Raw genomic sequence first — 111,479 nt, forward strand, 5'->3', positions numbered from 1 at the left:
ACAGACATTGACCATAGTTTTTCCTATACTATATTAGTTTATTACACATTAATTCAGTTAAAAGATAAAAATGTGGAACAGCACGATGTTCAGCGCTTAGTGTATGTAATTCTGTTCCTCTCGCACACTGCTCGGTGCCCGATGGCCACCCCTTCCCCCAACGCAGGCGATCACAAAGAGGGACTGCTGGAGGAGGCTGTCATAGCACCAGGCATCCTCAGACAGCTACAAAAGAATTCATAATTGTTATTTTAAAGGTACTGGCATATTACACAAACTCAGTAATTAGCTTTTGAGTCAACTTACTAAAACTTGGTTCGGGAGAAGGAATACTCTTAATTCCACTAAAATGTCTCTGTCGAACTGTTTCTTTAGTTAGCCCAGAGGTGGCCTGTGCCCCCTCATCCCCTCTCCTCTCCAGCTACATCACTTCACACATCAGCAAGTTATTTAATGCAAGTTTGGGTAAAAATTATTTATTCACAGGAGCAATTGCTTTTGTTGTTGTCGTGGTTTAGGCCAGACTGGGCACTGAAAGGAACAACAGATGTTCTCTTTTACTTCTCTCCCCTTCAAAGAAGGGAGAAAAGGATGAAAGAGAAAAAAGACTTACCAGTTTAAATAAAAAAACACCTAAGCTTCTTTAATGAAAATATTAATAAAATAATAAAAAGAAAATAATGAACTATGTACAATATATACAAAACTGTATTGAGCTCCCAGGATGATGATCACATCACTGGCTAGCACTGGGAAAGTCCCAGATGGGACTCAGCGATGGATGGGAACTGGATTCCAGATCTGGATTCCAGAACACACAGATGTGGATCAAAGGCAGGTGAACAGACAGTGTCCTCCTTGGACGATGGCCATTGAAGAAAAAAATCCTAACCCTTTGATCCCTCAGCTTTATACTGAGCATGAGGCAGATGAGATGGAATATCCTGTTGGTCAGTTTTGGGTCACCTGTCCTGTCTGCTCCTCCCCACAGGTGGGACCTCTCTATGCTTTTCCGCTTCCAACCCTCCAACGGGACACATAACAAAGCTAGCTGGCCTTGGCTGTTATGGCAATAAGTGTAAGCAAGAGCCTCTCTGCATACCGTGCCTTGGTACAAAATGATAAACAATCAGGTCTTATCACTCTGGAATTGGATACTGTCGGAAAAATATGCTGTTAATTTCAGCGAGTTCAGTTAGTTAGAAGAGGCTTGACTGGAAAGTAAAATTACTGAACAGAAAATGGTTTCTGTTTTACCTCAAACCAGGACAGTTGTCAAAGAGTATAAATGCACAGCCCTGCTCCTCTTACCGTTCTTACCAACTGCAAACAAACAGCTCTACCTCTGCACTAAGATCCGAGCTGTAACACCCCAGAGCTTCCCTGCAGGGTTGAAGAGGCACCTTGCAACACCGAGGGTGCTTACAGAGACCACCACCCACTCCCGCCTCTCCCCTCTCTCCAGGCTGCCTCTGGAGCACAACAGAAATTACACTTGTTCCAACTTTGCCAATTCCTCTTTGCTATGACTTACATTAAGGACCAACACTACTTCCTGTCACTGGAAAAGGAACGATTTGAAGTGCTGCAGCTCAGTCTGCACTCCTGCACGTGCTCTGAGCACCGCACACGTGTCTGACGCGGTTTCATACGGGCAGCACGTTCCACTGCCCCAACAAAGGGAGCTGAGAAAAGTCTGCGGCAACTGCTAAACTGTGAGCACCCACAAAACTTTGTGGAGGTGACTGGTATGATTTCTAACAGACATAAACAGCATTATTGCCTTAAAAACTCCAAATGGGTTTTCTGATGGATCATGTACATCCCAGAATATGCATTCTGCTGGTTCTACTCCACACGCTAAAATTTGATTTCTATTGCTTGCACACACAGTGAGAAACAACATGGAAACACAAGTGACCCTTGTGCCAAAAAGCTGACATGCAGCCATGGGCAGGTGCCTGTTTCCATACAAAACCAGGGAGGGAGCAAGCCCTCAGAGCACACCAAAACGCACAGTGCTACGTGAGAGGCAGAGTTTCACTATTCACGGAAGCACAGGGAGATTTATTTATTTACTTATTTTAATTAAAAAGTCATAACTTCAGAGTGAATCAACAGAACCTTTAGTTGACCCTGTCATCCAATACGCTTTGATAAAAACTACTACCTTGAAAGCACTCTCGGCCTATTGAAACAATACATTGAGACAAACAGACCCCCAAATTCCTTTACAAAAACCTGACGAGATAAAAACAGTGCCAGCAGGAAGTCCCAGCATGAAAACTATGCTCTTACTGAGGGTGAAAAATACGTTTGATGCCTTAACAAATCCGCCTTTGCTGACTTCAAATCTGGATCTGTACACATACAGAGAAGACACAGTAAATGATGGAGGGAATTCTTTGGACTAGTACAGCACTCCCCTTTTCCCAAGTCAGGGTCTGCTCTCTGTGGCCAAACTGATGATTTAAAGAGCAATGGAGAAAGAAACACACTACCTTAATCTGTCTTCTGTAAGAACAGCATGCGGAATTCCCCCTTGAAGCAGCGGTTCATCCAAAAGCGTTAGATTGCTTAAAACAATCTTAATTTAGAACTACAGCCCTTTAAGCAACACTAAAAAAAAAAAAAAAAAAAAATCCTGCTATTTCTGCAGCGAAGTGGCCTAACTACAGAGTCCCAGAAGGTGACTCACTGATAATCTCACCAATTTCCCTCAAACCACCTGAGCATCCTTGCACCAGCAAGTTGCCCAAGATTTCAGGTTTAAGCCCATCTTCAAAATTGTTATTGTTTCAGCTTAAGAGCTCCAAACAATGGCAAGCCTTTAACCTCTCCTGTAAACTATTTCTGTAATCGACCTCCATCATTGCTAGGAAATCATGTCATATTTAAAGGAATTTGTGTAGCCGTAACTTTCAGTTACTGGATCTTATGTATTTCTTGGAAAGACTGAAAATATTCAACTATCAGATCACTGGCCCATAGGCATGGATTTCCACAGAGTGGCTGAGTCACTTCTCAACCCTCTTCTCTTGGATGTGCCTGAATAAACTGAGTTCATTAAGTCCATTACATGGCTCGTTTTCCAGAACCAAGGCATTTTTGTGGCCACCTCGGAACTCTCTAGTATCTTCATATCTTACTTGAGATCTACTGTAACTGCAGTTTATGTTCTAGTAGCCCCTTCTAACACCACCACGTGCACACATGATCACTCCAACTTGATTCTCTTTAAAAAAAAAAACACCACCATAAAAAAAAAAAACAATCAAATCAACTCTTTCCACAACACCGAAGTTCAAATTGTGTCACAGATCCTGCAAGTCACTCTCTGCCACCTCTGTGTTTCTGGTAGGAAGTTATGGTGGTTTCTAGACTTTAAAAGGCCTTTTTCATTATATTAAGGTCCTTCTCCCTCTTGGAACCATCTAACCAGGCAGGTCAGATGAGGCTACAGCAGTAACATCTTGTCACTGACCATCTCGCCTATCTGCCATCAATAAACGCTAACAGCAATGGTTCTAAACCTTCTTTTAGATAATTTAAGTCAGTATTAGTATTTGAACAAAGAACTGGTAAGTGGAGGAGCTGACTGGAAACAGTCTGTTCCTTTATGTCTTCCAATTAATGATCAAGATGCAGGATTTGTTCCTAAATTCTTAAGTTTTGCCTTGCTGCTTTACTTTTGCTTAATTAAGTTGTCAGCTCACACTAGAGTCAAATTCCTCAGAGAATTTCAAGTATGTGATACTAAATATATCCATCTATATCATCAGTTGACTTAATCAGATCTTGAAGTCCCCTCTCAAGCAGGAACACCGGGGCACGGGGGAGCAGAGGGACTCTCTTTTTCAAGCATATGCTGTTTAGCCTTTAATCTCCACGTCCGTTGTATTTGAAGTACCTAATTACTTACAAAGTTTTACCTGCTCATTTTACTTTACTCCTGCTGCTGACACCAGGTTAACATACTTGCTTGTTTCCTTTCCCTAGAACACATTTAACCTTCCCACACGCGTGGGCAATGTCCCCCCGCCTCTCCTCCCGCTGCCCGCAGCCGTCCCGGGCAGCTCGGCCCACTTGTGTGAAACTCGGCTGGTTGAAGACACAACGCCGCTGCTGCCGCCCGCAGCGGGACCGTCGGCCATTCCTTCGGCTTCCGTTCATCACTTGTAATTAACGCACTCCCGTTACCTGTCAGCCGTGCACGGTAGCTCTGCCAAGACTGCAGAGTATGTAATTATTCATAATTACGACCCCGCAGGTCGCTCTGGCTGCCCGCCCCTCCCCTACACACCCCCCGTCACTCACCTGGCGCCAACCCGGAAGCGGTGACGGGAACTCCGCCGTCCGTCGCTCAAACCCTTCCCCGCCTCTCCCGCCCCCTCGCCGCCCCCGACCGGCCCCGGAACCCTCGGAGCGGGCCCCGAAACCCCGAGGGCGTCCCCGAAAACCCGGGAGCAGACTCCGAACCCTCGGAACGGATCCCGGAACCCCCGGTGCGGCCCCCGGAACCCCCGGTGCGGCCCCCGGAATCCCCGGTGCGAACCCCGGAACCTCCGGAGCGGGTCCCGCGCCCCGCCGGACCCTTTGCCGGAACCCTCCGCACGGCGCCGGCAGGGGCGGAGTCGCCCCTAGCAACGCCGCAAGCCCCGAGGGGCGGGGCCCGGCGGCGCCTCCGCGACCGGGGGCGGGGCCGGAGCAGGAGGGATTTACCATATTTACCAGAGCGCGGCGGCGCACAGATGCCTACCGTACTTTCTGTAGTTAATACGCAGCCGCATACAGCCGCGAGAATATGTCTTTTTAACGAGGCGGGCGGGCTTCCCCGCCCGCTCCCCGCCCAGGGGCCGCGCCCGGCAGGTGAGGCCCCGCTGGGAGCCCGCACAGCTCGGGGAGCCGCAGGCCATGGCGTACCGGGAGCTGGTGAGGCGCTGGCACCAGGGCGTGCTGGCGGCCGACGGCGGGGACTGGGAGGCCGCCCTGGACATCTTCGCCGGTATCCCGGAGCCGTCGTCCAGGATCTGGTTCAACGTGGGCTGCGTGCAGCTGCTGGCGGGGAGGCCGGGGGAGGCCCTGCGGGTGAGCCGGGCCGGGGACCCCCGCGGGGGGAGACGGGGACGGGCGCGGTAGTGCCGAAACTCTAATTAAAATCCAGCGGTTCTCACCACAGAGTGACAGACGGGCAGGGGGTTGGAAGGGCCCTCTGGAGCTCCCCCAGTCCCACCCCAACCGCCAGAGCAGGGGCACCTCCAGCAGTGGCACAGGACACGTCCAGGCGGGTTTGGAATGGCTCCAGAGCGGGAGACTCCCCCCCTCTCTGGGCAACATCTGCCAGTGCTCTGCCGCCCGCACAGGAAAGTTTTTCCGCATGTTTCCTCGTGCGGAATGTCCCATGTTCCGGTTTGTGCCCGTTGCCCCTTGTCCCGTCGCCGGGCTCCGCTGAAGAGTCTGGCCCTGTCCTCCCGCCACCCGCCCTTTAGATCTCCATCAGCATTGATGAGATGCCCTCTCAGCCTTCTCTTCTCCGGCCGAACACCCCCGGGGCTCTCAGCCTTCCCCCAGCAGAGAGGTGCTCCAGTCCTGAGCATCTTCGTAGCCTCCACTGGACCCTCTCCAGTAGTTCCTGGTCTTCCTTGAACTGGGGAGCCCAGAACTGGGCACAGTTTCAGCTAAAAGCAGGAACTCGAGTGGTGATGGACACAGAAAGAGGAGCCCCACGGCCCCGGCCAGTCCTGTACCAGCAGCTGAGGCTGCCAAAACCAAACTGCTGTGCGGGAAAACCATCTCCCTTTGGAAAAGGACAGCTGGTGCAGGCGGGCGAGTGCCCTGAGGAAAAGCCTTTTTATTACAGCCCCCGGCATGTCCGCAGGGTGGGCTGGCGGTCAGCCGCCCAGCGAGGAGGTGCATGTAAGACACCTCAAACAGCGAGAAGAAGAGCTCAGGCTGTGCTCAGCGCCGTGGAGCCCCGGGCAGGGCACTTGCTATAAGGGACAACAGTGAGCACAGCACGACGGTACCCAAGAGAGGTTTTTTAGCCCCCATGAATGGGCACTGACTGGGAAGAAGCTCGGCTATACTTCCTCATAGGTCAACGGTTGGGTGTGTATTTTTTTTCTCCTTTATAGCACAGTAAAGCAGACTGTAGAGGCGAGGTGTGCTGTCGGAGCCGCGGGAGAAGCCAAGCTGCCGCATTGCCGAGAGGCACAGTCGCTCCCTGACCTCCCGCAACAGACTGTCGCCCCTGCAATGCCGTCCCTGCCTAGGCAATACCGGGAAAGTCTGGGCTTTTCGGCTTGGTTCGTTATCTACATACCATCTCCTTGCAATGATATGCGAAGGAGCATGCCTCCAAGCTTTCTCCCAAAGACAGCTTTCCCAGCGCAGTGTTACTTGGAACCGTCAGCCATGAGCTGCTACCAGCCTTGCTAATACTCTCCTGTATTTAGCTGGGAAATCCGACCAGAAATATTGACTTGTAGGTGCGGTGTGAAGCTGGTCAGCTTTCTCCCTTACACCCCTTCACATGCTCATCCCCGCAGGCGGTTTCAGACAGCCTTCCCCAGCCCGGCCGGTCCCTCTGCTCCCTCAGGGCAATCTCTGCTGCAGGCAATGCAGTTTTCCCACTACGATATGCCAGCTGGAAAACGTAGCTCGTTTATGTCCCATTCATTTTCCCAAGGAAGGATAAACACCTGAGGTTCTGCTCATATGGAGTGTCCAAGACCTGAGAAATGCCTTGGAGCTGTCTCCGGCCCCTCAGCCTGGATCGCAGCCCCGTGGTTGTCCCTCCAGAGGAGCTGGTCACCAGCCCAGGAACAGCTTCTGCGCCCGGTGCAAGCGCGGCGTGGACGTGGCTGGTTGCATGCACATACCCGGGCATCGACAGGAGAGATCCCAACTCATCCCTGGGGTGTGTCTGTGTTTTCCTCCTTAGGCATTCGATAAAACCCTGGCGAAGGACAAGTCCTTAGCTGTTGGCTTCTTTCAGAGAGGGTTTGTCCATCTGCAGCTGGAAATGTAAGTGAGGCGCATGTCCGTTCCAGTCTTCGGTTTTCTCCTTTTAATCATACTTTATTCCTAAAATTTGCTTCTTCCACTGTTCTTAAACAGTTCGCAAGATCCAATTTGGCCTTGTAAATGGTGTCACAGGTCAGCAAGTGTTATCTCTGATAAGGCTGAGAAGACGGGAGCTGCAGAGCTCTGGGGCCGCAGGGGTGGCCAATACATGACATTACTGTCCCGTGCACACCGAGGAGGAAGCTGCTCCTGTACGGGGGGGGTGCCAGCAGGTTACGTTGCTGTTCAGATTTTCTTTGGGAATGAAAAAAAAATGTAATTGCACTGCTTGGTGTACCTTCACATGGTACACGTGAGTCTGGCCTTCCTAAAAACGCAGTTTGCCCGCAGCGTCTGACTCTCGCACTCTGCTGTCAGCGGATTTTGTGGGCCTGATCTCAGTCTCACCGACTTAACGTTGGGATTGCTCCACTACTGCTGTGGGATTGATAACTCATTGTTTCCACGGTTAAATCATGGTGACATCCTGCTCGGAGAGGTGGGCAGAGGATTTTCCAGATCCCTTCTTACCTTCGAAGTTCAGTTATTCTCTTTCCTATTATTTTCCCCACCTTAATTTCCACAACATGACTATTTTTATTTCTGGGAGGGAGTTAAAGTGAGCAGTTCTGCTCTCACAGCTGGCCCCTCGAGCAGCTACGCGCGCTGTGCCTCTGCCGGCAGAGCTGCAGTCGGGGACGGCGGAGCCCCGGCCGCGCACCGGACCTGCTCCGCTCTGCTCCCAGCGCCGTGCCGCAGCCAGCAGGAGCGGAGCGAGCCCACTCCGAGCACACGCGCTGTGCAGCAGGTCAGGGGCAAGCATGGCTGGCAAACCTGCCAGCCCGGGAGGTGACGGCCACCAGCACCCCATGGCTCCTTCCCTCGTCGGACACTGCTCCCACCCACCCACCCACATCCACCTTCTTCTCCTGGCCACGCGCGATGGCCCTCGGCCGCACGGCCCTTCCTTTCACCACCTGCAGCCTCAGTGGGAACCTGCTTTGATTTGAGTTGCACAGCTGCTGTAAATTCAGACTAATTCCCCTCCTTATCCTCAGATTTTCTCTAAGTGTCTGCGTGCGTTGCTCCGGCCATGCGTGTACACCATCGGCAGGAGCATCCCGGCCCTCGCTTCTCCCCGGGATACCTGCTGGGGCAAAACTGCCAGCAGCAAGCTGGGCAAGGAGCTCACACCATTTGTTAATCTTTACTTTTTCTCCTCCTTGGAATTGCGACTTTTTCAGGTGTCAAAACCTACTGTTCCTCCCAATCAGTAAAACAGTGCCGATAATCCCAGAGGAGAGACGCACCGTGTCCATTTTGTCCTAACGGCCAACAGGGAGAGGACGGGGAATTTTCGGTGGTCACAAGACGACGCACATCTCTGGTGCAGCTCTCCTCATCCAGGCTGCAGAGAAGAATACGTGGTTTTTGCTAGCTTGATTTTTGAACTTCTTTATTAGGTTTCAGCTTTTTTAGTCTGGGTTTCTCCCGTTGTCTCTGCATCGTAGGTACGAAGAAGCACTCTCTGACTATCATCAGGCCTTCAGTCATCTCAGGCAAAATCCCTTCATCGATTACAAGCAGCTGGGGCTGAGGCACATCCTCTACGCGTGGGAGGTAAGAGTCAACCTGTCTCAGCAGCCCTTCCCCTCTCTTGGGGGTATTCATCAGGTCTTCCCCTGCAGTAGCCCAAGAGCTTTTCAACGCAGTACATTAGAACAGTAAAAAAATTCTGCTTGCACTTTTTTTTTTTTTTTTAAAAAAAAGGAACTTAATCGTAAAAGTCATAAAACAATGGCGTCTCTGAAAAGTTTAGCAAATTACACAGTTTTTAAAGTAAAATTCTTCAGAGCAGATGCCCTGGAATTTGTACGTTGGGAATTTGTGTTTGCTTATCTATGCACGTAAGTTTTGTGAGCTCCTCAGCTCTAAAAGCTGAAATAGGTTGAAGTAGACACAGATGGGAAGAAAACTGGTCCGTAATGAAGACTCTAAGGAACTTATGTGCCCAAAAGCCTGTCTTTCCAACTGTAGCAGCTTACCTCAGTGTCTGAACTTACACACGGGGCTGCAGGCTGCATTTTGCTTCTGTAACACTTCCCTCTGCAGCTCTTACACTGCTACGCGGAGTTACACGGAGGAAAAAGATACTGCCACATCCCGTTTAGAAAAAAAAAAAAAAAATCAAAGTCTGAACTGATTGTAAATATTTGTAATGTTTGGAATGTAAAAGACTCCTAGAAACTGTACTTTACTGTGAGGGTTCATTTTGTCTTCTGTCCTGAGTCCACACGCACAGACTGAAAAGCAGATACAGGACAGAGTATTTGATTTTTTTTTTTTACTTCCTCAAGAGCGAGGAGTCATTGTGTAACTCAAGTCAAGCATGCCCAGAAACCCATCGTTCACTCTTGGCCAATTTTCACGCACCTTATACCTGGCAGGAAGAAGCTATCCTTGGCATCTGTGGTATTACCCAAACCTCATTATTTTTAACAGTTTCGGTGCCACAGCACTGCCTTCTCTGAGCTGACACGCACTTAGAAGCGATGGGTTCCCCTGGAAGGGCCGGGGCTGCGGGAGTGCCCGGGGCCACCGGAGGAGGTGGGGACACTCACTGGTGGGACCACGCAGGCCCTCACGCCGTGAGCTCTGGGCACTGCCAGGACACGTACGCTCTGTGCTGGTGCTCCGGCCTCAGGACCTGCATCCCGATTCAACTGTACCTCACATTTACCTGCAGCTCATTTTTCAAAATACACAAACATAATCCTCCCGCCGAACCGCGCCATCAGCTTTCCCCGTGCGTGGCCTCTCGCGTGCCACATATGGTCTCCTCAAGGGGAGGAGATGTGCTGTGTGGTGTGAAAATCCAGAAATATTTGCCTCTTGCAAGACTCTGGCACTTCTGAGCTGAGCGAGAGGTGCTGCCTTCCCTCTCCAAGAGGGACCGTCTCTGCAGCTCCTGTAGATGTTCCTGCTGGCCGTTCCCCACCAGCCCTCAAACAGCAGTTTTCTGCTGTCTACAATTAAGGAGCAGAGGAGAAGCGTCCTGTTAGCTGCACCTCTCTCCCATCCAGGTACCACTAAGCGATTTGCCAGCTGATAACCCTGTCACGTGAGATAGCAAGGGACCTGAGAGCGCGTCTGTTGGGCCACACTTCTGCCTTGCAGGCCAGCAGCTTTTCTGTACGCTGCCTGTTGGCCGGGGACAAGAAGAGATCTCCCACTCCTAATTCAGCGTGTAGACCAAGGCTGCCCAACACCCAGTCTGTGATCCTCCCACGCTCTGCCACTTCACCACTGAACGCCATCACATGCTGCTAAAGGGTGACAAGCTACAGCTGTCAGTGTGCACATTCACAGCCCACTACAGCCTGAAATTATTTCAGTTAAGTTATTTTGCAGAGAAAGGGAGTCAGAATTACTCTGCACAGCAAAAAAAAAAAAAAAAAAAAAAAAATTACATAGTCAGATGCAGAAAGAAACCTAAAAAAAATCCTTCCTGACCTTTCACGTACAGGAAGATAAGATTGAAACTTGTGTAGTACCAGGAGGTCCCGGTGCCTCTCCTTGCCCTGAGCAGAGCTAGCAGCTCCAGCACACCCGGGCACTTGCCTGCGGGTACAGCTTTTATCTCTTTCCCCTCTGATGATGAGGGTTTTTTCAGCTGTGCTGCTCCGAGTGCCTTTCCTCTGGCAGCAGACTGGGGCTGCTGCTGCATCTGTGGTGTTTCGGTGCCTGGCCCCTGTTTCTGGGCCGGGTTTGGGAAATCGCGTGGGGCGTCTGCGTGGGCTCAGCCCTCTGAGTTCCGCTCCCTCCTTGCCCACCCAGGTGCTGTACAGCACCGCGGCAGCGCAGTGCCGGCTGCAGCGGTGGCAGGAGGCCAGAGTCACCCTGGAGAAGGCTGTCGTGTGGAGACCTGAAGGAAGAACGGCCATCTTGGCCCTGGCCCTCGAGCGGGTGCAGGTAAGGCAACCTCTGCGAGTCCCTGGTATGGGCATTGGGCCGAAGTGAAGAAATGCGAGATAAGAATGTGCTAATTGCTGTATGTTTGGGTTTTCTTGTCTACCCACCCGCTGGGTCACCTGGTAACGGAGCGGGAGCCGTTTGCCTGTGATGCTCTACCCAACTAGTGCTTCAGCTGATCAAGTAACTCCATCAGCCCCGGGTGCTTCGGAGCACAGAAACACCATAGTGGAGAATTATGGGATGGCCTTTCAGGCTGAGGAGGTTGCTTTCCAGTCCTTGCTGTTCAGGAGCTTGGTTCTATTCGTACTTGTACTGTAAAACAATTTTTCTTACGCAGTGTTTAAGCGCAGAACCCCTACAAGTGCAGAGTTGGGGGGGGCGGTTCTCAGTTTTCATGACACTGGCTGACTTTTTTTGAGGCCTTTTGGCCTCAGTGACAATTGGTGGCAGCTCAGATATTAACGGCAATCCCATTTAGAGCTTAAGTAGAGTGTAAAAGTGTTTCCAGGGTTGGTTCTAAATAATAGTTTCTTGTTGGACTCTTTTATGATCAGGAACAACTTGCAGGTCTCTGTTTTACTCTTCCTGGAGGGTTCTTTATTTTGCTACCTCCATACTTCCTTATCTTATTTGTAACCTTTCTAAGAAATGATTGCTTTGTTTTAATCTGATCATCGCTTCTAGCATCGTGCTTGTGCTTTACGTTAATGGTTTATTTATATTTGCTATTATTGTGCTACTCAGTGGTTGAACAGAGGAGAAAACAACATTTGAAGTCAAATAGAAAAACTGCTTAGAGATCTGTTTGACAAACCTTACTCCACGGCCCTCCCTTCCCACGCCAACAGAGCTGCTCTTTGACTCAACGCTGGGTAGTGGCTGCTGAGCTCCTCGTTTGCTTGTGCTTGTTAAACCTGAGTGACCTTTTTCAAGTTCACAGCCATAATTTTTGCCCCGGTGGCTTCCTGGAGCTGATCTTGCACACACAGGGAAGCTTTACTTGCTTTTCACTGCTGTTACGTTTCATTTAATATTCATTGATGGCTTTTCCCTTATCTGCTCTCCCTGCCCTAGGACCGTCTGTTTTTAGAGCCCATGCAGGTTCCTCCTGGGGAATTTTTCAGACCACGAAAGAAGGAAGTTGAACAGCTGGATTCAAAAGATTTCCTGGGTAAACCCAAGGTAACAGGCGTGTAATCGCTAAGGTGAACAGCAAGCAGATTAAAATCCCACCTTCTGACATCTCCGGAGAGCGTTACCGCTGCCCACTCCACGGTGGAGACCCAAGAGCAGGATTGCCAGGGCTTGCAGCCAGTCAGGGCATCTGGGACACAGAGGCCAAAATTCGTAAGAATTTCCACCTTTTCTATCAAAAATGGACTTTGGTGCTAAAAAACCTTCCCAATCTTGATCACTTTAAACTCTGAAAAGGCTGAGCAGGTACGTGGGGAAAGCTGCGGTTGTCCTTTTGCTGACACTGACATTTTCAAGAGGAGCACGTTCCTCCAGCATGCTCCTGCTCACTGCTGCGCTCCCGGCGGGACAGGCAGGCACGGGGGAGACAAATGCCTCGTCACGTCCTTTGATGCAAGTCAGCAGGGAGTTTCTCTGATCCCTTCTGTGACCAGTGCAGCCAGAGAGCCGTGACATGAATAAAGGGAAGAGAAAGTAATTCATTCACGCACTTTTAAAGAAACCTTGGAAAGGCTAAAAACACAGGGACAACAGCAGCTGAAGCTGTTTTGGGAACGCAACTGCTTTTTCCACTGCATGCATGGCTCTATGTCTGACTTTAGGATGCCGGTAGGAAACAGGCCTGAGTAGATAACCTTGCATGAAGTTTGAGAATCTCTTTATCCACCCTGGATTCACTCGTTACTTTTGTTCTGCGACAGGTGATCTCGTCCATCATTCCCAATGACGAGTACATTGGCTTCGAGCCTCTCAGGCCTCAGGTGAGCAGGACATAGCTGTGGAAGGAGGAATAGGAGCTCCAGGTAGAGCCTCAGATCCTAACACCATCAGCGTAAGAACATACTGTTGAAAAAAACAGTGCAATATCAGACTAGATCCATGGGGCTGTTGAAGCCAGGTGGTGGGCTTCAGCGTTGGCTGGAAGGGACTCAGCAATGGGGGTCTCCAGCCCTTCGAAGATGTGTTTCTGTTTCTTTGCCGTGACGAAACAGCAGTGGAGACTTTGCTATGCTCGACACGTGTTTGTCCAGCACCGCTGTAAATCTGTCAGCATAAGCGTGGCTGGCTTGCACTGTAATATGTGTTTCTTAGAACCAAGGGTAGGGTTAGACTTTGCTACTCCCCTCCGGATGGGATAAAGAGGGAGGGGGAGAAACGGAAGGTACATCCTGGTAAGGTGTGGAACGGCAGAATTCTGTGTAGGTGCTGTGGTGTGACAAACGTGGTCAAAAGTAAAGCCAAAATACCGCAGTGTGGTATTCAGAGGGATAGTAAATAAGGTGGCGCGGTTGCTATTTAAGGTGCTGTTATAAATAGGTGCTGTTGTTCCTCCCACAGAAGCAGGGCTTTTATGAACCCCGTGCTGATGCTGTACGGTAAGTGTTCAGTTCTACCCTGGTCTAACTCTTCTCTCACTATTTCTGTTCAGAAGGTCATGTTTTGTTCTCTGATGTCTTTGTCTGAAGACTCGGTGGGATCCACACCCACTTCTCACGAAGGGTGGAGTGAATGACAAATGTGCAAAGGCTTGTGTGGCTGCAAAAGACACTGCAGACCAGTAGCACCTCTCCTGCAAGAACCTCAGGGCAGTCTGCAGGAGTTGACTCGGTAGTCTTGGGAGACAGGCATGGATCATGCCATGGCTGGGGAATGGAAGCAGAGGGAGGTTGTGGGACCTGCCCAGGTCTGTGGCAGAGGATGCTCAGCTGCCCCATCCTCGTTCCCAGGACAAGGTCTCCAAATACTCCCTGCCAGCCGTGCCGTGTTGAGCCAAAATCAGCCCTGGTTCAAAAAACACGAAAGTAATTTGTTTTGGTGATGGCTGAGTTTAATAATTGTTTTGATATGGAGGGTGTTTATTAATGTAATGGAAATGGGGAAACTGCATTTGGGAAATCGGTGTTTTCCAAGCTCCTTTTGTTCCCAGTTGGACCAAAGAGTAGCAAATGGCAATGATAATTTCCCAACACCTGAAACTTTTGACATGTGCCAACTTGGATCAGTGCAGCGGTCAGAATCGAAGCCATCCCGGACCAGAACTCCAGGGTTAGTAAAGGTGCTCTCATTCTTTCTTTCCAGAGACAGTGAGTCAGGCTACTACCGAGTTTTGTCCCACTATTACCCTGACGACTCGGAGGGGTTGGCAGTGAAAGCCAGCAGTTTGGTCTTCGTGCTGACGAGAGGAGGGGATGGCTGGGCTACAGCCATACACGATGGTCAGGTAAGGAAAACGGGGGGGCTTTCCAGCCCTTCCCCACCAGCGGAGACCACAGCCCTGCCTGGGAACAGGAGCTTGCTGCAACCCCCTGACACGTTCCTTGGGGACCCACCTGTAGCGCTGCAGAGCAGAGGATGAGTCCAGGAGCTCATTTCCACAGCCCGGTTGCTAACCATAGGTTTCGCTGACACTTGGCTCCTGCCAGCTTCTGCCATTCACCTCTGTAGCTCCACATGGGCATCTTTGGGCACTTGTGCTCTCCACCGTACAGGATCCTGTAGTGGAATCGTGTGGGATAACAGACCTCACCAAGGACCACCATTTAGAGCAATATTTGTCACCTGAGAGCTCCAATGGAGCCGAGGAGACAGGTCGGTCCTTACCTGGTGTGTAGTGTCTCTGTTAAATTAACTTTGGGAAGGTTTTGGAAGGGTTTTAGCTGTGCAGGCAGGTTTTATAAAGGGCTCTAGAGAAGACCGAAGGATTTAAAGCCCAGCAAACCTGACATCTTTCTGCAGAGTAGGGAACTGCTAGGAACTATAGCGTAAATAGATAAATATGGCAACATGGAAAATCTTTGGTTGACAAGAAGCCATTTCTCACGTGTCTACTTAAGTTCTTTGAAAGAGCCAGCGCATACCTGGATTAGGTTGAGCCAGTGAATGTATTCTGCCTGTATTTTCCCAAACAGTCAAAAGATTCTTCATGAGATCACTAAAAAAACAGTGAGATATTTGAGGAAGAGAGGCAGTGCTCTAAGAATAACAGGTTAAAAGAAAGGGTTGGCATAAATGAACAGGTTTTTTTTTTTAAGAAAGGATGTCGCCACAGAGAATCTGCTGTGACCTAAGCATTTAGCATATTCCGAAGTGATACAGTAATAGGGATAGTGATATAGTGCTTCTTAAGGTGACCACGTTCCATGACAGACAATCGAACCATTCAGCGTAGCCTGAAGCGTCTGGAGCTAACAGCGAACGGTTACAGAAGTATTTGAATGTGCTGGCTGACTGCTCAGTGAAGTGTCAGATGAAATTCAAAGTAAAAAAAATAAATAAAATAAAACAACAGACATTGGGAGGGGGGGAAGCATAATTACTCACAATAATCAGTTGAAATTAATAGCTCTATAGCAGTGATTGTCAGAAGACACAGAAACGCTGCCGTACTGGTATCGCTTGACATCCGAAGCATCCGTTTTAGGAGCAGGGTGTTGGGGTTGGTGGGTGGTTGGTCTGTTACATCGCAGCCACTCAATCACAGCACTGCTTTCAGCAGAAAAAGATGCAAGAGGAGCATCGAATTTTGTTCAGCCATTTGTGAGCACACGCCACGTGGGCTACGGTACGCGGCCCTGGGCCCCCCGTGGGCGCGCTCGTGTTGCCGTAGGGCGAGCAGAGCAGGCAGCGGTGTTTTGCAAGGGCAGAAGCAGTGCAGAGTGGAGCCGAAAGAAGATGGGGCTGGGTGGGCTGGGGCTGCCTCTGCAGCAGCTTCTGTCTCACCCTGCTCTGCTATGTGTCCCGCAGAAGCTGCGCATACCGAGCTCTCTCCTGGAGCCTGCCTCGAAGATGGATAAATGGGTGAGCTGACAACCGTGCAACCAGGGGTGAGGAGGGGACCAAGAGATACGTGTGGGACATTTATTTGTAAGATTATCACAAAATAGGACAACTGTGTAAGAGAAACACAGAGTGTGAAACGCTGAGACACCCTGACTGAAGTCAAGTGCTCCTGAACAGGAACAACAGAAGAGTTAAGAGCAGGAAAAATGCTTATTTTTTTTATATACACCGGATCTCTTTACAGCAAAATCGGGGGGTTTGGACACACAGCCAAGCCACGGTGGCTTGCATCACAAGCTGCTCTAGGTATTGTTATCTCTTATCCGCCGTGGCCTGATGGAGCACGTGAAGATGAGCAGCTGCCAGAGCTCTCCTGACCCACTGTAACTTGCTGAGGCACTGGAACACAATGATGAGTTTGAGGGCTTGAGGCACATGTTCACGCAGCCGGCTCCCGTGATGTCTGCAGCCACTAGATGTAGCGCAGAAGCGGGTGAGCAGCGCTCATGTGTTTTAGTTCACCAGCAGGGTGAGAGCAGGTTAATCTCCCGCAGTGGGACAGTAATATCTTAAACAGCCACCGCTTATTGCCTTGAGGCCGTGCGCCTAAGCCCTAAACCATCACCTTTGACTTAGGAAAACTTCATGTCCCATCTCCACCGCAGGCATATCCACCCATGATCCAAATGATTTTCCATCTGGACCCAGTGCAGGGCGGTGCAACTCAGACCCCTGTTCCCTGTGAGAGATTTTCGAAGCAAATGGTTGCTCTGATGTTGCTATGATTTTTATTTTTATTTTCCCCTCTGAGCGAATCCCTGGCCATAGCACACACTTGGGCATTTGCTCCATGGATGTCTCACTGCGACTATCCCAAGTTTGGCTGGGTGAGCCAGCGATGGTGGGGAGGGCCCTTGGTGCAGCATGAGCAGCTTTCCTCTGCTCCAGCAGCAGCCCAGCAAGGGGCAGGAGGTGAAAGAAGTGTCCCACCAAACCTCTGTGCCCAAGAGAGCAGCAGAGACCATCACTTGAGTGCTCTGCCTCCTCCAGCCAGTTAATGAACTGGTCTCCCTGGGGCTCTCTCTGGGGTTACACCCAGAAAGACTCGCTGCACAGTCTGTCACTCACACCGGCCTTGGCCAGTCTCTGCTGTCTTCTGCTCACTCCTTTCTGATGGTGTTCTGTTGCAGAAGATCAGCGATGGGATTCCCCTCCCGCCTGCCCAGGTGCCTCCCAGCCGACTCCGTGTGAAGCAGAGGCCAGGTAGTCCCCTGGGCCAGGGACTGCAGTGGGTGTTATGTGAAGCTGTTCCCAACCCCTCCTGCTTTAGGGGTGCGTGGGAGGATGGGTGTCCACTGCAGCCGTGGCAGCGCGTCTGCTAGTGTGTTGCAGAAGAGCTGCCGGGGTCCTCTGCTGACTGCAGGCACTGTTCCTCTGCCCTTGCTTTGTTCTGCAGAATCTCCTGGGGGAGAAAATGCCTCTGCAAATGATGCTGGTGCCCAAACGGACTTCAAGGTAAGGTGTTTCACAAGCCGAAGGTGTTTTCACAGCCTCAAGAGATCGAGGCTGTGAAAAATGCAGGATTCCTGGCTAGATCCTCCAAAATTCCTGAGCTGCCCCAAAATCACCGGAAGAAAGTCTTCCTCTGCCCATTTTCTCATTCCAAAGAGGCATTTCCATGTGGTCTTTCCTCCACCACTCCCAAGCTTGTGACCATACAATTTTGTGAGGCAGCTCAAGGTTGAGGCTTACCAGGGCAGTGCCTTTTTGCCACCCTCCAAGGAGCCACGAGCCCCAGACACAGCAGTGTTCTCAGGCACGCGCTTTACAGCCCATTTTGTAAGAGAGAGCTCTCTTTGAACTACCTGCTGTCCCTTCTCCCCTCCTCCGGTGTGGCGTTTTCTGTCCCTGTCGGTCTGGGTATCACAACTCATTCATATTTGTGTTCCTCTGGGATGATGTCCTCTGATGCCCCTCCATGTCATTACCAACCACTGTGTGTGACGGAGTTGGAATCGCTCCTGTGTCCACTTGGGGACAGCACCTCTCTGGCAGTGCCAGCTGCAGGTCAGCTCTGCTCCCTTTGTCTCTGCCACCCCTCTTTGTAGGGTTTTTGGAGCCATCTTTTTGTCAGCTGTACTTCAGAGAAGGCAGCAGAACACGGGGACTTGGCTGCACCTCTCCAGCTGGCCGGAGGAACTGGGGCCCTGCTCATATACGGTTGGGGTTGGGGGGTACCTGGGTGATGGGACCCAGAAACGGGCTTCCTGGGTCACGGGAAGGACAGTTGACGCCAGGCTTTGAATTTGTAGTTCCCCCTCTGAAATTCAGATCTGCGTCTTGCTGCTGCACGAGGGTTAGGTGGTACCGCTGAGCCGCGGGCTCGTGTCTGTGTCGCCTCTCTTGATGGGAGAGTCCTGAATAACCGGACTGTTCGTGGTGCCACGTCTCTCAGCAGATCCCACCGACCCGCGGAGAAGCTTCATCCAGCGCGGACAGACCTGTTGCGCTGCGAGCGTGTTGCGAGTGCACCGTGGTGGTGCGGGCAGGCGAGGCGCCCTCTCTGCCGGACCTGCGGGCTCTGCTGAGGGAGCGCTTCGGCCAGCAGGCAGAGCGAGGGAAGCTGAGGTACGCCGGGGCACGAGTGTGTGTGACGGGGCAGCTACGGCCGTTCCCCTGAGGATACAGACCTGCGTCTGGTCTCCTGGGAACGTTTTAGTGGGGTCAAAGCACTCCAGCAGGGATTCAGCGGAGATGTGAGCACACGGCCTTCCCTGCAGGCCTGACCTTACCCTGGCTTTTGGTTTTGCAAACTGTGTGTGCTCTCTGGGCTTTGGAGGCCCAGAGGGACTTTCCTGGGAAACTGTACCGTGGCCAAGAAATGGGGGAACAGAAGGAAAAACTCTGTGCAGGTGCAGCTGCTGTATATTGGATTTTCTCTGGCTCAGCTCAGCCTTCGCAACACAATAGGATCAGTGCGGAGCAATTTGGGAGCTGGTCCTGGGGTGAGGTGTCCCTGACTGTGACACCCCTGCGGGGGACGCACACTCCGTGTGCTCGGGGCAGTTTAGGATCTTCCCTTCGCGTCAGTGTGTGAGGAGGTGACAGTGCCGTTTCTGCCCACTGAGCACGCAGGGTGGCCCCGTGTCATCGTGCAAGGGGACAAGCTCGGAGCTGGCTTACAAAGGGGACGCTGAAGACGTTAGAGGGCTAGGCTTGCCTCAAAGTCTGGCTTGAAGTGAGATGATTTGAGCCGTGTTAACGAACCCTTGCAGCTACAGGCATTCCGATGGCCAAGACCTGGGTGCAGTTTCGGGGGAGGAGGACCTAGGGAAGATGTGGCAGCAGCTGACAGATGGCAGGCTGACGCTCTGCTGCCAGGTACGTGGGCTGTGACAAGCGTCTCTGCTGCACTGGACTCAAATCTCTGCTTTGCCTTGCAACCTCCATGCTGACTTTCTCCTGTAGGACTCGGACTCCCACTCGGGCAGACCCATCCTCTACCGGATGCTGGCTCAGCACTCTTACCTTGCGCAGGGACCGGGCGACCTGGAGTTCAGCAAGGGAGACCTGCTGGATATTCTCTCTGAAGGTAGCTCTCCGGTCCCGCCTGCAGGCTGTACTGGGGTGGGCTTTTGGACTCTGCTGCAGGGCGGGACTGGGGAACAGATGGCCTCTCCAGTGCTGTCTCGGGCTCATACTCCCCAGGAGGCACAGGCTTGCACTGGGTTTTGCCCGGAGCTAATTCCAGCCGTGAAAACTCTCACTATCCCCGGTCATATGGGCCAGGGCTCATCCTGCTCCTTTATGTTTTCCCAGTGAATGAGGACTGGCTTGAAGGACGCTGCAATGGCAAGACTGGTATCTTCCCCAAGTGCTTTGCAACCCAGACCAGTGGTGGTGCTGCCTTCCTATAGCGAACAGGAGCCTTTTCCTGCCCGACCACGCTGTCTCCCAGGGGTGGGAGACATCAGTCCCAGCTCATTGGGGCCACAGCCGGCACAGCCAGGAGCTCTGCTGAACCCAGACAAGAGATGTCCCCCACCCACAGATCCTGTGGGGTCAGTTCCAGTGGCCTGACAGCATTTTCTACAGCCAGACCTGGCATTTTTACCTCTGTGCTTATGCTGCCAAAGATGTGCCTGTGCAGGGCAGAGAGAAGGGGGAGGGATCTGCTGTTTGGCTGTGGGAAATGTCCATGTGGCAACTCAGACCGCAGGGGCTCAGGTTCCTCTGGATGGAGGCCTCCACTCCCTCTCCCTCGCTGCTCAAGTTCAGGCTGGGAAGGCAGAACCTCACTCTACGGAAGCCAAGGATAGCCAGTTCCCCAGGTCCTCGGGCCACGTGTCCTTATCTCCACCAGAGAGAGATGCTGCTCTTTGGAAAGGCCTCTGTAACCAGTTTGCAGTGGGGTTTATGGGATAACGCCTTGGGTTAGGACCACCGTGTATCATCTTCCACAGCGAATGCCCTGTGGATGTGCCAGAGCCAAAGGGCTCTGAGCATTCCTCAGCCCAGATGCCTTTGGTTCTTTTCTGCAGCCCTTAAGTCCTGCCTGGATGTTACCGCTTCGTGCTGCGTGGGCAGCGGTCTGGGCGCACAGAGGAGAGAGGGTTGTGGAAACACCTCTGCTCAGAGCAGCCCCGGGCTTGGGCAGAGCCCTGGAGGGGCAGGGGAGAGGGCTGGCCAGGCAGCGTGGCGTTGGGCCGGTGGCTGGAGCTGGAAGGACTCAAATGACCGTCCAAGTTCCTGCAGCTGAGCTGTGCTGGGCTCTGTCGATCTAAATAAAACACTCAAGTGCCGGGAGCTGGAACCCGCTGTGGATGTGTCTGACAAAGCTGGGCTATGTAACTTGAATATAAAACAAACCCTGAGCCAGAGTTGGCAGCTCTTAAAGCAACTTCCACGTGTATTTTCTTCTGCGATATGCCAGTAAATATTTTTAAAGATAGCTGCCTGTCTTTGGGAAGATATTCTGTCGCATACTACAAAAATCTTGCACATCTTGCATAGGGCAAGACACAGATAAGGTCACCCCTCTCCTCAGAGTTTAGGTGGGCACCACTGCTCTCCATCACCGGTTGGCTCCCAGGGCTGTTAGGAGAGCAGCACAGCAGGACTGGAAGTGCCAAGGAAACTGTGCTAGGCTGGTGAGTGACTTTTGGATTTGAAAAACAAAACATTTTATTTCTAGTTTGAATTTATCTGGCTTCATCCAGCCACCAAGTCTCAGTCAGCTTTTGTCAGCCAAATTATTTTCTGGAGTCAGGAGTCTTTTCCTCTCGGAGGTACTTCGAGACCTCAAGACACCTTTGTCATCTTCAACATCTTTATAGAGACGACCCAATTAGACCTCCTGAGCAATGGAGATGGGTCTAATGCCCTCAGTCTTTTCTCCCTTCCACTTTCTTTTGCACCATTTCCCTGCCTGGTTGAGTAGGCAGGATGCTCCTGGTCAGGTGGCTGGGAGCTACTTGGCTTTCCAGAAACACTGGAGGAAAACGGCCACCAGCCCTGCCACTATGGCCAGCACAATCAAGGAGATGGCGCCTGCCCACAGGCTGGGCTGGTGCCCCTTGACGTGTTCCAGAGCCTCCGTGGGGATCATGTTGGTGAAGTTCAGCATGAAGCCCAGTGTCCATCCGATGTCTGTGTTTGCTGCCTGAGGTGAGAGAGCAGAGATCATCCAAAAGAGCCTCTCCCAGGCACTGGTAGCTCTGGTATGAGGGACTGACGGGCACCTCTCCCATAAGCTGCCCCTGATGTGATTTCACATGTGGACCTGGCTGTGGTGAACCTGATCTTACCAGCATCAGTTCCTCAGAGAGCTTTCCTGTCCCCCCCTTCCCAAGGGCTAAAGGGCAGCTGAACATGGATGACTGCTCTGGTGCAGATGCGCCTCTGTGACCTGCACGTGATTTTCGATCTGAGCTTTCCTCCTCCCCCAAAATGCTTCAAATTTTGTCATATTCTGGTTCAAATGGGTCATGGGGCCACTATCGCCTCCCTGATGGTCAAGCCAATTCTGCCCAATGTCAGGCACCAAAGTGGCCAAATCCCACTCTGGAATCCTCTGACCCCCTTAAAATCAGTTTATGTTCACACCAGAGTAAGTGAGAAACAAGCTGGTGTAGGGATTTGGTGGCAGTTAAAAAAGAGCGAAGCTGTGCTGGGATCACTGGGTAGCAGCCAGAGGACGGGAACGCACATCTGGCACAGGTGACTCCAGGGATGCTGCTCCTGAACGTGTCTTCGGGCCAGGGCAAGGATGCAGCCACAGCCGCCTGCCCGCTCCCGCTGCCCCGCAGGGTGCTCACCTGCCGGCAGAAGCGGATGCTGCTCCACGTGTTCTTGTTGAACTTGTAGCCATCGAGCAGCAGCGTCAGGATGTACATCGCCATGGAGCAGTACGTGTGTAGGTACCCCTTCTGCTGCGGGAAGGTCTCCACCAGCTGTGGGGCCATCAGGGGACATGGTGCAACAGGGAATGAAACGGATGCTCAGAAACCCTCCCTGACCCAGGGAACAGCAGGATGTGCGCTTCCTGGGCAGGGATTTGGGACGGGACTCGCACAGGGCTCTCACCTCTGCCCAGTTCTTCTTGCAGAAGGTCTGGATTGTGGAGTTGACGTCATTTAGAGACTGCTGGCTGGTCAGGTTCAGGAAATGGAAGGTGTAGTAGAACCCAGCGAAGGCCTGGGGGATAAGGGGAGATGGTAAAAACTACATCTCCTTTGTCACCTCCAAAAAAGACCCAGGGGCCCCTCTTCCCTGGGGAAAGGGTCCCATGTAATTCCCAGGGTTCTGCACTCAGCACCAGCTTGATGGTCTACCAGAAAGCCTTGGAGCTGGTGGACAAGCCCTGGGGCTGCTGCTTGCACTCTGAGCTAGCTCAGACTTGCTCCTTGGAACAGGAGCAAGCTCCCCCATTTCCCTTGGGGAGTGCTGGGGCATCGCAGGAGGCAGAAGCCACCTCCCAGCATAGGAGAAGAGGTTTGCAGATGGGACCAGCTCTAGGGTCCCCTCCCTCCCCACCCCTTCCCACAACACAGTAGAGTCCCACCCTCTGTCCTCCCCCACCACAGCTGTGGGGTGTGGGCTCGTTCTTACAAAGAACTGTCCCCGCACAGGCGGCTGATAAACCCCGTTGAACCCGCATGTCCTGTTGGCCCCACAGCTGAAGTTGAAGAGTTTCTGGATGGCGCTGCTGCACGCGTCCGGGTCCCCTGTCCCCGTCACCGTGAGGACCCGCGCAGGGCTGGGTGTGCTTGGTGCACGGACACAGGGGCTGTCGTAGAGGTCTGTCGTGGTGATGTTCTCCCGGTATCCCTTGGGGTAGCAGGGGTGTGATATCTGCTGGGGAGACGGGCTGCCCTGGAGAGAGTGGGAGCCGTTAGTGCGGCTTGGCATGGGGGGCCAGTGAGACCCTACCCCACAGCCCAGCCTGTGCTTAGACATTCCCCAAAAGCAGGATGTAGACCCTAGGAGGTTTTGAGGAGAAACAGGATCCATCCTTTGCATGACTAACCTGCCCATGGCTTTTGCTGGTCCTGCTGTTGGCCCCACCAGTGAGCCATATTGGGGGGGCAATGCCACCGCCGGCCCGTGCCTCCCCGCAGGGATGGCAATGTGCTCCCGAGGGCAGCGTATGCTCTCTGCCTGCACGGAGAGCTTGTTGCTGTGCAAACTGGGCTGTGCACTTCGTCTGAGGTGAGACTGGAGGACGCTGCTTAGTGGTGGACTGGTGTGCAGGAGAGGATGTTGGGAATCCTCTCTCTGGGCAGAAATTGAGGAAGGGCAAGTGAATGGGGACAGGGAAGAACCTAAGGATACAGCTGGGCTTGAGAAATGATGGAAAATGCCATTACATGTCAACATCTGGGGAGAAGGGAGCCCTGGCAGGGAACCACCACCACCTTCCACCCAAATGAGAGAATTTTTTGCTTCAGTAGATAAAATCCAAGCCTCTCCCAGGTTTTTGAATTTGTGAAAATTCCCAATTCCCTAACGCTACTTCCACAGGCATGCCCAAAATTTCAGGAAGACATTTTTCATGGCAATGGGTAAACGGTTGAGCGGATCCTGGTGACCAGTGGCTGTGGTACCTGGTGCAGAGCTGCCAGCAGCCTCTTCAAAGCCTGCGTCTGCCCGTAGCAGAGGTAGCTGTGGGTGTAGAGCGAGTAGTTGGTGCCGTACAGCCTGAAGAAGACAGAGGTGTTCTTGTCCTCAATGGTGACTCCAGGCTGGAAGGTTATTTGTGTTGAGGCACCTCCAAGGTCCAGAGCTCCCAGAACCTCAGTATCCTGTGGATGTTCCCATTTCTCTGCAAAGGAAAACTGGCGCCATAAGATGGCAAATGTTAGTCTGAACTGGAGGGAGTCACAGTCCCTGTCCCTTCCCTCAAGGTTTTGTGGGCTCAAAAGACGCTCAGGGACCTTCCACGTCCCGTCTCCCTGTTTAACCCCTTCCTGCATTGGTCCTTTGCCCACATAGACCTCCATGTAGCACTGAGGTCTGGCCCCATGGCTGCTGCACATCATCTGGGATCCAGAGACTTTGAGGAGGGAAAGAGTAACACGTTCATCTGGAGTCTGACATTGCTGTATCCCTGTGATACCAAACTGGACCCACGTGTAGGTGAAGAGCACAGGGCCAGGCTGAGCTGGGCACAAAGACCTTGATTCTGTTAATCACATCATAGAATCATAGAATGGTTTAGGTTGGAAGGGAACTTGAAGATCATCGAGTTCCAACCCCCCTGCCATAGGCAGGGATGCCTCCCATTAGACCAACACCTCCCACTAGACCAACTCCAACTCCGCATCAGTGGAGTTGAATCTGTGGTTCACACCCACAGGCTGCATTTATTTGGGTGCCTAGTGCCTTAAACCTACATTTTTCTTCCCTCTGGGAATAAAGAAACCTGGGTGTGGCTCAGATGTGGATATGTATATACTGCTCAGACCCCCTCTGCCCTCTCCCCCAGCCCGCACCTTGACCAGCGTCTCCAGCAGGTAGTTGACGGTGATCCAGCCGAAGGAGCCCTCCTCGTTCCCCGTGAGGATCCGAGCTCCGCGGAAGTCCACGGGGTACTCGCCAATGGCCTTGGCGACCTCGGCGAAGACCTGCTCGGCCTTGCTGCTGTTCTGCTCCCTGCGTGGGGAAGGAGATAAACACCGCGCGGTGGAGGAGGCGACGGCTGGGGAGCTTCCAGAGCAGGGCTGACGGCACGAGGCCGCCGTGGGCTGCGAAGCATCGGGGCTGCTCAGGGACGGGGCAAAGCCGCCACATCCCTCAGCCGCTGTGTGGGAGTCTCCCCGACAACGCTGCCCGCGGGCTCGGCCTGAGCGTGCGGGGGGTTACTGCCCCTCTGGCAGAGGAGGTTCAGCCGCCCCGGGGGCTGCTGCCAGGCTGGGGCTGGAGGGGGCCGGGGGGTTCCCGTGGGCACGGCGAGCGGCTCGCACCACCACCCTGCGGGCATGGCTGCTCTGCCCATCACCACGGCCCTCCCCTCTGCGCCCCCATGTCCCCAGCCCCCCGCAGCAGCCACGGTGCAGAACCGCCTGGTGGGGAAGGGGCCGGGGGTGGTGGGCTCCGGGCAGTGCCGGTACCTCAGCAGCCGCATGCCCGCGGTGGCCCCCAGGTAGGTGGGGGTCTCCCGCTGCTGCTCTGCTGGGACGATCTTCATGGCCTTGTCCAGGCAGGGCTTCAGGCTGGCTCCAGCCCCAGCGGGGTTGTCTGCGTAGCTGGAGATGCCGGGTCCTGCAAGAGAGAACCCCGTCATGGAGCCAGCTCAGTGCCACCGGCAGGGACAGGACAGCAGGGGACACGGTCACCCAGAAAGCCCCCAGGGGTTTTTCCCTGTGTACCCAGGCTATCATGCCCTTGCCAAGGGTGTCCCTGGAAGGGCAGTGCTCAGAGCTGCCCGGCACGGCGCGAGGCTGCTGGAGCAGGAGCTCCTGCTCTGGACCATGGTGGAGGGCTGCAGTGAGTCCTGTGATGCCGAGCGTGTGCTTAATCCCAGGGAGACCCAACTGCTCGGAGGCGGCCAGTCTGTCCTGCAGGACTCGGTCGACAAGCAGAGCAGTTCCCTATTTCCCGGGTAAGGGGCAGGCTCTCCTTCGTCCTGCTGGGAGGGCGTGCGAAGCCAATACGCACACGCAGAGGTGCCCTCTGCACCGCTTGCTTGAGTTCCTATTTTTAGAAGCTGGCACCAGATCTGAGCGTCCAGCATGGTCCTGCGGTGGGTAGGGACAGGCTCTGGGGTGGAAAAATCACTATTTACCGTCCCCCGAGCTTTGCACACCACTATTGCCATTAGCCCACGCACCCTCTCCCTTACACTTTGCCCTCTGCCAGACCTCTGCAGTTAACCAGTAACTGCCACGCCGCCGCCGCAGCGCCTGGATTTGAGGTCGAGGTGAGCTCTGAGCCCTCTCACCCCCTGTCAGGCACCTCTGCCCTGGCCTGGTGGCCTTTGCCAGTCCCAGCCCAGCTCCAGGTACCATTGAGCTGACCCTACCTCCCCTCGCTAGCCTGGTCCTTCCCTCCAGAGAGACCGGTCCTTGTGCTAAAGCCTGACAGCACTTTTGCAGGAGGAACAAATGCCCCTTTGCGGATTTATAAATGCCCAATAGGTTAATGCCCTTTGGGTCATTTAGCATTTACCACAGCTGGCACGAACCAGCCGACTCGCCTTGGCGCTGTGGGACAGCCACCCTGGCAAGCACCGGCCCCGGCCAGCCCCAGCGTCCCCCGGCTGGGCAGGGGCAGAGGAGAGGGACGGACACGTCCCGGCACACTCACCGGACACAGTGCAGGCCTCCACCTGGGAGACGATGCCGGTGCCGTTCTCCTTGTCCGCGGGCCACCGGTAGATGTAGAGAGCCGTGTGCGTGGAGCCGGCGTCAAACACCAGACCGTACTGGGGGAGGCAGAGGGGACACAGGGTGTCAGGGGGTGCAGAGCGAGGGGAGCTCCCGGAGAGCCAACAGAGCTCCTGGTGGGCAGGAGAAACTTAAGTGGCCAAACAAAGAGTGTCACCAGAGCATGGAAAGCCCTGTGGCATTGCAGTCACCAGCTGTGTTGGGGACAAAGCTCTATCAGAAGCCCTTAGAGCTGGCAATGTTCTGCAGTGAAAAGGCTGTATGTGCTGTAGGGTCGGTCACAGTGACCAAAACTGCCAGACCCACCTGGCACACCAGCCTGCATGGAAGTTTGTCCCCATCGTGGTGACAATCAGCTCAGCCTGCCTGAAACCTGGGGAAAATCCGGTACCAAGGGGCAGCCAGCACCCAAGCGAGAGCGGGCAGCTGTGGTCCTCCCAGGGACCCTACCTTGGTGTTGGGAGGCAGAAACACGTCCTTCACATTCACGACGCTCAGAATGAGGGCAATGATGCTGAAGACACAGGTGGCTGCCAGGAGACCCGCAACAGCCTTGGCTTTGTAGTCCATCCCTCCTCAAACCTGCAAGAACAGCCCCAAGCCCCAGCTCATGCCTCTGCATTGCCAAGGCCAGTTTTGAAATGCAGACCTCATGGATGGACAAACCTATCAAGATGGGACTTTCCCCTTCCCTATGAAGGGCTTGAAGCCATTCTCCGGTGCATGGCTGCTCGCATGGGAGGCTCTTGGCCCTCTTGGGGCTGAGACAGCCCCTCTGTCTGAGCACGCCCTCCCTTGGGATTTTAAGCATGGTTCTTTCAGCCCTGCAGTGCTTCAGGTCCCTCTCTGCACTCAGCCTGGACCCCATCCCTCTGCCCTGCTCAAACTACCAGCTGCTGGCAGGTCAGCATCTCCCTTCCCAGCAGCATCACTGGGGAAGCAGAGCAGTGGCTAACAGGAGTTCCAGCCTGGGAGCAGGACCACGCTCTGGCATGTTCCCAGTGTGGCCATCACGTCCGGGGTGCAGAGCCCACCTGCATGCTGCCTTCATACCCTTTGCCCTCGCAAAACTCTTCCCACAAGACTTGGGACCATCAGGTCACATCTGTTGCCCAGCGGGCCCAGACTGCCCTTGAGAAAGTCCTCTCTGCTCCAGGCAGGGAAACAGCATCTCCAGCCACGTGTCTCCTGCCTGACCTGGCTCTCCTTGGCTCTTGGTGATGCCACAGCAGGTAAGCAGACGCGCAGGCACAGTGTCCGTGCCCACAGGCGGTCCCCAAGCGTCTCCTGCAGCCCCAAGGGCAGGCAGAAGGGCAGAGGCAGAAAGGTCCTGCCAATCTGGGCACACAGCCCTGTAGCCGAGCTGCCATGCCGATGGCGAGAGGGTTGCACAAACAAGCAATGCCAGCAGGGTGTGCAGGAGCCTTTGGGGACAGCAGCAGGTCCTGTGCCTCTTTGGTTGTCCGGCCGGAGCTCAGTTCCTGGGATAATCAGCCCTGAGGCATCAGTAAGGAACTGCAGTGGAAAAGCAAAGCCAAAGGGTCTGGTTCTCTGCAACGGCCTCAGCACGTGGCAGCTGATACGCCCACGTGCTCAGCACCCCACAGCTGGTCCAGATGTGGCTTTCTACATGCACAGCTCTCCCTCATCCTCCTGCATCGCCCTGCTCCATGCCACCAGCCGCAAGGCAGCGAGCCTGCGGGGAGCCAGGCTGGCCTCCGTCCACGGCGTTAGGCTGCAAGCCAGACTCCAGCTGGGTGGTGGATGCCCTGAGAGCTCCGGACACAACCTAGAGAAGTGGTTCAACCCAACCAGTGCTTTGGGGTGGCAGCTGGAAGCTGTCACTTGGCCATGCAATTTTACTGCGAGTGCATAAAATCACAGAGAAATACCCTTGCCCTTTCTCCAGGCCAGGTTAGCGGCTTGAATAGGAGAGGAAAGACCTTTGGCGAGGTCAAAGGAGATGCTGATTCCTGTTTTGGAGTCAGCATCTCCGGTGATGAACATGGATGACCAATCTTCTGCGTGACATGAGATGTATGATGATGGATAGCAGCTGTTCTTCTGGCCCATATCATGGGACACGGGGCTGCGGGAAACCCTTATCAGACCTTATCCTACAGCCAGCAGCCCTCCCCTGTACGGTGGGTAGGGCCAGAAGAAATCATACAGAAGCAGCTAATGAATTCCTGTATCACTACATCTCCAGTTTTCTCAGCCCTGCTAGAGTTTGCCCAAATACAGCTGGCGTTGGGATGTGGTTCCCCTGTTCCAAATAACACAGCAATGGCAAAGGTCCCCAGCCCAGCCCCCATCCTGGAAAATTCTGTCCCAGGCACCGTGCAGTGGAACAATACGAAATGGTGATTGTTCTGCATGTGGAAGTGGGTGGGAAATGGGCTCTACCTGCTCTGCTGGGAACTAATTTCTGTTGTGACTGAGCAGAAGGCAACATCCGAAGGCAGCTCAGAGCCGGCGAGGCCCGGGGAGGAAAGCGGGACATGGGGAGGGAGCCCAGAGGGTGGAGAACATAGCGAGAGGCGTGTGAGGAGCTGCTCAATCTGCCCGGCCTTCCAGTGGCACCTCGGGGCTGGCCGGCACTGATACCCGCTACCGTACGCGGCAGGTTCAGTTGAGCAGCGGGGATGGGAAGGTGGTGGTGATGCCTCCAGAGCTAAAGAAGAGGCACAGTGCTGCACGGTGCCGCAAGGAGCAATGCCCGGCCGTTGCAATGTGTGGCAAGTTCACAGCTGTGCTCAGCGCTTGGGCCGTTGCTGCACTTGTTTGTGTACGACTGAGCACACCGAAGTGCTCTACAAACACCCGCGGGACGTCCCTCACCTTGCAGCGTCCCTCGCGGGGAGGGACAGAGGGGGCCAAAACATGCAGGAGGAAAGGCTCAGAGGCACTGCTGGATCTAAATTGGCTGTTCCTCAGGAAAGCGGGAAGCTGACTCCCCCACCATGCACAACTGGGATTTGAAAGTCAAAAGGGTTCTTAAAATTATAAGAAAGGGTGAACGTACATGCCAGAGGCATCTTTGCCAGGTAGAGCAGTCCCTTGCCTCCCATCTCTCCCACCAGCGCTGGGGCTCAGCAGTGCCCTCCGTGCCCCATCCATGTCCCCTCTGTGCCTCTCTCCCCCCACACCGTGGGCACCTCATGTGAGTGGCCGCCGCAGCCCTTCCCCTCCTGTTCCTCCAGCCCACGGAGCGTGTTTATCCCCAGCACCCGGCTCCGCTGCTGGCTGGGGCTGAGCCCACCACCACCCCTCCATCGAGGGGCACCCTGGCCCCCTCCCCTGCCCGTGGCTCACCCAAGCTGCTGCCGGCACCGTCGTCCTGGCCCCGGTGTCAGCGCGTACCTGGCGTGTGGAGCCCTGCCGCTGGGACAAAGGCTGCCCCGAGTCCTCGGTATGGCCGTCCCCTTGGCCCCAGACCAACAACCTGCCCAGGAAAGAGCTTGTCCAGGAGGCAGCGGGACTGAGGCTGGAGAGCCGGGGTGGAAATAGCGCCTGGCGTTAACCACTTCACTGCTGGAGGAGCGGGTTCTGCCTGGGAGATGTCCACCCATGGGGGTGGTGTGGGGGTGTGCGCTGCCTGGCGGGGGTTCAGTGGGGGGGGCAGCTCCCCATGAAGCTGATAACAAGCCCGGCCTGCCCCTCTGCCCCTCTGCCCCTCGGGGAGCCTGCGAGCGGGCTGGCCCCGACATGAAGGCATACGCACACTGCAAAGCAAAGCATGGCCCACCCTGCACCCCTGCTGTCGCCTGGCTCTGCCGTACCCCACACTGCCCCATTGCAGGCAGAGATGGGCTGACAGAGGGGTTCAGGACAGAATCAGGAGGCTTCTGGCAGAGGAGACCTGTCCCCATGGCCAGGGACCTGTCCCCATGGCCAGGGACCCATCCCCACAGCCTGGGACCCACCCCCATGGCCAGGGTCCTGTCTGTCCCCAAAGCCAGGGACTCATCCCCATGACCAGTGACCCATCTGTCCCCACAGCCAGGGAGCTGATCCCATAGCCAGGGAGCTGATCCCACAGCCAGGGACCCAGGCGTCCCCATGGCCAAGGACCTGTCCCCATGGCCAGGGACCCATCTGTCCCCATGGCCAGGGACCCACCTGTCCCCATGGCCAGGGTCCTATCTGTCCCCACAGCAGGGGACCCATCTGTCCCCACAGCCTGGGACCCACACCCATGGCCAGGGACCCATCTGTCCCCGTGGCCACGGAACTGTCCCTATAGCCAGGGACCCATCCCCACAGCTAAGGACCCACTCGTCCCCGTGGCCAGGGACCCACCTGTCCCTGTGGCCAAGGAACTGTCCCCATAGCCAAGGACTCAACCCCCATGGCAAGGGTCCTGTCTGTCCCCACAGCCGGGGACCCATCTGTCCCCATGGCCAGGGACCCATCCCCACAGCCTGGGACCCACCCCCATGGCCAGAGACCCATCTGTCCCCACAGCCAGGGACCTATCCCCCCGCGGGCAGTGCCGCGCTCCCGCCCCGGGCCGGGTCCGGCGCCACCCGGACATCCGACGGCAGCGCAACACTCACTTTCACTTTCCATCTGCCCGCGGGGCCCCGTGCAGGCAGGGCGGCGCAGGCAGAGCAACGCAGGCAGGGCCACCGCGGGGCCGTGCCAGGGCAACAGGCAGCGGGGGCAGCAGCAGGGTCTGCCCGCGCCTGGGGAAGGAGCGGTGCTCCCGGCACAGGTACAGCAGGGACCGGCTGCGACCATGGCCACCCCATCGCCCCCGCCCGGGGGTCAGCCCTGCTCGCCGCAGGGCATTGCACTGCTGCCGGCCACGGGGCAGCTTCATGGTCTCCACACCCAGCTGCTCCGTGTCCCAGGGGGTGGTTTGTAGGGAATGTGAGGTTCCCGAGCTGCTGGGACCCCAGGAGGAGCTGGGGAGATGGGGCAGGGGGTTGGGGCTGCCCTTGCAAAGATCATTCCTCCCCACAGCCCGGCGCGGGGATGCAGACCCCTCTGCTCAGGGTGGTGGGCTGGAGCTCGACGGCTGTGCTGGGAGTGCTGGGGGTGGCTGCCTTCCTCCTGGTCCTGACCCCGGTGAAGGATGCTGCCCTTCCTACGAGGAACAAAGTAGGTGCCCAGTGGGACCTGGGGAAGCCTGGGAATGACCACCAGCCTCTTTCCACCTCTTCTCCTGCCATCAGCCCTGCCTTCCTCTCCGCTTGCAAGTCTTCCCATAAGCAGCTCAACTTTTCAGGGCTTAACCTAATCGAGGTAGCACTGGGCAGATCAACCACCCCTCGTACACCACGGTCCTGCCTCCTTGCTAGAGTAGAGCAGCCCTCCTCTCCTCCTGGGAATGCTCCGTCTGCCTCCCCAGACACTTCCTCATCTCTATTTTCAGACATCCAGGTCACCTGGTGGGTTTACATCTCTCTCTCCTGTTGCTTTCTGCTGGCTGACTGTTAAAAAATCCTCAGGGTTTGTGAGCTTTGCCGCTCCCAAAAATCTGGGAGCAGCTTTGGCAGCCTGAGCCCTTTGGGACATGCCTGGATGCCTCCCCGCTCTGCAAACCACCCTGCTGACCTGCACGTCTTCCCTTTCGGAGCTGCAGGTCCCCTGAATGGCTGAATCGGGGGGGTTAGAGGTGGAGTGGGGCTGCTAAAGTGAGGTTGGATGTGCAAACCTGTGCTGCTCACGTTCACACACGGGAAACGAGAGCAGGAGCTCTCAGAACCCCCCGTGGCACCTGGTGCAGAGCCGAGCGTGCTGTAACCCCGTGTCCCCTCTGCCTCCCCCAGTACGGTCTGGTGTTTGACGCCGGCTCCACGCACACGGCTCTCTACATCTACCGGTGGCCCGCGGACAAGGAGAATGGCACCGGCATCATCTCCCAGGTGGAGGCCTGCACTGTGTCCGGTGAGTGTACCGGGACGTGTCCATCCCTCTCTCCCAACCTCCTGGATCACTGTCCCAGACTCTCACAGCATCGTTGGGGATCAGACTCTTCCGGCCTGCACTGGGCCAAAGGGAGATGGACTGCTGGAAACACCAAAGTAAAGCGTTGGGGGAATAGTTTGCACCTTAGGCAGCCCTACAGTAATTGGGGGGTCCAGAGGCAGGCAAGGAATTTGGCCCCCAGCTGGCATGGCTCCTGGAGCCAGTCCAGTCTCGCAGATGGTGGTTGTGCACCAACTTGCGGCTCGGGATGCTGGAGGTGCGGAGTTTGCTGCTTCTCCCATGCAACCGCTTCCTTGGCTCTTCTTCCCACATCTCCTCACAGCTTCTTTCACAACACGTGGCTTCACGTTCCCACGGGGCCTCCTAACAGCTCTGCACGAGTCCCTAAACTTTACTGTGTTTCTGCCGCTTTTTCCGTGTGGTTCCAAACCGCTCTTTGGGTCAGCAGTTTTCATTTTGGTATTCGTACGGCATCAAACACAGCAGAGTTTTGGGCTGTGACCGGGACATCTGGGTATTGCCGAGGAGGTCCACAGAGCTCCCTGGGCCTGGGGAGCAGATGGACGTGTCCTGTCCCTGCCGGTGGCACTGAGCTGGCTCCATGACGGGGTGCTCTCTTGCAGGACCCGGCATCTCCAGCTACGCAGACAACCCCGCTGGGGCTGGAGCCAGCCTGAAGCCCTGCCTGGACAAGGCCATGAAGATCGTCCCAGCAGAGCAGCAGCGGGAGACCCCCACCTACCTGGGGGCCACTGCGGGCATGCGGCTGCTGAGGTACCGGCACTGCCCGGAGCCCACCACCCCTGGCCCCTTCCCCACCGGGCGGTTCTGCACCGTGGCTGCTGTGGGGGGCTGGGGACATGGGGGCGCAGAGGGGAGGGCCGTGGTGATGGGCAGAGCAGCCATGCCCGCAGGGTGGTGGTGCGAGCCGCTCGCCATGCCCACGGGAACCCCCCGGCCCCCTCCAGCCCCAGCCTGGCAGCAGCCCCCGGGGCGGCTGAACCTCCTCTGCCAGAGGGGCAGTAACCCCCCGCACGCTCAGGCCGAGCCCGCGGGCAGCGTTGTCGGGGAGACTCCCGCACAGCGGCTGAGGGATGTGGCGGCTTTGCCCCATCCCTGAGCAGCCCCGATGCTTTGCAGCCCACGGCGGCCTTGTGCCGTCAGCCCTGCTCTGAAAGCTCCCCAGCCGTCGCCTCCTCCACCGCGCGGTGTTTATCTCCTTCCCCGCGCAGGGAGCAGAACAGCAGCAAGGCCGAGCAGGTCTTCACCGAGGTCACCAAGGCCATTGGCGAGTACCCCGTGGACTTCCGCGGAGCTCGGATCCTCACGGGGAACGAGGAGGGCTCCTTCGGCTGGATCACCGTCAACTACCTGCTGGAGACACTGGTCAAGGTGCGGGCTGGGGGAGAGGGCAGAGGGGGTGTCCCTCCCTGCTGTGCAGTGGTCTGGGCTGGGAAGCCGATACCCGTGTGGTCGCCCTGTGCTGGGTGCCCATGGGTAACTCCTGGTGCCTGGCAGCGCTCCTTCACAGGGGAGTGGACCCACCCTCCGGCAGAGGAGGTGGTCGGAGCTCTGGACCTCGGCGGAGCTTCAACCCAGATCACCTTCCTTCCTGGGACCACCATAGATGACAACAGCACAAGAGCCCTCCTCAGGCTGTACGGGACCAACTACTCCATTTACACCCACAGCTATCTCTGCTACGGGCAAAAGCAAGCCCTGAAGATGCTGATGGCATCCTTACACCAGGTGACCACCTCCAGCCTTGTAATGCTCTTCTACAGCCTGAGCCGTGATCTCACCAAGCTGGGCAGGCAGCACCCACTGGGTGTGACAGCCGCCGGGCTCGGTGTCTTTGTGCAAACCCAGTGAAGATGGTGGATACACCTGAGCCACCACGGCAGGAGCCATCCCAGGGGTGTCCCAACAGCAGGGCAGGACTGAGCCGAGATGGAGATGGACACCCCAAAGCAGGATGCCTGATCACAGGTGCTGCCAGGATGGTGGGTGCCCGGGACCCCTGTCCCAGGGGCATCTTGCCCACCAGACCATCATCCCCGTCCTGATGGAGGGGCTGTGTCAGCCCAGCCTCCGTCACAGGGGTCTGGAAGGACCCAGGCCTGGAGGAGGGAACCTGCTGGGTGCTGGGAGGTTGGGGAAGACCCAGTGAGATGTTTTAGCACCAGTATGGTGATGAATATGTTGGTTTTATGGGTAGAAAGCCGAATGTGCTGGTCTTCAGCAGTAGGTGCTGGGCATGGGAGAGGGAAGGGAGGTGTTGCTGCACAGAGGGACGCTCATGTCCATAGCTTGGCTGTGGGGTGAGGGCTCAACACTGACTTGTGCTGGTTGGAATGGGCAAAAGACCATGACCAGAGCATGTTGCAAAGAGAAATTGGTGTCTGTTTTGGTGTTGCTTAAATGGCTTCTCAGCCCTGGCTCTCCCCTGAGTCTGGTGACCCTACAAACAAAGAGCCGGGACAAAATGGGTCCATGCACAGCACAGGGTGCAAACCCCCAAGGCCTTGGGCATGCGACTGTCACTGTAGATGATCCCTGACCACAGCGTGGTTGTGCCGTGCTTGTCACCAAGATTCTGTGCCTACCCCATGGAGGAGACCCCATGGGTGGTGGGGCCAGCATGCTAGTGTCCTGCATCTGGGTGTGGGAACAGGCGCTGTCTGTGGGCTGTTTCTCTCCTGTCCATCCTCATGCTCAGTGCCAGGGCGATGCTAACTGCTCCCGCTCTCTCCAGGGCAGCCCGTCTCCCCAGCAGATATCACACCCCTGCTACCCCGAGGGATACCGGGAGAACATCACCACGACAGACCTCTACGACAGCCCCTGTGTCCGTGCACCAAGCACACCCAGCCCTGCGCGGGTCCTCACGGTGACAGGGACAGGGGACCCGGACGCGTGCAGCAGCGCCATCCAGAAACTCTTCAACTTCAGCTGTGGGGCCAACAGGACATGCGGGTTCAACGGGGTTTATCAGCCGCCCGTGCGGGGACAGTTCTTTGTAAGAAGCCTCTGTCCCTGCGGCTGTGGTGGGGGTGTGGGGTTGTGGGGCACCAGAGGCTGGCCAGGACCCCGGGAAAACTGCTGTAGGAGAGAAGCCTGAACAGTGCCAGCCCTGAAAGCTGGGATGTGTCCGACGCCTGGAGATGTGCAGGGTGCCCGCCAGCGTGCCAGGCGGGCCCAGACCTCTGTTGTCACAGCACCAATCTCTTTCGGTGTGGGGAGCAGTCCCAGGGCCCCCTCCCAGCGGGTCGGCAGGTGTCACCCTGCAGTGCTGAGAGGTGGCCTTAGGGACCCCCGCAGAGCCCCTGGAGGGAGGGACGGGGGGTGGCAGTGGCCTGGGTGCTTCACTAACCTGCAGCCTTTGGTCTTAAACACCCACAGGCCTTTTCGGGACTTTATGACAGCCTTCACTCTCTGAACCTGACTGGAGGACCATCCCTGAGCTCAGTCAATGACACCATCGAGCAATTTTGCAACAGCAGCTGGGAGAAGGTGAGATCCTGCCTAGGAGATGCCAGTCCTCACTTCGCCTGGGTGCTGGGCAGCCCGAGGGCTCATCCCCAGCCCATCCTCTGCTGCGCAGACGGCAGCCGGAGGGACCTGGGGGGAGCGCAAAGCTCTCTGGATGGGGAGGGAGACGGGAGAGCAGCCTGCAGCCTCCCGGGTCCTCCTCGCTCCCCGAGCCCAGGCGCTCCCGGGTCTTTGCTCCCAGCTGCACTGCGGGGCTCTTCCCCGCAGCGTGGGTGCACCGAGCACTGCGCTGTGCTGGCAGCATCCCCCCCGCCTCTGCTCTTCCCCCTCTGCAGGTGCAGAAGGAGTTCCCCACCACCAACCGGACCCAGCTCCGTGACGCCTGCGCAGCCAGCTCCTACGCCCTCACCCTCCTCCTGCAAGGCTACAAATTCAACCACACGACTTGGCTTAACATCCGCTTCGTCCGGCAGGTAGGAAAGTGCCTGGCCGTGCCCAGGACCCACGCTTTGTGCCGTGAAACGGCTCACGCCCACCCTTGCCCCTGCCCCTGCCCTGCCTGAGTGATAACGGGGCAGCACGGTCTACTGCCCCTGCCCGGGGCAGCTCTTGAGTTATGCTCACAGGCACCTGCTGGGACATCTGGCATGAGCCATTTTTGCTCTCCCCCAGCTTGTCTCACTAGCAGGGTATCTGCGGCATAAGGTATGCACGGATATGGTGGCTGTGGAGCAGGATCTGGGCGTGCTGGGTCTTCTCTCGCTGTCCGTCTTGCATGGTACTTTCCAGCCTTTCACATCCCTCTTACTTCTCCATCTGCACAGGTCGCTAACGTGGATGTGGGCTGGACGCTGGGCTACATGCTCAATCTCACCAACATGATTCCCTCGGAGACTCCCCAGAGAGTCATAGGGCTCCAGAGGAGCAACTGGATAGCAGCCACGGTTTTACTGGCCGTCATGCTCATCCTCATCTTCTGCCTGCTCACAGTCATATGCCTCCAGAAAAACTCCTTTGGTTATGAGAGTCTCTAGCAGCGCTGGCTCCAGAGGCTGCTGAGGCCACTTAGTCCTTCTGCCGCGCTCACGCGAGGAGCTGCAGACTGGGGAATCACCTCCACGTGTCCAGGAGCTGTGAACTTGCAGTGTGGGGCACCTGAGTCCTGGCCTGGTGAGCAGGATCTGGCAGAGGCTTTAAAAAACCCTCCCTGTAGCTGTGTGCTGTCTGGTTTTCCTTTCCCCTTGCTGCTGGTTGGAGATGCTTTAGGAGGGAAGGGATGGCCATGTGGGGCAGAGGCTCAGCGCTGGGGACATGAGGACCACAGTGATGTGGGGTGGCTGGAGATGGTGGGACCAGTGGGTCAAGGAAGAGAAAAGGGGTGTCTGGCAGCAATGGGATCATCACGGGGCTGGTTACAGCTGGTTGGAGATGCTTTAGGAGGGAAGGGATGGCCATGTGGGGCAGAGGCTCAGCGCTGGGGACATGAGGACCACAGTGATGTGGGGTGGCTGGAGATGGTGGGACCAGTGGGTCAAGGAAGAGAAAAGGGGTGTCTGGCAGCAATGGGATCATCACGGGGCTGGTTACAGCCTGCTGCAGATACGTCATGTGGGGTAGATGAGTCCTGCCCCATTCCGGGACAAGACCCTGCATCACTCATGGCCACCAGGAGGGTGGTCAAACACTGGAACCAGCTTCCCTAGAGAGGTAGTTGATGCCCCAAGCCTGGGAAGGTTTAAGAGGCATTTGGACAGTGCCCTCAACATGCTTTAACTTTTGGTCAGCACTGAAGTGATCAGGCAGTTGGACTAGGTCATCATTGTAGGTCCAACTGAAAATATCCTACTCTACTCTCCTCTACACCAGCCAGAGGGGCAGTGGCAATGGGGCTATGGGGGGAGCTGGCCCGATAGACAGGACTCGGGCACTGCCCAGGACTGGGAAGACCTGTGAGGTGGGGATGGCAGCAGCCCCCTGCTCTTCTCCACAAGGTTCCTCTCCAGTCTGACTGCACTCCGTGTCTGTGCCAGGCAGACATCTCACCCTCCCTTTCCAGCACACAGGGAGATTGGGAATGCTGCTGGGACATGTCAGGGGCAGCTCCTGGGGCCCCCCTTTTTGGGGAGTCCCTCTGGCAGCCAGTGGATGGGTGAGGTGAGACATCCCAGCTCTCAGGAGGGAAAAGCCTTTCCTCGTGCCCTGCTGGCTCCCCTCCGAGGTCTGGCAGATGCTGCGAGGTCTCCAGGGGCACCTCCCGTAGCACCGAGCGATGTTGACCCTCCCCTGAGTCACCATCATCATCACCAGCCCTTAGCTGGGAGACGGAAACAATAAAATCGTAAAAGTTCAGGAGCAAAGCAACAGGCATTTCCTCATTCGCTGCCTTTTACAATGTTTATTTGGACGACGAGAGCTGTGAGGCGCCTGCATTTCTGCAGAGACGCCAAAGGTCGGCTCCTTGCTGCTGGAAGGCAAATAACGAGATGAATCATCCACGGGGCAGATAATGAATGAGCAGAACCAAAGACAAAGGCAAGGGCTCAGTCGTGAGCAGGACCCAGCTCAGCCGCGTGCGCAGGGTCAGGGCATGCTGGAGCCTCAGCCTAACACCCACAGAATCCAGGTCTTCTGCTGGTGGGATGGTCTGGTCTCCAGGAAGACACTCAGGAACATCAATCCCTTTACCCCAGAAGAAAAGGAAGATGAGATGAGATGGACCCTCTGGGGAGGCATGGACCATGCTTCTGACTTTGGGTGCTCAGTTTGCCTTCTGCCTCCAAGACCATCAGAGAAGCCCCAGTGACGCACCCTCAGGAGAGCCGGCGGGGGTGCTGCAGAGCCTTGCATGCCCTCACGCTGGCAGACCTGGCAGGGACCTGCCTGGCTGTTGGCAACCGTGGTCAGACCCAGCATCCTACGAAGCACCCTGTCACCGAGTGCCTGCAGCTGTGCACAAACAGTCTGGCACTTGGGGAGCTCTTCCGTGGCCAGGCTGGCTCTCCACGGCCCCACATGCCAGCTGGTGGGATGGAGGCCAGACCTGTAACAGGCATAGAGGTGTAAGGAGGCAGATAGGCACGGCTGGCGTTCCTTTGGTGCGTAGGTTGATCCCAGAAGGTCTCCACGGGAGCGGAGCTCCTTTGGAAATCTCACATGGTGCCTGCCTGCATGGTGGGGGCAGTCCCATGGGAGGCCAGACCTCGGTTCTTCAGTGCTGGAGGGGTTAACATGCTCAGCATCACTGAGTGAGCGTCGGGCTGCCAGTCCTGCTGGCAGAAGTGCAGGGCACCACACTGCAGACAGCCCTCCAGCCTTGACGTGCTCCAGCCACGCTCCCAAACGCAGCCCGGCTCCTACACCCACAAGAGCAGGAGCAGGGCAGCAAGCCCCAAGGCAAGGGTGAGGATGATGAAGGTGATGGCTGCAGCCCACAAGGAAGGAACGTGCCCCTTCACCCATGCCGGAGCCTCCGCCGGGATCATGTTGGTGAGGTTCAGCATGTACCCCAGCGTCCAGCCGACGTTGGCGTTCCCCGCCTGCCCAAGGAGAGAGGGGATGATGCGTTAGCCCAGGAGGAAAGCAACACTGACGATGCAGGGCCACCTGCTCCTGCATGGCCCGAACTGGGTGCAGTAGCTGGCCCCACACCCAGCTCCACGCGGGGCCGTTGGGCAGGCAGGGCTTTCTGGACCGTGGCTCTCCCAGCCCCCCAATGCGGGAAGCTGGCTCGTTCCCCCGGTGCTGCCTTCACTCCTGCCCACAGGCTGGGTTTGCTGCCTACCTTCATCTGGAAGAAGATGTTGTTCCAGGTGGTGCCGTTGAACTTGTAGGCGTCGAGGAGGAGTGTGAGGATGTAGTTGGCGTTGGCGCAGTATTTAGGCAGTCGCTCAGGATTCTCCTCAGGGTAGCTAGAAGACAGCTGGGGTGGGGACATGTTTGGGGAGAAAGAGAAGTTATTTGCAGGCGATTTCCATGCAGGGACAATGCCCTGACAACTGCTGCACAAGGGGCAGTAGCTCCACAGTCACCAGCATCCAGAAAAAGACTTCTGGAGCAGGGAGGTATTTTTGACCTGTCCACACAGCACAACTCCTTTGAGGAGGATTTACACTCCACATGGAAACAGAGAGACATACTGGACCTCCTTCTGCCCCAAATTCTCTCATCTCAGCCTCCTCCTGCAAGGGGCCCCTGCTCTGTGCCCCACGGTGGTCCTAGCACATCTCTTGGCTTTCTCCATCCCCATTTGACTCATCTACAGAATGGTGCCAGCAGCTGGCTCTCCTCTCACCATCCTCCAGTGCTACAGACCCACCTCCATCCCCGGCTCCTGTGCTGGAGGGGAGATTTTGCTGCCTTCACCTGCCCTGGCTGCCCCTTTCCCAATGTTGCACGAGCGAGGAGGGCTCCCAAGGGTGGGTGCAGGATGGTCCTGGCTCCCACTCCTCTTCCCCCACCCCAGGACCCCTTCGCTTGTGAAGCTTCCCCACGGCCTCCCGTCATGGGGAACGTACGTCTTCCCAGCTTCTTGTGCAGAAATGCTCGATGGTCTCCCTGACAGCGGCCAGCGACTGCCCCTCGGTCAGGTTGAGAAACTTGAAGTTATAATAAAAGGCAGAGAAGGCCTGAAAGGCAAGAGGCAGAAACGCCGGTGAGTTACAGTGGGGAACCCCTCCCCCGGCGGCTGCCCCCGCCAACCCTGAAGCAGGAGGTAGGGTTTGTCCTTCACTGGATTTGTCCCACTCGTGTATGGTCCCAGGGTATCATTGTCCCTGTCCCAGCAGGGATGAGGGGCTGTAGGTGCCTGTCTGCTGCAACAGCGCATCCAGCACAGGCAGAGCCTGGCCTGAAGTAAAATTACTTTTTTTTTTTTACTTTTTTTTTCAGTAAAAATACTGAAAACTTGGTTTTGGACTAAGCACCTGTTTTATTAACATGGTCCCATTGGGTGAGCTGGCAGGAAAACCAGATGGCAGCAATCCCTCTCGTGCCCTGGGGCAGGGGTAATTTGGGAGCTTCTTGCCCCCGTTCTGCTGCGGGGAGGTGACAGTGCCATGGGGCATGCAGGGACACCACAGCACCGGGGGACGTGCTCTGCCCAGGAGGTGGGAGGACGGGATTTGCCTTACAATGAACTGGCCGCTGACTGGGGGCTGGTAAACGCCATCGAAGGTGCAGTCCTGGCTCTGGCCACACGCCGAGAAGTTGAAGAGCTTCTTGACGGCAGCCAGGCACCCGCTGGCATTGCTCCTGCCCTCCAGGGTCACGTTCCTGTCACCGAGGGGCAGGCGTGGGTCGCTCCCGTTGGTGCAGGGGCTGGTGCGGAAGGAAGACAGTGGGACGGTTTCATTGTAGTCTTTTGGGTAGCAAGGGTGATCGACTCGCGTGCTGGAGGACGACTCCTGGGAATAGCAAAATCGCAAGCTGCAACCTCCTCCAGACCCTCGTGGCGGACATGCCGGGCGGCAGGGTTCATCCCGCACTCCCCCCAGAGCCACGGGCGCAGGCATCTCCCACCTCCTCTGCAGGGAAAGACCCTCCCACTGTTTAGTCCTGGTCTTGTTGGCTGTCTCAGTCCCAGCCTGAGCTCAACACTAAATCTCATTCTGCTTTGCCTCATTCCCTCTCCCACGGAGGCAGACCAATCTCAGGGACCCTGCATGTCTCTCCCCGGGCAGCAGGAGCATTATTTGGGGCACGCAAAGCCCTCTCCACCCCAGCTCTAGCTCTGTCTCCAGCTCCAGCACCAGCCAGGGACACCACCTGGGACCTCCTGGCTGTGCAGCATGAGCAAACCCTTCTGACTCACCAAGGCTGCTTCTCCTGGCAAGGGGCAGCTCCGTGAAGACCCTCTTCTCCTCCAGCCTTCCAAAAAATGGCCTGAGAAAGATCTCTAGTTCACTTTTCTCAAGTCTGTGCAGTCACAGAGTAGTTCAGGTTCAGGGGGAGCTATAGGGGCCCTGTGCCAATGGCCTCCTTAAAGCATGACCAACCAGATTGAGTTGCTCAGAGCTTTGTCCCATCAAGTTCTGAATATCTCCAAGGACAGGGACTCCACAGCATTTCTGGGTCCTGTTCCAATATTTGCCCATTCTTATTGGGAAAAACTTTCCCCCTGCGTCTGGTTGGAAACTCGCCCATTCCAGCTTGCGCCCATTGCCTCTTGTACTGTCACTTTGAAGCTTTGAGAAGAACTTGGTCCTGCCTTTTCTACCCCTGTGCGAAGCAGCCATGTACAGACAGAAGATGTCTCCCGAGCTGCCCCTTCTGACATTTCCCATGCTCCTCTCCACATCTCCCTACCCGAGCTCCAAGGAGTCTGTACCTCCTCTCAGTCCCTGCTGATGCCTTTCTGGAAGACCACTGCCTGTTTGTATTTTACGTATTGACAAGTCTGTGGTTGGTATCACGAGAGCAGAGTCCAATTACCCCCCAGTTCCCTTCTCACCGCAATTAATTCCTTGGCCAGTCGCTTCAGCATCTCGTTCTGCCCGTAGCAGAGGTAGCTGTGCGTGTAGATGCTGTAGTTATAGCCGTACAGCGTGAACTTCGAGGCTTCATTCCAGTTCCTCACTGAACTTTCAGGCATAAAGCTGATTTGAGTGGATGCTCCTCCAAGATCCAGTGCCCCAAAAATGTTGGCCGCCTCTGGACGAACCCACGCGTGTGCTTTGGGGGAGTACTGCCAAGGCGAGACAGGAAAGGAAGAGCAGTAGTACACGGCTGGGCTTACTTGCCCTGAGCAAATTCTCATCCTATTGAAGTCGACAGGGTTTTGTTACTAAATTCAAAAGGTATTCAATTCAGTTATTTCCGTATGTGAGGCCCCGCTGCCTTCCCTGCCCAACCAGCCTGGCCATTTATCAGAGCCAGAAAAAACAGAGACGGAACTGTCTGATGGTCAAGAGGTGCCAACATGCCGTGGGCTCATGTGGCTCTGAGTCACCGGTCCCCAGATGAAAGTGCCGGTGAGGACCTGGCTCGGAGGAGCTGCCTTTCCTGCAGAGCAGGCTGCAGAGGCGCTGGTGCAAGGAGAAGGACAGAAATCCTCCAGCAGCCCGCACCGGAGCCCGATGGTGCCAGCAGTGCTCTGAGCTGTGGCACTGCTGGGACAGAGAGTGGCAGGAAAGAGGTTTGGTTGAAGTTTCCTTCAGACTGGCATGATGAACCAAGGCTGGGGCCTCACAGCACCACACGGAGATGAGATGGACCTTCCCAGGGCAGCGAGACAAAGCCTGGCAGCAGCAAACCCTCCCGGCGGCGCTGCACGGCCAACCTCGCTGTCCCCAAGAGACCCTGTGTCCACATGGTGCGGAGATGTGCCCTTGGCTCTTAAAAAGGACACCCTCATTCCTGATTTCTCCCCCCTCTTTCACTGTGGGCAAGCCAGATCATTCGTGACGTCATTAACCCAGACCTTTCCTTCTGTGCTAAGCTAACTTAAGAAAAATCAGAAAAACTGCATTAGCAAAGAAAGAGTGAGTGTTTCACCGGTTTCCCACCTTAGTGAAGGAGTCCAGCAGGTAGTTGATGGTGATCCAGCCATAAGCCCCCTCCTCCTCTCCTGTAAGGATTCGAGCCCCTTTGAAAGCCACAGGGTACTTTTTCATGGTTTTAGCAACTTCAGCTAGGACTTGGTCTGCCACTGAGCTGTTCTGTTCCCTAAGAAGGACTCAAAGGTCAGGACCCATACCCACCTACAGCAATACTACAGAGGAAACAGAAGGAAACAGTCTGTTTTTTTCCCAGTTCCACATACTCCAGTTTTTTTTGCAACAAGCAGTTTGTGAGAAATGATGTCTCCCGCTACGTAACCTGTCAAAGCTGGTGGTACAGCGTAAATCCCAGTGGCCTGAGACTTGGCATCGCAAATCTAGGAGCAATAGCAATCTCTTCCCTCCAGTGCAGGTTGGTCCCAGTCACACAAAGGTTTGCCAGGCCACCTTTTGCCTACCTAGGTATCTTCATAGTGCTGGAGGCCAGAGGGGATTGTGCTGCAAAACCCAGGTTTGAACATCACCCACTGACTGCACCAAAGCCAGGGTTGGCTGCTGAGCTCAAGCGTGTCTTTTGGGAAGGTGCCAGCCTGGTTTTAGACCTCTGAGTGGGAGAAGATATCTCGGGGCTTGCTGGCATGTGCTCACTCTCTGAAGCGAGTAACCTTCAGGCTATGACCCACCTCCTTCCCAGGGAAAGGCTTAGAGTGCCAGGGCACAGAAATGATGTTAGATATCTGCAACCATAAAACCAAGAACCATGAAATGAAGGTTGACATTTTAAGAGAGCCAATATGGGCTGGAGAAAGGTAAGGGCAGGTCCCACAGCACCCAGTGGCCTCCTACCTCTGCTCTGCTCCCCCACCAGCACCCATCCATCTGGGCAAGGTGACACACTCCCTGGTGGCATCTCAACTCCCTTGTGTTTAAGGAATAATGAAGAGCAAACAAAGAGCTCTGAGAAGCATTTCTTGCTTGGAACTGGGCTTGTAGCACCATCCTGGGACGTGGCATCCCAGGATGCCAACAGATACCTCTGAGCCACCTCTCTGCCCCAGGGCCGATCACTCAAGACAGCTCAGCACCCGTGCGTCCCCACTGGGCTGCCTTCTCCCCACTCCCCAGTCGCTTGCTCATGGCAGCATGAGAGCTGGGAGCTCCTGTCAGCCTGGCCCCATGCAAGGACACTGTCCTGGCAGTGCCTATTTGCAGCTTGGTCGCTGCTCCACCACCTCCGCACCCCACGATGGTACCTGAGTAGCCTCATGCCTGCCGTTGCTCCGAGATAAGCTGGGACATCTCTCTGTTTTGCAGCAGGAACAACCTTCAGGGCTTTATCCAGGCACTCCCTTAGGGAATCACCGGCTTTCGGCGGATCATTGGCATAGCTCGATATGCCTTGCCCTGGAAGAGAGTCAGGCTGGGACAGGCTGACAGGAGCGTCTGGGGACAGGGATGTGGGACCAAGAGGCCACAGGGCAGTGAAGTCTGTCACCTCTTAGCAACAAAAGGTGCTTTTCCAGGGTCCCCTAGTCCCCCAAGACCTGACTGACCCACACTTACGTTTCCCTCCTATGGCATCCCCACGTCTCCCACGCTTTCAGCAGTGTTCCCTGCTCTATGGGTGAGACCTTCCCCAGCCAGGACAGTAGCTTGGGCAGCTGGGGGCCAGTCCAAGGTGGAGGAATGAAAATCCAGAGCAACACAAAGGTGCTTCAGCCCCACCAAGCGTGTGGGCACTACACGGTGGTGAGGAGCCTCCAACCATGAGTAAAGGCAGCGGGGAGCCAGGGACCACTCTGCTTGCAGCCAAGGCTCCCCACCGTGCCAGCGGTGCCAGTCCCGTGAACAGAGCTCCCCAGCATGGGCAGGCCAACAAGAGGAAGGGCCAGGTCATACCACCCACAACACAAACACACAGGGCAGCACTGAGCACATGGCAGGGGGATACTGACCCTGGACATCACAGGACAAGGTCTGGCTGACCACACCGGTGTCGTTCTCCTTATCTGAGTCCCACTCGTAGACAAACAGAGAGGTGTGGGATGAGCCCGCATCAAACACCATCCCATACTGGAAGGGAAAACTAAGACATCACACTGCTGAGAGGAGCAGCAGCCTGCCCCTGGCCCCACCATGGTCCTGCCAGGGTTGTGGGGCCAGAGGGTGCCCCCAAAACCATCTCTCCAAGCCACCGTGACAGAGCAGAGCAGTAACAGTGCATTACCTCAGCATGGACATTTCTCCCTGCAACTGAGGGACTTTTTCATTCCCTCTCCTGAGGTCTGTACAGCAATGCCAGCTCACATAAACATTTTTTTGGTTGTTTCCTTATGCTTTTTTGTTTTCTTTCTTGGTTACATACCTTTTGTGTCTACATTGCCTCCACATCGGGGCCAGCAACTCTCCCATCTCCAGTGCTCCCTGCCACCCCGTGGCTGCACCCAGCCTGCGCAGAGACTGGCAGGGCCATGCCAGCCCCAGCCCAGGAGCACCCAACCGCATACCTCTCCACCTCACCCTAAAACCGTGCCAACCCTCTTCCAGCAGCCAGGGTGGGATGCCAAGCTGCAGGAGAGGGACAGGAAGGAGCCATGGTGCTTGTGCTGTTATGTGAGCTGGGTAGGACAGGCTGGTGGGAGCTGACGGGAACAAAGGCCACATGGAGGTGCACCACCCTGCCATGCGGTGCCCTGGGAGGGCAGAGGGAGTGGGGCAGGGCTTTGCCCTACCCAGCTGCCCCAAGGGAATCTCAAAACATGTCAAATGCTAGTGGCTAGTTTCAGAGGAGGCTTCCTTCCCGACTTCGAGGTGGCCAGGCTGTATCTCTTCTGCCTGCATCTTGAGTTGGGAAGAAAACACCCACTCAGCTACTACTACTGCCCCCCCTTCACCTCCTAACCCCGAAGATAAGCCATTGTCTCTGAGCAACTGCCCAAGCTGACTGATCTCTGCAGTGGTGCTCAGGGACCTTTTTTGGGGCTCACCTTGACCGTGGGTGGCAGGGTGACATCTTCAACCTTCACCAGGCTGAGAACAAGGGCAATGATGGAGAGTGTGACCAGCGCCCCGACTATGGCAACGGTGAAGTGCTTCTTGTTAGCAAACATCATGGTGAAGGCTCCTGCAAACCCAAACCCAGGAGAAAGGTGGTTGGACACAGCCAGCTGGAAACAACGCTCGCCAGTGAGAGCTGCAAGGAGATCAGCTCCGAAAGCTGTCCCCAGGCTGACAATGGCTCAAGCTGCGTAACTCAGAACTGCTGGTGAATAACTGGAGGAAAGAGGAGCTGGTTGCCCCGTAGCCTGGCACAGCCGTGATGGAACTGCAACGGTCATCCAGTTCCCACACCCGCTCGGCTCAGCGCTACCGGGAAGGATCAGGTCCAGGAGGAGCAAAAGAAACACTGCACCAAACAGAGGAAGGTAGAAAACCTCAAGGTGAGATATTGCAGAAGGGGTGGGTGATTTTATTTTACGAGACATAAGTAAGGTCAGCTCACCTGCTGGCACTCCCAGACCCCTGCGCCCAGACCTGTGTGCCCAGGTGGGATCACTCAGAGCTGGCTCGCCAGTCCTTGCTGCGGCTCTGGGTTCCTCCACCGCCAGCACCAAATCCGGCTGGGACTTGCCTTATATCCTTTGGAAGTGGATATTGCGTGAAAATCTTTTCCCCATTATTTTACCTCAGACCTCATCAGCCTTGGGAAAAGCTCTCGGAAATCAGTTCTCTTATTTGTCTCAGAGGTGTATTTATGACTCAGTTTGGCATCTTCCTGACACCTTATCTTCAGCCAGTTAGTTCCTCCTCCTCATTTGAATGACATCAGACATAGGAGCCTGTAGCAATTAGCGCACACCTCTCCTTTTAACCCTTGTCCCCCTGCTTCTTTGTGCTTTTGCACACACATTTCCGTTCTCTCTTTGCTCTCATGGGTCTTAATATTTCCATTACAAGTCTCTACAAGGTCTATAAAGGGGTGAGAGTGATCTTTCCAGTATCCAATGCCCTGAAATCACACACAGAGTGGTAGGTGCCTTGATAATAAGTCTTATTACACTGAGAAGAACAATCACATCAGAGGAGGAGGATGGCCCTTCCGGGGGGATCTCAGCAACACTTGCTGAGCTTTGCCAGGGGAGACAGGAGAGGCCAAGAGGGCCAAGATGTCTTCATGGCCCAGCTGGGACTTTGGTCACCTCTTCCCCGTGTGTCACCCAGTTTTGAGCTGCTCCTGGGCTGGGGATCCCTGAAGACATGGGGACCCCGAGGAGAGCCAGGGGAGTGGGGAGGTCTCAGGACTCGTGGCCCCCCCGCTGTGCCAGCAGCCTCCCGTGGCTCCGGGCATGCGTTGGAGGCTCAGCGGCGTGGGCAGGGCATCCCACCCCCGCCACAGACCCCAGCACCCCTGCCCGGGGATGGGGAGGGCTGGTGGGCTGGTGGACATGGGGACCTGCTCTCTCTCTAGGCAATACAGGGAAGCTGCTTCCTGCTGATTCAGCACCTCGATAAGAGGCTGCCAGGGCTATCACAAGGGTAATCGCGATGGAAAGATTCAGTTTCCAGCTGCCTTATCTCAGCTGAGTCAAACACAGCGATGCCAGAAGGGAAATGCGTGCTGGGGAGCCCTCATTGCATGCGACCTTCCCAGAGCACCTTTCCCTGCGGCCGGAGGGACGGTGCTCTCAGAGGTCCTGCTGTGTGCACTGAAAGTACCACCCTGTGAAATCGGGGCTGCAGCGGTCCCCGGGGCTCTCTGTCTCAGCTCACATCTATCTGCAGCTTGCACCGAGCTGGACGCCCGCCCCGTACCCCTCTTTCCATGGTCATCTCCTTTGTAATGTCTCCTGTGCTGGTGGGGTGGGTGCCTGGAGTCCAGAGAGTGCCACCACTCCTGCATCCCCACCTCCACACAACACATAATCTTTGAACTCACATGGCTTTGCTGGAAGGGGGTGAATCACTGTCCACTACCTTCCCAGGACTGGAAACCCACTGCTGACTGCACAGCCGCTGGGCCAGGGCTGTCCTGAGCAAGGGGGACTTGTCCCCACCCAGCACAGAGAGGCACCGACCGGCCCTGGTCCCTCCTGGACATATGGCACTGTGCAGGAGCTGTGTGCACCCAGAGCTGACCAAACCCTCTGGCTCCTGCCTCCAAACCCAGGCTGAGCCGCTCTTCATTTTACTTTTCCTCATCTTTCTGTAGTAAAGAAATACTTCCAGAGGTTACGTGATAATATCTGAATTGCCTCTCAAGCCAGAAGGACAGATAATGATTTCCCAGCTGGGAGGGAGCTGTGATTTCCTTTGGCTTGTGGTGACTGCATCCACTCATCCCAGGCAGCAGGACTGTCCGAGCGGCTGTTTCTGCCTCTGTTCCCAGGAATTTAGGTCTCTGCCAGGCTCAGCCCTTTGGCAAACTTGCTGCCACCAACCTGGGGCAAGCTCAGCTGGGAACGGTCCTGGTCCATGTGAGCACAAGGGCAGCGAAGGACAGACCTTGCTGGGACTAAGCTGACACAGCAGTGACTGGCCACGGTGCATGGCAGGATCTCCTGGGCTGCCGAGAGAAGGGATGGACGGGAGTGCCCCAGGTCTGTATCCAGCCTGGAGCTTGTGCCGGTAGGGATCTGGAGTGCAGTGGTAGGGATCTGGGGTGCAGCTGGGGCCACACGCCACATGCAAGCTTTGCAATGCTTCCAGGTCCACCACCGCAGCTTCTGAGCAATGGAACCCTCATGAACGTGGCTAATGGACAACACACTCAGGCAGGTGCGGATGTATGCCATCATAGGGACACGTGGCTCCATGGTCCCACCCATGGTCTGTGGCCTCACCTCAGGGATCTGGTCCCCCAAGGAGCTGTGTTCACTCCAAGGGGGCGTTGGAGCAGGCCTGGTGCTCTGGAGCTGCAAGAGCCCTCAGCCACCCATCTTTCATGGACCTTGTGCTAGCAAGGATGGCAGGAGCAGACTAAGCCCTGCTCCTGAGATGGGCACAATCCCAGAAGGTTGGAGATAGGGGCCAAGCTGGTGAGAGCACCCTGTGGACACCACTGAGCAGAGCACAGGCAACTGTACCCAGCGGTGTTTTTCTCGCTGTGAAAGCAGTGTTTGTGGTGCACCAGTCCCTTTTAACGTGGGCGGCTGTATCTGTTCCCTGCACAGCAGCTGTACACCTCACAGCCATGAGGGTCTCCAGGAGACATCCCCCATGCACCGGAGTGCCTTCATCCACCTCCTGGGGTCCTGAGCATTCACCTTCCACTTGGGAAGAAATGTGGATGTGCAAAAACCAGTTTCACCATCACTATTCTGGAGCAAACAGCTTGTCTGGGTGCCGAAGGCCTGGTGGGACTCAGGGCAGAGCTGCAGGATGGGGTTGTGCCCAGGCAGAGGCCATGTGGCACACGGATGGCACAAGGGAACTCTGGTTTCAGGGAAGCTCTTCCATGTGTTGTAGCTCTCCTCCTCCCTGAAACCCAGCGGGAGCTCAGGAACCCCCATTCTCCCAGCACCCTCTTTTCTGGTGCCCATCTGCCATCCTGCAGACCCCCACGAGCCAGGCTGGTGGACGAAGGCAGATACAGGGCTGGGAGTCAGGACAGAGGTTTTTGTGGGAGAGATAATTTTATCTATTGATAGTTCAGCTAAAAAAAAAACGATAAAAGTTACTACTTCTTCAATTTACGCTAGGTATTCCTAAATCGAGTCACAGGTAATGGCTTAATAATTTTGTTGGCAAAATCCTCCCTGTAAAAACCTTTGGGCCACAGAAGGAGAGCGCTGGGAGGAGGCCTGGCGAGCTGGGGGCAGGCAGAGCCCGTGAGCCCCGATGGGACCTGGCGAAAGGCTCGCTGGGAGAACATCTTCCCAAACCTGCATCGCATCCTCAGGACGCAGCATCGCACACAGCCCCTATTTCACCTGCGCCTGCTCCCTTCGTGGGCTCCCGCAGAGGCCCCTTGATTAGCTAATTAGGTAATTACCTTAGCTTTTACCTCCTTCTGCTGAACTGGCTGAGCACCGGCCCCTTCTGCTTCTACCTTGGCACTCTGGCAGGGAGAAGTCTGTTCCCCCTGGTGCCCCGGGCGATGCTGCCCCGGCTGGGCTCTGGCAAGGTGACAACACCCTGGCCCTCAATTTTCTTCAGATAACTCCACCCAAAGGAGCGTCCGTCTAGAGAAAAGAAGACTGAGGGGGGATCTTATCAACGCTTATCAATCCTTAAAGGGAGGGTGCCAGGGTGATGGGAACAGTCTTTTTTCAGCGGTGCCCAATGACAGGACAAGAGGTAACGGGCACATAGAACATAGATCTTGAACATAGAAATTCCATCTGAACATGAGGAGGGACTTCTCTCCTGTGCGGGCGGCAGAGCACTGGCACAGCTGCCCAGAGAGGGGGGGAGTCTCCCACTCTGGAGCCATTCCAAACCCGCCTGGACGTGTCCTGTGCCGCTGCTGGAGGTGCCCCTGCTCTGGCGGGGGGTGGGACTGAGGGAGCTCCAGAGGGCCCTTCCAACCCTGACCAGTCTGGGATTCTGTCTGTTAAAACGCGGGCTGTGTCTCAGGGTGACGTGGTGCCCGAGCATGGAGCATCGCAGGACCTGGACGGGCCATGGGGTTCTGGCCAACAGGATCACCGGCTCTCACGTGGCTCCCTCGGGTCCTCGGTGCTGCTGAGCCCCAGTCCTGTTTGCCTTCAGGGATGTGCTCTGGTGAGAGCTAAATGTGTTATTTGCTCATAACTGAAAAAGTGACCTAAATGCCTCATTCTTCTGCCTACAGCTGGACAAATCTGCTATAGAGAAGTGTGGCTAGAGTACACACACACCCCTATTTGATTTGCTTTTGACATATATTTCTTTGTCCGTGACCCTCGAAACGACTCTTTGAGACCCAGCGGGAAGTTGCCGGGCTGGTGCGGGGACTACGGGGCGTTTGAGCCCAGCCATTACTGCCAGTCACTGAGATGATTGGTGTTTGTGAAATGACATCACCTCCATGGCTAACATCTTCCCCGTGCCTCCTGAAAGGAAAACACCCTGACTTGGGGTCAAAAGAGAGTCTCTCATTTCTCTGCCGTTTAATTTCTGCACCACGAGGTCACCCCAGCTCTGGCTGCGGGAGGTGCAGGCGGTGGCTCTGTGCAGGTCCCATGTCTCTGAGTGAGCCGCGCGGCGTTCTCCTGCCCCCCATTCCACTTCCAAAAGCACCCTGGGTCTTGCTGCGACTTGTCCCAGCAGGGACCAGCTCCAGCCCTCCCTTCCAGTCCAATTCCAACAAGACCGGTGGAATTGGGGCCATTTAAATCTGCCTTTGGGATGCCCATGCTTGCTCTTCCCAGCTGGCAAATAGCACACCTGATCTTTTCTCCTCTCTAATGTGTTTCCCAGCGTGTGTCATTAAACGTGCCCCAGTTGCCCTGACAGTGACTGTCTTGGTGCCACCTCTCAGCTGTGGGTGCTCTGGGTCAGGGACGTGTACCTGGAGGCAGCCCTTGTGCCGGCCACAGACACCCCAGTCCGTTCCCCTTCCCTGTGCACAGCTACAACACAGCAGGCGTTGGCCCTGGGGCAGCTCCATCTCCCACGGCGCTCGGATGGGGCTCAGCACAACACCTGCATCCTCGCAAGATCCGTGAGATTAACAATATCAATAAAAATACCAGTATTTGGATGTTCACAGTGGAGCCGGCTGAGCCCCGCAGAGCGGGGAGCCTGGGGAATGGGCACCAGCTCCGGGCTGGGAGGGGGATGTGCTGCCCGACGCATCCCTGTGTGTGCTGGGATGGAGGGACGTGGCCAAGGGATGCTCCAGGAGGTTGAGGCTGTTAGTTGCTCACTCGCCAGCAGCGTTGCCTGGGGGTGAGAGCACCAATGTGGCAGGCGAGGTCAGGGTGTCTCGGATCTGGCTTACAAGAGCCCCAGCCATGGGCTGTCCTCCGTCCTGGGCATCCTGAAGGTTTTTTCTTCCTGAGATCAGGGAGCACAGGGAAACAAGGATAAAGCACCCTTTCACTGGTGTCACGAGTGCTTGGGGACAGCACAGGAGGGAGACTGAGGCGAGCAGCTCTGGAGATGCTTGATTGCCTCCAATGCAACCAACAGGGTCATAAGGAAACAAGGCAGAACATGAAACGGTGATCTGATGGAGGTATCCCTCAGCAAACGCTGGAGGATATTTGCAGGAGACCAGGAAACCCTTTGGCTGTGGGAGGTCTCCCTTGAGCTGCCAGACTGGTTTGGACAAGGGCAGCTAGCACCATGACGGAGCCAGGTCCTCTGCCACAGCAGTGGGTACACTATGGACAGCCAGACACCCCATATCCTCTCACCCCCTGCTAGGTCAGCTCATGTCACTGAGCTGTGGCACTCTGCAACACCTCTCTCTCCTCAAAGTCTCAGCAAAGCTTCTGAGAAGCCGCTCCAGGGAGGTCACCATTGCTGCAGCCCTTCCTCGTCCTGGTGCCCCTGCCATCCTGGCTCCTCCCCTCTTTCAGCACTTGCTCCACACTTCTCATCACATCTTTCTGAGAGCGGTGACTCAAAATGGACCTGTTCTTTCAACCACAGCCTTGCCAACTCTCTAAATTTTTCCGTAAAAGTTATAGATGAAGTCCTGGGAACACCAGCCCTGAAAATGGGGGCTGCAGCAGCTCAGGGCACCCGTGTCAGGACACAGACCCATGTGCTCTTAAGGTGACACTTTCTTTTGCGCACATTGGTCGTTAGCCAGGGATACCCCAAAGCCACCTCCGTATCCCACCTACCCAGCAGCTGACCAGGCTGTGACCTTTCCTGAGCATGATACCCTGCGCTTGCCCTCTCCCATCTCCAGCGTGGCTGTCACCCATAAGAGACGGGTGCCAGATCGGGGTGGCATGGTTCCTTGACAAATCTAGATGAAACACTACTTATCTCCTCATTTTCTAGGTGCTCTCCATCATTTTCTAGGTGCTCTCCAGTAACTTTTTGACTGCTTGTCCCAATGTTCCCAGCAGTTAGAAGCTCAGCTAAGAGGGCTGCAGTTTGCCATTGCCTACATGCAAGTAAGACATGCCTCTGACACGGGAGCTTATTGGGGGAAAAAAACAAACAAACAAACCAAACCCAAAGCTAAATTAAGAGGATTCAGGAAGAGCTGGGAAGCCGGACTGCTGGCAGGTCCACAGCTCCAAGGGGAGCGCATGGGGAGGCAGTCCCAGGCAGGGGTGACCCACAGCTCCTCTCCCTACAGGCAGGGAGAGGCGGCTGTTCTCGCCGCCAGGCTTCTTTCGTTTTCCCAGCGGGAATGGCCTGGCACAGGCAGCCAAGCCTCTTATCTTGGTCAAGGGAATTAGTTTCTGTGTGAGATAACCAGACCACACTGTTACCGCATCCCAGGCCGTGACTTGGTGTTGGCACTCACCACAGGAAGCCCGTGTACTGCTGGTGGAGGAAGTCACCAGAGGATCTGCTCCACTGCAAATGTTGCTTTTGCCACCCCAAGCCACCAGCCAGCCTCTCCCCAGACACAGGGATGCACCAGCTTTGGTAAACGAGGTGGGATTAGTGTCCCCATTGCTGTTTGGGAGCCCTAAATAAAACCTCAGGAAAAGCAGCTGTCCTGGTTTGAGCAACACAGGACTAATTTCTCTTCTAATGTTTGGGAAAACTGCACTTTTAGAAGACTTGAGTGTCTGAATTTGTGAAAACATTTACTTTACGGCCAGCTATGGTGTGTGGGTCTCAAGGTCTCGGTGTATTCGAGCTCTCCAGGTGCGGGGATGAGGAGGAGCGAGACCTGAGCACTTGACCCAAGCTGCCAACAGGGTTATTGCAGACCATGAACAGCACATTCAATATAAATTAGAAAGTTTGCTGAGGAGTTCTCTCTCTCCCTTGGTGGCTGCCATCCTGAGAACTCCTTGTCCCGGTGCCGGAGCCCTGAGCCCTTCCCTTCTTCCTGAAGCCGCAGCGCCCTCAGTGTCCCACATGTGCTGTCACTGCTGGGAGTGCACAGCTTCTACGGATAGAATGGGCTGAGGATAATCTGTGCATATTCTCTATTGGTATCGGGATCAATATTGGTTCTTTAGTGATATTAATGTTAATTATCTAATTTTACTCTATTGAATCTGTTTATCCTTCAACTCCCGGGTTTCCTTGTTTTTTCCAAATTCCCTTTCCTGGGTGGGGAGGGGTCATCGGGTGATAAAATGATTGTCTAAACGACAATAAATTGTTATGGGTTTCTCAAACCATAGCAGCAGCAAGGCACTGAGAGGACTGGGGTGGCATGAGGACCACACCAGCAACGGATGTGGTTGAGGCGGTCAGAGTGGTGGTCTGGGGGCAGAGGAGAATCTATGGAGACTTCTCCCTTCGAGGCACAAATAACGCTGCTTGAAAAGCCTCGTTCAGGGGTGCCAGGGTGCTGCTGAGCCGCGCATGGCAACAGCTGGCTTCCAGCTCAGCCCAGCGTTCAGTCTCACCCACTCTGGCCCCAGCAGCCCCCAGCAGCCCCCAGCAGGGCTGAGGCACTGGGGGGCAGCTGCAAGGAGCAGGGAACCCAGCTACACAGGGGCTTAGGGGTCTTATACCACAAAGTACTTTATAAGTCTTCGGAGTGACCCAAGTGTTAGAGCCGGCAGAGAGGATGCTCTCAGGCAGCAGTGATTTGAGACATGTTTCAGCCATGTTTTCAGTGATAAGAATCTCACTTTCACTTGCATGACTCAGGCCATTTCCTAAAAGACATGTCTGAGTGAGAGCTGGCTGTGGAGTTAGTGTTTTGGCTGTGAATCCGTACCGCACGTGGAGGTTATCAAAGACACAAGAAACCCGAAGGCACAGGCAGCCTCGGCCCGTGGCGTGGCTGGAGATGTGCCTGCAGCTAGCAGCTCCCCAACGGTCACTGCCTCTCGGCTCCTCCCCAAGGAAGGCTGTAAAATCCCATGCAGCTAATGCGAGACATATTCCGACATTGCTGAAGTCAGCCACTCTTCAGGATGTCATGTAATTCCCCACCATGACACCTGGTGTTGTCTCTCCATCTTGCCCAAATAGTAAACCAGAATGATCCTTTCTGATCTTGGTGTCTCACTCTTGACTCTACAACCCTCTGAAAGATGGTCCATCACCCCAGGTTTCCTTCCTTGATGTCTTGGCCACGGTCCCCGTGTCCTTCAGCAGCAAAGACACGGGGCTGTAGCTGAAGGCACAGGCTGGTGAAGGGGCTGTGGGTGCTGAGAAAGCCCCAGGTGGGAACTGGCAGGAGCCCCAGGCGCCCAGCACACCCCACAGACATGCTGCACAGGCTTGGCACCGTCGCTGGAGCTCGGCCGGGAGAAATACGCAGAGTTTTCAGTCCTCACTCAGCACTAACACCTTCTTCTCTCCAGCCGTGAGTCCTGGGAGATGGCAGCACGTCAGCACCACTGGGTGGGTACCGTGGGGTGACCGCCTTTCTGTGACACAGGGTTCCCAAAGTACAAACCCAGGCTCTGCGCAGAGTTTTAGGGCTACTGAGGACAAATCTGCCTTTCTCTGCATTCAGCCCCCTCACAGGGATGGGCTTACAGCTGATGACGTGCAGATATTTAAGATGGCCACGCTCAGCCTTAAAGCCCAACTAAAATTAAGCCAGTGGCTGGGGAGGCGTTGGGTGGCTCAACTCCCTGGCACACAACCTGAGCACATGGCAACATGGGACCCGGGCTTCAACCTGCACCTCACAAAGCCTCAGCTGAAATGAGTGACAGCTGCCAGTCAAGACAACAGCAAAAGCCACCCCCACAGCTGGAACGGGACTGTGGCTGGCATCTGCCTCGAGAGGAATTTGGAGGCATCTTACCCAGTTCAGCAGGTTGTGATGGGTGCGCTCGGCCCCTGGACCAAACCCTGGTGGTTTGGTACGGGCTCCAAAGGAGGTAAAGGCCTGAGCCGTAGCCGGGCCAAGAACTCCTCTAGTTTCAACCTGTTCTCTGAAAACCCACAAAGGAGCAGAATGACACAGCGAGCATCGATGCATGAGCTTGGGACACCGACCATGTGATTGACGCATGAATAGCGGGTGGCTTTTCCAAGCCTCATTTAGCAAGGAACAAAGAAAGTTGTGGGTACAAGGAGCCTCATGCGTACCTTTCCCATCGCATGTGCTTTGACTACAAGCCAACCACTTTATTCCATATATATGGAAGAGCCTGGAGCCAGGGTCTTTTCAATGGTTCCCAGTGACAGGACGAGGGGCAATGGGCACAAGGTAGAACACAGGAAGTTCCGTTCAAATACACGGAAACACTTCTTTACGGTTCGGGTGGCAGAGCACTGGAACAGGCTGCCCAGGGAAGGGGGGGAGTCCCCTTCTTTGGAGATTTTCAAGACCCGCCTGGATGCAGTCCTGAGTGATGTGCTCCGGGCAATCCTGCTTTGGCAGGGGAGTTGGACTAGATGATCTCTAGAGGTCCCTTCCAACTCTGAAACTCCGTGATTCAGTGATATGAGAACCTGAGTGAGCCTTCTTTGGGCTCTCCCTGCCAGGCAGCGTGGCTGCACGGCGGTGATCTCCCCTTGAGCTGGGACAGCTCTGGAGGGCGCTCCTCGAGGCAGAGAGACCTTTTACCAATGGCAGATCTTGGGTAAGAGACTGGTACCTGCATAACCTTGTAGTATGGTAACTTTGACTTTGTCTTGGCAACTTTGATTTTGTCTTGGTGACTTTGATTTATGCCTTGGTAGTTTTGACTCATTGTTGAACCTTGCCACCAAACTCTGTTAAGTCACACTTTTACAACAGCATATTAAAACCACTTTTGCTAATACCTTTGATGGTCGTTCTTTCAGCGACCTAAATCACCCATTCGCGACACAGGTTCTTAGTCCCAGTATGACAATTTGAGGCAGGAACAGGCTGACCAACTGCCTGTCATCGTACCTTGGTCCCCTGCCCCTTCCATGCAGACTTGGGGGTGGTCAGCAGCTGCTACCAGTTAGGACTTGCAAGACTTGGCTTTATTTTGGGGGCAGTTCCAGCTATCTCTGCATGACAGGACAGCTCTGGTGACACAGCCCACCTCCAGGTCCCCGGGCTCAGGCGCCAAGCCACGGCACCAACTGTGCCACCCAGTCCAGCAGTTCCACATCTCCCAGCACCATCTTGTCTGTGCTGGACAAACAGCACCTCCCAGCCATGTCCTTTTCTTGTTCTCCTCCACCATCCTCCTCTCAGCCACCCCTGGTGATGTGTGGCTGCTCTTCTCACAGCATTGCCTTCAGGCAGTGGCTTCTGTTCCCACGAGCCCTGGGCAAGGCATGTCACTGCCCAAACCAGGACCACAGGGTCCTTCCAGCATGCAACTCCCAGCTCCTGACTAGGAGCCATCCCCTGCATTGTGATGCTAAAGCCACCACCGCGCTGAGCAGGTTGTATGGTCTCCAGGTGCTGTCCACATCAAGATGCAGGTGGAAATGGAGGTCCTTGGGACCAGCCATTCCCAGCTGTCTCCTTTAGCAGCCCCCATGTCCCTGTGGTAGCTCAGGTTCCACTGGATCCTTGTCATTCTCGTGCATGAAGCCCAAACAAGGTCTCATTGTTCCCTGCTCCCCTGACCCTTCCAAGCAGATTTGGGGGTGGTCAGCAGCTGCTACCAGTTAGGGCTTGCAAGATGGCTTTATTTTTGGGGCAGTTCCAGCTATCTCCGCACGACAGGACTGCTCTGGAGACACAGCTCTCCTCCAAGCCCCAGGGCTGGGCTGGGCTCTGCTCTGGAGATGCCATATGGACATGGCAGCACCAGCTTCATCTCCCTCCTGTGCAGCCATCCCCAAATTCAGATGTCTCTCCAAAAGCTGCCCTACGTCCCAGCAGGAGTTGAGACACACGGAGTGGGGTGACAGCCGGTACTATCCGTCCATCAGGATGACGCTGGTTGGGCACCTCTGGTTCCATGCACAGGGCCAGGAGGAACCTGGGCTGTGCGGAGGCTCCTTACCCCATGGCCCCGGGGGGTTGGAGGGGCGTGGGGCTGGGGCACCCACCCGGCTCCACAGCACCAGCGTGTCCGCAGGGCCAAACCTCCGGGCTGGGAGCAAGCCGGGGCTGTCCCCTAACACAGGCTTTGAGCCGAGGAGCTGCAGTCAGGTTTGGGAAAAGCCCAGCTGGCAGCGATATCCAACTCACCCGCCGCAGCAACAAAAATAAACCCAGAGGCGAGATTTTTATCTTTGCCAGAGCATATTCCAGCATGTAAAAGAGTCTGTTGGCCTGAGACTTGAGAAGTCGCCCTCCCCATGCCAAGGAGCGCCAGGGACCCCATGGCTCGCACCGGGCAGGGGACGGGTGTCAGGGGCTGTCCCCTCAAGCCGTGCCAGCTGGCAGAGGGTCCAGCAGGATTTCACCGAGGGGAATGCTCCCAGAAGGAGTTTTGTGTGGCCACATCGCCCCGGCCACAGGTTGATGTGCCAGAACCACTCTGCTGGGGAGGGAGGCAATTATTTTGCAGGACTTGGTGGCCCTGGTGGAGGGTGACTCCTTTGCATGAGGAGCGAGTCCCGGGAAGGGACATGGCTGGTCCTGGCTGCCGGGTGATGCCCACCGCCCCCAGCCACGCAGACAGCCCCCGCACCCCCATCAGGGCAGCACCCCGAGTGCCGCAGTTTGGCAATGTGCCACCCCTGTGTCCCCAAACGCACCTGGGAGCCTGCCTTACCTCTGAGGAGCGGAGCTGGGAAACGCTGGTTGCTGGCTCTTCCCCAAGGCAGCTGCGAAATGCTGGAAAAGCCGCTTCCAGGTGAGCTTGGCGGCACGCGGGTGGATGTGGCATCGTCCCTCCACGCTGAGCACCACACCCCGGTGACACGGCTGTTTGCTGGGTTGGGGATGACGGTACCAGGCAAGCCCCACCGGGACTCCCATTCCTCTGCAAAGAGTTGCAGTGAGGCATTCATTTGTTTGACTCTTTTTTTTTTTTTTGGTTTGCCCCTTCTGTGGTTTAATTAGCCGGGTGGCTGGGGAGCTGTGCGAGAGCCCAAAGGCACCAATCGGTCCCCAGGGCGACTCAGTGAGTGTCCCCTCCTGACTCAGAGGCTTTGCTGCTCCTCCTGCTCCTCTCCGCCTTCACCAAATGTGTCCACCACCCTCTGCGGCTCTGGTTCTTTATGCCCATCAGCAGCCACTGGCTGTCCCCCACAGCACCCCAGCCCTGGTCTCCTGTACTCACCCCCATTGCCCCTTACCCCAGCCCTCACCCTCCCCAGAGCCACACCAGTGACTCTGTGGCTGCTGGTGACACATCTGTGGCCTGCGTGCTCCGAGAGCAACTGGGCGCGTTGTGGGCACAACCGTGGCATAGGGACATGGAGAGTCGGGATGAACTCACACTGGTGTGAGGTGGAAGTGGACAAGGAGCAGCCGGCCGCCGTCCTCCCAGGTGATGTGTCCTTGGTTTGTCATAGCTTGGCCCGTGTGAGCAAATGTCTGGCTCCAAGCGGACAGACCAGAGGAGCATCTGTGAACATTATGGCTGCACTTCGGTGACACCAAGCCCTGGAAAACCACATCACAAGGTGATGCAGGAGCAGAGAAGCTTCTGTAAGGCAGGTTCCAGTGCTCAGGGCCCGGCACCACCTAAGGATGTGCAAGGTCCCAGAAAAATGGGTGCTCCCATCCTGTACTTCCAGCACCAGACATTGACACCAGCCCAGAATGGGCCATCTAGAGTCACTGGGGACATTGAGCAAGGGCTGGAGCCAGGTGCCACCCGAACAGGGGCTGGTGGGAAGCAGGTCACACCGTGCATCAGGGGCTATGCCCCAGTATGGCCCAGTCTGGGCTAAATCTATGCCAGCTTATGGATCCTGCTGGATCAGACCGCTTGTTCTCCCACTGCCATTCCGTGACAGCCTGCATGAGCTGGCAGCAGGGTGAAGGGACAACCACCATCACCTGCAGGAAACTTCCCCGCAGTGCCCATCTGCTTGCTAGGGAGAAAAGGGGCAGCCAATTGTTTTGTTGTCATCAGTGTCTCTCATAGGGGAGATCAGACCCGTGAACACATTGCTGGAGCTCCTCAGGCCTCTGCTACGTGACTCAGAACTGGAGAGATGGTTATATAGCAGTTCTCCATCTCAAGATCCTATCTGCATGGAACAGATCCCAAGAGCAGCAGAGGAGAGAGGGTGGCACCAGGAGGAGCTGGGTAGATGGGGCAAAGATAGGGATGGGCCAGGGAGCAGCTGAGGTTGGAGGGGAAGCTCTGGCTACCAGGAGGTGTTTTTTCAGAGTCAACATCATGAATAGAGTACAAAGGTCTGCAAAATTCGGTGTCAGAAGGAGACGAGTCCTCTGGGCCTGAGGTCCAAAGCAACACTTGATGTCTCGCAGAGAGGTGAGGGGCAGATCCACCATTTGCAACACCCTTGTGGTGGGAGCCAAGCACAAGTGATGCCAAGGTGGCTATGGTGCTGGGAGTTCCCTGTGACACTGGCATTTAACTCGCTGATCCCCACTTCCCTGAGGAATACTGAACTACTCAGGCTTTCTGGGCATCCGAGGACAGTGTTCCACACCAAAGCTGGGGTTCAGGGAGACCCAATCTCCCCCTTCACAACCAGAACTTCACAACCATGCACACTCTTGTCCCCATGCCTTGCCCTCCCAACACCCCTACCTTGGTATTTAGGGAATGGATCTGAAACACAAAGTAAAAAAAAAAAAAAAGCACATTTCTGTTCAAAAATACACACACCAGTTCTCTCTGGCTCAGAGCATGGTGCCATAAAACCCTGCCAGTGCACTGAAAGCATGAAGTGCTCAGGGAAGTGAGGACAGATGGAAGTAAATGAATTTTGCTGTGGAAGCCAGCGCATCGTTACAAGCGTGGCCTCAGACAGCGCAGGGCAGGCGAGGCAGCAGCCGCAGTGCTTCTGGCTGGCAGTGGTTCGGGGTATACGAGGATATCTACAGCAACCAACCAACCTCCAGGTGATTCCTGTTCTGCAGGCAACAGTTTTAAGTACAAATGCTTTCTAGGGAAAAAGAATTTTATAAATAAAACTAATCCTTCCAAGCATTTTTATTTTAAAATAAAATAACCAGCATATCAAACAGTGCTTGCAGGGCAGGATACTTTATGGCTAACACCAAAAGCAGAGTGAACTGAAATAAAGATTCGGCACAAAAGGATCTTTCAAAGAAATACGACGCTATATATTAAGCAGCGTGCTTAATTACAGACCCTTCCTCTCATAGAACTGGACCTGTGCAACCTGCCACCTACCACTCTGTACAGAAATAAAGATGGGGAAAAGCCCAATGACTGTCACTACGGGTCCAGGTCTCCCCGGTGAGCCAGGCACATCCCCGGCCGGGGTGAGGGCAGCGATCCGGAGCCCGCTCCCTCGCCGTCAGTTCACCCGGCAGGCTCGGATCATGAGCAGCTGGAGGAGGATGAAGACGGGCGACATGATGAGCCCGTACCAGAGCTCCCGGGTGTGCTCCACCAGCTTCTGGCACAGCAGCATCTCGAAGACGAACTTGAGGCTGAGGATGGTGAGGATCCAGAAGAGCCGCAGCACGGCCAGCCGCTTCTCACCGTCCTGGAAGAGCCGCACCGAGACGATGGTGGTGAAGTAGGTGCTGAGACCGTCGGCGGCGAAGAAGGGGATGAAGACGACCCACCAGGAGAGCGCCGAGGCCTGGCCGTCCACCTTCAGGACGAGGAGCACCGAGAAGACCAGCAGGGCCAGGCCGTGCAGGAAGATCTCGAAGGTGGCGAAGCCCAACCACTGCACCAGCTCCCGCAGGGAGAACAGCATCGTCCCGACCGCCGCGGGGACATGGGCGCTGCGAGAGGGGGGGGGCGGGGGGGGAACACACACACAGAGGACACCCCCGGCGCCTCAGCCCTCGGCGGGCCTCCTCGGCGGCGCAGGCTGATGACGTTGAGGGGAGGCGTCGCCGGCTGGTGACGAGAGCGGAAGTGGCGGGATGGGGAAGGGGCACGGTGAGGGTACGGTGGGGCTTGCGGTGAGGCGGGGCTCGGGGCCGGAAGGCCGGGGGCTCGGGGCTTAGGTCCGGGGCTTAGGCGGGAGCTGGGGGCCGGGGGCCGGGGCTTAGGCGGGAGCTGGGGGCCGGGGGCTCGGGGCTCAGGTCCGGGGGCTCGGGGCTCAGGTCCGGGGCTTAGGCGGGGGCTGGGGGCTGGAGGCTGGGGGCCGGGGGCTCGGGGCTTAGGTCCGGGGCTTAGGCGGGAGCTGGGGGCCGGGGGCCGGGGGCCGGGGCTTAGGCGGGAGCTGGGGGCCGGGGGCTCGGGGCTCAGGTCCGGGGCTTAGGCGGGGGCTGGGGGCTGGGGGCCGGGGGCTCGGGGCTTAGGTCCGGGGCTTAGGCGGGAGCTGGGGGCCGGGGGCCGGGGCTTAGGCGGGAGCTGGGGGCCGGGGGCCGGGGCTTAGGCGGGAGCTGGGGACTCGGGGCTCAGGTCCGGGGCTTAGGCGGGAGCTGGGGGCCGAGGCCGAGGCCAGGAGCCAGGGCTCAGGGCTCAGGCCGGAGCCGGGGCTCGGGGCAAGGGTTTAGGCCGGAGCTGGGGGCCGGGGCTCGGGGCTGGGGTTTAGGCTGGAGCCGGGGCTCGGGGCAAGGGTTTAGGCCGGAGCTGGGGGCCGGGGCTCGGGGCTGGGGTTTAGCCCCGGCCCCGAGCCCCCGGCCCCCAGCTCCGGCCCCTGGCCCCTCATCTCCTGGTGATTTACTCTAGTTTTATCTCTTTGCAGATGGCAGAGCGGAAACTTCTCATTCTTTACGGCAGCCAAACCGGGACGGCTCAAGACACAGCCGAGAGAATTGGCAGAGGAGCCAAGCGACGGCATTTCCAGTGCCGGGTGGAGGCGCTGGACAGCTATGAGGTGGTGAGTGGTGAGGCAGAGGGGATCTCCAGGCACTTTTGGTCTTGCTTCCTCTCCACCAAGCCCATTTCTGGTGCTCGGGTATCCTCCACACTCCCTGTGACTTGCTGTATTTCATCAGACCCCTGGTTCTCTGCCCTTCCTGAGAGCAGCTTGTGATTAACGCAGCTGAAAATGTATGAAAACCGAGCAGTGACACTTGGGATAGAGTCCTGCCCTGGTTTCACCTGGGGCAGAGTTAATTTTCTTTCTAGTGGTTGCTGTGTTTGGTATGGATGGAATGTCAGTAATGTGTATTGTTTTAGTTGTTAGTAGGTGATGTTCATATTAGTCAAGAACTTTTTTCAGCTTTCCGTGGAAGCTGAGAAGGAGCACAGACAGAGCAATAGAATGGCCAATGGAATATTCTGTACCATAGACATCATGCTTGGTATATAAATGGGGTTAGCCGGGGGGCAGGCACTTGCGATTGCTGCTCAGGAAGGGGCCAATTTCACTAGTTCACCAGCTGGCAAAAATGACTTGTGTCATTATTATTATTGTTGTTATTTTCCTCTTCTGTTATTGTTCTATTAAACTGTTTTTATTTCAATCCACAAGGTTTTTTGTTTGTTTTTTTTTTTTTTCAACCCCTCCTTTTTCTCCCTCTTTTCCCTATCTGTCTTGGTGGGGGGAGACGGGGGGTGAGCGAGCAGCTGCGTGATCCTAGTTGCTGACTGGGGTTAAACCATGACAAGTCACCGTTAGATGACAGATGCTCAGCCGTACCCTGCAAGGCGAGGAGCACCAAGCAGCCGATGCTGCAGGCAGCGTGTAGGCAGCAGATGCTGCTGCAATGCCTGTAGAGGAGATTGTGTCATGCGGGGCTGCAGGTTTTATTCTGAGCATGGTCTGTCCGTGAACTTGATGTGATGTGAGCAGCCGTGTCAGGACAGCCAGGACACGCGACCTGAATGCTCCTTTCCCTGTCTGTGCCCACAGGCCAACCTCATCAATGAGCTGTTGGTGGTATTTGTGTGTGCAACCACTGGCCAGGGTGACCCACCTGACAACATGAAGGTAGGACATGCTCATGTCCATATTGCTTTTATATTCCTGGTCCAGTGACTGCATTTCTCTCTTCAAGCAGCTTGAGCAATAGTTAATTTTGGAGTGGGGAGCTTTGGAGCAGCACCAGTCACATCTTATGTTACTGATGGGACACAGGCAGGGAGCTGGTGAGGTTTCAGCAGTAAAACAGCTGAGAGGGGCCCCACCATTGCAAGAGCTGTGGGTTTGTGGAGGGCTCACAGAGCATTGTCCTCCTGGCAGGTAGCAGTGGTGGCTCCTTTCAGGGCTCGTCTCTGCTGAAGGCTGTGCTCCCCACTCTGCTGGGACTCGGTAGAGGGCAGGAGGGTCCTGGTGGGTGGGTGAGCGGGGAGCTAGGGACAGGCAGGCAGGGAAGGGTTCCTTGGCAGCAGCGTGACTCCCTGGCTGTGTCCTTTGTAGATGTTCTGGCGGTTTCTGTTCCGGAAGAACCTGCCGCCTGGTTCCCTCTGCCAGCTGGACTACGCTGTGCTGGGCCTTGGTGACTCCTCCTATCCCAAGTAAGCAGCTCTGCGGCTCCTTGCCTGCCCGCGACAGCTGCTCCTCACAGCTCCGGCTGCAGGCGAGACCGAAGTGGCTGGAGAATGAAGGGGGTAAGGGGAGGCAGAGCCTGACTCTAATGCAGCAGCTCAGATGAAATGTAGTTCCCACCAGCCTTAAAAATCCTTGCCCTACCAGCCCATGTCCCTTCTAACCCTCAGGAATTGGGCTTCTGCCTGTTTCTTTCCTCCTTGCCTGTTCAAGCAGATGCTTTGCCGCAGTGTGTCAGACATCATTTTTCAATCAGTTATTACAGCCATTCAGTTCTCTCTCTGAATTGCAGGGGAGCCTGTGCCACAGAAATTTCAGTGGACCAAGCCAACAGGCGACATGAAACAGAGTTTTAGGTGGCAGCCAGCCCCATCGGTCCTAGTTCTCTCCCAAAAGATTGTTTCCATGTGCCTGAAAGCTGTAGTGGGAGGGATGGGAGCATGCCTCAGCTCTGTGGGGCTGTGAGGGGCTAGAGGGAAGTGTTTCTCTGCCCAGGCCATAAGCTGCCCTGAAGCTTGAGCTCCCCGAATCCCTTCTGGGAAGCTGGGCACAGCCTGTGTGGCCCAGCAAGTGGCAGTCAGCTGCTTCTCTGAGCTGCCCCAGGATGGAGGCATGGGCTGGGCAGGGCACAGGGCCAGGTTGTGCTTGCTGGCTCTGGCTGGACCTGCCTCTGTGCTGCTCTGGTGTAGCCCTGGCAGTCAGTCTGTGCTGGCTCATGTAGCCAGCGCCTGCTGTCCTGCTGGAGCAGCCCTGCCCTCTGCAGCTGTGCTTATTCTCTACTTAGGTTCAATTTTGTTGCGAAGAAACTGCACAAACGGGTGCTACAGCTTGGGGGCAACCCGCTGCTCCCAGTGGCATTGGGAGATGACCAGCATGACTTGGGGTAAGAGCCTACTGGAGGGGTGACAGGGGGCGAGCCCTGGAGTGCACTACAATTTTGTCCTCGCGCTGATGGCAGGGCTGTGTATGCTTTACCCCAGCCTCAGGGACAGCAGCATGCTGCTCCCACCATGGGTCTGCTGTTGTTCCCCAGACATGGCCAGCAGCCTCCTGCTGCTCTTTGTGAATGTGCTAGTCTCTGCTTATAATTCTCTTGTGCCAGGACCTGGGTCACTTGCTTCTCCAGGGTGTCCCACAACCCCCAGCATGTGCCAACATCTCTTGGCTCTGCCCCACTCCTGTTCAGATCAGGGGATGGCTGTGTCACACAGCCGCGTACCTGTAGGTGTTACAGCAGCCTGAGCTGTGCTGCTGCTCTTGCACAGGGTAGAGGCTGTGTGTGGCTCGGCGGGGTCAGTGACTGCCACTCACTGGGCTCGGGGGGTTGGTTGTTCTGTTCAGACATCAGTGGTTGTGCCCTGGAGAGCTTAGAATGAGGCTGAGACATGTTTCCAAACCTGAAGCTGGAAGGGAATGGCATGGAGCAGCTGCCTGTGCTGTGGAAGGGGAGCTGAGGTGGTTTTCCAGGGGCAGCTCAGCATTGTCTGGATGCATGGTAGTAGCACTTGAGCACAGGGGGATGGATGGGGAGTTCACAGCTTTGCTGCAGCCCGAATCTTCCCCCTTGCAGACCAGATGCAGTGGTCGATCCATGGCTCCTGGCCTTATGGGACAAGATCCTCACCTTGTATCCTCTCCCTCCTGGCCTTGAGATCATCAGTCCAGATGTACGGTGAGTGCAGAGGGTAGGCAGGGATTGCTGGAGCTGTCTGGTGTGAAATGCCATGCTTTCTTGGCTCTTCTCCAGGGTAGAGATATGCCCTGCTTTGGCCAGGAAGCCTTCCCACACAGCTGCTGTCCCAAGTATCCCTGGGACTTTGGCCACAGGTGGCCCGTCGCTCTCTGGATGGTGTGCCCCTTGTCCCCTGGGTGTGTGTGTCAGCTGCCCCAGCAGGGTTCTGCCCCTCTTGCTGTTCTGATGCACCTCTGCCCCTGGCAGACCTGCCGAGTATATGTGCCCAGCCATCCTCCCTCTCCCTGCTCTGGAGCCTTTGGGATCTCATCCTGGCAGTCTGCATTGCATTTCTTTACCACAGGCCAGCTTCAGGGGACAGGGACGATGGGTGGGAGACTTCAGGTGTCTCCCTGCCTCCAGCCTCTAGCGTTATGGCAGCGGAGGAGCTGTGACATGGAGGTAACCATGTTGCATTGCTGTCCTCCCCACAGCCTGCCCCCAAAATACACACTGCACTACCTGGCTGAGGACTCCCCGCACCCCGATGGTGGCCTGCTCCAGCCGACAGCACCCAGGGCTGTTCCCTCTGAGCTGCATCCCTTCGCTGCCCAGATGGTGTCAAATCAGCGGGTCACAGCAGAATCCCATTTCCAGGATGTCCGGCTGATCGAGTTCGATGTCACAGGCTCGGGGATCACGTGAGCATTTTCCTGACTCCCCCAAAGCCTTGCTGTGTGGAATCGGGTGTCCTGTAACCCGCCTTCCTCTTTCACTCCCCTTCTTCAGTAATATCTGAGGCTGCAGCCTCGCAGACGTAGTCCCTGCTGCACTGTCCCCCTCCATGACAAAGCCAGGGGTATGTGGCAATGTGGGTTCTGCTTATGGACCAGCTCTCTTTGTTTTGTCAGCTTAGAGAGCACAACGTTAGTGACACTGGAAATTTGGCTGAGCTGTGGCCTCTGCCCTGGTGCGGGTGGTGATCGGGCCAGTGGTGCTGTGTCCATGGGGCTCCCTTGTGGCTGCGCTCGGCAGGTCCCACTGTATCTGCAGGTTCAGCGCGGGGGACGTGGTGATGATCCAGCCCCAGAACTGCCCCGATGATGTGCAGCAGTTCTGCCAGCTCCTGCGCCTGGAACCAGACAAACGCTTCGTGCTGAAGCCCACAGAGCCTGGTAGGTCCTGCCCACTGCTCCTTTCCCACCCTGCTGGGACAGGGCAGCCCCCTGAGCTCTGGCCTAGCCTGGAGCTCTGCTTTTCCTTTGCCTTAGACCCAGGAGCTGGGAGTGGCTGATGGATACAGGACCTCTCCTGGTCTCACAGCATGGGGGCTCTCCTTCCCTCCTGGCACTCTGCGTGTGTGGGTCCTGCATTAGGGCCAGTGCCAGTGGAAGGAACCCAGCAGTGTCCAGCCTGCACCCATGCCTTGTGTCTTTGCAGCCCCCAGCTCAGAGCGTGGAGGAACCTGCAGCCTCCCCAGCCCAAGACCCCAGTTGGGTTGCTCTCACTGCCGCCCCATCCTGGGGGGTACCGGAGCTGTGGGGACAGCAGGCGGGCTGTGCTCAGGTGTCCTGCCCCGGTGCTGGCACTGAGCTCTCCCTGCTGCCTTGCCTGGCAGGTACATCCCTCCCTGCCCTCTTGCCGCAGCCCTGCACTATCCGGTACCTGATCACCCACTACCTGGACATCTCCTGCGTGCCACGGCGCTCCTTCTTTGAGCTGTTGTCCTACTTCTCTACAAACGAGCTGGAGCGGGAGAAGCTGCAGGAGTTCAGCTCTGCACAGGGCCAGGAAGAGCTGTACAGCTACTGCAACCGGCCCCGCAGGACCACTCTCGAGGTAGGGCTGGGGGAACGTGGCAAACCTGCTCTGTGAGGGTTGTGCTGTGGCATAAAGCACCCGGGCAGATGATGAGTCATAATTTCTTAGCTGAGGAATTTAATCTACTTTACACACTTCCTGGAGTGCCCTTGGATTTCCACTGGTGGTTAAGACCTACTCCGAATCCTTTTGGGCTCTGTGGTGGGCCCTGTGCTGCAGCCTGGGGGTGAGGGGAGGGTAGTGGGATGGGGCAGTTGGTGCCTTTGGTCAAGGGCAGCGTGGCGTAGCAGCATGGCACAGCCTGTGCTGCCCTGAGAAGCAGGCAGGCTGCCTCTTGGGGTGCACTGGGTCTCACCCTCCCTTGGCTTTGCAGGCCCTCTGGGATTTCCCTCACACCACGTGTGCCATTCCTCCTGACTACCTGCTGGACCTCATCCCTCGCATCAGACCCCGCGCCTTCTCCATCGCCTCCTCCATGCTGGTAAAAGCTCAGCCTGTTTCAGCCTCGTGTCAGGCTCTGGGCAGAAGGTCTGGTAGGGCCAGAGCTGGCCATTGGTGCTGTGCATGCTGCAGATGTTCAGGCTGTACTCCAGGCCCTCTGAGCACCCATGGCCCACCCAAACCCCGGCTCTGCTGTGAGCATGTGGCAGGCTAATGTGCTGGATGTTAACCCCAGGGCTGTGCCAGCCTTCGTATTAGGACACTTGCCCTCCTGCAGCCCTGCAAGTGCTGGGGGTGGCCCAGTGCACTGCAGAGGTCTGGTGTCCTTCTTGCAGGGAGCGTGTGATGTGGTGCCACTGAGGCTGCGAGCAGCCCTGGGTGGTGTAGCTGTGGGAAGGGGGAGTGCTGCTTCCTGCTGCTGCCGGGAGGTGGCAGTGGGACCTGGCCCGGGTGGCTTGGCAGATGTCAGCCCTTATACGTGTGGCGTTTGCCCTCCATGGGGACCTCAAGGGTTGGACAGTCTGTCACTGTTGCCAGCTGTACAGAGCACTCCCGCAGCTGTGCTTCTCTGGGAAGAAAACCTTCCACACTGGAAAGGTTTTGGGCAAGGCGTGCTCCATTCTGTGTCCCAAGTAGCTGTTTCAGGCTAGGACAAGTGTTGCAGATGCCCTGGCAGGAGCTGGGCACAGGCTTTGTCACTGGAGGAGACACTGGGCTCTTCTTGCAGAGCCATGCTGGGTGTCTTCTCATTTCTGATGGTTCCTGTCTGGACACAGGCTCACCCTGACCGGATCCAGATCCTCATGGCAGTAGTGCGGTACAAGACGCGGCTCAGCAAACCCCGCCGTGGTCTCTGCTCTACCTGGTTAGCTTCTCTTGACCCAGAGCAAGGTAATTGCTTGGACTCTGCAAGAACCCTGTGTGCTTGCCACAGCACACAGAACAGATCCCATGGGACCATGGTGGAGCTGTGCATGCTGGCCACATGCTGCAGCTGCTTGGAGCACCACCACCACGGGGAGCTGGAGCACACTGGCTTGGCAAGACAGGCTGAACTCAGAGTAGCCATCTTTGCTCCCATCCTCTTCAGGGCATGACGTGCTTCACGAGCTTGCCCTGAGCACCCTGAGCTCCTGGTTTTCTGCCAGCTGCTCGACCCTCCTGCTCCCAGCACCAGCATGCCTTGCTGTCCCACTGGTAGCACTCTGACTGCTGGAAACGTCCATCCCTGCAGCACCAGTGCTGGGAAAGATGGTCCTTCCTTTGAGCACATCCACCCTGTCCTGTGAAGCCTGTGTGTGCTGCTCATCTGCTCTAACCACTAAACCCCTCCAGCTGGGTCCCCAAGCACATGTGACAAGCTCACGGAGTCTCCCTGCTGTATGGTGGTTCAGAATTGTTTTGTATGATTCTAGGGCAAGACTGGGGCTTCTCTGAGTACCTAGATGGGGATCTTCACCCCTCCTCTGGCTGCCAGAGGAGGCAAGTTTGGCCCTCCCTTACTTAACAGCCAGGTTGAGATCTCTGCTTGCCTCCACCACTGTCTTCCCTGGCACCAGCTGTGTGAGGAGAAGGCTGTCCCACAGCTCTTGCCTTGCTCTGCTGTTCACTCAGGTGCTTGCAGGGACCGTGATGAGACAGCTGAAGCACTTTTCATACACATATCGTGCGCCAGCAGTACCAGGGGTGCCTTGGTGCTGGGGTGGTGGTAAGCTAGGTGCTTCCATCCTGGAAGAGGTGGATGCCCAGCTGGCCCTCTGCAGGGTGTCGTGGGTGCAGCAGTGGTGGGGTGATGCTAGTCAGTCTGTTTGTTTTGTAGGTGATGTTAGGGTCCCTCTTTGGGTGAAGAAAGGAGGAATGAAGTTCCCAGCTGACCCTGACACCCCTGTGATCATGATTGGCCCTGGCACAGGGGTAGCACCTTTCCGAGCAGCGATACAGGAGCGGGTGGCACAAGGACGTAGAGGTGAGGTATGGTCCTGGGAGGGACTTGGGATGCCCCTTGCTGCAGGCGGGTCTGTATTCAGCATATGGGAAGGACTGGGGGCTCCTGAGGGTTTGGACAGGCCCAGGCTTTGCTGTACTTGAGTAGTAGCAAGCTGGGCTCTGGGGCAGGTGAGGACCAGAGCCTGGTGTGTACAACCTGTGTGGTTATTTACAGGCTGTGCTGCAAGGCTGCTCCTTGGGTCAGGGCAGGGCTCTGCAGAGGCTATTTCTTGGCTCTCTGTGACTGGAGATGGGTTGTTAAACTCGTCTTCTGTTGCACAAGGAGTCATGTCTCTGCCCTTGTCCCATCCTTATTTCACTGGCTCAGCTGTGAGTCTGAGCAGGAAGCTGAGGTTGGTCAAGGGGAACAGGCAGCCAGGAGGGCTCTTCTTGCCCTATCTGCCCCTGCCTTCTGCTTTCACAGCACACAGGGGCCTCTGGTTGCCACAAGCCACCTGGCTTAATGGTCACACAGTTCCTGAGTCTTCCTGGCCCTTCCAGGTCAGGGCTGTCAGCCAGGCCTCTGCTGCAGGTCCTATGAGCATCAGTGGCCCCAGCATTCACAGGGCATTTAGTCCACCCAGCACAACCCTTCTGGTTTGCTCTCTGCAGGGAACTGCTTGTTCTTTGGCTGCCGCCAGAAATCCAAGGACTTTTACTGCCAGGCGGAGTGGGAAGAGCTGGTGACAAAGGGCTTCCTGACACTCTTCACAGCCTTCTCCAGGGACCAGGTTAGTTCCCAGAGGAGGAGAGTGGATACAGAAACATATCAGGCAGCACTGATGGGACTCGTTTCTGGCCCCCGTACCTGTTGCAATGGTCTGCAAAGGGCCTGGTGGGGTGGCACAGTGGTCACCTCGCTCCCCAGCGCCACCTTGGTACTGGCCGGGATCCCCACCAGCACTGCAGTGTTGCTGCCCAGTTGGGACGTGTCTGGCTGAGTTGATCTAGAAAGGTTGCTGGGACGGGGCTGGCGAGAGCTGGAGCAGATAAGGTGTTAGGCAGCTTTGTTTGGCTGGAGCATGTGAGTGATAAAAGGCTCCCAAGCCTCTTGGGGGGGATCACCAGGCAATAACCTTTCTTGCTTGAATGCCACCCTCCCCACCGTGTCCCTCTGATCACTGGCTGAAGCTGAGGAGCTTGGCCTCCATGCCAGCTCTCCCCAAGCCTCAGCCTTGCAGGAGAAAGCTCCCCGGAGGTACAAGCACCCCCACAACTCAGCCCCTCACTTTGCTTCCTTATTTCCCAGGCAGTGTCTTTGCTGTGCAGCTCTCAGCCCCTCTCTGGGCTGCAGGGCGTTTTATGTTGCCAGAGAGGCTCTGTGAGCTGAGGCTCTGTTTCACTGCCTTGCCCTGTCCCTTGATGGCACTGAAAGCTCAGCCTGCCTTTGAAATAGAGAGATCTGATTAAAAGGGTCAGTGAGAATGGGTATTTCTAGGTAGCTCAGCTGCACCAGTCCTTTTCTCCTGGCTGTGTGCATTGCACTGACATGAAGCCAGCATCTTTTATCAGTCACTTGTAAGGCATGAGTTGAATGCCTCTGTGAAGGCTTTCCAACTCTTTAATGAACAGGAACAGCACTGCAGAGGTTTATCGGATGACCACTCTGCCTTTTTTCTGGTGGCTTACACAGTGAAGGGGGGACCTGCTGCTTCCCAAATCTGGAGAGCAGCTCCAGAGCCTCCTCCTGCTGTTGCAGACTCTGGAGGGATGGGACTTGCATTGAAGTGTGCCTTCTGGCCTCCCTTCTGTGCCTGCTTCGTGTGGCAAAGCAGTTTCTCTTGAGGGTCTTTTGCTACCAAGTCCTTAAAGTGACGCAATAGGGAGGCGAGTGGAAGCACAGCCAGGTAAAATGCGCTGCATTGGGCCATTGTACTTGTGGCTGTAGGAGATGCCACAGCTGTTAACTTATCAAAAAGTTTGTTTTCAAAGAGTCAGCAGGAGCTGGGATGCTCCACAGCTGAGCAGGATTTCCCTTTTCCCTCTGGAAGATCCCCTTTGCAGTGACCTTCTGCCACATAACGTCTGCCCCATGGTGCAGACTGATTGATCCCAGCCTAATGCGGCTGTTGCTAATTCTCAGCAGGATGCCCTGGGGTTTAGCCGAGACATCGTGACCCGAGTTTGTCACTGGGGTGTTCTGGTTTCTAGGTAGCTGCAGGTCCTTAAATGACCCACTCAGAGCCCCAGCCTCCACAGCAGAGCCTCTGTCAGCACTTAGCTGATTAATGTTAATGATGCTGAAGCTGAGCTACCAGCTGGCTGTGTTGGTGCTTGCAACAGGCTTGCTTACTTCCTCCATCGCCGGCAGCCGGGTCGGAGCAGTGGAGCTGTGCCTGGGGGTGACCTGACTCCAGCGCAGTACAACCAGTGGAGCCGCGTGGGACCCGCTGATGTGCGGTGATCAGCTCTTGTGACAGCCGGGGCTGGGGATTGTTCCCACGCATGCCTCCAAACTGCAGCGCTCAGGGAGCCTGAGACGAAGCAAGAGCCTTGTTGCCTTTGGGGCTGGACGGGAGGGAGGAGGACGTGGGGAGGAGGCTGCGCCTGCGGCTCAGCTCACCGCTGTGCAGAGCCCAGCGTGGTGGAACACGCGGCAGAGGGCCTGGCCTCCATCACACTGTCACCTTTGTCATGGAGGAGCTGTCTGGGCCAGCAGTGAATTCAGGCACGTTGGCAATGGTGTACCTCTTGGGCAGAAGCCAGAGCCGTAGGCAGTTGCTTGGATGTGTGAAGTCTTGTGAATTAACCCTTTGGGAGCTCTCCTCAGTTGAGCTATACTGTCCCAAAAGCCAGTCGTATCCAGTCCCTAAGCACAGTGGAGGGGCAGGGAGTGGGACCACGGCTGTCTGTCCAAGCTTTCTGCCCTTCCAAGCTGTTTCAGGCCTCCAGCAGGTGACAGGGCTGGGACCAGCAGCCAGGGGTGTGGGGAAGGGTCTCTGCCCTGCGGCAGCCCTGGCACAGGGGGGCCACCAAGCTTCCTCTGCCCATGATGGGAGAGCAGAGGGCAGGAGGGGAGCCCTCAAAGGCACTCCCCAGCTCATGGCCCTGGCGGTTCACCGGAGCTGGAGCAGGCAGGGGTCAGCCAAAGCATTTAGGGGCTCCTTGGAGTGCGTTCCTCCTTGAAGCTGCAGCTGCTGCACCTGTCTCCCTCCAACCCATCCCAGTGCACTGACATGAGGTGTGGGGATCCCCTTCCTTGTGTGAGAATTGATCCAACTGCTTCTCCCAGTGCTCCCTGCTCGGGGGGGGGGGGGGGGGGGGGGGCTGTGCTGCCCCAAACTCTCGAAAACAGTCCCCGCGAACAGACCCCAGGGGCCAGGCAGGCGTGCTGGAGCTGGGGCTGGGGCTGCTGCCAGGGCTGGTGGGCTCAGCACCGTGTTTCCCTGCAGGAGGAGAAGGTTTATGTTCAGCACCGCATCCAGGAGAACCGAAGGCTGGTGTGGGAGCTGCTGAGCAGGGGGAGTGCTCATGTCTACCTGGCTGGGTGAGTGAGTGGTCCCCGTGCATGGATTGGGGCAACGGGGCTGCACGTCACTGTGTCTGCGTTCCCTTGGCTCAGCCTCCAGAGTGAGCACACCCTGCACCCTGGCAGGTCTCTGGGGGCTGTACTGACCGCTGCAGAAGGACCAGCTCGTTCATTCTCTCCGTACATCCTGCTCTGCAAGCCTCTCAGGGCTGTTTCTCATCTACCCTGTGCTCTGGTTAGGAGGGGCAGAGCTGGCACCATGGTAAAGGTGCTTCAGCTGACCCCCATGTGCCCATCCCTCCAACTGCCAGCACCCATGACCAGTGTCACCTGAAAGTGGGCTGCCTGGCCTCTGACCTATGGCAAATCCATACATGGGAGAGCCCTGGCCTCTCTCCACACTCCTCCCTTCCAGTGGGGCCTGGTGAAACCAGAGAAAAAGACTTGTGTGGTTCCTGTGGCTGCTGGGGTAGGCAGGACGCTTTTAAAGTACAATATACCAGGGCTCCACTGGTGCTGGGGCTTGTGAGCAGCAGCTTTTGTGACCCTTGGCACATTCTGGCTGGCTCTTCACACCCAAAACTGCCTTCCCGGAGAAGGGATGAGTCGCATCACGCTGTAGCCTGCCTCCTTTGACAGCACGGTTGTTCACCTTAAGCTGCTTGGAAATCTCAAACAGTGGGCCAAAAGTGGGGTCTGGCCTTTGGAGGCAGAGCGTCTGCAGCTCCATGGCTCTGTGGCTGTTTTCCTGCGCAAAGACCTTAAACTGCTTGCCCTTGTCGCTGCCTCTATGGCTGGGAGGAGGCTGCTCACCCGCTGCCCGGGGTGAGCGTTGTGAAATGCTTTGGGCTCCTTGAGCTGGCAAGAGGCTGGTGATGGTGTTTGTCGTGCACCCCGTGACCTGGTAAGCACTGTGCAAACCCGTGCCTTGCTGTCGACACGAGCAGAAATTGCAGGAGGCTCTTTCCTGCCTGTCCCGCACGAGAGCAGGAACTTCCTTGGTGCCTCGCAGGGTGAGACTGGCCTCACTGCATTCCTGGGAGAAGGAGATTTTTGTTTACTGCCCGGGAAGCAGAGGCCAGGCCACCCACCACTCTGTCATTCACTACTGCACCAGCGCTGCCACCTGGTGTGGCGTGCCTCGCTGCATCACGGGGCTTTCTGGGGCACTTACCCCAAACCGGTGATTCTGGCCTATGGATTTGGGGTTCAGGTTTGGTTTCCTCCATCAAGCTGCACTTGGGACTTGGGGTTGTGCCTCCATCCACAGCCCAAATGCTGAGACAGTTGGGCAGCTGTTGGATGACCACTGGGCATGGTGTCCTGATGACTCTGTCCTTTCCTTCTTCCATCCTCTTTGCTACTTTCTGGTGCTGATGGAGACACCCTGGGGCTGCCAAAAAAGGATCAATGTCTTGGAAAGAGCAAGGCTCGCACAGCTCTACCCATTGCAGGATTTTGGGATGGTGTTGTGGACGTCGGTGTTGTTCCAAGACCCATCTCACTGGGGTTTTCATCCCTGGCACGAGGCGGTCCTCAGTGCTGATGAGGCAGGTGGCATCCAAGTGCCTTATCCTCCTTGTACAAGTAGCATCTGTCCTGTTTGCTGTGGGCGCTTGCTCACCCCTCCTGAACAGCCCACTGCGTGCGAAGACACCCAGGGTCACAGTGTCCCTCCCTGGCCCACAGACTCTGAACTGCCAGTGGGGTGCCAAACGGAAAGGTGCAGGTGAGGTAGCCTGAAAATGGCCTTTCCTTCCCCTAAAAACAGTATTCACAGTTTCAGCCGTGCTAGGAGAAAGATGGGGAAAGTGGATCCTGGGCTGTGTGTCCCTGAGCAGTGGCCCTGGGCCATGCAGCACAGTGTGTCTGACTTCCCGGGGCCGTGCTGGCTAGGACAGGGTCTGGGGAGCCAGGGCTGTACCTTCTCTCTGGTTGTGCCCAGCTTATCTCGCCCAGGGGCATAAAGGTTGAAAATGTTGCTCTTCTTCTGCAAAAAATAGATATTTGACATGTTTTCCATCACAAGCCTAGCTACATTATCTTGCACTTGCATATCACTGCCTGACTCAGAAACGATACGACTCTTCCAAAAAAAGAAGACCTCCTTTCTGTGTATTTTGGGATGTTAATCAGCTTCAAACGCAAGTCAGAATTCTGCCTTGTTCTTGGGAAACAGCAAGGACATTGCCAGATGCTCGTGCCAATTGGAGCAGCCTGGGAAATTTTTTATTAGATGTTTTTTTTCGTCGCACAGTCAGTTCATCAAATGAAACTCTCTCCAGGAAAAAGTCTGAATTTCTTATTTCCCATAAGAGATAATTGCACTTGGAAGTGTTGAATCTTATTCGGGTATTTTCTACACAGGAGCTTGTGTTTTCCTCACCATTTCTCTTATTTTGAGGGTTGAGCTGGTTTTGGTTACAAATGTCACCTTTAAAACAATCATTTCAGGTTTCTTGAAAGGAGGCAGCGGATGGACGGAAACAGCTGCTCCTTCACAGCAGTCGTCTTACCCAGCTCAGGATCAGACATGTTTTCCATCGAATGTTTCCCCTGAGATGAAAGGACAGTTTCCTGCCCTCCTGCTGATAAATTACGACTCGTGCATTTTCCCCGTGTCCCTCTAATGAGGGTGATGGGAAATGGAGCAATACAAGGGCTGGAGTTAAGGCTGCCGAGCTGCAATGCTCCTTCACCAGGGACTGGGTACCGGGGCCACGTCTTTCCCTGCAATGCCAGTGCTTTTTAAGCTCTGTGTGGATAACGGCGCAGCTCTCTAGGGAGTGGTACGAGCTGCCTCCCAAAGCCCGTCATTTATCCAGTGCCGGGCAGCCTGTGTTGCAGGGTGAAGCAGGTTCCCACTGCCCTGGTGCAGCAGCAGCCCACACTGTGTACCAGGGGCATGGGCTTGGCTGCAGGGACCACTGTGCCGCCGATGGGCTGCCTCGCCAGAGCTCTGGGGCTGCAGATATGTCCTTGTTTTTTCCTACTTGCTCTCCATCGTGCTGCCTACTCTCTGTTCCAGGAATGCCAAGCAGATGCCAGCGGCGGTGGCTGAAGCCCTGCAGTCGGTGTTGCAGCTGGAAGGTGGCCTGTCACCCTCCGAAGCAGAGGAGCATTTAACAGCCCTGGAACGGTCCCAGCGCTTCCAGTCTGAAACCTGGTCGTAAGCCTGGCTCCCTGCCTCCCCTTCCCCGTGAACTCTGCCTGAATAAAGGAGCCAGCAAAATGATCCACCCCTGGCATCATCCTTGGGCTGAGATTATACCAGCCAGGACGGGGGCCTGGCAAAGGGGGTGGATTTACCCAGCCAGCCCTTCCCTGATGGCAGCAGGGCCGTGGCGGGCAGGGGAACCCCTCTCCTGGGGGTGTGGATTTGGGTGGGTAAAGCCTGGCTGCCTGTGCCCGCACCCCAGCAGAGCGGAGGTGAGAAGTGTCTGTGGTGGGATGCTGCTGGCTGGCTCCTGCGTGGGACCGAGCTGCTGTTCCGTGTGCTCCAGCTCCTGGGGTCCCCGTGCTGAGTAAGCAGCACCCACGGGCATTGCTAGAGCTACGGCCTTGGCAGCGGCCGTTGTTTGGGGTAGGACCTAGAGGAAGTGAGCTGTTGCATGGGAGTCCCTCCACCCTGGCATTAGTCAGCGGCAGCGGCGCTTGCTGCAGGAGGCTGCCTTGACAGACCTGTTCCCCCTGTCTCCAGTGACTGAGGCCAGCGGGGATGGGTGCAGGAGGAGGCTTCTATCCCTCTTGTCTCTGCTGCCAATTTGTCTTCTGGAGCCTGCTTGATGACGAGGTTTGAGCTCCCCGAGTTCCAGTTCCTATTGAGTTAGCCCATTCCCTCAGCACCTGCTCTGCTGGACCCATCCTCCACCCCATCCCGGGAGCTGCTTCCAGCAGGGCTGGGCGAGCCGGTGGCCTCCAGCCCTTTCCCCAGCAGCTTCGGGGCTGTGTGCCCTCCTGGCCCTGCCCGTGCCCCAGTGGGGCCAGTGCCACCACCTTCCTGCCCAAGTTCAGTGAACTCGGTGCCACTGTGTAAATAGCAATTAGGGCCCAGGGTGTGAATCAGCCGGCGACAGTCCCTGGGAGCACGCTGGGACAGGAAGGGACAGCAGTGCCACGCCATGCCTGTGACCCAGCCACCCTCCCACGCGTGGGATCGTGGGGTCCTGCGCAGGCGAGCAGCACCCCAGGGCATTGCTGGAGCTACAGCGCTGTAGTGAGCGGAAATATAGTGCTTTTTGTGTCTCCCCACCCCGCTGCTTTGCTGGCACTGCCTTGTTGTGAGGAGCTGTTGTACCTGCAGACCCCAGCTGGGCTGGGTGTCTCCCTGCCCTGGGGACAGCCAGGAGGACAGCGTGGAGCTGCTATGTGGCAGCCATCACACTGGTGACACTGTCCCCCTTCCATGGAGCTCTATCCCACCTGTGTTCGTCCTTCCCAGCCCTGCAAGCTGCTTATGGGCCATGGCGAGGAGAGGTGGCCCAGCATAGGGACTGACTGTGGGGACAGGGATGAGGTGGGGGCTGTACTGGGGCAGCGCAGGACCCGTGCTGGTGTGCTATATTGGCTGTGAGCTGGGGGGCTGTACTGGGAGCAGAGCAGGGTCCGTACTGGGGTCTGAGCTGGGAGGCTGGACTGGGGCAGTGCAGGGCCCATGCGGCCGTACCCCACAGGCAGCGGTGTGGGGAGCTCTGGCCGCAGAGGCGGCTCCGTTTTTGCTGGGCGAGGAGAAGAGGCGGCCGTGGGCCCAGCTCCTCCCCGGCTCCCACGGGAGCTGATTGGCGCGGGCATGGCTGCCTGCCCCGGGCTGCCTGCATTTGAGCCGCTTCCAGCAGCTGACAAACCAGACTGGTTAGAGCCAGGCTCGGCCCCAGCCCTGCCTGGCCCACGGCTGGCCGCGGCTGCCTGCACGGGAGCCTGCCGCGCCTGCACCCCGCGCCGGCACAGCGGGCAGCGCCCAGCTTGTTGCCTTTTCCTCCGGACCGTGGCGGGTCAGTACTGCGTTGACGCTGGGGAGGAGGAAGAAGAGGAGGAGGAAGTGGCTGCTGGATGCTCACGGCAATACCCCTCTTGGGGTGGCTTATCGGTGAGGGTGATGGGGACGCGCCTCGCTTCGGGGGCTCCTGACCCATCGGTCTGGGAGGGTGTCCCAAACCGTGCCAGAGGCATGACAGGACTCAGCGTGGACGCTGCTGCCGTTAAACCCTTCTGGCAGCCGTGCTGAAGGCCACCTCCTGCCCTGGAGCAGCACCCACGTCCCACACCCAGCCCCAAGGGGGCTCGGGGGGTGGCGGGTGAGGGGGGTGGCCGTGGAGCAGCTGCCCCCATGGAGCTGGCCGTGGGTGAGGAGGCAGAGCCTGGCCCCCAGCCGGTGCGGGCAGCCGGTGGGGAGGGCTGTGCTGGGCAACAAGGTGAGAGCGAGACTGTGGGGCCGGGGCGCCCCGGAGAGCTGCCCCAGCTCTGCGGAGAGGTGCCAGTCGCTGCCTGGGGCTGCTGGAACCCACCAGCAGTGGTGGAGGATGCAACCGAGCCGCTCCTGCCCGGGCATGATGAGCTGCCTGCCCATAGTGCCTCCCTGCCTGCGGGGCAGGACCCTGCCCCTGCCTCTGCCACCAGCACCATCCTGCCCCGCGGGGAGAGCCCGGCACCGTGCGGGGGGTCATCCAGCCTGGAAAGTGCCTTCAGCTCCACCCTGAGCCTCTCGGGCGAGGAGGAGGAGACGTCAAGTGACGAGGTGGCTGCGGCAGCAGAGCCGTGCTGCGTGCCGGCGGGCAGTGAGGACGAGTGTCCCATCTGCACGGAGCCCTACGATGACCAACGGCACAAACAGGCCCTGCTCAACTGCAACCACGGGCTGTGCCGCGCCTGCCTGCGCGCCATCATGGACACAGCTGCCGGCGCCGAGTTTGGCCGCGTGCGCTGCCCCATCTGCCGCCAGAAGACACCCATGCTGGAGTGGGAGATCTGCAAGCTGCAAGAGGAGCTGCTCTTACTGCACGCCCAGCCTGGCTCCACCAGCGCCCTGGCCACCCCCCGGCCCCCTGCACTGCCGCCCCGGCGCCCAGGCCTCCTCGGTGCCCTCGAGCATCGCTTCCAGGTGCGCTTCCACACCAGCCGCATGTTCGGGTGTCTCCCCTGTGTCCGCTACCCGCCCTGCCTCATCCGCGGGCTGGGACGGCTGGAGCGCCACTGCCGCTGCTGCTACCTCCTGGTGCTGGCACTGCTGCTGGCGGCTGAGATGCTCAGCCTGCTCCTCATCTTCCTCCCCATCGTCCTGATGGTGCTGCTCTTCCTCATCCTCGATAAATAGCGCTGGGTTTGTGCCTCCAGGCTGGGCCACGCGTGGGGAGAGGAGCCCTGCTTCCACTTTGCCCCTGGGTGTGGTGCTGGGGGGTGATGGCAGCCTGGGAGTGAGCCTGTGAACCCGGCATGCTCCGGCACTGCCGGTGAGCGCGGAGCAGGTGAGGCAGTGGACGAGCTGGAGTAGGCAGCTGAGGGAGGCAACCCCAGAGCTGGCATCGCCTGCATCCCACTGGGCACCGGGTGACACGTCGCTGCAGCAGTGGAGGATGGAGCGGGAGCCCTTCCTGCACCAGCGGCACGTCCCTGGCATGGGGCTGGGGGCCGGAGGGGCTCTGCGGCAGAGCAGGGCTGTGCTGTGGGCTGTGCTGTGGGCTGTGCTGCCCGCACCGGGACAGACGGACTGGGGCTCCCCAGCACAGAGTGGAAATACAACTTGCATTTGTACCACGGCGGTGTCAGGCTGAGTTTGGTGTCCATCCCGGCCTGGGCATGTCCCCGCGGGGCCCAGCAGTGACACAAGCAGGGGACGGGGACAGCCAGTGGTCTCCTGTCACCCTGGGAGAGGGTGCCCCCACTGTGGCACCTCCCAGCCCTGGCCGAGCCGTACCAGCCCGTGCTCATGCCTTGCCCTGCGCGGAGATAAGAGAGCAAACACGGCTCTGTCCCCTGCAGTGTGGCGCTGGCAGCACCGAGCAGGACCGGCCGGCGGGGCACTAGCCACCCCGGCACCCTGTGCCCGAGGACAGGCGAGTTTGGCCGCAGCCAGGAGCCACAGGCAGAGGAACCCACGGCACCGCAGTACCGGGGCTGTGCCCACGTGGGACCTGCCCACGGCTGCGGCGGGCAGGAATATCTCAGCGCTGAGCGGGGTGTGGGCTCTGCTCCTTACTTGGCAGCCGGCCTCATGCGGGGGCTGCGTCCCAGCCAGGCACGATGCCCCTCTCCATGGGACGTCCCTGGGCCGATGCCGCGGCACGGCTCCTCCGCACCCTGGTCCCCACCATGCTGCAGGGCATGGGGCTGGCAGCAGCTTACTGGGGACACCCGTACCCCAAGGGGCAGGGCTGGGGCCAGGATTTCAGCCACCTTTGGGCTGGCAGCGGGTGGCGGGGAGGTGTCAGACCCCCTCAACCCATTGGGGGGTCAGTTTTCTGCGATGCTGGTACCCATCTTCACAGCCTGCGATGTGCTGCTCCTTATTTATCCCTGCCAGCCTCCTCTCAGCATCCTGCCAAAGTTCTACGCGGACCCTGTGCCAAATCGCCCCCCTGTGTTGTCACCCCTCTCCGTCCCCACCCTGCCTGTCCCTGCCGAGGGGCTGGCTGACACGGCCGTGCCCTGTCCTCCTGCCCGGCCACGCCGGGGTTGTGCAACCAGCCGTGTGCCATGGCGTTGCCCTTCTCCCGCAGAAAGGCGCCGTGGGCACCTCCCCAGGGCTGCGGCGACTGCAGGGCACACGGGGTACCACCAACCCACCCCCTTCACCTTCCCCCTGCGAAGGGCGGTGGGGAGCGAGCGAACGCTGTCCTGCCCGCACAGCCCCACGACAAACCCGTGCCCATCACCGGGGCAGCAATTTGGGCTTGTGGGCTTTGCCGGGGCTCGTGGGCTGCTCTCGGCATCGGCACTGCTGTGCTTTGCTCCGGCAAAGCGCCAAGGCGCGGGAGGCAGCGGCAGGAGCAGGGCACCCCGAAATGGGTCAGGCCAGGAGGCAGAGGCAGGCGGGTCCCCCCCGGCCCCCCTCGCTCCGAGGAATATTTATTTATACCAAGTGGAGCAGCTCCATCGGGAGAAGCGTCAGCTCAACCCTGGCCAGAGGCATTTTCGGCTAGATGGGGCCTGCGGGGAGGGGGGGCTGTGACACCTGGGGGGGCCCTGCCACCGCCTGGGAGCCTGGCACGTGTCCCTGCTCTACATTACGTGGAGGGGGGATAACCGTCTTCTGGGCAAACCAGGCCACAGCTGTCCCCAAGGGGACACCATGCAGGACAGTGCACCCTCCGGCGTGTCCGCGCTCCCCTCGCCGGGCTGTTGGCGCCTTTGGGTGCTAAAAGCTGGCAAAGGGCACGTAAATCCCCCTGGGGATGGGGTCCCTGGGGGGCTGCGGCGTGGGACCGACCCCGTGGGCGATGATGCGGAGCCCGGCAGTGCCGCAGTGCCCCGGTGCGCAGGCAGGGCTGACCCACGGCGCCTGGCTGCAATCTCCGCTCGAGAGGACTCGGTTATATTTAGCGCGCCGAGATAGCGGCGAGCGGCACAGCGGGTGTGCCGCAGCACGGCGAGCTGGGGCCGGGGACAGCGTGGCGAAAGCCACGGGAGGCTGCGGCATGGCTCCGGCTGTGGGGCACCATCCTCTGGCACAGCCCCCCCCGAACCCCCTACACATACAGCCTCTGATCCCTTGCAGTGCCCTTGCAACCCCCCCCCAGCACCATTCCCACCCCTCCCCCCAGCAGCCATATGCACCCTGTCTCCCCATGCGCACCCCACTGCAGCCCCCAGCACCCTCCTGCAGCCCCTCCATGCACCCCAGTCTCACCAGGCATGCCCCCGCACAGCCCTCATCAACCTTCCCACCAGCTCTTCTTTGCTGCCCCCCATCACCCCACTGCAGCCCCCAACGCATCTCCACCCCAACCCTGGACTCCAGCACAACCCCCCAAATCCACCCCATCTCCCCCCACCCCCCTTGCAGCCCTCCCTGCCCCCCTCCCACAACCCCTGACACCCCGTTGCACCCCAAATGCTTCATTGCATCTCCCAGCTGCTGGCACGGGGAGGGTGACTTGGTGTCCCCAGACCGGTGACATGGCTGTCCCCATCCCTGTGGGGACCTGTCCACTTGGGGCTCTGCAGGGCCGGATCTCTCTCCTGGCTCCTTCTGCTGAAGCCCAGCGTGTCCCCCTGACCCGTGTCCCCAGCCGTGTCCAGGTGGCAGTGAGGACATCGGCAGCACAGCCAGTCTCAGGCATGCACCAAGTGCGCCCGGTCTCACCCACTCTGGGGTGGTGGGGGCCCCATCCAGCTCTGGGCAGAGACATCCCCACTCCTTTTGCACCACAACCAGCAGCAGCACCTCCTCTTCCCCGCTCAGCCCCCACGCCGGGGCCGGGCCCCATCCTGCACCCTCAGAGTGAGCCCGGAGGGACAGCGGGAACAGCGGGAACGGATGGCACCAGAACCCGGCCTCGAACGTGGAGCCGGGGAGCGAGCGGGAGCAGTGCTGGTGCCTACGGGCAGCCCTCACCTGGATTTAACCCCGAGAAAGCTCCTGCGCTCAGCAGTCCCTCCCCATCCGCTGGCCAGCGCTGCCCTGGGGACCCGTCACAGCCTCTCGGGCTCTGTGCCACAACCCTTTATCTTCTCATCGCGGCGTTGCACCTCGTTGTGAAAGCCGGGCGCCGGCAGAAGCCGTTGCAAGCAGCTTCCTCCCCTCTGAAACAGCCATTTCGGGTGCGTGACCGCCCCGGGTTGAGGTTTCGAGGCTGCGTGTCACCAGGGAGGGTGCAGCCCTGATGCTCGGCCACCTTCTTCCCAGCCTGGCATCGTGGTGCCACAGAGCCCCGTGCAGCCTTCCGCTCCTCGGCCAAGCTGGGGCTGCATCCTCCCCCTGCTCTGTCTGCACCAACAGGGAACTGGTCCCGTTGCTCAACCTCCCGGCGGGTGGCGGGGCAGGATGGGGACCGGTGGGGCCACACGCATGGGGACCAGCCTCGGCGCTGCCTGGGGCTGCCCGTCCATCACCAGCAGGAGCGCAGAGCTGGGCCCAGCCCGGCGTGACCCCCGGCACCCACCAGCTGGGCTGCAGGAGCTGGTTTTGGGGAGAACAGCTGGGAATCATCATCTCCTGTACCCGTCCCAAAGGCCAACCCCAAATCAGCAGAGAACAGCCCATTCCTGGTCATTCCCACATCTAAACTGAGGGAGTTTGGGGAAAGATCACCCCCAGGAGCCATTTAACCCCCCCACATCCCCTCTCCCACCCTGGGCCAGCCCAGACACTGGGAAAGCCCAGAACTTCATCCCAGCCTGGGACAGACATTACATCAAGCAGGAGATTTTAAAACCAGCTCATCTGGAAACTTCTGCGAGCGTCTTTGCTCACGCACATCCAAACCTGTTCCCGCGGCGACCTCCCGGCCACGTTCAAGCCGGACTTGGAGCGCACTCGGAGGCACAAAACTCGCCGCGGCCACAGCGGCTGTGGGAGAATTGCGGGGTTTGGGATGCCAGAGAGACTTCGAAAGACTTTTGATTCCCCTGCGAGGGCTGGCACCACCCCGCCGCCCCCGTCCCCCCGCAGCACGCCCAGGGCCCCTCTTCCGGCGAGCGCTCGTTCGAGGTTAATAGGGCTGGAGAAATGGGTTGTCGCCCAGCGCTTACTCCTGAAAGGCCCCATTTCTTCCTTAATTGCAACTCAAAATCAAATTAACGGTTTTAAATTTACTCTGTGCCCAAGAGGTACCACGGGGGAGGGGGGTGGGGGGGAGGACATGCTGTACCCTTCGTCCTTATGTAATAAAAAGGGCAAATTGCTGCTATGAGGGCAAAATTGCTGCCACCGCCGCCCGCACTGGCCCCTTGCTTCGGTGTCTTTGGGGCCTCACAGATGGAGATGCTCATCCTAGATTTGGGATGAACCTTTGGGGCGATGGAGATACTCATCCTGGATTTGGGATGAACCTTTGGGGCGATCCATGGTGATGTTCGTCCCGGATTCGGGGCTGCCCCGGCTTCCCCGAGCAGCCACACCATGGGGCTCACCGGGGGATGCTGTGACAGCCCGAAGCCCCCAGCACTGCTGCCAGGGCTGTGTGTGCCCCTCAAAACCGAGGACGGGGAGGATGCGGGTGCAGGGCCGGGGAGCCGCGTCACGGCCAGAGTGCGCTCAGCGCCGGGGATGGCACCGGCTGCGTTATTGATGCTGTAATTCAGCGCCGATGGACTGGCATGTGGTTTTGTTTTCCAGGGATAGAAACTCCCCTGGGACGGGGACTGACAGCCATGGACAAGGGGTCCGCAGTCATCCCACACCCCCCCCGGGGGTGGGAGCTGCCCCCCGGGGTTTGGCTGCAACCGGGGAGATGCTGGTGCTCTGGAAGCAGCTGCTCCACAGTGGCCCACAGCAGAGGGCAGAGACAGCCGAGAAAGGAAATTTGGGGGCCAGTGCAGGGCCAAGTGGGGCCGTGCGTGCACAGAAAGCCTCAGCGTGCGCGCACACACACATCCCCCCGCTGTGCACGCTCACGCACACATGTGTGCGCTCACCAGCCCGCCTGCACAGCTCTCACCCCGGGGAACCGCGCTGCCCCGGGACCACCCTCCCGCCGGCTCCTGCTGCAAATTTCTGCCTCTCCCAGCTGGAGAGCTGCCGTCACGGTGACCCCGCCGTCCATTCGGCGCAGGCAGCGGGTGCTCCCCGCTGATGCCGTTTGCCGGTGCTGCTGGGTGCATGCCAGGCCCCGCGGCAGTCCCTGTGTGCCACGGGGGGACGGTGCGGAGAGGGGTGTGTGGCAGAGCCCATGGGTGCATCTGCCTCACCGAAGCGGGGCAGAGGGACCCCAGCACTGCCCACGTCCCTGCCTGGCTTCCTTGGCTAGCGAGTGCCACCTGGGCTTGGCTGGTGAATCCTCTCCCCCAATATACTACATCACTCGGGGAGGAATAGGACACCCAAGAGGTTTTTAAGAGCCCTTGGTGTGGCTGGGGACAGCTTGCCAAGGCGGGCAGTGTACCCCCCCGCCATTGCCCAGCCTTGTGTGGTGGGACACACTGGGTGAGGAGGGGACACAACCATGTCAGAGCCACGAGCCAGGATGGAGGAGAAGGTGTCAGTCCAGGGGAAAGCCCTTCCTCTGGGTATCTCCCCCCCAACTCACCCCACGGACCAAGTGGGGCCAGTGCGCAGCATCCTGGCTGGTGCGCGGCCCCGCTCGTGCCCGCAGCAACGTGCCCCCCGAGACGCCGGCTCACTGTTCCAATATAATCTTTATTGGGGAGACTGATGGGGGTCAGAACAAGGCCGGGTATAAAACATGATCATCGTCACAACCAGCAGCGGGAGGCATTGGCAGAGCAACACAGAAACGGTATTGGCCCCCGTTCTGCGCCGGCAGCGGGGTGGTACCCGGGGCTGCGCTGGCGGCATCGCCTGCTCCCTCGGGGCGGGCAGGGGGACGGTTTGGCCCCTCTCCCCGGATGGATGCCGGACTTCGGCCAGTGCTGGGGGCTGCTCCTTCCTCCAGGGTGCGGGGCTCTGCGGGGTCCCTCTGGCTCGCCCAGCCCCGGTGCCCTGGGAGCGGGCGGTATGTGCCCCTGGTGCTGCGGCCGTGCTGGGTTGTGGTGCTCAGCCCTGCAGGAGCACCTGCAAAGTATGGCTTTTTCTATATTTTTTTAGGTTTGTTTTTTTTTTTTTTTTTGCTTTTTTGGCAGCAAACTTACCCCTCCAGGTGCCCTGGAGAAAGCGAGACTGTGCTCGGGAGGCCGCTGCCCTGCCAGCCCCTCACACAGGGCTCGGAGCTGCTCCGGGGAAGGGACCGTAGGCAGGAGCCAGACCTCTGCCCCCCTGCAGAGCCAAATCCCCTCGCTGGAGCTGGCAATTTGGGGTATTGGACCCCGCGCCACCCCCTCGAGCCATCCCACGGGGCATCAGCGCAGGGCCCCACAGGTGGAGCGGCAGAGAACGGGCACAGCTCAATGCCTTTGTGAATGTGTAGCGGCCTGGGACAGGGCGGCCGGGGACGGACGGGAAAAAAAAAAACAAGAATCCTCCAAAATGAGGATAAAGTGGAGCTTTCCTCAAGGGCCTGCGGAGGAAACGGGCCGCGTGTCTGCTCGCAACCGAGGGACCGGACCGGTGCGGTGGCTTGGCGTGGCTACAATGACTCGGGCGCACGGTGGCTTGGCCGCTGAGATGAAAGCTTTGGCAAATAACTTACAGAGAAGGAGGGGGGGGGAGGGGAGCCCAGGGACCTGTCCTTGCCTCCCGTGCCGGGCAGGCGACCCAGTGTGACACCAGGCACCGCCAGGGCTCCTCGTGCCACTGCCACCAGCCGTGGTGCGATGGGGAGGGGGTTGCTCCCTCTGGGACCCAGCGTCTGCTCTCGGGAGCCGCAGGGAGAGAGGAGGGAGGAGGTGCCCAAGAAAGGAGCGCGATGGGATGCTCGATGCACAGCGGGGGCACCCGCTCCAGGATGGGGGAGCCGGTAGTCCCTGGATGTGCTGGTGGACGTGCTCCCCATCTCAGCGTCCCTCTCCCTGGGCACCAGCAGGGCGTTGGGGGTTGCCGCCAGGTCCCAGCATCCCCGTCGCCCCCAGCCAGTGCCGTTGAGGACGCTGGTCCCACGTCCTTGGCCACGGTGAGCGTCGTAGCATCCCCGGGCTGTGTCGCCGGCAAAGAAGGGACCAGGGACCGGCCGCGGTGCAGCACCGTCCTCTCCCACCCGCCGGCCGCCCTGCTGCCGGGAGGCGCGGGCAGGGTTGCGGGGCTCACATGATGGTGCAGGAAGACAGCGGGTTTCGGATGTGGCAGGTGCAGGCAGCCCCGCAGTACTGGCGAAAGGTCTGGTAGCAGCTGCGGTCGGTGTCGCTGCTCCACTGGACGGGGTTGGCGGCCAGAGCATCGGCCGGCAGTCTGTTGAGGATACTGGTGTTGACAGCCAGCGCCGCCAGCCCATAGTCGGTGAAGAGGACGGTCTCCCGCTTGCAGGTGGGGCAGGAGATGAACTTGTACTTGGGGCAGGACTCGTAGAGGATCTGCAGGCACTCCTCGCACACCGAGTGCAGGCAGGAGAGGATGCGGGGCCGCTTGTTGGTGAAGTTGTACATGTGGCCGCAGGTAGGGCACTCGAGGGGCTCACAGGGCGTCGAGGGGTGCAGCACGTACTGGTTGACGATCACCTCGTCCGACGGCGGCTGCCGGTGGTAGCAGACCTCCGAGCTGCCCTTCCTCTGGCTCTGGTACCCGCGCTCTCGCCGCGGCAGGGGGGGAGTCCGGGGCAGCGGCAGGGGGCCGGGGGTGGCATCCAGGGCAGGGATGTCCCCGCACGCCTGGTTGACGATGATCTCGGACTCGGAGGGCCACGCGCGCTTGGCCACGAGGGGCGGCTCACGGCGCGGGGCTGGCGCGTAGCGCGGCTGCGAGGCCTGCAGCTCCGAAAACTTCTCCGGGTGGATGATTTTCATTGCCTCCATTTTAATGATGACTTGTTGCCCTTTCAGACACGACATGAGTATTGTTTTCACATTACTGTCCACTGCTCTGGGGTCTCCGAGGGACGCCTGCATGAGGCTAAAACATGCCGGCAGCCTGCTGAGCTTTCAATCTCGGTCTGGCCGCGGAGCAGGAGCACGGGGAGCAGCCGCTGGTGTGGAAGAGCATCCTGGGGAGAAGGGGCAGCGCCAGTGGGCCCCGTGCCCCTCTTCTTTGACCAGCCCTGAGGGTGCCGGGCGCAAGGCTGGGACGGGCAGGGGAAGGCAGGGCTCACAACGGCATCCTGCCCGCCTCGGAGGATGCTCTTGGACGTGCGATCAAAGCACAAGCTCCCCGCAGTGCCTCACCGGGATGTTAACGTGACATTGGCCCTCACTCGGCAGCCCCCCCTTTGCCTCCGCTGGCACTTCTCACGCCGGATCAGCCGCAGTCCGGAATGGTACAGTGGCGCCGGGCACTGCCCGGGGCAGGTGAGTCCAGGGGGTCCCGCAGGAACCAGGGGCAGCCCCCGCCTCGCCCCAGTCCCTGCCTCCGCCCAGCCTTTATTCCTGTTTACGCGCCGTGGGATCCTCGTGGCGCTGAAGAATGTGTTTGCAAATTCCTTTGCTCTGACTTCCCGGCTCTCCCACTTGCCGTCACCGGCAGCTCCTGCGGGGCAGGGGCTCAGGGAGCATCCCGCGCGGAGGGCAGCTCACCTCGGCTGGTGCAGGGGCTGCCACGCGCCTTTTCCCCACCGTCCCTGGCACCTCTGTCCCCAGCTCAGCTTCGTGCTCGCTGGAAATGAAAAGCAAGAGGGGGTTGGATCCAAGGCTCTTCAGGGATGTACCGTCTGCCAGCGCTCCCTCGGGATGAGTGCCTGCCTGCATCCCGGCAATTTGGCAATTCAGCCCTGCAGGTCCTGTCCATCCGCCCGCGTGTTTGGGCCGGCGGAAGTGGGAGCAGGCAGGTATTTCCCCCCAGGCATCTCCTCGGCGGCCCCGAGGTTGGGGTCCCAGGTCCCCCCTCTGCCCTGGGGGCTGTGAGGGCAGGTCCCCCCTGCGCCCCGCTGGGATGCAGGGCCCCTCCCGGGGGGGCTCCCCCGCCGGCCTGCCTCTGCTCAGGGTTTTCTCTCACGTTTAGCCCCTCCTCTGCTCGGTGGATCTATTTTTACCTCCATCGCTTGCTCCTGATCTGTCCCTGCTATTATCCCTCCCTCCAGCTTCCTCTCCCCCTTCCCAGCTCCCTGCCCTTGTCCCGGGGCTGCTGGAGAGGACAGGCCACATTTGAGGGCAGGAGATGGGGGGCAGGCAGCCAGCCCGTGGCCATTTTCTCCCTCAGCAGCCCCAGCGACAGCCTGTCTCTCCTCCGAGAAGGGCGAAGGCGCTCTCCTCCATCACGCTGCAAATCCTGTTAGAGGGATGCCTGCTCCCGCCGAGCCCTGCCAGGCCTGATGGAGGGGGCCCGAGGGGGCCATCTGGTTGCAGCAGCAGCCCTTGGGGACAGCGAGAGGCCGGGGGGGGGGGGTTCAGCCCTGGATGCCCGAGAGCCGCGGGGGTTGGATCCCTGCCAAACCCCAGTCGGGGTGTCCCTGGGGGGCCATGCCCTGGTGGCACTGGGGTCCTGCAAGCATCCTGCGATGCCTGCCCTGGGGAGGGAGGCCTTGCATCCTGCATCCCCCATCACGGGCCCGCATTCTGCACCCCACATCCTGCACCCCACAGCCCGCGAGAAGCGTATGTCTCCCCCCCCTCCCCATGCACAGCAGCAGCCCCGGGGGCTCTCTGCCCGCAGCTCTCGCGCAGACACTCACCCGCAGCGCACCGACGGGCATGGCGATCCGCACGGACAGGCAGCCGCCGCGCACAGCCACCGCGTTTCCACGCTCACACCGTCACACCCCTTCATGCACAGCCCTGGCGCATCACCTAACCGTACCCCGCATCCCCATCACCCCTGGGGTGACACAGCCCTCCCCAGCACCCCCCACCCCCCACAGCATCCACCCCCCAATGACCTCCCACCGCAATCCCCAGCCCCACGCACCCCTGCCCCACGCCGCGCTGGCACGCTCGCTGCCCAGCGGTGCACACACATGTGCACACCCGCACACACACACACACACACACACAACCTCACACCCACGCCTGCGCGCCCGCAGGGTGATGCCCCCCGGGCAGCCCGGCCAAAAGGACGGTCCCCGCCACTCGTTACCTGCATTGGCCCGCCGTGCCTCGGACGGGGGATCCCGCTGCGGGGCCGTGTCCCCAGTTTAGCCTCCAGCCCCCCGCTCCGTCCCCGCTGGAGGTCCGGAGGCCCGAGCGGCTAAAGGTTATCTGAAAGGCAGAGGGGGATGCGGGCGCTGCCCCTGCGGAGCGCCGACTCCCCGAGGATGCCGCCGGCTCTCCACCGCCGCTCCCGGCCGGGCCGCGGCTCCCGCTCCCGCTTCCCCCGGCCCCGCCGCCTCCCCCCGGCAGCTTCCCCCGGCGGCGCGGGGAGGGCACCGGGCACAAAGGCAGCGCTGGCGGCGCCGGGCTCCCGCCGGCTCCTCTGCCTCCGGATGCTCCGCGGGGACCCGCTGCCCGGGGCGGGGGAGGGGGGGGGGGGTCGGGGGGAGGAGGCGGCAGGTAGCGCCGCTGCCGCCGCCGCCGCCGGGGAGGCACCTTCCGCCCGCCCGCCCTCCCCCGGCTCCTCCGCCGCCTCCTCCGGCCGCGGAGCCCCCGCTCCTCGCCGGGCTGATGCAACACTCCCCGGCCGACGGCGCAGGCTGGCTCGATGGGGGGGTGGGGGTGGTGGTGGTGGGGAGGGAGGGAGGGGGGGGGGCTGCGGCTCGGGCACCCCCCGGTCCCCCTCCGGCAGGTGCAGGGGGCGGGCGGGCCCGGTGGCCGCTGTCCCGCGGGGCTCGGCGGGCGCGGGCGCTGTCTGCGCGCTCCCGCTCGGCTGCCGCCCGGTGCCCGCAGTGCCGCCGCAGTGGTGCAGGCGGCTCACATTTCTCTCGCTCAGCAGCGCCGGGGCCCGCCGGCCCGACGCCCCGCACACACACACACACACACACACACCCACCCCCCCCCACACACTGCTCCGCCGCCCCCCCCCCCGCTTCGTCTGCAGCCCCCCCCCCCCCGTATCCCTCCCGGACCCCCGTACCGGGTCCCGGCGGGGTGTTTCGGAGGGGGCTGCGGTGACTCAGCATCCGCTGCTGGAAACGGCTCCGCGGTGCGGGCTGGGGAGAGGGTGATGCTGCTGGGGGGGGGGTGATGCTGCTGGGGGGGCAGCGGGTTTGGGGGCAGCATCGGGGAGTGTGGGGCGGCAGAGAGGGGGGCTTTCAGGGCTAGAGAAAGGTCATAACACCAGTAAGACCTCCCCACCGCCACCACTTTTTCCCACTGCCGGGTCAGAGCCACGCACCCCACTGTGTCCCGAGGGACCCCTGCCTGACCCTGACCTACAGCCGCCCTGTGGGAGCGCAGCAGAGGGGCTCCCCCCACGCTGAGGTCAAAACCCCACTGAGCATCCCAATCCCAGCTGAGGTCTTGGGAGGGGGGAGCAGGGCACGGGAACCCACTGGGGGATGTGGTGGGCCCAGCACAGTGGGGGGGGGTGTCACGCTGCCACTGGTACCAGCAATGCTGTCAGGTCCCTGGGGAGCACTGGGGAGCATTGTGTCTTTCTGCTTTGACCCCCTTCACTGGCACAGGCAGACACGAGCCCACGAGCTGGGGACACCCCCCATCATGCTCCAGGAGGACAACTCCTGGTCTGTCCTTCCCGGCTCCTGCCATGCCCTGGCAGATGTCAGAGGCCGGGCTGCCCTCTCCCCCCGCCGTGGGTGCCTCCAGCGTGGGGAGTCCACAGGCAGCCAAAATGGGCAGCCAGCCCCACATGGAGCCCCCCAACTCACCAGCCACGCTCAAACCCAGAGCTCACAGCCAACCCCTCGCAGTGACAGTGACCCAGACACGTGCACACCCGAACCCCAAACCACTCCATCCTGCCGGCAGGATGCCGGTGGGGGCTCACCAGGCTCCTTTGGGTGCTGCTGGCGCTTCCCTGCTCATGTCGCCCATTGCCACTTTCGAGCTCCTCAGTTAGCCCCAGGATTTTGCCTGGATGTTGATGCCCCCCCCCGAAGGTTACCCTGCCCGGACGCGCTTGCTGACCCTCCAGCCCTGTTGCAGCAAAGACCCGGCTCCTGGAAGAAGGGGCCTGCGGGGGCCTGGAGCAGCACTGTGACTGCGCAGCTACATGGTGCTCACGCCATCGCTGTCCCCTGGGCCCTCCATCAGTGGGACAGAAGCTGGAGCTGAACAGCTCTGCACCCCCACTGGCAGCCCGGAGGAAAGCTCAGCTCCATCAGGCCTCGCGCATCCCATAGATGATCCAACCATCCACGCTCCAGGCAATGATGCTAAAAAATCTTACGCACGTGCCTGGTCTGGAGGAGATGACCAAAACCACCTGGTCCAGAGGGGTCCCCCCGGCAGCCCAAGGGCTCCGCCGCGCTCCATCCTCAGGCTGGACCGACCCGAGAGCGTGGCTTCCCCCTGCCTCCACGCAGCTTCACCCACCAGCTGCCTCCGCCTGGAAGTCCATGCTCCCCTCTTGACAACATTAGCGGTGGTATTTTTAATCTTCTAGTTTCTCATTGGATGAGGGGTTTTGTGACAACTTTGCCTCTAATCCCTCTAAGTGTAATTCTTTGATCTGCTCACCTGCCGAAATCAGTGTGAGGCTGCTGCTGTCTGGCACCCTAACAGTGCGAAACGGGGATTCCCTTAATCTTCCCCATCCCCTCAGTGTCAGTTTTTGCTTACTTTCCTGCTAGCGCTTCTGGATGCAGATAGCACAAACCGATATATTACGCTTGAACTCACGGAGTAAAGGAAATTGCAGGAAGTGAGTGAGCATGAGCCATTTTCTGTTATTAATTCATATGGCATTCCCGTGCTGACCCAGCTACACGGTGTTATTACGCTGCTATTCCATGAGTTAAGCAACTGCTCTATTTAAAAATAATCATAAATGATATCAGGCATCTTTTCTGCTGAATAAGAGTGTGTTTGTGTCAAGCTGCTGGGGATCTTCGTGGTTCCCCAATGGCTCTGCTAGTCTCTGCTTCACGTACTCCATGGACATGGCGGCGCATCCTCCCCATCCCGGCACAGCAGCACTTCGCAGCCTCTCCTCCCCCTGTTCAGGCACTTGTGAAGCAGTTTGCAGCTCGAGCCAAAACTTCGCGTTTCTTTTCTCCTCGAGCTTGCGTTAGGCTTGGTGGCATCCTTGGTGGCACGTGCCACTGGTTAGCTCTTGTGCAAGGGAGGCTTTGGCCCCAAGTTTCCATCCCAACGTGTGAGTGCTCAACAAGACTTGCAGAGCTCTCCTAGGTTCGCTTTTGGAGGTGCAGAGTTTTCCCTTTTCCCTGCTGAGTTGGTCCACCAAGATCTCTGTTTTCCACCCCAAACTGAAAATAATCTCATCCATCAAAGCCCAGTCCCTTCATCTCCGGCCGGGCCCGGGTGGCCAAGCTGTCTAGTGATGTCCCTACCAAATCCCAGTCCCTGTGGCCAACTCCAACCTTTGCCTTTGGGTCTGGCCATACTCTTATTCCTGGGTTTAACACTTAACTTTGCCATATATACACATATGCTGCATTATCTTTCATGAAAATCTATTGTGTTGTGTGTTATCATAAATGCACTTCGTTACGCTGCACGTGGATATTCTCAGCATGTCTTCTGAGCGGTGGTGATGTGACAGGGCATGCTTTTCTGTGTTATACAAACAGCACTGATTTATTTTACCATTTTCTGAGACCTTTCCAGCAGGCCAAGCATGCCCTTGGGTTCGGAAGGAGCTCCTAAGCTCAAGTGTACCTGCCGTTCCCCGTGTCCTGCGTCAAAGCTCTACTTGGACGGACATGCAGGAGGAGCTTTGCCACTGGGTTTGCTTCATGTCATCCAGACAAACGACGGTTTGCTTCTATAACCAAGTGGTGGTTGTTTCTCGGTACTCTGCATGCAACCACGGCTCCCTTCTGCAAAACTCATTAATTTCCAGTGTCACAAATGGATCATTTCTAAACCTTTGGTTTACAGATGCATTGAGAGACGTAACACCGCTGGCCACTCTCTGCTGCAGCTCTGCTGAGATGAACGGTGATGCCAGAAGATAATTCGACCCTAAATTTCTTCCTCATCATCTGCATCAGCCATCATCAGCTCGGTCGTCCAGCTGCACGCTCAGGATTTTATTGCCCTCCTGGATTTATGCCGGCGGAGAAGGACCAGCTCTAACAGGACATTTTCTTCCCCGCTTGGTGCTGACCCTGCGCTGTGGCTACACGTGTGTCTTTGCTTTCCACTCAACCCGAGCGAGCCAGCAGCTCCGCGCGTGCCAAACCGTCCTGCCCCACGTCCCGGATCCCACCTACCACGTGCAGACCCGGCGTTGTGCTTTGCTGTCCGTGCTTCTGGCAGCAGCACCTGCGGTGCTTTTGCAATGACTCACGCCACTTTTATTTACTGCTTGCCGCTCTCGTTACAGAGTTCGTTTGACCAGGTCCTGCACACATCAACAGCTCTTTCCAAAATCCAGCCTGTTTCTTGCAATGATCTTGTTTTGCACTGGTGAATCACTCATCACACAGATAATTCACCCACAAAAAAATGAGCTCATCTTCAGCTCTCCAGAAAGCAGCTTTATCGGCAGGTCTGTAGCGGGCCAGGCACTGGCGCCAGCGCCTGCCGGGCTGCTCTGCGGCGCCGGAGGGACAGCCCAGCCCAGCCTGGTACCCATGCTCCATATTAAGCCTTTTCATCCTCCATGCTCCATCGTGCCATGCTCCACCCCATTGGGTTTGTCTCTCCTTCCCGGGGTAGAGCATCAGGAGAAGGGACCCCAAGTGCCACGGTGGCCGCCCTCCCAGGCTGAGACCCTCCAGGCCTGGCTGAGGTGGCATCAGCCCCGCAATGGCCGGCGCAGACACCAACAGAAGTGGAAAGAAGCTCTCACACCACCCATCTACCATGCGGTTCCACCAAAAGTATCGCAGGAGCTGGCTGCGGCTCCGGGGATGTGCAGCTTCCCCAGGCAGAGCAACCACCATTTTGAAGGAGGGACGCTGTTAAAAATCTGCCAAGAAACCAGCAGAGTCGCTTGTTGCCAGCTGGTTGCTTAAGGATGCAACCAGCTGCTGCTGAGCTGGTCGCTCTGGTTGCTGTTCAAAGCAGCAGAAGCGTGTGGGTTGGTGGTGGTCGGGACCTGACCATTGACGCTCTTGCAGTACAGTCCTAAAGCGTTGATGGGGGTTCGAATGTGGTTGTTTCTGGGCTTGCAGCCCTCGGCAGAGACTCCACCATGAGAAAAGCAGTGCTCAGAAGATCTGCAAAACGGTCTAAAGCCCGCGGTTCTTCCACAGGCTACCACACGCAAACCCTGAGATTGCGGGAATCATAAGGTCCATGGCACGACAGACCCACGTGCATGGTGGTCTGGCCAGCTCAAAGGTTATGGATGTTGCTAAAGCCCCGAGCAGACCCAAAGGGCTATAATCATTATTTTTACTATTTATTTGTTTTAGTGATTAGTACTGCGGCCACTTCTGGGAGCCCTTGGTGTGAAGTGGGTGCCCACCCTGCTGGTGCTGCACCGATGGCAGGAGGGCAGGGAGGAGGAGGAGGGACGAACGTGGGATGGGGAGAGATCAAGGCAGCAGGGCTGGAGGGACCACCTCCTCTCTCCTTGGACATGGTGACCTTCATTCACAGTATCACAGAATGGTCAGGCTTGGAAGGGACCTCTGGAGATCATCTAGTCCAACCACCCTCCCCACCAGCTCCCTGCCTGCAGACCTGGGGTTGCTCAGATGTCAGAAGAGAAGATTCATGGAAAATTCGTTGCTCTTCACACCTGTCTCATGGGAGGAGGGAGAGAGGATAAGCATCAACAGCCACCGGCTGGGATGTGGGAAATTCCAGCTGTATTTCCCTATAGCTGTGCACGGAAAAGCTTTTCCACTTTGAGGGTCAAACATTGGACCGGGGCACAGAGAGGTGGTGGGATCTCCAGCCTTGGAGGTGTTCAAAGCCATTCTGCGTGAGGTCCAGAGCAACACGCTGGCCGTGCTTTGAGCCGGGGGTTGGACTCCGCTATGGGACTGGGACCAGCTGCAGTCCCCGTGGGGCGAGCGCGGTCCCCTGCTCCCATCAGAGCTACCTTCTTCAGCTGGTGGCTGCATCTCCCCCAGCGCCGTGTGTGCGCAGTCCCAGGGACTCCCAAGGCAAGGAGGATATTTCACGTCTTGCTGGTGCCACAGCAGTAGCGCAGTCGCGTCAGAAACTGCCTCCTGGTCCTGCGGTGCTGACAGGGGCCGATGGGGAGATCTGGAGCTCCCTTGGGGCTGCTGGCCGGGGCAGGGGGTGGCCAAAAAGGCTCGGAGCTGCATTTCAGGGGTGAGAGGGTGCAAGGAAGACCCACGTCCTTTAGAAAACACCTTGTGCCCAGGCGAAACAGGACAGGCACGGCCCAGAAATAGAAATGGCAGCTCTGCAGAAACCTTCCCCCTTCCCATCCAGCTCAGCTGATGCCGGGTTTAACAGAGCCCGAGGGATCTGAGGCTCAGCAGAAACGGGAGCACGCACCAGCGCGGGGATACGGCCGCTCTTCCCAGCCTTCCTTCGCCGGCTTGCAGAGCTGGTGGAGCAGCTCCGGTGCCGGCGATGCTGGGGCTGAGGCAGACGCCTCGTAATTGCGGTGACATTTAGTGTTTGCTTTGCTGGCTCCCCGGGAAAACCCGGCGCTGCCTGCGCTTGTAACCTGACAGCGCTGCTCGCCTGGATGCAGCGGCGAGATACAAAGTGGGTCAGGGGGAAGGAGGTGGTGCGGTGGCCGCGTGTGCCTTCAAGATGCCCATCAGCAGCGTGGTGGGGCAAGGGGGTCCTGGCACGGGTGAAGAGGTGCCCAAGCTCCTGCTCGTCCCTCCCCAGGGCTGCAGGGCTGGGGGCTGCCTCGGCGAGGGTACGGCTCCAAAGGGCAGCCCGGCACTGAAGCAGCAATTTGGTTTTGCAGCAGAATTTCAACTTTTTCAGGCAAACTTCCCCGAACGCAGTGGACGGGACCCTGCCCGGCTCCTGGACGGGGTCGCTGCCACCCCTGGCTCTGAATACAGCCCCATACATGAGGCCACAGCCGTGCTTTTGTGTGGTGGGATCCTGCTGCCCCAGTGTGGCTGTCCCGGGGTTCCCGGCAGGATTTGGGGAAGCAACATACTCCCCCATCCCTGCCGGCAGCAGCCCCCGGGTCTCCTGCCACCCCTTCTGCTCAGCTTGGGCAACCGATGCTCTTATATGGTTGCATTTCTAGGTCAGTTGGGTGAATCTGAGCCTTGACCCCAGGGCTTTGTTTTCCCTGCCTGCCTGTAACCCTCCCGGGGAGCTGTGTGGGTGCACGGCCGGGATGGAGCTGCCGCCTGCGCGGCTCCTGCTCCGGCGCGGCGGAAGCTCCTGCGGCACAGCGGCTGGCGGGCGCGCGGGGGCTGCGGAGCAGGCGCTCCTTCGCTGCGGTTTGAGCAGCGGGACCCGAGCTGCCGCTTGCTCTGAGCGTGCGGTGGGGAGAGCTTCAGCTGGGGAAGAGCAGCGGCGTGCGCACCCGGGGACAGGCGGTTGCAAAGGGGAGGGGGGGTGGGGGTGGTACAAGGAAACACCGGAGCTGGTGAACTCCCCGGCATCGCCTTGGGTTGAAGCTAGGAGCCACGCAGAGCCCTTGGCAGAGGGTCTGTGGGAGGGGGCTGCATCCGCAGGGACGGAATGGTGTGCGGTACTGGCTGTTGGGGAGGTTTCCTGGGGCTGAGAGCATCATCTGGCCTTGAGGTTTCCATCATATCTCTCCTCTCCCTGATTACTTCACTATTCCAAGGGCCTGATATATTCGGTGACAGGAGCCATCCTGGGATGCTGCAGGAGGACCCCGTAGCCTGTCTCTCCCCTGCTGCGAGGACCCCCTGCCTGGTGCCTTGGCTGGAGGGGACTGCTGGGCACAAGGGGGTTGCCACATCCGGGCGGTGGTGGAGGGAGAGGTTGCACCGGAGACAGCTCCATCGCCAGTGTGACATGGGGATGTGAGGTCTTTCCGTGTAATGGGAACCGGTGCTCCAGCCTGGAAGGGGACCCGTCATGCCTGGACTGCCATTGGGGCCCCATCGGGGCCCCATCGGGGCAGTGCGGTGTCCCCAGGACAGCACAGGGGTAGGCAGAGAGACTGTACCACCATGAGCCGTGTTCCTGCCTGCTGGGGGCACACGTGACTTCGGGGGAGATGCAAAGCTGTGCAGGGTGCTGAGCACCTACGCAGCCCCCAGGATGCTCTGCAGCCATCGTGGTCCTATGGATGGGGAAGAAGGTGCAGTTTTGGGTGCAAGCTCGAGGACGAGGGCCATCCCCCAGCAAGGCAGAAGGGGTCTTTGGGGAGCCCCCCACCTGCCGGGGCTCACCCAGGCCCCGACTCTCTGCAGGAGCCTCATCTACGCACAAGGGTTTGAGGTCGGTGGAGATGCGGAGGAGGATCTGCACCAGTGCAGGGGCCGCCTGCCCGGCGGCTGCCCACGTGCCAGCACGGAGCTGCCAGGCTGTGCGAGCCCAGCGCTCGCGTCTCCAGACGCAAATGGGAGCAGACAGGCCGGCTCGAGCCATAAAGATCAAGCCCCGGGAGCCCGGGGCTGCTGTCAGCGCGAGACGGGGCACTGGGAGCCACGCCGGGAGTGGCAGCCCCAGCGCTGGCCCTGCCTGGTGATGCCCCTACCAGAGTGCGGTGTCCCTGCATGGCCGCAGCGCAGTCCTGCTGGCAGAGTGTGGGCAGGAGCCTGCCGGGGGGCTGCCCACGCTGCGTCCGTACTGCATGGCAGGGGCTGGCCACGGCTCAGGACCACAGGGACGGGGTACGGGGGTTTGCCTGCCCTGCATCTCAGATGCCGGGGGGTGTACAAGCCACTGCCAGGGTGCGGGAATAAATGGCTCCACTCCTCCCACCGGGCTCTGCCCATGAGGATGCTCCTGCACCCGGCACCTCCCCAGGGGCTGCGTCCCGGCTTCTCCGCGGGCTCAGGAGGGCAGAGAGGAAGGCAGCCCCGAAACACGGCTCTGCTGGGAACCGCCGCGGAAAGCCCCCCTCCTCGGGGCCGCATGGCAGCCCCAGCCTGCGTCGGCGGGTGGAAACTTCAACCGCCCGCCCCACGCTCTCGCTGAGCCGGCGGCCGTGGGAGGACGGTGCCGCAGCGGTGGCACGTGGGTCGTGGCTTGCAGGAAGCCGGCTGGCTGCACCCACGTGCCCCGGGGAGCGAGGGGAGGGGGCACCCCGCAGGGTTGGGGTGAAACGGGCAGCACCCACCAAGGCGATTTGGAGGAGCAGGGGCAGATGCCAGTGGCACAGGGCCGGTACCCCACGAGCTGCAGGTCCGGGCACAGCTTCCTCATCCTCCTCCAGCCCCAAAGAGGTTGCAGAGAGCCCCGGGATAAAGCACGGCCCTAAACACCTGGATTTTGCACAACCCGCCTGTGTCCCACCTGGGAACCCACCAGTAGCCATCATCGCCCTGGTGCCCATGTCCTGGTAGCCCAGAGGTGGCTCCCTGCGGGCAGCAGTGTGACTGCCACCGGTGTGGAGCAGGAGGGGTGAGGGTCCATAGCGCAGACGGGGAGCAAGGAGAGGGCACAGCTAATTGGGATAATTGCTAAAGCAGGCGAGGGGCGAGCAGGGAGGGAGGCGGCGAACAAGGAGCCGTTGTGCACAGGCGGCCCAGGCATGCGGCCCCAGCTCCAGCCGGCAGCGAGAGCCAAACAAACGGGGACTGTTTGAAGCGAGGGAGGACAAGCAGACGGCAGGACAGAAACCAGACCTCTCCGCTGGGAGAGAGCCGGAGCCAAGGGCTTAGCTGGGAGCTGGGTGCTGTGCGGGGTCTGCCTGCTCCCCACAGGGAGAGAGAGCATCCCCGGGCTGCCACGGCAAAGCCTTCCCCTGGGGCAGGACAGTGCCATCCCCGGGGCAGGGGCCAAAGGCGGGAGGATGGCAAAGTGCTGGGGATGCTCCAGGGCAGGAGACGGGTGAGAGCCCTTCTGCTGCAGCCGTCCCTGAGACTGGAAACTTTCAATCGTGGAAAAATGGCAGGAAATCAGCCCCTCATCCTAAAAAAAAAAAAACATCGGCAGGTGTAGCCGCTGCATGAGATCTCCATGTGGTCACGGCACAGCAGAAGCTGCGGTATCGCTCGGCACGGCTGTTTGCAGCGAAAGCGGTGCCTGCAGGGAGCCGGGTGGACATGGGTGCCAGCAGCTGCCCCCACCTCAGCCCAGCTTCTTCCTTCGCAGGAAGGAGAAGTGACGTCTGAGGAGGGAAAACTGTGGCTGTGCATGTGAGCTGCCAAACCAGGTGTCCCCAGCTGGGGCTCTTACAGCCCGTTTTCCAGGTCTCTCTGCGTGCGAGCGAGTGTTTAGCCTTGGAAGACATCCCAGGCTGTTTGCTGCTGCCCGGCCCTGAGCACGGAACTGCAGGCGATGGCCCGTTAGACCCAAATCCTGCAGCATCAACCTGCCGTGGGTGCGGGGCTGAGGTTGGCAGCGGGTGAATTGCCCTTCCTAAAGTCCCTGCGCAATGGCACGCCGCCGCCCCGCACCGCCCCCGTCCCCGTGGCACATCGCGGGAGAGGCGATGCTGCTGGGGTGCGGCGGGGGGGACATCTCCTCTGTGCTGGCCGGAGGCTCTGCCCGAGTGGGGATTTTGCACGTGGGTAGGACAGAGGTGGGGGGGGAGATTTTGGCACTGGAGGATGGTGTCAACCAAAGTGCCCCGGCTCCGTGCTTGCTGGCACGCTCGGGGGCGGCTGCTGGCTCCTGGTCCAAAGCCCATCAGGAACGGCCCATCCTCAGCCCTGAAGCGCTCGGCTGCTGGGAGGAGACGGGAAGGACTTGCTCCGGGCCAGGAAATCCTTGCTTTCTCCTCCAGCCGGGCCGCAGTGGGCAGCCACAATGCACGCTTCCCCCGCGCCGCTGCCAAGCCCCGGCGTGACCCGGGGGCCGGCCGGGCCGGGGAGCCGCAGGGGAGAGGGACAGAGGGTGAGTGCAGGAGGACGATAAGGAAACCAGCTCCTCTCCTGGTTCCTGCGGCCGGTACGAGCCTGGGGAGAGGAAGGCAGCAGGCCAGGCACCGACCGACTCGTGCGATGCTGGCGTTGGCCGTGCCAGCCCCAGCACCGGATTATTTGTCCAACCAGTTATCCCCGAGGAGTGCAGCATCCCCCTGCCAGGGCAGAGCAGGGCTTAAACTAGAAAGGATTTGGGCTCTGCAGCCACAGTTTGAGCATCCCCGGTGTACAGGGATGACATGCAGCGTAGGCTTGCAGGAGCCCAAACGCACCAGGCGTTGCACATGCGCCTCTGCGGCATCCTCACCCCTGCCGCAGGCACACGGGTGACCCGAGCAGGAGGACGGGTGCCCAGCACCGACATGTGCTACATGTACACGTGTGGCCCAGCCCTGCCCAACACCCGCTGCGTTTTGCACAGCCCCACCATGCTCCCAGTTGTCCCTGTCCCCCACTCCTGGGCCTGCGGAGTGGCTGAGATGTCACATTGGGAGAGTGCAACATGCGCAGGACAGAGGTAGTGACGGATCCTGTTGGCTCTGGGGAGCCGCCAGCCCTAACTGGGGATGTGCACTTGCAGCAGGGTGAGCACCAGAGCCTCGGGGGGTTTTGCAGAGAAACCTGTGCTGCCCCTCTGTACCGAGCTGAACGCCAGGAGTCTGTGCCGAGGGCAGGATTGGGCCTGCCGCAGGACGAGTGCATGGCCCAGGGTCCCCCTGGTGTGTGCAGCACATGTGCTGACCCAAATGATGAGACACATCCTGGCGCTTCAGCAATCCCTCCCTTCGAGCAGCTTTTTCAGGTCATTTCCAGGCTCTGTTTTGGCTTTAAAAGCTCCTGCCATCCTTTGGGACACATTGCATTCCTCAAGAGGCCACTAAGAACTGACAAAACTTGTCACATGCCAGAGGCAGACTCCCTAGAGAAAAGCAGAGTGGGGCTGCGGATCCGCACACGGACACTGGGCACGTGTGGGTGCCAGGGCCCCGTGCTATGGGGCACGGCCGTGGGGCTGCCAGGTCGCATGGTCACACCAGGCTGTGCCCACGTGCTGCCTGGAAAGGCGGGTTCAGCCCCGGGACCCGCGGGGTGGGATGCTGAGCACGGGCTGCCACCCGGGCCCTGGGGGGGGGGACGGGGGACGGGGACGGGACACAAGCTGGATTTGGCACCGTGCTGGGATTTCCCACCCAGGGCACTGGAAACGGGGCTGCGACACCCCAAACTCCCTGTCCCTGGCAGCTTTGTCCCCATGTGCTCCCTGTCACCTCTCAGAGGTGCGCCACCATTCCCCTCCATGGCACCTCCTGCCTGCAGCCCCCAGCACCCCCTCCCCTCTCACCAGGCACCCAGCTGAGCCCCTGCGCCCGGCGGCACTGACCCCATGGGGTTCTCCTTACAGACGCTCACCCCATTAATACCTCCAGCCCCGGGGGCCACCCCACAGCCCTTCCTGCCCCCCCCCCCCAGCCTCGCTCTGCTTTGTAATGAGGCGGCAGCAGAGAATTGAGGCAAACGCCTTGGAGAACGTCTCACCCATGGTGGGGGGGCGCATGGAGGGAGCCTTGAGATTTCCAGAAAGAAATCATCCCACCCATCTGGGTTTGTTTCGCACAGCCTGAATTTGGGGTTTGGCTTTCCATCACTGCACCGGCCCAACTCATCCCTGCACCCATTTCACACACCGGCCCTCCTACCAGCTCTCCTTAGCTTCGAATAAAGTCTTCAGTCCCACCAAGGTTTGGTGAGAAGCCACCGTCTGCGTTGGGGGCGCTCACCGAGCTGCTCCCCCAGCCGACTGCAGAACCTTTCCTCCAGGAAACTCCGCTCTGCTTCGTCCTCCGCTGCTGATGGGCTGCAAAGAGCATCATCACCCTCGTGTGCCTGCGCCACGGCACTGCCTCTCCCCAGGAGTGGAAGGGAAACAGCAAACGTGACGTGTGGATGAGTTTTTGTGTCCTGGTGACTGGGAGAGCCCCTGGGAGGAACTGGGGAAGCTCCACCGGCCCTGATGTCACACGTGTGGCTGTGCCCAGGGGAAGGATGCCCAGAAGTGGGATGTCCCTGTGGCTTTGTGTTGTTTTGTTTTTCTTTTTTTTTTTTTTTTTAAAAAAAAAAAAAAAAACAAACCAGAATAAATGCCCCTTTTGCTGTGTGTGAAGCTCTGGTGAGTTGAGGCATCCCATGAGATCACTGCAGCCACTGGTACCCCGCAAAAAATCCTAAAAGCTTGTGTTCGGTCACGCAGGATCGGGCGCTGTGAGTACTCTGCCATGCTACTGCTGCGAAGACCAAGATCTTTTTTGGATGGCTATTGCAGGAATTGCTGAGCCCAGCACTTTCTCTCCTGGCTGCATGTCCCATGGCCGGGCATGGTTCTACCCCTGCAGCACCTGCTGGGCTCCAGACCAGCCATCAGCTGCCGGGAATGCAGCCCGTGGCCCCTCTGTGGGTCTGCTTCTTCATTTTGGGGCTGCTGGGAGGTGGTACGGGCTGCAAGCGAGCTCGTGGGTTGCTTAAAAAAAAAAAAGGGAGGGGGGGAAATGTTGGCTTTTTCTCCTGTTTCTCCTGTTTTTTTCAGGCTCCTCAAATCACAGAGGTTGTTTTCTGGGCTGCACGGAGCCAGAGCACTTTTCTTTGGAAGCACCGTGGCATCTCGTGAGGACCTCCTTCTCCATCACCTCTCGGAGCACAGGACATCGCTGGGCACTGAGCTTTCGGGTGGTTTTTTTTTGTTGTTGTTGTGGTTTTTTTTTTTTTCCCATGCAAACAATAGCAGGAAATCAGGCTGGTTTCAAGCAGCAAATAGCTACGCATTAGCTCGGCTCCTCCATTTATTCGTAAGGAGTAGCACAGCTCGGAAGCGCCCGCCGGCTTCCAGCTCACCGAGTCCCGCACGGATGACTCCACAGCAGCAGCTTGGGCTTGGGTGCAGCGGCTTTTCCATCCGAGGCTTCTCCATCATCTATAAACCCTCCAAGGAGCTGGCTATGGCTCTCAGAGCTCAATTTGGAGTTGTATCTTGCCAAGAAATTAAATGTTTAAATTTCAGGCTCCGGATCAGGGGTTGCTGCTCGAGCTGGGGCTGATCTGCCCCATCGCCTGCACCGGACGGACGATCCCTGAATGACTCTGCCATGCCCAAACTTCCCTCCGCGGCTCCCACGGGATGGACTGATTTTGAGGACGTGGAGCAGAGAACGATGCTTTTCAATGCTGAAAAGGGCAGATTTAGGCTTTCACCCCCTGAATGTCCCTCCTGGGGAATGACGCTGAATTTAAAGGACTTATTCGCCTCCGTCTGCGGACACTGCAGGACTCCTGGGGAGGGGGACTGGTGCTCATCGCCCCTCACCAGCGAGGAGAGGCGAGCCCGGAGCCACCCTCCTGCCCGCGGGGTGCAGCCTGGCGCTGGGGCTGTCTGTCCTGATCATCTGGGGGGACAACGGGACGATCCTCAGTGCCCGGGGGCCCAGAGCTGCGCGGCTGTGGGTCTGCCTGATGCTGCGATGCTCCGCAGCCAGCGAGGGACGGCGATGGGCGCAGTTCCCGGGGCATCGCCAGAGCAGCCAGGGCAACCGGTCCCAGTGTCTTAACCTCCCCGAATGCGTTTGCTGGCTGCGTGTGACAACGCTCTCCCTCTCTCATGGGTGACCCCCTTCCCAGCTCCCGTCACAGACAAAGCCACATTTCCAAGGCGCCCTGGTGCTGGAGGATGGACCCCAGTGATGCCAACCACCCATCACATTGCAGAGTCTGGGGCTGGATGTGTCCCCTGCCCGACAGCAAGCACCCACGTGTGCCCAACTGGTGCCGCAGCAGGTCAGCACTGAGGCCAAAGGGAGCACTGGGAGCACTGGTGTGGGCACGTCTGCTATCGTTTGGTGAGGAGGGAGGTGTCACCTAAGCCATCCTCATGGGCGGAACACTCACAGGGGCACTGTGCCATGTGGGTTTGCAGGTGGGAGCTCTGTGCAAAGCCCTTCCTGCACGTGGGGCATTTAGAGGGTCTCTGCCGCAGGGGCCTTTTGGGACAAAGGCTCTCCGTGCTGTCCCTGAGGTCCCCAGCAGCCTGGGAGGGGGTGTCCCCATGGCCCTCGATGCGCCAGAGCCTCCACCTCCTCCTCCTCCTCCATGTTCTCAGTGTCTGTCAGAAGAAAGAAAACTCAGCTGTAACTTCTTCCATGGACCACCTGGACCTGCCAGAGCCCCCCCTCCCATGGGAATCACCCACAGCTGGGTGGAAGTACCCCGTGGAGAATAACAAGCCCCAGGAGGGCCCAGGACCTCAACCCTGGTGGCAGTGCCCTCCCCAACCTCAGTACTCAGGAGCTCATCCGCAAAGTGGGAGAAGTCAAAGCTCCCTGGGGCTGATGAGCTTTGAGGAGGAAGGGGGCACGCTGCTGTGTCCCTGAATTCATCAGGCTTTGGGGACACCATGCCTTTAGGCAGCAGCCCAAATGACTGGTACCATGGTGGCCACCTTGGCCTGGTAGGGACATATAAGGTCCACAGAGGATGTAGTTGCTCCTATTCCTTCTCCTTGCTGGAGGACCTGGGTTAACCCCAGCCCCACCAGCAGCACTGTAAGTGTGCCGCTGCAGCCCTTGCTGCGGGACTGGTTCCAGGTACGTCACCGCTGCGCCCACAGCCAGGAGGAAAGGAGCTATTAAAGCCATCGTTGGCCCAAGAACAAATTGGCCATCAGGAAATTGAGGCTGGAAAGGAGAAAGCTGCCAGATCCAGAGCAGGAGAGCAGCAGCGGAGGCTGGAAGGGCTTTCCCGAGATGAGACTGCAACCAGCCCAAGCGGCTGCAGAGCCGGCGCCGGAGCGTGCGAGGAATGAGATTATCCAGGCGAGATATCTCCATCCTGTGAGATGGGAGCCACCACGGCGAGGTGCTGGGGAGGGACATCAGCTGGGATGGAGGCACTTCAGATTAAAGCTACCACCCTGCTCGGAGAGGTTGTGTGGGGTCCACAGCCCCCAGGCAGCAGCGTGGGGGATGTGCCTGCCCCAAAAAGCTCAGAGGTGCTACAAGATGAGCTTCACTTTGGGGCCCCTTTGGGAGAGGGAAGACACCGAGGACACAGGGTGCCGTGGCAGGGCCTTGGGGTCCCTCGGAGCCGCAGAGTCTCGGGGTCCCCCGGAGCTGAGCCGTGCCTGGCAGGCAGCCCTGCAGCTCCCTGGGAGCAGAGGCTCTCAGGAACAGGGCTGCGCGTGGAAATCTGGGGCAAAAAGCCAAAACGAGCAAGTCCTGAGGCGTTGGGAGGAAGAGAAACTCGCCGCTGGAGAGTGCCACAGCGACATCCCCCGCGCGAGCAGGGACACGCCGCGCGCGGGCAGGCAGGGCTGGGGTTACGGCAGGACAGACGGAGGGTGCTGCCTCTTTTTTGTATGCCTGCTTAGCCAAATATGTGAGGTTTTTCTCTGGGGAGGCAGCTGAAGATGGCAAATCTGGCAGCACTGGGGCCCAGTGAAGGGAGAGGGACTGCTGGTGGCTCTCCTCCGGGCGACGCTGCGGGAGCAGAGAGGCCCTGGGGGTGTCTGCGCAGGTGCTTTGCAGCTTTCAAACCCCAAGAGCTGGGTGCTGTGATGTTGGTCATGCATGACGCATGCTCTGCTGCACCCCTACTCTCAGTCCTCAGTGGGGAAACTGAGGCACAGAGCCCCACAGAGCCCCTCTCCCTGTGCTGGAACTGGTCAGAGGAGGGCTTGGCCTCCCAGCTTCTCCAAAAATTATCCCAGGGCTCCATCTTCCCTTCCCTCCACACCCTGGGAGGTGTCTCTCTACAGGGCAAACCACACTTTTGGAGCTGCGAGCCCAGCAAGATCCAGGATGGAGGGACCAGGCAGGGGAGATGGGGACTTGCAGCAGGGCACTGCCCACTGGGTGCCCGGTCAGCTCAGCACCCACCAGCGTCTCACCCCCATCACAGGGACAGCGCTGCCAGGGCCAGGCGAGGTCCTGTCACCTGCCGGAGCTCTCCTGCTTGTTTCGTGGGTGCCGAGGGTGCAGCCCTGTGTCCCCGCTCGCCTGGTACCATGCCGGGTGGGCAGTGGTGGGCACCGCTGCGAGCAGGGTCTGGCCGGCCCGTGCAGCCCCAGCTCCTCACTGCGGGAGAGAAATAAGGTTTTCTGTTGCAATGGCCAGAAGGAAGCAGCTTTTCCCTTTGCAAAGTGTTGCGGGAAACGTAGTTCAATCCCCGGAGGATTCGGCTGCGTTTTGGGGCGCTCTCTGCCCTGCGCTTGTCCCCAGGCTGCCCCATCCCCGTGCGCACGGCCCCCTCCCCGGCACCCTCGGGGCTCCCAGGGGGGACGGGTTTCTGCGTGGAACTGCTTGTGGGAAGATGTTGGGGCTCTGCACAACCCAGGTTTGGGGACTTGGTGATGGGAAGGGTGACACTGGCTGAGGGCATCACAGCAGTGTCACACAGCAGGGGCATGGCTGGAGTAGGGGACCCACGTTGGCCCTGTCCCACCCCACATGCCCACCAGCATAGGAGAGACTGTCCGGCTGCAGGACAGGAGCTGTGTCCCACACCCTGGGGACACGACACCCGGCAGGGCACATGCTCCCCGCAAACCCAACCCTGTCCCCAGGCACCCGGAATCAGGGACATGGTGCAGGAGCCCCTGGCAGGGCTGGCCATGGCCACCCAGCAGTAAGGACCCTCCTGAGAAGCCCAAAGTCCTGCAGCCTTCAGCAAAATGCCTGTTCAGGACACACAGGTGACACACAGGGGACATGTATCCATGCCCAGGGCAGGACAGAGCAGCGAAGCAGTGGTGGTTCCGTGTCCCCACCAAGCCCTGTTTCCCCAGGCCAGGCTGGCAGCGTCTCCCATTGCCCCTGCACCTTCCAGTTTCCCCTGCAGCTTCCCTGGGGACGTGGCAGCACCGTGGGGACCCAGGCCAGTACCTCCTGCTGTCCCGAAGGAGGGTGCCAGGTCTGGATGTGGGAGTGGGATGCTCCTCTGCTGCCATCCACCAGCCGCCCTGGCTGGCACGCTGGTCCCTTCGGTCCCCCTGTCCCCCCCCCCCTCTTGCTCTGACCTACATCCATCCTGGCGTGACCATCTCCTGCCATCCCAACCGGAGCCACGGGGCAGGTGCGTCGGGGCCGTGTCCGAGCAGAAAGCCCCAACCCTGCCAGGGGGGTGGCAGGAGGGGATCCCAGAGGACCAGCCCCTTGCAGAGGAGCTTTGAGGGGTGGCTGAGGCACACGGGGCTGCGAGCAGGGCTGGGAACAGCTCTGCCTTTGGTGGTTGGGGGCACCGTGTCCCCACGCCGGTGCTGGATCCACTTCCATCAGCGTCAGTGTTTTCCTTGCTGGTGGGAAGCCACGAGCCTGGGGAGCTCGTGGGCAGCGCTGTCCTGCCTGCGGCCCTTCCTGCTGTCCCGGCAGGGCTGACACTGCCCAGAGCCCTTCCACGAGCCCAGCAGGTACTGCGGAGTGGGACAAGGCAACACCAGCGAGCCGGGGCAGCCCTGGCAGCTGGTGATGGTGGGGACGGGGACACTGGCTTTGTGATGGTGGGAGCGTGGCAGGACCCAGACCCCAAGGCTGTGTTTTCAGTTGGGATATTCCACAAAGCCTCACCCTAGAGCAGGACTGAGGGCTGGGGCTCACACAGGGTCCCTCCTGCCCGGTCGCAGGTGGAGGGTGCTGAAAATGAGCATTTTTTCTCTCGCAGTACTTCTGGTCCTGGGGACTGGCGCATCCGCCAGCATCCCTCTCCTTGCTCTTGTGCCACCCATGTCCCTCGCTCCATCCAGCCTCATGCCTTTCTCCCTCCAGTGATACCCTGGGGTCAGGCACAGGGTGACACCCCAAAACTGATCCTGGAAAAAGCTCTGTTGGTGGGCACAGGTTCAGACCACTGCCAACATCCCACCACAGATCCTCCTGATGCCCAGGCACACACCAGGTCACTTGTGTCCAGCACGCTTGGTTCATGCCCCTCTGGCTGCCTGGGAGCCCAGGGATCAGCCGGAGGGATGAGGACTGGAATTGGGGTGTCAGGGCTGGAGAGGTGGGGCACAGCCGGGCAGGGGGTGAGGGACCTCTGGGCTGCAGGGACCTGGGTGTCCATGGGGGCAAGCAGAGCCTGTGGCAGGTGGGTCTGGGGGCTGCCAGGGTGTGCAGTGGGCGTAGGTTCCTGGTATCCACTGCCCAGTGCTCAGTGCCCTCTGCCCAGTGCCTGGTGTTTGCTGCTTCCTACAGACCCACAGTGTGCAGTGCCCCCACCCCACTGCCCCCACCACTGCCCAGTACTGCTGTGTGGTGCCAATGCTGGTGCCAGTGCCTGGTGCTGGAGCTCAGTGCCCGGTGCATGGCATGCAGTGCTGCTGCCAGTGAATGGTATCGGTGCCTATACTGGTGTCAGTGCGCGGTCCTGGCAGTGCTGACAGTGAATGGTGCCACTGCCTGCTGTGCGGTGTCTGCTGAGCACTGTGTGGTGCCGGTGCCAGCGCACAATACTGGTGTCCATGTTGATGCAGGTATCCACTGCCTGGTTTCAGAGCCAGTGCCCAGTGACTGGTACCAGTGGCTAGTGCTGGTGCCTGGTGCACGATGCTCAATGCTGGTGGTCTTTCCTGGTGCCCACTGCCCAGTTCCCCCTATCCAGTGCCTGGTGCCCCTGTCCACTACTGGTGCCAGTGCCCAGTGCCCGCCTGCCCGGTGTCCCCATCCAGTGCCCAGTGGTCCCCTGCCCAGTGCCCGGTGCCTGGCACTGCTGCCCAGTTCCTTGTGCCCCACGCCTGCTGCCAGTGCCCAGTGCCCAGTGTGGGGGCGGTGGGTACGGGGTGCCGGGGTGGTCGGGGCCCGGCGGCGGGTACCGGGGCAGTGGGTGCCGGGGCCGGTCGGTCGGTCGGTCGGTCGGTCGGTGTGTCGGGGCGGCGCCGGGCGGGGCGGGCCGTGCAGGAGGAAGCGCAGCCGGCGGCACAGCGGCCCCGCAGCCGCCCGGAGCCGCGCCGTCGGTGAGTGCCGGCAGCGACCCGCCGCCCGCCCCTGCCTGCCCCTGCCTGCCTGCCCCTCTGCCTTTGCCCTCCCGCCTGCCCCTGCCTGCCCTTTCCTGCCCCCCTCTGCCTGCCCCCGCCTGCTCCTGCTTTGCCCCTCTGACCCCCTCTGCCTGCCCCCCTGCCCC

The 111,479-nt window shown here is 58.4% G+C and overlaps 8 protein-coding genes across 9 annotated transcripts; 4 read left to right on the forward strand and 4 right to left on the reverse strand.

Annotated features, from left to right (window-relative positions):
- Positions 1 to 4,914: 4,914 nt before the first annotated feature.
- On the forward strand, positions 4,915 to 19,931 carry NOXA1 (NADPH oxidase activator 1; the record flags this gene model as incomplete). The annotated part of the gene is made up of 15 exons (XM_082492651.1): positions 4,915 to 5,088; positions 6,944 to 7,026; positions 8,577 to 8,685; positions 10,903 to 11,037; positions 12,115 to 12,222; positions 12,936 to 12,995; positions 13,573 to 13,610; positions 14,314 to 14,455; positions 15,979 to 16,032; positions 17,205 to 17,277; positions 17,471 to 17,529; positions 18,473 to 18,642; positions 19,290 to 19,395; positions 19,483 to 19,606; positions 19,834 to 19,931. The coding sequence occupies 15 exons, from the start codon at positions 4,915 to 4,917 to the stop codon at positions 19,929 to 19,931; spliced, it is 1,533 nt and encodes a 510-aa protein (XP_082348777.1).
- Positions 19,932 to 21,265: 1,334 nt separating this feature from the next.
- ENTPD8 (ectonucleoside triphosphate diphosphohydrolase 8) lies at positions 21,266 to 27,470 on the reverse strand (the record flags this gene model as incomplete). The annotated part of the gene is made up of 9 exons (XM_082492730.1): positions 21,266 to 21,676; positions 22,332 to 22,466; positions 22,600 to 22,710; positions 23,125 to 23,388; positions 24,120 to 24,350; positions 25,008 to 25,167; positions 25,626 to 25,776; positions 26,821 to 26,938; positions 27,351 to 27,470. 9 exons carry the CDS (start codon positions 27,468 to 27,470, stop codon positions 21,485 to 21,487), a joined length of 1,482 nt encoding a protein of 493 aa, XP_082348856.1. The 3' UTR covers positions 21,266 to 21,484.
- A 4,410-nt stretch (positions 27,471 to 31,880) lies between these two features.
- On the forward strand, positions 31,881 to 37,531 carry LOC309679448 (ectonucleoside triphosphate diphosphohydrolase 8-like; the record flags this gene model as incomplete). The annotated part of the gene is made up of 9 exons (XM_082492765.1): positions 31,881 to 32,006; positions 32,678 to 32,795; positions 33,461 to 33,611; positions 34,070 to 34,229; positions 34,356 to 34,604; positions 35,614 to 35,856; positions 36,240 to 36,350; positions 36,665 to 36,802; positions 37,154 to 37,531. The coding sequence occupies 9 exons, from the start codon at positions 31,881 to 31,883 to the stop codon at positions 37,361 to 37,363; spliced, it is 1,506 nt and encodes a 501-aa protein (XP_082348891.1). The 3' UTR covers positions 37,364 to 37,531.
- A 2,151-nt stretch (positions 37,532 to 39,682) lies between these two features.
- Positions 39,683 to 46,935, reverse strand: LOC309679262 (ectonucleoside triphosphate diphosphohydrolase 8-like; the record flags this gene model as incomplete). Its single annotated transcript, XM_082492540.1, has 9 exons — positions 39,683 to 39,865; positions 40,111 to 40,248; positions 40,844 to 40,954; positions 41,459 to 41,731; positions 42,778 to 43,011; positions 43,832 to 43,991; positions 45,079 to 45,229; positions 45,781 to 45,898; positions 46,813 to 46,935. 9 exons carry the CDS (start codon positions 46,933 to 46,935, stop codon positions 39,683 to 39,685), a joined length of 1,491 nt encoding a protein of 496 aa, XP_082348666.1.
- A 14,934-nt stretch (positions 46,936 to 61,869) lies between these two features.
- On the reverse strand, positions 61,870 to 62,728 carry TMEM203 (transmembrane protein 203). Its single transcript, XM_082492789.1, has one exon. The coding sequence runs from the start codon at positions 62,624 to 62,626 to the stop codon at positions 62,216 to 62,218; it is 411 nt and encodes a 136-aa protein (XP_082348915.1). The 5' UTR covers positions 62,627 to 62,728; the 3' UTR covers positions 61,870 to 62,215.
- An 80-nt stretch (positions 62,729 to 62,808) lies between these two features.
- Positions 62,809 to 77,927, forward strand: NDOR1 (NADPH dependent diflavin oxidoreductase 1). 2 transcript variants are annotated; one of them, XM_082492803.1, is made up of 15 exons: positions 62,809 to 62,820; positions 63,569 to 63,703; positions 64,682 to 64,759; positions 65,189 to 65,286; positions 66,102 to 66,200; positions 66,888 to 66,989; positions 67,484 to 67,690; positions 68,043 to 68,164; positions 68,608 to 68,828; positions 69,184 to 69,291; positions 70,028 to 70,142; positions 71,071 to 71,217; positions 71,850 to 71,968; positions 74,630 to 74,724; positions 77,735 to 77,927. In XM_082492803.1, exons 2-15 carry the CDS (start codon positions 63,569 to 63,571, stop codon positions 77,877 to 77,879), a joined length of 1,791 nt encoding a protein of 596 aa, XP_082348929.1. In that variant the 5' UTR covers positions 62,809 to 62,820; the 3' UTR covers positions 77,880 to 77,927. The 2 variants fall into 2 exon arrangements, with proteins under 2 accessions (XP_082348929.1, XP_082348930.1); XM_082492804.1 differs by lacking the exon at positions 77,735 to 77,927 and having other exon boundaries at positions 71,071 to 71,222; positions 74,630 to 74,722.
- Positions 77,928 to 80,032: 2,105 nt separating this feature from the next.
- Positions 80,033 to 81,016, forward strand: LOC309679263 (ring finger protein-like; the record flags this gene model as incomplete). The annotated part of the gene is made up of 1 exon (XM_082492541.1): positions 80,033 to 81,016. The coding sequence occupies one exon, from the start codon at positions 80,033 to 80,035 to the stop codon at positions 81,014 to 81,016; it is 984 nt and encodes a 327-aa protein (XP_082348667.1).
- Positions 81,017 to 88,497: 7,481 nt separating this feature from the next.
- Positions 88,498 to 89,295, reverse strand: RNF208 (ring finger protein 208; the record flags this gene model as incomplete). The annotated part of the gene is made up of 1 exon (XM_082492731.1): positions 88,498 to 89,295. One exon carries the CDS (start codon positions 89,293 to 89,295, stop codon positions 88,498 to 88,500), a length of 798 nt encoding a protein of 265 aa, XP_082348857.1.
- Positions 89,296 to 111,479: the final 22,184 nt, after the last annotated feature.

This window comes from Vanellus vanellus, assembly GCF_965231255.1.
Source record: "Vanellus vanellus genome assembly, chromosome: 18".
Lineage (NCBI taxonomy): Eukaryota > Metazoa > Chordata > Aves > Charadriiformes > Charadriidae > Vanellus > Vanellus vanellus.

What these genes read in the sequence shown, in the direction of transcription:
- TMEM203 (XM_082492789.1), bottom strand. Translation starts at nt 62,626, where the DNA reads ATGCTGTTCTCCCTGCGGGAGCTGGTGCAGTGGTTGGGCTTCGCCACC.
- NDOR1 (XM_082492803.1), top strand. Translation starts at nt 63,569, where the DNA reads ATGGCAGAGCGGAAACTTCTCATTCTTTACGGCAGCCAAACCGGGACG. An exon ending in ATCATCAGTCCAGATGTACG is followed by an intron (nt 66,990 to 67,483) that starts GTGAGTGCAGAG and finishes TCCTCCCCACAG; the next exon opens with CCTGCCCCCAAAATACACAC. An exon ending in CCCGCAGGACCACTCTCGAG is followed by an intron (nt 68,829 to 69,183) that starts GTAGGGCTGGGG and finishes TTGGCTTTGCAG; the next exon opens with GCCCTCTGGGATTTCCCTCA.